Source organism: Eriocheir sinensis, chromosome 38 (genome assembly GCF_024679095.1).
Source record: "Eriocheir sinensis breed Jianghai 21 chromosome 38, ASM2467909v1, whole genome shotgun sequence".
Taxonomy (NCBI): domain Eukaryota; kingdom Metazoa; phylum Arthropoda; class Malacostraca; order Decapoda; family Varunidae; genus Eriocheir; species Eriocheir sinensis.
The window spans coordinates 2,439,231-2,544,230 of NC_066546.1; the positions used below are offsets into that span (position 1 = coordinate 2,439,231).

A 105,000-nucleotide genomic window follows, 5' to 3' on the forward strand; every position below is an offset into this window, starting at 1 on the left:
AAATCAAATAATAAAGTAATGGAAACGGGAGCTGTGATGGAAACGGAAAGCAGGACAAAATGGTGGGAACTTGGGGAGACGGTCAGCGGGACAGTGACTCAGCGTCTACACACAGGGCCCATACCACATGGAGGCGGGCGAGCGCCGAGCGTCACTAATAGCGTCTTCCATTTAGCGTAACCTGTTTTTGGGTCGTGATCTGTAGAGTCCCTTATAGAGTCCCGACTACCTAAGATTTGGACGCCATTATTGGGCCTGTTTTCGCCGTGCTTTTCAAACGCTAGCACACGCTCTCGTGGTGAAAACAGGACCAATAATGGCGTCCAAATCTTAGGTTGTCGGGACTCTATCTATCAAGGGACTCTACAGATCACGACCCAGAAACAGGTTACGCTAAATGGAAGAGACTATAAGATCCAAACGGTACATTAGAACGCTGTTATTGTTATTTGCTTTGTATTTTCCTGTGTACAATCATACTTTTTTTTTTATATATAATATAATAACCAAAAATTATACTCAATTATTTCATATTCATCAGGTTTAAAAAAATATAATAATTTTAACTTTTAAAAATAAAAAAATCCTACAAAAAAAAGATAATAGTATAACATTATAAAAATTACTGTATTTTTATTATTTTATTGTTTGTTTGTTTTTGTTTTTACTTTGCTTTGCTTGTTTTGCTCTCATTGACTTTAGAGCAGCAACAACCTCCGTTTTCCAACCACACTATATAAGATGTTGCATCTTGTATATTCATATATATATATTGGATTCCCATCTTCCGATATAGGAATTCTGCATTTGCACATTACCGATCGAATAACAATCATTTTCATTTTGTGCTGATCACAGTTAATGAGATACACACTTCTAGGCATCCATCTTTGAATATTTATAGCGAATTTTGCAAGATTTGTTTTGATTCAGTTCAGTCAATTTGGGAAGGCTCATACTATCTACTATCCTCATCCTCATCCCTCATCCTGAACGTCGAAGATGTAAATGATTGTATTTTCATCAAATCAAATATGCACAGCATTATAACCCAATGAAATAATATTTCCTGTCAGCACGTTTAAGGTTTTCAAAAAAGAACAAGATCTCCAGCTTGTAACTAGTAAGCTGTTTGTGTTGTTTTGTAATCTTGTGTTGTTGTTTGTGTTGCTTTGTGCTATTAGCTGTAGTTGCTTGCTACACTACTGATCACGAAATGTTTGGCATAGGTGCCACTTTCTTCACTACATAATTCATCAAACTCAAAGGCTGCTGACTTGTTCTTCTGGCCTGCCATACGATCCCCAGGGAGTTTGTTCACGGTTATAATATAAAAAAAAAAAGGGAAAACTGTTTTGTGATCTGTGAACAGCTGTTCTGTGCATAAGTTCCCCCCAATAAAGGAGGAACCCAGTTTTTTCAATTTTTTATTTTATTTTATTTTATTTTTATTGTTCTATTTCTCTCTTTCTCTACAAGTATTTTTGCTTGAGGGTCTCTTTTGCTAGTCACCTTTTGCTTCACCCCAGTAAGTTCATGTTCATTTTTGAAACACCTAAACCTCCATTACTTATCATATCTTTGATATCACCTCACTGTATGCCTTGTTATAAGTTCATTCAAATACACTTGATTTGAAGCATGTTTCAGTGGTTTTGCTTTTGTCCATTCGTAATTATGACTGGGAGTGCAAATTATACGTATAAAAACGACTGGGGTGACCGGCACTAGCGGCAATGCGCAGTGCCGAGTGATCATGACGCTTCCCGGCACCCAAGTGATCATGAGGCTTCGCGGTACCAGGTACCGATACCAGGTACCGATACCAGGTACCGGTACCTGGTACCGCGAAGCCTCATGATCACTTGGGTTCCGGGAAGCTTAATGATCACTCGGCACTGCGCATTGCCGCTAGTACCGGTACCGTTTGGATCAGTGGCGCTCGGCGCTCGTCCGCCTCCATGTGGTATGGGCCCTGTGTGTAGACGCTGAGTCACTGCCCCGCTGACCGTCTCCCCAAGTTCCCACCATTTTGTCCTGCTTTCTGTTTCCATCACTGCTCCCGTTTCCATTATTTTATTATTTGATTTATTTATTGGAGTTACTGGATAATTCTTGATGTCCGATTCTTTTTCTTTTTTATGTTGCTAATAAATATTGTTATTGTTATTAGACTATGATCGAGTACCCATATCACCGAGATATCCACTCACTGAGTGGTGATCTCTCTCTCTCTCTCTCTCTCTTTTCATTATTTACATCAACGACGTGGATGTTGGACTCAATAACCGCATTAGTAAATTTGCAGACGACACAAAGATTGGTAACTCGGTTCTGACTGCCGAAGACAGGCAAAGCCTCCAAGAGGATTTGCACAAAATTTGCACACAATTTTATGCTCGTGTGATGCAGAATTTTCTCAGGAAGATGATGGTGGTCTCAGTTTTTCGTAAAAATGAATGTTGGGGTCAGGAAACAGGGTGAGAGTGAGGTGTGTGAAGTCGTCGGTTTGGGCAGACAACGAGGATGGGGCGGGGCTTCATTAGGCTCGAGGAAGGGGCGGAGCTTATCGAGACCCCAGCCAATCATCGTCCAGGATGAGATGCCGTGAACATTTCTATTTTTATTTTTTATTCATCGACAATTGCTTCATAGGGTATATAACGAAAAATCCACATCTTTTTTTATTTTATTGTAGTAGTTTATAACATAAAAAACATCCGAGAGGTCCTAATAAAAAAGCTCATTTCAAAATTTGGTTCTTCACGTTCTATGAGAGTGACGATACCTCTCTATACTTGCCTTGGTGCCACCAGCCGCAGGCTTACTAAAAAACAGCTCAATCTTATCCTCAACACCCTCAATTGCGTGTAAGAACTCATTGCTGTCTAAGATGGTCTCCTTTATCTTTTCCTTGGTCTCCTCTTTATGCACATTGCATATCATGATCTTTGGTTTTATCTTTCCAATACTTTTGGTACTAATTTGCTAAACAGACTCCAATTTTTTAGCAGCCTCAGCCCTTGTGTTCTCATTATCAAAGTTCATGACAATCTTACCTCCATTAGTGAATCTTGAATCAGTTATTTGAATGCCATTCAATGCCTGGGAGACTGCATCCTTCATTTCTGTTGCCTTCTTTTCCTGTGTAGAAGCCTTCACGACCAGAATATTCTTCTTAACTTTCCTCTTGCGCTTGGTGACCTCAGCCCATGTTGCTCCTGCTGACTCCGCATGCTCGGCCCGCTGCAATGCGTCAGCCACCTCGTGAGCCACCTCACCCAGCTCCTCCTTTACGCTCACTGCTCGTGACTCAACTTCTTGTTTTACTTTTAATATTTCCTTAGATAATTCTTGATTGAATTCATCCATTTTTTCCACAATTTTAGTAACCATAGATGCTTTATGAAGGCATGGGTTGCTAATCCAATTCATTATAGGTATGTTCTCCGACTTAATTCCAGACAGATGAGCACACTTCCAATGACACCATTTAGGGCACAGACAACATCCTATCCACTTATCGCCTGTGGGATCCACACAAATGCAACAGAAATCCCCCAAGCTCTTGGCTCGGCCAGCCATGTCGACGCAGCACTTTCGCGAGCAAGGCGCAACACATCCGATCAGCGCGGCGACTCATTACTCACAAACTGCACAAACTGGGAATGAGGCTTTCACCTCTGAGTCAACGTCCCCACCGGTGACAGAAGCTTCACAGTTTCCTCTGAGACGACGACAGGATCTGCGGGTGAACGGCACACCTTCACTCCCGCCAAGTCATTTCCCAGCAGGAAATCTACCCCTTTGACCGGCAAAACCTCGGCCACTGCCACTTGAGCTGCCCCTGTCACATTAGGGCAGTCCAGCTCGACATGAACGCAACCATAACCGTCCACTGCGTTCATACCCAGACACAGCACATACCTCTCCGTGCTTATAGTCATCCCAGTCACATTCCTGCACACCGAAAGTTGTGCCCCCGTGTCCCGAAACACAATGACTGAATAGTAGACACCCTCGATCTTCACCTCACCCTGGCACATGAAGGACTTACACCAGTCCATGGACGGTTCCTGAGGTAGCCTTTCCGGTGGTGGTGTCAACGGGGAGTCGTTTCCGGCCCGATCTGGTGAAGTGCCTCCTATAGGCTACTCCCCAGACTTCACGGTGCCACGCACTCGCTCTTACCGCCCTCCAAGCTCCTCCCATCCACCTGACTGGACCCAACAATCAATGCCACCAGTTTAGCCTCTTGGGTCGCCTTCCACTTAGCACAATGGGGCTTGATCTGCCCTGTCTGCTTGCAGTAAAAGCAGTTTACGTGAGGGTAGAAGTGGGGCTTTTACACCCACTAGACTTATCTCCCTCCCGGGCTATACTGGAGTGGTTGAGGTTCTTGTTAGCAGAGTCTGCTCCTCCAGCAGGCCTCTCACGAGCGGACGGTTCCCCTCCCTTTGGCTTGGGACCCGAACCTCGAAGGGCTAACACTCGATCGTCCGCCCAAGTCGCCGCCTCTTTTAGGACGGTAAATCTCTTCTCCCTAATCTTTGCACCAATGTCCTTGTCAACACCGTTGGTGAGGTGCTCCATGAGGATTAACTCCCTCAGTTCCTTGTAGGTAACAGCACCTTCACTATCTGTACTGACAAAAAATGGGAAAGGGGGTGCAAAATAATGCTCAGCCCAGGGTACCTAATACTCTAGGAACGCCTCTGGTACAGGGATTTTTTTGTGCATCTTGAAGATCTGCATCAGGTTCAGCAGAATCATCAGCTTGACGCAGCCGTCTTCTCTTCCGTACCTTTACCGATACATACACTTGGTGAACATTTTCCATGAGATTTTTTGCATTATTCTCCAGTTCATCAAATTGACCACGAAGCTCAGCAACAAAACTTTCAAGTGATAGAAACAATGATACAGCCATGTTGATATCAATATTTGTACTTTGGAGAAGAGTATATATATATATATATATATATATATATATATATATATATATATATATATATATATATATATATATATATATATATATATATATATATACTAGCTTTCTGAAAGCGCTGGAGGATCTTGTTCCAAAGAACACACATAAATGTATTTTCAAGAAGGCACATTTTCTCTGCAAAATCTGATGCAGCAAGTCGAGCATCTCCTTTTAGTTCCTCATTGTCTGCAATTTCATTTAACATGCCATAGATGCTAGAGTAGTGTAAGTGCAATGCTTTCACTGATTCAGAATGGAGATGCCAACGTGTGGAAGATAATGTTTTTAGGGTTAGAATTCTACCATTTTCGTTAGGTGACAATCCCTTTGTTAGTAAATTCCAGCGTTTTGTTGATCCAACTGAATATGCATATAATTCCTGCACAAGTTCAAAGGAATTGCAAGCACTGTTGACTTGTGTTGCCAACCCAAACAAGCTTTCGCTATTTTATTTTATCTATTTTTTTTTTCGATCAACATTCCAACGAAGCATACTGATCTCCCTGAGGCTACAGGCATTTCCGAGATTTCCATTATGTAGGGGCCCAATTATGGGTCGGGTCTATCAGGTTTTGTGGACCCCTCAGTGCTGGAGCCCTACGCCATGGCGTACTTGGCGTATAGGATAATCCGGCCCTGCCAAACGCTGCGGCGTTCTGGGGTCCAGCGAGGCTTAATTGACATTTTTCTGTACCAAATTAGCAAATTATCAGAATTGTAATGGCCATCATGTTTACATGAAAAAAATCTGAGTGCTGTACATTATTCATGTCGTTATAATGATTATTGATGGCAAACTTAGAGCATTCATCGACATATCCTCTAACACGTGTAAAGCCGCCTTCACACACCACACACACCCTTGCTTAGAGGGGAAAAGTAATCATGCATTATTAATAGTGAAAGATCTTTAGTGGCTTGAGTGCTTCCCAAACTTCAGCTTGCCGGGTGACAGACAGTATCTACTGCACTGTGGTGTTCACCACAGCCTGATCATGAATGGACCGTATTGGCTATACAGGCAGCGCCACACGTGGCCACTTAGTGAACTGTCAAAGCATTATACTTTCCATAGAAGTCAAGTTATGTACTAGAGTGCGTCCAAGGCTGCCTCCAGGATACAAGCTAGACCTTGGTGCCGCCACCGCTCCAAGCCAACGACTGCACACACTTTACTCCTACCCGATTTCCTGACTCTACTATTTGACATGGAGAAAAACTGAAATCGGGTAGGAGTGAATTAAGTGTGTGCAATCATCGGCTTGGGGCGACGGCGGCATCATGGCCGTGTATCCCTGAGACAGCCTCAGTCGCACTCTAGTCTATAATTTGAACTCTCTCTATGGAAAACTCAGCTTAGAGTTGAGTGGCCACATGTGGCGCTGCCTGTATAGATAGAGGTTTTGCAGCTGACGTCATCAGTGGGGGTGCGGGGGTAGCGCGGGCCTGCACGGCCATCTTGGTGGTCAGTGGTGGTAGTCACTTATCAAACCAAACCTTGGTGGCGACTGCACAAGTGCTCTGTGTGTTCGTCATGGGATACGTATGCTGTGCGGTTGGATGTTCTAACCGACACGGGAGAGATGCTGTGTCATTTTATAGATTTCCAGCGAATCCAGAAGGGCGGGGGAAGTGGGTAGCAGCTGTGAGGAGGGAAAACTGGCGGCCGTCTGCTTCATCTCGACTCTGCAGTGCTCATTTTGTCAGAGGTAAATATTACAGGCAAGACTGATCAGATTATTACATGAGGTAACACTCATTTAGGTATTGCCCCGGGTCCCCTAGCTTATTCTGTGGCGGGGGATTACTACTCTGGAACGGGATTTACATGAGCTGGCGGAGGTAAACACGCATGGCGGCGCTCAAGCAGGGGAAGAAAATAGGAAAGGAAATTCAATGGAGGCAAAGTGCACAGAGGGACAGAGCTCAGTGCTGGGTGGAGTATATATAAGTATACGCACGGAAGTGACAGAGTGCGTAGTGTTAGGTGACTTGCCGTCACCTGCCCTCACCCGTCGTCACTATCAGATGACGGCAACGTAGAGGAAGCCTGGCTAAGCCTTAAAAATCACTTACTCACTCAGCAGAACACATTCGTCCCCTTGTGCGAGAAGCGAATTAACACTAATAAAAGCCCACCGTGGTTTAATAGCGAAATTAAACAATCAGTCAATGAGAGAAAATTGTTTTACAGGTTAAAGAAAGAACAAAGCACGCCCGAAAACATTAGACTTTATAATGATGCCAGGCGACGAGTAAAAAGACTAGTAGGTCAGGCAAAGCGTAGATACGAAGAAAATATTGCAGCCAACTGTAAAAATAATCCGAAATCTTTCTTCAGTTACATAAACAACAGAAAGGCGATCAAAAGTGGTATTGGACCTTTAACAAACAGCGACGGTGCACTAGTGACTGACAGCCAACACATTGCAAACCTCTTAAACAATTACTTTTCCTCGGTGTTTAATACTAACAGTCTTCCTCTCGCTACCACCAACACCAGTACTATTGTAAATCTCGAGCATGCATTGCCTAATTTTAAAATAACATTCACTTAAAACAAATAAAAGTCCTGGACCTGACAAATTATATCCAACTCTGCTGAAAGAAACAAAGAGCGAAATACTCTCCTCCCTCACAACCGTATTCAATATGTCCTTGCGACAAGGCATCGTCCCTTCAGATTGGAAAAAGGCTAACGTGACACCGATTTTCAAGAAAGGAGACAAAAAAGTACCAGGTAATTACAGGCCCATTAGTCTAACTTCGGTTGTAGGTAAGCTACTTGAGGGCATAATTAGAGACAAAATTGTGAATTACCTTGAAAGCCACTCATTGATTGGGGACTCACAACATGGCTTCCGAAACAAAAGATCCTGCCTATCAAACCTATTAACCTTTTATAAGGACCTCTTCACTGTTTATGTCGTAACCAAATCACTGGACGTAGTCTATCTTGATTTCCAGAATGCGTTTGATAAAGTCCCGAATCATAAATTACATTACAAATTAAAGCAAATAGGTATTGACGGTCAAGTAAACCAATGGATCGCGAATTGGCTGAGCAACAGACAACAAAGAGTAGTGATTGACGGATTTAACATTATTTACATCAACGACGTGGATGTTGGACTCAATAACCGCATTAGTAAATTTGCAGACGACACAAAGATTGGCAACTCGGTTCTCACTGACGAAGACAGGCAAAGCCCAAGAGGATTTAAGTTCGAATACGAAATGCGCGGCGTTAAACTCAAAAGCGTTCAATGCGTCAAAGACTTGGGGTCAAAATCACGTCAAACCTCAAATTCTCACAGCAATGCATCGATGCAGCAAATAAAGCGAACAGAATGTTGGGCTTCATTAAAAGAAACTTTGTATTCAAGAATAAAGATGTAATACTCTACAACAGTTTAGTCAGAGAATATGCGGTACAGTTTTGGTCTCCCACCATGCAAAGGATATTGCTAAATTAGAAGGTGTTCAGCGTCGGGCAACGAAAATGATCCCTTCCTTGCGCAACAAATCCTACGAAGAAAGGCTTACATGTTCTCTCTTGAAACGTCGCCTCGAGGAAAACTGATCGAATGTTTTAAAATACTTAATGGTTTCACGAATGTAGACAGATCAACATTGTTTATGATCGATGACACTTTGCGCACGAGGAACAATGGCGTAAAACACCGTCAGTGGTCCAGTGTAACACGATTGACTCCTTCAAAAATAAGCTCGACCGTCACTTCCTTCAACTTAATATCAACAATGCAACGTTTTGGAGTCTTCTGATTAATGTAAAATCACAATCTATGTAAACCTGTTTGCCTGCCTGTGCTGCCTACTGGGCAACAGATCGGCCAGGCAGAGGGACAGCCAGTCAACCGACCAGCCAGACAGTCAGCCAACCAATCAATCAGCCAGTCAACCAGCCAACCAATCAGCCAGTCAGTCAACCACCCAGTCAGTCACCCAGTCAACCAGCCAGCCATCCAACCGGTCAGCTAGACAGACAGTCACTTTGCCACTCAGCCAGCCAATCAACCCACCAGACAGCCAGCCAGCCAGCCAGCTAGACAGCCAGTCTACCAGTCTCCTCCTCCAACTTTTAGCTTTATTTAGCTTCGCAGCATTCTCAAGCGATCTCGCGTAATCACTTAACACAAATGATGCTGAAGGTCCTGCCATTTGCCCGCGGGTAGTGACTTAGGGATGGGGCACACGTGGTGCGGCTGCTCACTCTGCTGGGGAGGTAACCACCAGCGGGTTTGCAGACGACGCACAAGGTGCAGACGACGCTATTTCGTGACGTCACTGCAAAACCTCTATAACCAATACGGTCCATTGGTCTCACAATCGGCAGCAAGTTACCCTCCTAACAAGTGCAAGCTCATTACAGTTGATCTGTGGGTACTGCCATGACCTCACACACCACACACCCCATCCCCTTTACCATAGCTGGCCACGATAACAGAAAACCTTATTCCCGATAACCGATAACTGATATGGAAAACCTTATCGGTGATAACCGATATTCGTTAACTGGAAACACAAATATAGGTGATAACCAATAACTGATACCCGATATTAATCCACAATTCCGATACTAGCAGGCGATAAGTCCGATATGCGAAAACGATACTATATTGATATTTCAAATAAAAAACATAGATGAATTCAAATTTTCATTATCTGTATTTTAGAAAACTTACAAAACCTGAAAACCACACGTTGACACGTACATATGGACGGTAATACTAGAAACGCCTGAACCGGTGTTGTGTTATTTGGCGTCTCCACCGTCAAAAACTGGCGCTTTTGTTTACAAACACTGGTCTCTCGTGAACTGCGCATGCTCAGACGAGCAAGCGTAGACCTGTACAGTCTCACAAAGCTTTTTAACCGTAATTAAGAGTTGCTGGAAGGCTGAATCAGACATACAGTACCACTACCACCATCCCCGCTGTTTCTAGAACGACACTCTGTACGAGTTGTCTTTATATGTACAGAGTGTCGTTCTAGAAACAGCAAGGGTGGTGGTACTGTATGTCTGATTCAGCTTTCCAGCAACTCTTAATTACGGTTAAAAAGCTTTGTGAGACTGTACAGGGCTACGCTTACTGGTCTGAAGATGCGTAGTTCACGAGAGACCAGTGTTTGTAAACAAAAGCACCAGCTTTTGACGATGGGAAACCAAATAACACAACACCGGGTGCCTTCAATACCATGGCATGCTCACAAACGAATATGGAATATCAAATTTGAGGCAGTGAATAATCATTTTTGGGGCAAAGTTAAATTATTTTTTCTCTTTGATATATTGATTTTTGAGTCTAACATAAAAAAAATAACTGAGTGTTTTAATGTTGATGATCAAAGTATGAAATCTCTTCACCGAAGATATTTCATACCCCGAAGTTTTTTTCATACAACACCGGGCGCCCGGGCCACGCATGCGCAGTAGGGAGGAGACAACGTTTTTTTTTTCTGAGGGGGAAAAAAGTAGCGATTATCGCTAGTTTGGTTACAAAAGTAACGAAGATACCGATACATATTTAAATAAGTATAGGATGGCCGATAACCCGATTTTGTTATCAGCGATAAAGTATCGCGATAACTTATCGCGATAACGCCCAGCTATGCCCTTTACTCAAGGGGGGACAAGAATCACTCCTTGTCAGCGGAAAGATTCCGGCCTGAGCGGGGCTCGAACCGCCGCTTATCAGGCCGTGGAGCCTGGCAGCGCAGCGGCAGCGCTCTAACCAAGGTCCAAGGATTCTAGAGTCTGAGCTAAGAAGCGGTGTACGTACGTGTGTCTTGTCTGCTGCGGGTCTCTCTCGAGACAGCCAGCCGTTCCCCTACGGAAGAGCACAGACCTCATAGTACCGATCTTTGGGTAGGACTGAGACCACTCACACACAACCAAGGATACTATAGGTATATAGTCTCTTTGCACACAACACACCGCGACAACGAGGTCACAACTCCTTGCCTGAAATAACAAATTGAAAAAAAGAATTACAGTAAAAACAGAAGACTAATTAATAAAAAAACGGGAAGAAAAGCAACTTGAACACGCACAGGCGCTTGCACTTATGCACACGCTCGCACGCCAGAAGAGTGGCTTTCCAACAAAAAGCTTGAAGACAAGGGTGCTGCTGCAAAGGCAGCACCCGCACCATCATCTGATTTGATCATCATCATCATCAGTATTGTTGTCATCATGCCGGGTGGACGGGGAGCGCCGCGCCTGCTGCTGCTGCTGCTGTTGGTGGCGGCGCTGGGGACGCGCTGCCAGGGGAGTGACCTGTTGGGCTGCGGCGGATACGTCAGGAGCGACGTGGACATTAACTACGCACAAGTTGGAGTCAAGCTGTGAGTGGTGGCGGCCGGCGACCCAGCGGGGCGGGGCTGTTCACCCCGTGACCAAGGGCTGCCCCGGTGCTGTGTTTCCCGGGCTGCTGGGCGCCTTGTGGCCCCGGTGTGCAGTGTGGTTACCTCCGTGAACGGGGGGTATTATTCTAGTGTTTGCCCATACTCACCCCACCCAACCAAAATTGGCTAGGGGGCCATTGAGACGGTTTCAAGTCACTCCGGCCCCCCTCACTTGTCACTCCGGCCTCCCACCCTAGTCATTCTATAGTGCTATGGCGACTAAGCCTGATTGGCGAGCCTCCCATAACTCCCTCTGCCAGTGGGGTACCTCTTTGGCTGACTGGTAAAGGAGTGGCTCTCCCGTTACGCTGGTCGCGGGTTCGATCCCCAGCACTGGCAAACCTTTCCTTGTCTGGATTAATTTCTCGTGTATTTCGTTACACGCAGTGGTCTCCTGTGGTTCTGTTGTGTCACCCCAAGTGGGTAACAGGTAGAGTGATGGCCCATGCTCTCCGAAGTTCATAGAAAATGGGAAATCTCAACACACAGAAATTAATCTGCAGAGGGAGGGGAGCCGTGTAGTGCCACGGCGACTAAGCCTGATGGGCGAGCCTCCCATAACTCCCTCTGCCAGGGGTGTACCTCTTTGGCCGACTAGTAAAGGAGTGGCTCTCCCGTTACGCTGGTCGCAGGTTCGATCCCCGGCACCGGCAAAACCTTTCCTTGTGTGGATTAATTTCTCGTGTGTTTCATTACACGCGGTGGTCATGTGGGAGTAGAGAAAAGAGTAAAATTCTGGCATTTCAATTCCAGCCCTCCACCCAAGTCACTCCAGCCTCCCACCCTAGTTGGCTTTTATGATGGTCATTATACTTGCTATAGTAGTACCATCTCTGGAAGTCATCTGAGGTGCTGGTTAAAAAGGGGAATTCCCTTTCCTGCACACTACCATGTCACCCATAAAACAAAGTGTGTTTCGCATTTACCACTCCTGAATGAACGTAAAATACTCTGTAAAGATATGATTATTTAATAAGGCTACGTTATGTTTTAATGCTTTCTTTGTATACGAAATATGAACGACGATAATATATAAACACTACTAGCCTACACTTAGGAACGTTGCTTTACATCGGTGCTTTTTTTGACAGCGAAGTTGGAAGTCAGGGTACAGTCGGAGCACTTATTCCTGAAACCTCCCTTTGGATGTCACAAGACAATTAAGCAGCTAATTGCCATGATAAATTACACACACACACACACACACACACACACACGCAAAATGAAAGAGAGAGAGAGGTAATTACAGAAGGCGGTGGTGGTTGCTCATTCCTTGAATTGATTGTTCATCAATTCTCTCTCTCTCTCTCTCTCTCTCTCTCTCTCTCTCTCTCTCTCTCTCTCTCTCTCTCTCTCTCTCTCTCTCTCTCTCTCTCTCTCTCTCGACGTCTGAATCAGACTCTTGGTTTCGAAGCACCATACTTCAGTTGAAGGTTCTGGTTCGAATGAATGTAGCCGTCGAGCCCCCTGCTGCAGAGAGCACTCATGTGAACATCAGTGATAACCTACGTAGGACAGGCCCCTGCTGTGACAGTATGGAGATTGACAGTGATATGCCTGTGCCAGATATCAGCAATATACAATCCATTCCAAATCCCAATGAAGAGGATATAATTGCTGATGACCCATTGCATAATGTCTTGTATCATGTATGAACTCATTGATGGTGCAACCAGAGGGAGGAACACCCTTATGGTTGACTCTTTAGGGTTTACTTGGGACCTTTCATGAAACCGGCCCCTGAATCCTGGATTAGCTACGGTGATGTCAGGCGCGCCGATTATTGTGTATTACAACAGTATTGTTATCATATCACGGGGGGGGGGGGGGGATGGTAATTCCCCCTTTTAACCAGCACCTCAGATGGTACTACTATAGCGACTATAATGACCCTCATAAAAGCCGACTAGGATGAGAGGCCGGAGTGATTTGGGTGGAGGGCCGAAGTGACTAGGGAGGGGGGCTGGAGTGACTTGGTGCCAGTGTGACTTGTACCCATTGAGACAGGAGCAAGCTTATTTGGACCTTGGCTGATTTGGACCAGGCTGATTCAGACCAATTATGGCGCATTCGGACCTTTATTCAGGCTTATTTGGCCTTTCATATGATTGGCTGATTCGGACTGTTTATTGGCTTATTCAGACCTTTATTCAAGCTTATTCAGTATTTTATATAACTGGCTGATTCAGACCATTTATTGGGTTATTCAGACCTTTGTGAAAAATGGAATAGTGATTGATACAATAAAATAAACAAGTAATGCATTTTCTGAAATTTCAAATACAGGTAACTCTCAATTTACGTGAGTTTGGTTTAAGCATTTTTTAAATAACGCGGGGTCCAAAATCCAAATAAATGTTTAATTTACACGTTTTTTCCACTTATACGCGATATTTTATGGAGTGGCCACCATATGTCTCACGCAACTGGACTGGCACGGCCGCGGCCACACAGCTGAGCTCAGTTCTTCCCTCGCACCACTTGAACAACAATACAGTACCCACGTTGCCACGCTACTCAACAATAGGGGTGAGCTGGTACCAGTACCAGACTGCTCGGTACCGGTACCAATACTAGCCAGTCGCTAATGGTGTCCCTCATTTCTTCCTCACACGAGTGAGGCTGAGACTGAGTGCCTAAGTGGATATCTCGGTGATATGGATATTCTCTCTCTCTCTCTCTCTCTCTCTCTCTCCACTGAATGAAGTGAATATTTATTTTTCAATAGAAACCTACCTCTTGTTTGATTTACATTGTTTTTGATTTACCCGACCTCTTCAAGGACACAATACTCGCGTAAATCGAGAGTTACTTGTATACAATATTTTCAAATACAATCCTTTATATTTAATGTATTTACATTTGCTAAAATAAATAAAATATTTCATGTAAAATTTAAAATTAAAGCTTAAAATTGCATAAAATTTACAATTGCTAAAATAATTAGAATATTTAATTTAAATTTAAAACTAAAGCTAAAAATTGCATAAAAATTAACTCCCTTGTTAGGAAATATTTCATTCACACCGGTGCATATATAGCTGAACATTTCTTCAGCAACTGACCAGTTGTTATTTTCTTTTCATTCATTCCTGCACTTTTCGCCATAGTGCTTGATCAAAATGGAAAGCACATCCATGAATTACAGGGTCATCAAACACTGACCTCAGAGCCTTCCACATGCCTGCCTCGAAGTCAATCACAAACGACGATACATTAGGTGCTGCTGGTAAAAGGTCAAGAATAGCATTAAGAACTGCTTTGTAGTCCTTAGATTTTTTACCAGACATTATTACAAAACAGTTTTTGGACCCTTCTTTTCTTGTATTAAATCAACTCTTTTATCACTCATTAATTACTCCATAAATGATCTCACCGTCTCATATCCCTGGTAGCGTGATCCGGCTGAAGTTGTTATTGGAGACTGGTGTTCGGGGATAAACAAGGGAAAAAGTAAATATACATTTATTTAAAATTAAATGAAAGTAATTGCCTTACACAATATTCTATGCTCAGACGATCATAACACTGCATATTGCATATTCAGCAATGGATGCAACATATGACGAACGACATGTCTTAAACATAATACTACAATATGTGCTCAGTTGTTGCCAATAATAATAACACTCGTCGTTCCACAAGCAGTGGTTTGTATCTCTCTGCTTACATCACAATCATTATGTACTCTCTTCACAAAATCCTACTACACATTCCTATAGTATAATCTACTACAAGTCACGGAAGCACCAAATACCACACCCAGTGGTTTTACCTTTGCTTTACATCGCAAACAAATAATCACAGTCCTGTCCCACTCACAATCCTACTTCACATCTCCTACATTATAATCTCCAGGACAATACAGTCGGTTTCCCTTAGATTCTCGAATTTCTACTCACGATTAAGATCACAATAGCCATTCTCGGCTGAGTGAGTAGCAGGTCTGCTTGAGGCGAGAACCAAGCTCGGTCTACCCATACCACTGATTTCTAGGGCACATTTTTCTTTGCTTGAGGCGGACTTACATCCTTGACACGCCCTTAATTTTCTACATAACCAATGGCTTATACTTCCTGTCACACCCATCTGCTCGCTCATTATGTTGTATTGTTTTACTTCTCCTGCTATTTGTGAGTCAGTCTTAAGACACTCCCACAGTGATTTTTCTGTTAAATTATTGGCTCATAACATGTCGCCACGACTGACGTCACGGGTCAGAGTCTTTTTCAATGGTTGTTCATACTTTCTGACCACGCCTACTGGGTATCTGTTTTCTGTATCTGAGTTTGGGTATCTGTTTTCCTTTACCCTCGTTGTTTCCCCTCTTTTGTATTTGAGATGTTTACACTGTTATATATGTCACCCTTCTTGTTAGTGTTTGTCCTGTCAGATGTTTACACAGTTGTATATCTCTCATTCCTCTCTGGGTATCTGTTTTCCTTTATCCTCGTTGTTTCCCTCTTTGTTAGTGTTTGTTTTATGAGATGTTTACTCTGTACTGTTATGGCTATTCCTCTTGTTTGTTCGTTTTCTGGCTCCTGACACAGTTGTTTCATGCAATCTTCACTTTTTATGAAACAATGAATGGACAGTAATTGCTGAAATGGAGGTTTAACAACTTTAAATGTCCCATCTATGAACCATGTTTTGCCCACAACCAGAAAAAAAATTTGTTTTGCTGTACAAAATATAAGATGTTTCTTGGCGCCAACCACAACTGTTTGTATGAAAAACTCCTCTGGTATCGCCTCCTCAAGGTAGTCCTGGTCAATCTAGAAAAATAAATTGAGGTTTTAAAGTGCAATATTATTATTATTATCCAGTTAGGTTATGTAAAGTTCGGTTAGAGTAAATTAAATATGCTCCCCCCCAAAAAATTACGGTGCATCATACATGTGGGGGGGGGCCCGGGGGGCACAGCCCCCCCTGGTTAGCAGGGGGTCGAGGTTAGGTTATGTGAAGTTCAGTTACAGTAAATTAAATATGCTCCCCACACGAAAAAAAAGAGGAAAAAAAACACCGCTTCATACATGTGGGGGGGAGCCAGGAGGGGCACAGCCCCACCTGGTTAGCAGGGGGGTGAAGCCCCCCTGTTAGAGGTTAGGTTATGTAATGTTCGGTTAGAGTACGTAGTTTTAATATGCTCCCCATCTAAAAGAACCAATTTCCCCCTTTTTCTCTACTTTTAAGTACTTGAAGCTTCATATTATGGTTGAGGGACATGTATTTCGTTCCTTAACTATAATATGGAGGCATATTACCGCATTTTGGAGGCGAGGAGTCAATCTCTACAATTACCTTCACTTACTGGCAGTACGAACCCGTGAAGCAGATTCGAAATGCAGTTAGTCAGGATTCACGTGTTGGAATAGCTCGGGCAGGAGGTTCGAGAGCCTGCATTTGCGCTAGAACCCCACAGTACAGTACTGTCTCCAGGATTGCGAGGTTCAAGTTTGCGATTTACTGAGTTTGCGATAGGGACCCAAAAAATTTGATTTTTATTGAAAATTGAAATTGCGATATGACCCGAAAGGAAAAGGAAAAGGCTGCTTAAACTGGGTTTTTTCACACCTTGTTGTGGTCCTTGATTCCCATTCTCGCTCCTATCCACCCCCTGGGCCTTTCCATTAGCCGCGGGAAGCATAGTGAGTGGGATCTGGGCAGCCAGGCGCATGTGTGCGAACAGCCCCGACGGCGTGCCGGGCCCGAGCAGCTGACGGGCGGCTGATGGTGATGATAAGCGTCAGTGGTGCGGCCCCCGCATCGGCGCCACCCAAACGACACCTTCATTGGTTCCTGTGCATGTGTGGCTGTGCCCAACATGGGCCCAGGCTCCTCATTCTGCCAATTCCCACCTTCCACATGTTGAGCGGGACCTCTTTCTTTTCTTCCATTTCTTCCTTTTAAAAAAGAAGAGATGAAGAAAAGAAAGGGGTCCCGCGCAACATGTGGAAAACAAGAACTGGCTAATTGAGAAGCCCAAACCCACAACAGCCACAGCCACACACACATGGGCCCCGACAAAAACAATGTTCAGGCAGCGCCGATGCAGTGAGGTGAAACCTACTAGAACCAGTGGTAGCGAGAAGGCATGAGTGTGGTGTAGGGATGGGCAAGTATCGTTAATTTCAGTACTGGTAGTACCGTTAATTTGAGTACCGGTACCCAAAGGAGTATTTTTTTATCTTAATGACTTCTGATGAAATTCCCAAATAAATTTCTTGTAAAGAAAACTCTCTCTCTCTCTCTCTCTCTCTCTCTCTCTCTGAATGAAGTGAATGTTTTTTTTTTTATAAAAAAATTGCATGTATAGTTATTATGGATGTACTCGATCATAGTCTAACAACAATAACAATATTTATTAGCAACCTAAAAAAGAAAAAGAATTGGACGTCAAGAATTATCCAGTAACTCCAATAAATGAATAAAATAATAAAATAATGGAAACGGGAGCTGTGATGGAAACGGAAAGCAGGACAAAATGGTGGGAACTTGGGGAGACAGTCAGCGGGGCAGTGACTCAGCGTCTACACACAGGGCCCATACCGCGTGATACCACATGGAGGCGGGTGAGCGCCGAGCGTCACTAAGATCCAAACGGTACCGGTACTAGCGGCAATGCTCAATGCCGAGTGATCATGATGCTTCGCGGTACCCGGTACCGGTACCTGGTGCCGCGAAGCTTCATGATCACTCTGGTGCCGGGAAGCCTCATGATCACTCGGCACTGAGCATTGCCGCTAGTACCGGTACCGTTTGGATCTTAGTGACGCTTGGTGCTCGCCTGCCTCCATGTGGTATCACGCGGTATGGGCCCTGTGTGGAGACGCTGAGTCACTGCCTCGCTGACCATCTCCCCAAGTTCCCACCATTTTGTCCTGCTTTCCGTTTCCATCACAGCTCCCGTTTCCATTATTTTATTATTTTACTCATTTATTGGAGTTACTGGATAATTCTTGATGTCCGATTCTTTTTCTTTTTTAGATTGCTAATAAATACGGTTATTGTTATTAGACTATGATTGAGTACCCATATCACCAAGATATCCACTCACTGAGTAGTGATCTCTCTCTCTCTCTTTGAATGAAGTGAATATTTATTTTTTCGATAAAAAATAGCATGTATAGTTATTATGGATGTACACTCGATCATAGTCTAATAACAATAACAATATTTATTAGCAACCTAAAAAAAAAATTGGACATGAAGAATTATCAATAAATGCAATAAATAAATCTGAGCAATCTGGTACCGGTACCGTACCGTTTAGCTGGTACTGTTAGTATTGGTACTGGTACCGGTACCTGCCCACCCCTAGTGTGGTGTGGGCAGTTCATGTGGACGCAACTGGCCGCGGGCACCACGCCAGACTGGTGAGGTGAGCATCGTTTGGTGGGTTCACTACACTTCTCTCCCAAAACAAGCTTGGTCTCCAGTGGGAATGCATGGTTTTTGTATGTGGAACTAAATTCATCGCAAACACTTATTTTAGTGGTCGTGGGAGGGAAAAAATCCGTAAGTGTAGGGAATTTCCCTAGATCTAGGGTATTTTTTTCCTCTCCTTCCACTAAAAAATATGCGATTGCGATGGATTTCGTGTCCCCCACCCGAAACCCTGCATTCGCACAGGTCCCCAAGCTTGTTTTGGGGGTGAGGGGGGAGTATGGGCAAACACTAGAATTTTACCGAACAGGGGGCCAAAGATTAGAACAGTTGGCTAGACATTGTTATTTTGCACGCACCTATTCAAAAAGTATTCATCAATAAATTTCAGTATCTACTCCAGTTATTCGCTTGGATATTTTTCATTACACGCGATAAAGCAGCCATTTGTGATGAGGACCGAACGTCTCAAAGCACAACTGATGGTATTTGATGATGTAATAAATGATTAATGAGAGCACTCCTATTTATCTACAATAGCCATACTTTCAATAAACCAGTCAGCAGCACAAGGCTGTCAGGCCCAAGGTGGCTCCTCTTAAAACAGAAAATTTGCTACTCAAGCATTTATTTTTGTTGCTGTTTCTGTTAATTTCTGGGCAAAATATGATGCTTTTTTAATGGAGACCATTTCATTTTCCAGAAATCATTAAATGATTGATTTTTCAATGCTTGGGGTGCATCCACCGCTGCCCCTCGCCCACCCGTTATCACCAGCTCGTGAAGTGGACCTTCCCCGCCACCCTCCCGCTATGTCCCTTGCTGCATATTTCCGCTGGCCAATATCACATGCTGAATAAATTTAAACTAACCAACCTAACATCTGTTTTCTGAACTCATTTGTACTGTATTCTGGGACGAGAATCCATTAGGTAGACATTTGCAAGAGGTGGCTATGCCCTTTTCAACATTAGCCATAGTCACCTCTTGCAAAGTTAATATATACTTACATTATGGATTATTTTGCTCCCAAAATGCAGTGCAGTAACAAGTGATTTCCTGAAAATAGAAAGGGGGGTTGGGCGAGGTGAAGCCTCATTTAATAGGTTAGAACAAATCAATACCAAAGCGGCTAGGTTCATTACAAACAATTACATTCGAATGCCTGGAATCACAACACGGATCAAACAACAGATAAATATGGAACCTCTTCACATACACAGACAAGCACGCAGACTTACACTTATGTACAAGATCACAAACACTCACATTGACATTGATCCTCACACATGCACAATGCAAACAGTCAACGTACTTGTAACACACACATCCATAAATACCAAACATATCACACTAACACTGACGTACACAAGCACTCATACTTTCCACGCACCATATGTGACTGGAACAGCCTCCTTCAACAGATTTTAGACTGCGGTACAATAGACTCATTCAGAAAACAAATACACTCACTTGTCACCACAAGACACCAACACTAATAATTACGCTTGATTCACTTTCCTCCCTTGCACACCCGGCTCCCCTGTCCCTCCAACAGCCAACACAAATATGCGTGTTATACACCTGTACACCTGCCCTGCGCATTAAGATCCAGATACAGATAAGTTTGGATAGGTTAGTTTAGATCTATTCAGCATGCGTTGTTGGCTGGTGGAAATACTCAGTGCGAAACAGGATAGGGTGGTGGCGGGGGTGGGTCCACTATGCTGGTCAGTGATAACAGGTGTGAGTGGGATGGCAGCAGGTACACCTCAGGCATTGAAAAGTCTGTCAGTTAGTGATTTACAGAAAATTAAACAATCTAAACATCATCTTATTTTACCCAGAAATAAACACTCAGTGTCTTGAAATTAGTTGGCTACACTTTCCTCAACAATCCCCATAAACTTCAAACAACTTTGTGTAATTTAAAAAATATAGCAAAAGGTCCTGGTGGTATAAGATACTTAGCAGTACAAAAATATCAAGGAAAAATGGGGTGAAAATTGCTGTTAACATGAAACGTGTCAAGGCAGCCTTGCGGCTTGGAGAGAGTGTTGCACTGTTGGCTTGGCACCCTCAGTGGCTGAAGCTTAAAGGAACGTTGTTTTGAAAGGGTGCACACTTTGTTTACTAACACCAGCTGCAGCCATGGCAGGAGGCTTGATGCACTGTCAGTTTCCTGTGTTTGCTTTGTACGAGGTCCAAAATGAAATAGGTTGTCTTTATTGGCTTATATAATTTATTGCAAGAGGGATGCATTAACGTTAATAATGATGCGCATTATAAAATGAAAACAAGGCACTCACTACCCTACCATAGGTATGGGGACTTGTTTGGAGGGAACCTTGGGACTGGCATCATAGGGTGGGCAGGGCAACATGCACACCGGTGCATGCTTCCTTTGATTGACTGATTGATGAGTACTGAATGTTAAGCTGGATTGCCGAGCTTAGGAAATGATTATCACTTAGCTTAGGGTGTTTAGCTTAGGAGATACTGGTAAGTACTTAGCTTGCATTGTTTAGCTTGGGAGATATTGGTTAGTACTTAGCTTGCATTGTTTAGCTGTAGTGACACGACTTGCCTGATGGGCGAGCCTCCCATAACCCACTTAGCCAGTGGGATACCTCTTTGGCTGACTGGTAAAGGAGTGGCTCTCCCGTTGCGCTGGTTGCGGGTTCGATCCCCGGCGCCGGCAAACCTTTCCTTGTCTGGATTAATTTCTCGTGTGTTTTGTTACACGCAGAGGACGTGTGTGAGTATAGAAGAGAACAAATTCTGGCATTTCATAGCTTGGGAGATATTGGTTAGTACTTAGTTTGCATTGTTTAGCTTGGGAGATATTGGTTAGTACTTAGCTTTGATTGTTTAGCTTTGAGATTTTGGTTAGTACTTAGCATGGATTGTTTAGCTTAGTAGATATTGGTTAGTACTTAGCATAGATTGTTTAGCTTAGGAGATAATGGTTAGTACTTAGCCTAGCTTGGGAACACTGGTTAGTATTTAGCTTGAATTGTTTAGCTTAGGAACACTAGTTAGTACTTAGCTTTGATTGTTTAGCTTAGGAGATTTGTTTTTCACTGCTAGCAATCCTTCAGGTCATATTCTTAAACATTTCGGTGCCCAAGCTCACATATTTGACACGGTTTTCATAAGAGTTTCAATGTTACTTTAAGGATCCTGGTGTTAGTTTGGGCCTTCATTTGTACCTTAAACCAAAAAAAAAGGACTCATGAGAACCCGATTGATCTCATTTTTGGCCTTTGGAAATAGTTGATGTGAGAAGCAGAAGCATTTGAGTATACCAACTTCAGTGTAACCTTTCTTTTTCAGGTACACCAAGCAGGGGAACCTTAAGTACGAGACTGAGTGTGCCCCAAACAATGGCTATTACTTCATGCCTCTCTATGACAAGGGGCAGTACATCATAAAGGTGAGTGAAGTACCAAACACACTGCCCTGCTTTTTTTTTCTTCTTTTGAACAGCAGAGGATGCCGTTCAAGGGTAAAACATAAAATACGAAAAAGCCCACCATTTACTGCTCGTGAGAGTTAAGATACTTCTCCGTCTGAAATTGATCTCTCTTCTGGCCTCTCGTTCTTTTTCTTTTGTTCAGAATCAGCGTCTAGTGGGCTTTTTCAGTGTTTTTTTTTTTTTTTCCCCCCTCTTGAGCTGCCTCCCTTCCCGTAAAAAAATAAAAAAATAAAAAGGCTGCATGGTACAAAGTTTTTTAAATATCCACCGGACCACCAGCAGCACGCTTCAAGACCTCAGTGTGTCCTGTCCTCCATGGATGTCTCAGTTTACCAGTGTGTGTCGGACATACTCGTGGGAATCAGATTTGTGAAGTTGTTTTAAGGCCAAGTCCAGGAGCTCAGAGGTGTGCTGAGCCACTTTCAACCACTCAGCAAAATACTTGTAAAAGCAAAATACCTATATATGGAAGCAGCACCACACATCAAGATATTTGTCTGTCATGTACAAAAATTTATCAACCTTTGTTTTCTCTTCCTGAGGTGTCTCCTCCCTCGGGCTGGAGCTTTGACCCTGAGGAAGTGTCTGTGAAGGTTGACGGGGAGACAGACGCATGCAGCCTGGGCAAGGACATCAACTTCCACTTCAAGGGATTTGCTGTGATAGGCAAGGTCAGTGAATGAAGTTTGTGATATGTAAGGTCAGTAAATGAAGTTTGTGATAGGCAAGGTAAGTGAATGAAGTTTGTGACAGGCAAGGCTGGAGTAGGTAGGAAGACACCTGCCGAACGGGTGCAAGCCACTCCCGGTGAGGTATATATGGGAGGTGAGAAGGGAGCTGAAGCCCTTCAAAGACCCTTCCCATGTCCTCACTAACCGTTTCCCTATTGTCTCACCAACACCAGAGAGTAGTTCAGCATGCTCTCTAAAGACAGATCCTCTCTTTATCCACACCACACTACATTCACACAACATATACACCTTTTCCCAAAATTAAAATTTCAAAATGGCGCACCTACATCAAGCCTCGGAGTCCCCGCCTGGGGGGGGGACCACAAATTCCCCCAGGGAGGACTCCCCTTCTGGCTGCCGACCCGAGAGGTGTCTTGATAACTCCTCGAACCTCTTTCTTCTCAATTTCTGCAACATTCGCGGTCTTCGCTCTAATTTTCATTCTGTGGAACATCATCTCTCCTCCTCTAAACCTCACCTTCTCTTCCTTACCGAAACACAGGTTTCTGAGGCTACTGACAGCAATCTCTACTCTGTTCCCTCCTACTATCTCTATCCTAAATTTCAATCCAAAGCTGGATGTTGCGCCTACGTCGCAACGACATCACTTGCTCTCGTGCCCACAACCTTGACTCTTCTGAATTTTCTACCATCTGGCTAAGACTTCATTGTCATTCTATTACTAAATACATCTGTGCTGTTTATCTCTCACCTAACTCTACCAACTATGTAAAATTCTTTGACTATTTGAATTCTAAAGTGGAGCACATCTTGACCCACTCTCCCTTTGCTGAAATCTCCATCCTAGGAGATTTCAATGTTCACCACCAGCTTTGGCTTTCATCCTCTCTCACTGACCATCCTGGTGAACAAGCCTACAACTTTGCTATCCTCAACGACCTAGAGCAGTTGGTCCAGCACCCTACACGTATTCCCGACCGTCTTGGAGACCGGCCCAACATTTTAGACCTCTTCCTTACCTCAAACCCTTCTGCTTATTCTGTCAAACTGTTCTCTCTGTTGGGCTCCTCCGATCACAATCTTATTTCTGCATCCTGTCCTATCGCTCCTGTACACCCTCTGGACCCACCGAAGAGGCGATGCTTCTGGCATTTTGCTTCAGCTCGGTGGGACGACCTGAGGATGTACTTTTCTGATTTCCCGTGGAATGATTATTGCTCCCAGGAAAGAGACCCCTCTGTGTGTGCTCAGCACATCACAGAGGTGATTGTCTCTGGAATGGAGGCATACATTCCTCGTTCTTTCTCTACTCCTCACACTAAAAAGCCTTGGTTTAATCACACTTGTTCTCGTGCTGTCAATGATAGAGAGGCAGCTCACAAAAGGTACCAGAGCCTTCAAACTAATGCTAATTATGAACTTTACATTTCTGCCCGAAATCATGCCAAATCTATTCTCAGACTAACCAAAAATTCTTTCATTAATAGAAAATGCCAAAACCTTGCTTTCTCTAACTCTTCCCGTGACTTCTGGCATCTAGCCAAAAACATCTCCAACTTCACTTCTTCATCTTTCCCTCCACTCCTCAGTCCTGACGGCAACACTGCCGTCTCATCTATCTCTGAGGCTGAACTCTTCTCTCAAACTTTTTCTAAAAACTCCGCTCTGGACAATTCTGGGCATATTCCTCCTACTCATCCCCCCTCTGACTCCTTTATGCCTGTTATAAAGATTCTTCAAAATGATGTTTTCTGTGCCCTCTCTGGCCTCAATCCTCAGAAGGCTTATGGACCTGATGGAGTGCCTCCTATTGTCCGTAAAAACTGTGCCTCCATGCTGTCACCCTGCCTGGTCAAACTCTTTCGTCTCTGCCTGTCAACATCTACCTTTCCTTCTTGCTGGAAGTATGCCTTCATACAGCCTGTGCCTAAGAAGGGTGACCGCTCCAATCCCTCAAACTACCGTCCTATAGCTTTACTATCTTGTCTATCTAAAGCTTTTGAATCAATCCTTAACCGGAAGATTCAAAAGCACCTTTCCACTTCTGACCTTCTATCTGATCACCAGTATGGGTTCCGCAAGGGGCGTTCTACTGGTGATCTCCTAGCCTTCTCAACTGACTCTTGGTCATCCTCTCTTAGCCGTTTCGGTGAAACCTTTGCTATTGCGCTGGACATATCAAAAGCTTTTGATAGGGTCTGGCACAAATCTTTGCTTTCCAAACTACCCTTCTACGGTTTCTATCCTTCTCTCTGTACCTTTATCTCCAGTTTCCTTTCTGACCGTTCTATTTCTGCCGTGGTAGACGGTCACTGTTCTTCCCCTAAATCTATTAACAGTGGTGTCCCACAGGGTTCTGTCCTATCTCCCACTCTTTTTCTGTTGTTCATTGATGATCTTTCTAAAACGAACTGTCCTATCCATTCTTACGCCGATGATTCCACTCTGCATTACTCAACTTCTTTTAATAGAAGACCCACCCTACAGGAACTTAACGACTCAAGGCTGGAGGCTGCAGAACGCTTAGCCTCAGACCTTACTATTATTTCCGATTGGGGCAAGAGGAACCTGGTGTCCTTCAACGCCTCAAAAACACAGTTTCTCCACCTATCCACTCGACACAATCTTCCAAACAACTATCCCCTATTCTTTGACAACACCCAGCTATCACCTTCCTCAACACTAAACATCCTCGGTCTATCCTTAACTCAAAATCTCAACTGGAAACTTCATATCTCATCTCTTACTAAATCAGCTTCCTTGAGGCTGGGCGTTCTGTACTGTCTCCGCCAGTTCTTCTCCCCTGCACAGTTGCTGTCCATATATAGGGGCCTTGTCCGCCCTCGTATGGAGTATGCATCTCGTGTGGGGGGGCTCCACTCACACAGCTCTTCTGGACAGAGTGGAGGCTAAGGCTCTTCGTCTCATCAGCTCTCCTCCTCATACTGATAGTCTTCTTCCTCTTAAATTCCGCCACAATGTTGCTTCTCTTTCTATCTTCTATCGATATTTCCACGCTGACTGCTCTTCTGAACTTGCTAACTGCATGCCTCCCCCCCTCCCGCGGCCCCGCTGCACTCGACTTTCTACTCATGCTCATCCCTATACTGTCCATACCCCTTATGCAAGAGTTAACCAGCATCTTCACTCTTTCATCCCTCACGCTCATAAACTCTGGAACAATCTTCCTTCATCTGTATTTCCTCCTGCCTACGACTTGAACTCTTTCAAGAGGAGGGTATCAGGACATCTCTCCTCCCGTATTTGATCTTGCTTTCGGCCACCTCTTTTGTTTCTTTTTTAGGAGCAGCGAGTAGCGGGCTTTTTTTTTTTTATCTTTTTCTTTTTTTGTAAAAAAAAGAAAAAGGTCAGTGGAGGAAGTTTGTGATGGGCAAGGCCAGTGGAGGAAGTTTGTAATGGGCAAGGTCAGGGATGAAGTTTGTGATGGGCAAGGTCAGGGATGAAGTTTGTGATGGGCAAGGTCAGGGATGAAGTTTGTGATGGGCAAGGTCAGGGATGAAGTTTGTGATGGGCAAGGTCAGGGATGAAGTTTGTGATGGGCAAGGTCAGTGGAGGAAGTTTGTGATGGGCAAGGTCAGGGATGAAGTTTGTGATGGGCAAGGTCAGGGATGAAATTTGTGATGGGCAAGGTCAGGGATGAAGTTTGTGATGGGCAAGGTCAGTGGAGGAAGTTTGTGATGGGCAAGGTCAGTGAAGTTTGTGATGGACAAAGTTAGTGGAGGAAGTTTGAGATGGGCAAGGTCAGGGAGGAAGTTTATGATGGGCAAAGTCAGTGGAGGAAGTTTGTGATGGGCAAGGTCAGGGAGGAAGTTTGTGATGGGCAAGGTCAGGGAGGAAGTTTGTGATGGGCAGGGTCAGGGATGAAGTTTGTGATGGGCAAGGTCAGGGAGGAAGTTTGTGATGGGCAAGGTCAGGGATGAAGTTTGTGATGGGCAAGGTCAGGGATGAAGTTTGTGATGGGCAAGGTCAGGGATGAAGTTTGTGATGGGCAAGGTCAGGGATGAAGTTTGTGATGGGCAAGGTCAGGGATGAAGTTTGTGATGGGCAAGGTCAGGGAGGAAGTTTGTGATGGGCAAGGTCAGGGAGGAAGTTTGTGATGGGCAAGGTCAGGGAGGAAGTTTGTGATGGGCAAGGTCAGGGAGGAAGTTAGTGATGGGCAAAGTTAGTGGAGGAAGTTTGTGATGGGCAAGGTCAGGGAGGAAGTTTGAGATGGGCAAGGTCAGTGATGGAAGTTAGTGGAGGAAGTTTGTGATGGGCAAGGTCAGGGAGGAAGTTTGTGATGGGCAAGGTCAGGGAGGAAGTTTGTGATGGGCAAGGTCAGGGAGGAAGTTTGTGATGGGCAAGGTCAGGGAGGAAGTTTGTGATGGGCAAAGTTAGGGATGAAGTTTGTGATGGGGAAGGTCAGGGGTGAAGTTTGTGATGGGCAAGGTCAGGGAGGAAGTTTGTGATGGACAAGGTCAGGGATGAAGTTTGTGATGGGCAAAGTTAGGGATGAAGTTTGTGATGGGCAAAGTTAGGGATGAAGTTTGTGATGGGGAAGGTCAGGGGTGAAGTTTGTGATGGGCAAGGTCGGGGATGAAGTTTGTTATAGGAAAGGTCAGTGGAGAAAGTTGTGGTAATATTGTTCTCACTCTCTCTCTCTCTCTCTCATTACATTTTAGTTGTTTTTTCCTGGTGACATACAGTAGATAGTAGATACACTTATTTATATGCGTACTTGCTGTTTTATTTATTTGTTATTTTTCATTAATACTGTATTTTGTAAGTTGTTACATATGTTATGCTCATATTTATTTAGTTGATTTTAGTTTTCACTTCATTATTTGGTTTATTTCTTTTGTATTCTAAAATATATATTACTTTCTGTCCTGCCACTTCTATTATCTTCTATATTACTGTTTTATTTCTCCTTCTCTCCTTGTCTTTCTCAGCATGGCAGGTGTTTGGGAGCTGCTGAACAGGCAGCTTATAGGTCCGCACCCCTCCCTCTCTAAATAATTTGTCTCTAATAGTAATAATAATAACGCCATGTCCCCTCATAGGAACCTCCTCCAAGGGGTAGCCACAACAGAAGCATCTCCATTTTTAGTTGTTCTGGCATTCCCTTTCAGCACACTTAATTCCTCACCTGCCAACTCTTTCTTCAGTGCTCATCCATTCTTTTGATCCATTTCATCAGCGGCCTCACCCTAATATCCTCACTATCAGCCCTGCCCTCATACTCTCCTCAGAAAGTCATCCTCATACACTCTTATCACACAGCCATCAGAAGAGTCCATCCCTGCATGTCTCTGTTGTTTTGCTCCCTGCCAGTGTGTGTGTCTCTCTCTCTCTCTCTCTCTCTCTCTCTCTCTCTCTCTCTCTCTCTCTCTCTCTCTCAACAATTGTTTATTGTCATGTAAACATTTTTGTCTTTTTTGCTGCTGTTGCTGCTCCTTCTGTCCCTTCAATGGATGCCTTGAGTGAGTGTGTCTCTCAGCAGCAGTGGCAGCCTGATAATACATGTGTGTGCATTTTGTCCTGGCTCTGAATGCCTTTTTTAGTCTTGCGCTCTTCCTTGTGCTTTTATTTTTATTTTATTTTATCTTTTTTACAGTAGAGGTAACAGCTCAAGGGCAAAAACAAAGATAAAACAAAAAAGCCTGCTCAGCACTGCTCCTGTAAAAGCAAGTTGAAAAAAGACAGTTAACTAGCTAAAAAACGATTTGATAAAAAAGCTATAAACTTGATCTGTTATAAATAGGCTGCAGGCTGGTGTAGGGTGGCAAGGGGCTGGGGCAGGGGGGCAGTGTTCAGGGATGTGCCCCTTGCAGACATACTCAGGAGAAAAGTTGAATTTGTGAACAGTTGTTTGAAGGCAAAGTTCAGGAGCTCAGAGGAGTGCCGGGTCACATTCAGTTACTCAGCAAAATACTTATAAATGGAAGCAGCGTCACACATCAAGATATTTGTTTGTCCATTCCATTCATGTGCATTTTTTTTCTTTTCCTGACTGCACTGTTTATCCTGCAGGTTGTGAGCATTGGCAGCACCTCTGGGCCCGAGGGTGTCAGTGTCTCCCTGTACCGTGGTGACGCTCTCATCCAGTCCACGCAGACCTCCAGTGATGGGTCCTACGTGTTCACACCACTCTCCTCGGGCACATACACGGTGCTGGCCTCGCACCCCACGTGGAGCCTCAGCAAGGACAAGGTGTGTGTGTGTGTGTGTGTATGTATATATATATATATATATATATATATATATATATATATATATATATATATATATATATATATATATATATATACACATGTATAGAGGGTGATGTGTTATAGACCCGGACAGTAAAGTGAAAAATATACATAAAAAAAGGTTATTGAGCTACAGGAGAGATTTTGTGCTTAAAAGAAAGCTTAACTAATTCCCCATCTTATGCTATGAGTTTCATATCTGTAGATATCATAGTATTGGTTTTACAGCCGTTTTTAAAATCCAGAATTCTCTGTCCGGGTCGAGACCGCGTGTTCACGACCGGACGGGGTTGGTCTCAACCCGGACGGATGTTTTGGTCCACCAAAACACACTTACACCAATGTTTTATATTTTTCTTACTAAGAACATCCAGAACATGACACTGAAAGGTGGAATAAAACAATTGGTAGCAAAATATCAATGTAATAAAAATATATATGATAAAAAAAGGTAACTGAATTCCTTAAAACTACGCCTTTTTCTTTCGTATGTTAATATATAGTATTAATATTGGTTTTAGGTTAAAATGAGAGTGATTGACAGAGTCATTTAAAAAAAAAATCCTTCTTATACCTCCGTGTTCTCGACTCGACATCACGTGCACACTGTCCGAGTCGAGACCACACATCATTTTTAAAAATTCGTAAAAATATAAACAATTGGCCTAGGTTAAATATTTCAATTTGGAGAAGTAAACACTAATGGGGGCACATATTAATGCTAAAAATAATTCACTTCCATCAATAAAACACTTGAAAATCACTCGATATTTAGCCGTGGCAAACACCATTCAGCCTTTTCCATGGCTTTATCTCACATATGGTACATTATAGTTGTAAGAACTATGCAATCATTCACTTTTTAATTGGTTTTTCCAGTACACTTAATTTGCATGAATTGTCAAAAATTGTCCGAGTCGAGAACACGGCATAATTTTGTTTAGCGGGCACCCCAAACGAGTCCATTGTTGTTTAGGCACTCCGTATTATCACTGATTTTATGCCAATATGGCTATATTACATAACAAAACTTATCACAAGTTGATCACGCCTTATTCGTGGTCATGGCACAATATATCCTGATGCCGAAAATTAAGATCGCGACCTCTTAAAATCGAAATTCTTACCATGCTTACAAGCGGAGCGTCGGCGGGGAGGTTTGCAAATGGCGTCTAGTTAGGACCGCCCTCCCTCATACGTCATAGCTCTGACGTCATCCTAGGCTCGATCGTTCATTGGTTAATCAAGACTGTCCGGGTCGAGACCTTGTCCGGGTCGTGACCACACGACCCTATATATATATATATATATATATATATATATATATATATATATATATATATATATATATATATATATATATATATATATATATTTTTTTTTACAGCAAAGGAGACAGTTCAAGGGCACACAAAAAGCAAACATTAATTAAAAAAAAAAGCCCGGTACGCACGGCTCCTAAAAAGTATCCAAAGAGGTGGCGAAAGATAGGTCAGTTTCGGAGGAGAGGTGTCCTGATACCCTCCTCTTGAAAGAGTTTAAGTCTTAGGCAGGAGGAAATACAGATGAAGGAAGAGTGTTCCAGAGTTTACCAGCGTGAGGGATGAAAGAGTGAAGATGCTGGTTAACTCTTGCATAAGGGTTTGTACAGTATAGGGATGAGCATGAGTAGAAAGTCGAGTGCAGCAGGGCCGCGGAGGGGGAGGCATGCAGTTAGCAAGTTCAGAAGAGCAGTCAGCGTGGAAATATCGATAGAAGATAGAAAGAGAGGCAACATTGCGGCGGAATTTAAGAGGTAGAAGACTATCAGTATGAGGAGGAGAGCTGATGAGACGAAGAGCCTTAGCCTCCACTCTGTCCAGAAGAGCTGTGTGTGGAGCCCCCCACATGAGATGCATACTCCATACGAGGGCGGACAAGGCCCCTGTATATGGACAGCAACTGTGCAGGGGAGAAGAACTGGCGGAGACGGTACAGAACGCCCAGCCTCGAGGAAGCTGATTTAGTAAGAGATGAGATATGAAGTTTCCAGTTGAGATTTTGAGTTAAGGATAGACCGAGGATGTTTAATGTTGAGGAAGGTGATAGCTGGGTGTTGTCAAAGAATAGGGGATAGTTGTTTGGAAGATTGTGTCGAGTGGATAGGTGAAGAAACTGTGTTTTTGAGGCGTTGAAGGACACCAGGTTCTTCTTGCCCCAATTGGAAATAATAGTAAGGTCTGAGGCTAAGCGTTCTGCAGCCTCCAGCCTTGAATCGTTAAGTTCCTGAAGGGTGGGTCTTCTATTAAAAGAAGTTGAATAATGCAGAGTGGAATCATCGGCGTAGGAATGGATAGGACAGTTCGTTTTGGAAAGAAGATCATCAATGAACAACAGAAAAAGAGTGGGAAATAGGACAGAACCCTGTGGGACACCACTGTTAATAGATTTAGGGGAAGAACAGTGACCGTCTACCACGGTAGAAATAGAACGGTCAGAAAGGAAACTGGAGATAAAGGTACAGAGAGAAGGATAGAAACCATAGGAGGGTAGTTTAGAAAGCAAAGATTTGTGCCAGACCCTATCAAAAGCTTTTGATATGTCCAGCGCAATAGCAAAAGTTTCACCGAAACGGCTAAGAGAGGATGACCAAGAGTCAGTTAAGAAGGCTAGGAGATCACCAGTAGAACGCCCCTTGCGGAACCCATACTGGCGATCAGATAGAAGGTCAGAAGTGGAAAGGTGCTTTTGAATCTTCCGGTTAAGGATTGATTCAAAAGCTTTAGATAGACAAGAAAGTAAAGCTATAGGACGGTAGTTTGAGGGATTGGAGCGGTCACCCTTCTTAGGCACAGGCTGTATGAAGGCATACTGCCAGCAAGAAGGAAAGGTAGATGTTGACAGGCAGAGGCGAAAGAGTTTGACCAGGCAGGGTGACAGCACGGAGGCACAGTTTTTAAGGACAATAGGAGGCACTCCATCAGGTCCATAAGCCTTCTGAGGATTGAGGCCAGAGTGGTCATAGAAAACATCATTTTGAAGAATATTTATAACAGGCATAAAGGAGTCAGAGGGGGGATGAGTAGGAGGAATATGCCCAGAATCGTCCCGAGTGGAGTTTTTAGAAAAAGTTTGAGAGAAGAGTTCAGCCTCAGAGATAGATGAGACGGCAGTGTTGCCGTCAGGACTGAGGAGTGGAGGGAAAGATGAAGAAGTGAAGTTGGAGGAGATGTTTTTGGCTAGATGCCAGAAGTCACGGGAAGAGTTAGAGAAAGCAAGGTTTTGACATTTTCTATTAATGAAAGAATTTTTGGTTAGTCGGAGAATAGATTTGGCACGATTTCGGGCAGAAATGTAAAGTTCATAATTAGCATTAGTTTGAAGGCTCTGGTACCTTTTGTGAGCTACCTCTCTATCATTGACAGCACGAGAACAAGCGTGATTAAACCAAGGCTTTTTAGCGTTAGGAGTAGAGAAAGAACGAGGAATGTATGCCTCCATTCCAAAGACAATCACCTCTGTGATGCGCTGAGCACACACAGAGGGCTCTCTATCCTGGAAGCAATAATCATTCCACGGGAAATCGGAAAAGTACATCCTCAGGTCGTCCCACCGAGCTGAAGCAAAATGCCAGAAGCATCGCCTCCTCTGTGGGTCCAGAGGGTGTACAGGAGCGATAGGACAGGATGCAGAAATAAGATTGTGATCGGAGGAGCCCAACGGAGAGAACAGTTTGACAGAATAAGCAGAAGGGTTTGAGGTAAGGAAGAGGTCTAGAATGATGGGCCGGTCTCCAAGACGGTCGGGAATACGTGCTGGACCAACTGCTCTAGGTCGTTGAGGATAGCAAAGTTGTAGGCTTGTTCACCAGGATGGTCAGTGAAAGAGGATGAAAGCCAAAGCTGGTGGTGAACATTGAAATCTCCTAGGATGGAGATTTCAGCGAAGGGAGAGTGGGTCAAGATGTGCTCCACTTTAGAATTCAAATAGTCAAAGAATTTTACATAGTTGGTAGAGTTAGGTGAGAGATAAACAGCACAGATGTATTTAGTAATAGAATGACAGTGAAGTCTTAACCAGATGGTGGAAAATTCAGAAGAGTCAAGGTCGTGGGCACGAGAGCAAGTGATGTCGCATTCGTAGGCGCAACATCCAGCTTTGGATTGAAATTTAGGATAGAGATAGGAGGGAACAGAGTAGAGATTGTTGTCAGTAGCCTCAGAAACCTGTGTTTCGGTAAGGAAGAGAAGATGAGGTTTAGAGGAGGAGAGATGATGTTCCACAGAATGAAAATTAGAGCGAAGACCGCGAATGTTGCAGAAATTGAGAAGAAAGAGGTTCGAGGAGTTATCAAGACACCTCTCGGGTCAGCAGCCAGAAGGGGAGTCCTCCCTTGGTGTATGTGCGCCATTTTGAAATTTTAATTTTGGGAAAAGGTGTATATGTTGTGAATGTAGTGTGGTGTGGATAAAGAGAGGATCTGTCTTTAGAGAGCATGCTGAACTACTCTCCGGTGTTGGTGAGACAATAGGGAAACAGTTAGTGAGGACATGGGAAGGGTCTGTGGAGGGCTTCAGCTCCCTTCTCACCTCCCATATATACCTCACCGGGAGTGGTTTGCGCCCGTTCGGTAGGTGTCTTCCTACCTACTCCAGCCATATATATATATATATATATATATATATATATATATAGTATATATATATATATATATATATATATATATATATAGATATATATATATATATATATATATATATATATATATATGTGTGTGTGTGCGTGTGTGTGTGTGTTCACCTTGTATTAAGGCCAGGGTCGGGTTCAGGAGTGACAAAAAATTTTTTTCAAAAACCATTTAAAGTTGTTCTATAAACTTTTAAAAACATGTTATGAGTAATGAAAACGGTAGAAAAAAATCTTGGGGTGGCAACATCAGCAGTATATGAGGAAGATGTATGCCCTGGATGTCAAAGGGTGAGGCGTTTTAGCTCTTATTTACTTGCTCCAGAAGAGTGAGAACTGAACAGTGAAACTTTTACAAGTTATCCTACTTATGGCACATTGACAAGGGAGAGGTGGAGACACACAGTCACTCCTCAAGGCCAGTGCTTGCTGACATAGCGACGTGCAAGTGTTGCACGGCGCTGGCTATGAAGTGTATGAAGCTGAGAAGGAAAAAAGAAGGCAGAAAAGGCAGAAGAAGAGAGCAAGAAAAGACAAGAAGGCATCACCTATGAGGCAGGAGGAGGTGACCTGTAGCTGACACGTGCGACACGAGCCGTGTCAGGATATATTTATTTTTCTATATTTCTACGAAGAAGTGTTTACTTTTTGTTTATTGTGTAAACATCACTATATGCTGGAAAAAGCTCATTCAGAGAGAATAAAAATGAGTTATTACCAACCAAAGTGTTTGATGGCCAATACCTCAAAACATGAATATTCAGCTTAAAAAATTTTTGTACATTCCAAATCAGATGATATTTCCATGAAACTGTGTGTATACATGGATAATTTTATGCTCTTGAAAGTTACGGTCTTTAATTTGAAACATTTCTTAATGTAAAATAAGGAAAAATAAATTTATCATGTAAAACGTGGATACGGAATCATACTGAGTTCAGATATAATTTTTTTTTTTTTTAAATAGATAAATTATAATTTTTAAAAATTGACACCGTAACTTGTTTAGTCAACCATTAAACCATTGCCACCTATATTTTCATACATCTAAGATAAAAAATATTTAATGTAGAACAATTATTTTGCCTGACATGTCATGTCATGAATATGACATGACATGACATACCGACAGCATTCTTATCCAGGGAGAATAAAGATACCCAAAAGTGCAAGTTAGCTGTAAAGTTTGAACTCTATATTTCCAATAGTTTATTTTTGACAAATATTTCTTTGAAAACCCGAATTGTATGCATCTTGTTGTATTCACTTTGTTTTCACCTTGTGTTCACTTAGTTGTATAGTCACCTCTTGATTAACATGAGAGTTACGTTCTTGGTGATGTCGTGTTATTTAAAATCGCGTTATTTAAACATAATTTCCCCATAAAAACAATAGTAATAGGGGGGTTATGTTCCTGGACACTGGGAAAGTCTGCCTATTTTGGGGATTTTGTTACTCTAACCTTAAAAAAACACATTATTAATACATTAGGAGGTCACGGAAACAACGAAACCACACGTTCTCATTTTATTTACATGTGATCTTAATCTTGATCTTGATGTCACAAGTGGCTTGGGATTTCTTCCCAGCCAGCCACTTTCAACACTCGACACGCGTTGGCCACCGTCCCTCCTCACCCCACGCTCCCATCACCAGCCGCTCTCTTCACCCACCACTCTCCGCCTCACTTGCTTCCTTTCTCTTCCTCTGACTGGTCATCGTCGTCGTCGTGACTAGTTGTCTGCCGAATCCTCATCCCACTCTCCCTCCTCACCCTGCTCTCCTTCCTCACTCGTGTCTCCTTCCTCCCTCATCTCTCCTTCCTCTTCCTCCGACTCCTGGACCTCTACTGTCTTCTTTCGGAAGAATTGATCAAGTTTTGTCTGGGTTGTCAACTTTTTCTTTCCTGTGAGAAGGTGGAAGGATGCTTGGGTGTCATAGTAGAGGTGAAAATGCAGTGTATTCCAGAGAAATGTTTCACTCACAGTGCGAGCTAGCTTCAGACTGAGGAGAAACAGCGTCTCAGCACAGTTCCCGCCAGAAGTAGCATGAGTGCTCGCGATGTCATTGATTAAATGCGCATTAAATCGAAAATATCGCATTAGTTATGTTAATTTATTTAACTCGTGTTAAATAAAAAAACATGTTGTTCAACCCCCAGGGTGCCAGTGCCGTATATCTACGGTGGCGGGTAGGCGCTCACTGTGTGCCAACACCGTATATCTACGGCAACAATTTAGAAAAATCGCCGTGGCCTTATTTTGCCTGAGAAGCTTTTCATACTTTGTCAGGACTCTATTCATATCTTCACCCCCCCCACCAAGCCTCTAGGGATCCTGAGGGTACGGGTCCCTTTCCTGACCTGACCGCAGTGCAGGGAGGATGTCTCGCCGTGCAAAGCATATTTTGCGAACGTCTAACTTTGCTCGTGCCCTTGATGAGGCCCCTAGTGACTTCACGGATAGTGATTCGAGTGACTTTGAGTCTGATAGTGACCTTGATAAAGATTATACATATAGTGATAGTGGTAGCTCGAGTGGTGAGGAAAGTGATGCCGATGCCTTGCCACTCGCATTATGCCTGAACAAGGAGGGTTTTCGAACCCTCTGCTGCCTCTTAGGCCAAAAGGCTGAAGTTTGATAGACGAGCTCCCTGGGGCGAGTAAGTCTATGGGATGTAACACTCCAAATATCGGAAACTTCCGGCGCCTAGAAATCATGGAAATTTTAAGAAGTGAGTAGTAAAATGTATCAATTATGTGTTGTCCAATCATTCTGAACACTTTTCTGCAAAAAACAAAAAATCCAAATTTGCTTGGCACCAGGGGAAGGTTTTTGTGAAAAATGCGTGGCACCGAGGGGGTTAAACTTGTGTTAATCAAGAGGTGACTGTAAAGTAAACCATCAGTTATCCAGGTGCACCGTATCCGACCTCGCCCATATCCGGGAGTTTTCAAAAACATTTGATTTTTTCCAAAAATAAAAAAAAATGTTGCGCGCCGACAAAAGTTCAAATTGCCCGTGTGATGCCTCTAAGCCCTGCCCGGGCGGCATACCGCACCCATAAGGCGTGCCCCAGCTTGCACGTAGCAATGATATTGACATCCAGGTGCAAAGGTTCACAGGAAAGTTGTGTGCTTTGCAGTACAACTGGCACGTAAACGTTCTTGCCGAGCGCTGCAGACCATATCGAAGTGACGAGAGGCAAGGCAGTGCAGGTTTAAATGGCGGGAGTGTCAAAGGACTGTTTAAATGAAACACACAGTGTGAACCCTAGATGACTGCCTAAATCCAGACTGGACTAGGTGAGTAGGGCTCCTTCCCCGTGGAGAAGGCGTGCGGGTCCGCTAGCACTCCTGCGGGAGTGAGGGGGGAATAAGAAATGCGGATAAGTACCGCCCTCGGTCCGACATGTGAAAGAATAATTTTAGCATGCTTATGGTAAGTGAGTAAAGGGGCCTGCAGGGGTTCGGGAGTCATGTGGGCCAGCCCGATCTGGAGGTGCAGGCTGGCCGTAAATTGTGGTTACTTCTTGTGGCTGGCTTCCCCGTGGTCCCGCTGGATGCACTGTGCAGGGGGTACCCGCCCCCCTTGGATCACAAAGGCAACACAGTGTAACTAAACAGCCACAGATCACCGCGCAAGCGGATGTGCCAGGTTGTCATTGACTCCTTGGTTATCCTCCCCACTCACATTCAGAGTGGGGCGGCTTGGCGTACTTGCCTGGCGACTGTGGGCCTTCGGGCTCATTGCCGGGCTCAAAAGGGTAGCGCCCTGGGGTGCCTGCCCGGGCATCCGTATACAAGCCTGCTTTGAGCACTTAATGCCCGTTGCCAGCCTGGACTGCATCGGGAATCGCTCTGGTATGTACTTCTGGTTGACCTGGGTGGTAAAGCCCGCGGTGCTCATAGCCACGAGGTTACTAACGCAGCTATGCAGCGATAAAGCTGTGGGCACGCACTTTAGAACACAGAGCGTCGGCCTTCCAGTTTTGTAAAACTGGACTCATAAAAAGTTTCTTGTGGCAGTGCTGGGTCTGCTAGAAAGCCTACGTGGTAAACACGATGGTGCAGATTTGGGCAGTTAAGCTGCCACAAATACCTGGGCTTTTCTGGGTTGGGTCCGGGGCCCACTGCTGTGATTGGCCAGGCAGGGGAACATTAGCTGCTGCCTGTGAACACGGGGCTAGGCACCCCAGCAATGGGTTAGCAGCTGAGGCTGTCGCGCCTAATTGCTGAATCCCAAGTAACAGATCCCCCCAAGGTGCAGCAGGACTGCGATAAGCCAGGGAGAGATTGCCGCGAGTTCTAGCCGTGATGACGCTGCTCGAACCCTTTTCTCAGTGCCCGGAGCACGTCAATCACGCGCATTTCACTCCCTGGTGCAGTCTGACTGCTACAAAGCATATTATGAGTAGGCTATGGACAGAAGCACCTATGCAGTACTCTGTCATTGCCTTTATGGCAGGCCATGATCGAAAGTTGGGTTTTCGGGTCTGTAGACTTAACCTACGCCATATCCGGGTTTTTCCCATATCCGAGTGCCCCCGTGGCTCTATTAACCTGGATACGAGAGGGTTTACTGTATTCACCTTGTGTTCACCTTGTGTTCACCTAGTTGTATTCACCTTGTTGTATTCACATAGTTGTTGTATGCTGGATTTGAATTAGTCTTGTGTTATACTGTCTCCAGTCTACCTTTATCCAGCTTTATTTTGTATTATTTATTTATTTATTTTCTGTGTGTGTGTGTGTGTGTTCAGTCTGTGATGCCGGTAGGCTTTTTTGGTGAGCCTGGTGGTAGGCTCCAGCCTATTATTGTGCAGGCAAGTGTTTATAGCATCACCATTTTTTTGGCTCATGCTGTCCCCCAGAGCTCATCTTTCATCCTCTTCAGAGTTAATCTAGAGTCCGGGTTGATAGGTGGTCTTCAGGACTGCATGTGGGTGGGTAGTCTTAGGCCACACGGTGATGACTAAAAATTGTCAGCTTGTGGCAACATCTGGGCTTTGAACCCAGGTCCTCCTGGACGCTGCACCCACACGCTTGCCACTCAATTGCAGATGTTCCCTACCTGCACCGCCACCTCAGCCACTTCATTCCAAATATCAGTACCTCTATGTGGAAAAATAAATTTACTGACATTATTACTACATCAAGTCTTCCTTAACTTGTATTCATGACCTATGCTTCCTGTATCTCCTCTAGTCAGAAGGGCCTCCCTGTCCACCTTGTCTAGCCCCCTCACAGCATCATTACTATGTCTCCTCTCTTCTGTCTTCACATGTTGTTGATTTCAAAGTATCCCATCTCTTCCTGTGGTGGCTCTACCAAGCTTGGCAGCAGTTTAGTTGCTGCTTTTTGTATAATTTTAAGCTTTCTTAGATGCTTTTTCCCAATACAGTGACCAGATAACACTGCCTTCACACTTTGTCAATTTCAATATATTCAATCTCTCCTCCTGTGGTGGCTCTGGCAAGCTTGGCACCAGTTTAGGTGTAGTCTTTTGTATCATTACAAGCTTCCTTATGTGCTTTTTTTTCCTGTTCGGTGACCAGACAACAGCATACTCAGGCCTAGGTCATATTTTTGTCCACATAATTAAAAGCTGCTCATATTTTTCTTTGTCTCTGGTGATCTTGTTGGTGTACCTTTCTAGGTTGTCTTGTTTTGGTACTCCCATGATCTTCCCTTCTTTAACTTTGCTCATTTTCTCATTTCACAGCTCCATCTGGGTCATATCTTATTTTCTTCCATCTTCACAGCATGACCCTTCTTATAGTCTGTTCAGAGCATGTTGGTTCAAGGTGTGGCAGATTCCTGAATTCCCTTGAGTGTGGCGCTGCCAGTTCGACCTCCAATAATCAGATTAGCACCGTCTCCCTACCTACCCACCCACAACCCATCTGTTTATCTCTCTCTCTCCCTCTCTACCCGGGGGAGGGACCTAAGGGGACACGCCGACCACCACCACCACCACCACCACCACCAAAACATGGCAACATGGGAAAAAATCGCTGCCACATGTCATAGAATTTATACAAATAGTTGTTATAATCCTAAACATCAACACTCATTGTACTATGTAACTTCCTTTACTATATACAGAATATATAAAATATAATTTTCAAATAGCACATGGATGGGAAATAAGAGACGCATGTATGAAGGTTGATTTGGCAACATGGCTAGAGGTAAACGACGATACCAGCTCCACCCTGAACCGACTTCATGCTCTGAACAGACTATTGCATTAAATTCTATATGCATGCATGGGTGTGTATGTGTGTGGCAATAGCTCTCCTTTGCTTCTCCAGGGGAGCTGTCAGGCAGAGTACCATTATATTTCATTCAAATATTTAAAATAATTTCCTACAGAAATATAGCAGAGGAGGAAGGATTGCTCATCTTGTTGCATATCCTGCAGACTGAAACCATTATAGGAAAGACCTGGCAACTCCAAGTTCTCTTTGACATTGTCTCATCAAGTTGATGCAAGGTTGAGGAAAATCAGGCTTCCAGTGATACAAGATCCATACTGTGTCAGCTTCATCTTTGGCAAATGACTTTGGATGAATGTTAGCACATACCATTCCAGAAACAGTCCTTTATGTGAGGGCAGCTGTGTTATTTACTTTATTGATGTTGCTGACAGGGAGGCAGCCACATGCTGCCAGCCAGCAGCCATTTCCTCAGTCAAGGTGCATCTGTAGGAAGGGTTTTTTTCACCACCCCTCAGCTGCTGCCTCCGTGCCAACGTTTAATTTGAGTTTGTTTGTGTTGAAAATGAACTTGAAGTATTAGAAATGTGTGCTTAGTTTATAGTCATGTGTATCGTACATCACTAGAAGCGTGATTTTGTTGTCCTTTGGGTTGATGAAAGGACTGTGTGCCAGGTTTTCCTTACAGTGACTTTACAAGAAATGCAGCTAGATGAGTGATGTTTTCTTATAAATTACTTGTATTATATGAATGAAGTATTCTCTGCCTCACAACTCCCATAGAAAAGCAAAGAAAAGCTATTAATTGCCTTTCTGTCTGTTCCAGTCATGGGAACAGACAGGGAGGGCTGTCCTCTGCCTCCCTCACTGTACAATTTTCTCTTGAAGGAGAGCATCAAATTGGTGTTTGTGACATTCCTGTATTTATCGAGAAGATTTCATTCCTTCTGTTCACCAGCTCACTGTTCCTCCCTCAGGTGACAGTAGAGGTTGCAGATGAGAACGGTGATGCCGGCGCCTCCATTGTGGTGGGCGGCTACTCCCTCTCTGGCTCTGTCATTACTGACGGACAGCCGACCTCGGGGGTCAACTTTGTCCTCCACGCACAAGACAGCTTGGTGGCACAGCCAGGTGAGGCGGCTGCTTGCAGCATTGTGCAAGGAATAACAGCACATAACTCCTTTCTTTTTGTAGGTTATAGCAATGCAACAGGGAGGCTCAAGAGTTAAAGTTAATTGTAAAGCATTGTCATGATAGAAGTATGACTTAGAACAGTGACACTTACGCAATAATCTAAATAAGAGATGTGCAAAGAGGAGTGGAGAGAAAATTACTTAGTTTAATATTTAGAGACAGGAAGCGAGCATCATGCATTATTGCCTGTTAGCCAGGAGTATTTAGGGTTACCGTTTGTGTTTCCAGCCTGCACGTCTGGGAGTCCTGCCGGCTACGAGAACACTGTGGCCCTGCCAGCTGTTTGTTACATGGTTTCTGATGTTAGTGGCTCCTTCTCCTTCGGCCTGGTCCCCCCCGGCACCTACACCCTCGCCCCGTACTTCCACTCCCCCACCACCAAGTATGAGGTCACACCAAGCAAGGTGGAAGTCACTGTTGGCCACAATGATGTCCTCCTGCAGCAGCCATTCAAGGTAAACACAAACCGGGAAAGTCTAAATGAAGGTTGTCTTGAGACTTGGTTAAGTGGTAGGTGGCTGAAGGGCTTTAATAAAGGTCATGTACATTTTTATTTTATTATGTATTTTCAGCTCCAGCAGGCTAACCTGCCCCTAACATTGGCCCCATCCCATCTTGCCAAGGCAGCTTCAGTAATCCCTCTCACTTTGAGTTGATTTGGCTGTAGTGAGGCGTAGTTGCGGAAATTAGTTATTTTTCAGTTTCTGACTTATTTCTGTAAGAGGCACAGGTAAGAGCCTGTTTTAGATATCAGTGACTCAGCTGCAGAAATTGCTACTGTAGGTCTTGCTCTGCTCATGCTGCCCTGCTGGTCCTCTTGACTGGTGTTGCTGCAGTGCATATTGATCAGTGGTCTGTGGTGCTCTGGATAGCATGTGGGTAGTCTTTGGCCACTTGGCAATGGCTTTAAATTGTGGTGCTCCCTGCTGAAGTGAAGTAAGTGACATGGGGATCAATCTTGAGATTTCTCTTGCCTCGCATCGACCAACTATTCAGGCGTTCTGAGGCAACTTTTCAGACTAAAATTGAAAGAAGTTGTGGCATTATGGTTAATTTTTTTCAAATATATGCCTAGGAAAAGAGCAGAAACAGTGGGATCAGAAACTCCGGGCGGTAGTGAGGCAAAGCCACAAGAGGAGTGATGAACCAATCACCTCACAGTAGTTCAGGGTTATGTGACTCTGTCAGCCAATCAGCGGGCACAGCGGGCCTCACTCGCTCTCCCTTTCCACATCTACAAGGCAAGGCTTACTCTCCCTCCAATATACTCTCACTACATCAAATCATGCATTTGTACTCCTTTTTGCTCTTATTTTTAAAATTTGTTTTGTCACTATTGCAGAGTCTTTCAAGCGATGATGAAGGCATTGCCTCACCCTCTGATGTTCGCAAGAGAGCTAGGAAGGAGAGGGAATAGAAGAAAAACTTGGCGAAAGAGAAGCATAATCTGTGGAAAGAATATATGTCTACGTATATGGAGAAAGCCATGGCTAAAGGATCCATAAAATAACAATGATATCCCCAAATTAACCCAACCGCTGCGATTGGCATGGATTTGGCTTTCACTGGTAGCCTGGAAACATATACTTCCAGCTGTTTCTCTGTCTCTGTGGTAGATAATGGAGTGTTTCCCTTGTGGTATTAGTATGCCAGATATCCCCTCCCAAGGTGCATGACTACATTTTTCTTCATTGAATTGTAGCAGCCACTTTTTCTTTTTGTTCCATTCCTGTAGCTTGGTGATGTCTTCTTGCAGGAAATCCACAGTCAAGGGGTTAATACTGTCACTGTATGCTCTTTTTCAACTGCGTGTCACTTGCCTCGCTCCTGCTCGGGTTTGACTCGGGGCAAATATGAGCAATGCTCACCCAACTTCAATTGCAATTTTCTCATTTTCTTGTGTGTGTTGCTTGTCTCACTTCAGCAGGGAGCACCTCAATTGTCAGCTGGTAAAAACAGGACTCAAACATGGGACTCCAAGTTCAGTACATCCACATGGTGACCCCTTGGCCTCTGCCTCCCTAAATAGCAGTATCTGGTAGTAGAGGAGCAGGGTAGGACTAATAATGGGTTTGGGTTAGATTAATTCATATTCAGTAACAATACAGGCAAGAAGTGGTTCACCAGTAGAGTGGTGGTGAGTGGAACAGGGTTGACAGGCATGTAGTGAACAGTAATGTAACGCCTTTAGGAAAAGCTTTGATGAAATACAGTCATCCCCCGCCGTTCGCGGGTATTTCGTTCCCGGACTTCGGCGCGATGCGCGAAACCGCGAACGGCGGGACTATAACCCTATGGGAAAATATGCATTTGGGGAAGTCACCTCTGACACGTCATATAAAACATGTTTTTTTCGTTCTTTTTAATGACTGAAATGAGACAAGACCTTGTTAGACAACAATATGTAATCAACACTCACCCTGGGGTCAAAATTTAGTAGCACAGAAGACCCAAAAGTAGCCCAATTTGCGATAAGTAGCCCAATCTGGCAACAATGCAGTGTGGCGGCGCGTGAATTTTTTTTTTTTAGAATAATGTTGCTATGAGAAAATCTCGACCAATAGCAGTCGTCCCTGAGTGAGCTGCTGGCCAATAGGAAAGCATGACGTCACAGTCTAACCGTGACGTCACTCAGGAGCAACCTAACGTCCATTGCCCCGCCTCCCTCCTCTCTCCCTTCCCCCCTCCTCTCTGCCTCCCTCCCTCCCTCCTCTCTGCCTTCCTCCCTCCTCTCTCCCTTCCCCCCTCCTCTCTGCCTCCCTCCCTCCTCTCTGCCTCCCTCCCTCCTCTCTGCCTCCCTCCCTCCCTCCTCTCTGCCTTCCTCCCTCCTCTCTCCCTTCCCCTCCTCTCTGCCTCCCTCCCTCCTCTCTCCCTTCCCCCCTCCTCTCTGCCTCCCTCCCTCCCTCCTCTCTGCATTCCTCCCTCCTCTCTCCTTCCCCCTCCTCTCTGCCTCCTCCCTCCCTCCTCTCTGCCTTCCTCCTCCTCTCTCCTCCCTCTCTGCCTCCCTCCTCCTCTGCCTTCCTATTTAGCGTCAATGCATCCACAGATATCGCTGAAACTGGGGTCACGATAAGCGGGGGTTCACAATTAGTTGACCGCGAATACGCGAAACCGCGATGGGTGAGACCGCGAACGGCGGGGGGTGACTGTATGAATAGGAAGGATAAGTGGTGACAGGCTTGCGGGAGCTGCCCTGTGTGATTGCCCATCAGTTGATCTGACCTTTTCTTCAAGATGTTTATTGCATTGATACTGATTACATGATTGCCAAAGTTGCTCCATTCAGCCACATTTCTGTTACTCTCTTCATGAATCATTCCTTGCTTGTCTCTATATTGTATCTGAATTTCAATAATGTGTTGCTTAAGTTTTCCCTTGGTTGTGTTTATAGGTGGAAGGGTTCAGCATGAGCGGCCGAGTGACCAAGAGCGCCGGCGGCCAGGTGGTGGCGGGTGCCCGGGTGGTTCTGGACCGGGGGAGGGCGACTGTCACCGATGAGGACGGACTCTACTACTTTGAGAACATTCAGTCTGGGAAGCACAAAATCAAAGTCACGGCAGGTTTGTTTGTTTCTTTTTTTTTTTTTACTGGAAAAGCTCAAAGGCAACAAAAAAAGTAAAGAAACCCCCCGCTAATCGCTGCTCCTATAAAATCAAAAGTAAAGAATGGTCATATGTTACTCAGGTTACTCAGGGCAGCGAGTGAGTGGTGATATGCCCCCAGGTGTATGCTCCCCATTAGTTAGTTAGTTAATCAAGTTTCTTCCAGGCTTATTGATCACTCGTCAAGTTCAAACTTGCATTGATCTTTGTCTGCTACTGTGCATCAATTCAGGTTAATGAAATATCCTACTTACTGATCTATGGCTCTGACACCCTGCTCCCCTCAGGTTAATTTCAGGTGTTTTGATCGGTCGTCAAGTTTGGAGTATCACAAAGCAAACTGACTGTTGTTCACTACTGTACATCAATTTAGACTAAAGAAATGTCCTGCCTATCTCTCCATGGCTCTGATGCCCTGCTCCCCGAGGCACTTGAGAGGGTGGCCAAGACAGAAGAATCTCCAGTTTCTTTTATACACTTTCTTATTACAACATTCACTCCCTCCCTTCCACCTCCCCTGCAAGTATTCATCAGTTCTATTAATCCACCTTACCATTTGTCCCCCTACCACCCCCTGCCCTCCCATTTGACTCACAGGCCCATATTCTCCAGCATTTTGGGGCTTACACACCCTCATTTGATAAGGCTTTGGTAGAGGTTGTGGGTATTTCCATGGATAGTTGTATTAGCCAAGTGGTAGTTTGACAAGGCTTCCGCACTGAGAGTGTGAAAAGCACTCATGAGAACCCGACTAAGCCCGCGGCCACACAGGGAGCGAGAAAGAGAGTGAGAGCAAGAGCGAGAGCGGTGGCCGAACTGGTAGCGTACTGGGCCCACATTCACTGCGTGATGGACGACGTGGGTTCGAATCCCCACGCTACCACTCGGATTTTTCAGTCACCGCCGAGTGGCTTAAAACTACCCACATGCTGTCCTGAAGACCACCCATCAACCCGGACTCTAGAGGAAGCCATCCAAGCGAATCAAGAACGAGTTCCGGGGGGCAGCATGAGCCAATGCAAGATGGCGCCACTATAAACACTCGCCTGCGCCAGAACGGGCTGGGCCGACCATCAGGCCCCATCTGGAAGAAGCCTTGGGCCGACCATCAGACCCCACCAGGAAGATGCCTACTGGCGCAACAGGCAACAACATAAAAAAAAAAAAAAAAAAAAAAGCAAGGTGAATTTCTGTGGCCACACGAAAAGCGAGGCGAGGCGAGGGTTGTCATAGCAACACGGTCCACAGAGCAATATAGCCTAACAACACTGTACCCTCCTCGCACCCATCCCAGGTGGCGCACACAAGGGATGAGGTGAAAAGTTTTCATAAACAGTTCCGTGCTTCACTTATTTGGCGTTTTATGAAAAATCTGTATACACCATCGTGTTCAGGAGGCTTTTCTCTATAAGATGAAATTGTTTATTTTAGTGCTCATTTCATAGCCGCTGCAAGTGGTAGCTATATGTAAAATGTGTTATAAACATTACGGAGTGATTCTTTAAATTCAACTTGTCACTATTTATTTAGTTTATGTTTTATTGAGTTTTCACAAACATATTCGAGTTCTGCAATCACTGCTGCGTTTAACAGTGCTAACCAAAATGTCCTATCTAGTGTATGGGTTGAGTTACTGCAAATAATATAGAAGCACGTCTGTGATGTCACTCCTGACCGAGCAATCTCGCGCGAGAAAAGTTATCAGTCAACTCTTCTCGCTTTCTCGCCATTACCTGCTTGCTGCCAGTGTGGCCACCTCCATTGCTTATAATGTATTAACCCTTTCCATCCGTGACGCAGACGTCAGCGTCACAGTATGGAAAGGGTCAAGAGGAAGCTCCTCTAAATTCCTCTTCCATTTCCTCTTTAGAGGTTTAAAAGAGGATTAAGAGGAAATGGAAGAGGATTAAGAGGTTTAGAAGAGGACGTCAGTCAGACGCCGATGTCGGCGTCACTGGAGTGAAGGGGTTAAATTTTCTTGCTCTCGCTCGCTTTCTCGCTCCCTGTGTGGCTGCGGCCTAATTTCCTTTGTGGACTTTGAAAATGTTGTGAGAGCTGAAAGCATCTTAGAATACGGCCATCACCTACTTGAGAGTCACCATCCTGTATTCTCACAACATGTCTGAACCACTGCAGTGAATTCAGCTCCCCTTTCCTCCACTCCACAATGTACACCTCTGGCCCTCACACCCACACTTCACCTCCTGTACACCTCCCCTTCACCTGCGCCATCCCCTAGTCACACCACATGCTGTCCTCATGTAACTCAAAGCAGCGTCTAGCAGGTTTTTTTGTTGCTGTTTTTGCTTTTTGCCCTTGAGCTGCCTCCTTTCTGTAAAAAAATAAATATAAAATAAAATAAAAAGTGAAAAACATATCTTTGCCTGCTGAGACTCACTACATGCCTAGGTTTCAGGTAAAGAAAGGTAGACCTACTATTCCTTAATTGTCATTTTACCTCGATGCATACCTTTTTACCTCCTATGATCTAGTCTGCTTTCCCAACGCTGCCTCCTTCCTTATCCCTCCCTCCTTGCTTCTTCACCTGGACAGAGCAATAACACAATGACATAAAGGATCAGCAAGCATGCATACACTTCTGCCTCTCATGAGTCTCTCAGTCTGCTTTCCCAACACAGTCCTCTTCCTCATTCCTTCCCCCTTGCTTCCTTCCCCTGGCAGCAACAACACAACACCATATAACATCACCCCCTCACCAATGCATGTTTATAGTATAGTCAGTGTACACTAAGTTGGTCCAGAAGCCCTCCTCCTCTTCCAAGGTTACAAAGAGCTGATTGGGTGGACAATAGGAGCAATGTTATTGTTTTTTTTCTTATAGTAAGGGAGGGGGCAGGGCTTCTGGACCAACTTAGTGTGCAGTGACTAAGTAAATCTGCACACACTAATCTTCCATGTACTCCACAGACAAGTATGAGTTTGATGAGACAGTTGTGAGCATCAGCCCCAAACAGCCCGTGGTGGCCGACCTCTCCCCTGTCAAGTATGAAGTGTGTTTCTCTGTGTCCGTCGAGAAGACAGCCTCACACAGCGGCCCCTGGTATGGCATAGCCCAACATGACATTCGTATTGGTGAAAAAGTCAAGGTTTCATTTTTGGGAAGAGGGGGGAAGGGCCAAGTTAAGGGATGTACTCTTTCTATTTTTTTGTCAGTTTGAATTTCTTCTTTAACTGAATGCTACACAGCTTTATTGGAGTGGATTAACTTTTCCATGAGACTAGCATTGCTCTGGGTCAGTAGTCTTGGCCATTGTTGTGCTGTTTATGCTTAACCCCTTCCTGACAGCAGGGCAGATGTATGTACTACCCCCCAAAAAATCATCTATATATAGACACTGTCGACTTTCATCCATACGTCTATATGTAGATTCACGCAAGTGGGCATTCCAGATTGACGTCTATATATAGACTCTGCCGCAAAACTGAACAAACATTTGAATCTCTATATAGATGTTATTTAAGTTTGATTGGTTATATGTATATTGATATATTTATATGAAGGTTTAGATTCTGTATCAGTGTAATCACTGACAGCAGATGAGTCAGAATCATCAAAATCATCCAAAAAATCAGCATCTATATCCTCAGCTACCAAAGAAGTCATTTCTTCCATCTTAAGAGGTCTCTTTCTCCTTGACATGACAGACTAATAATAAAAGAAAATAGAAAAAAATGCATAAATTCCCAGTGTTAGCTGATGTGCATAGCACATCCACCACCGGCAAAGCACAAGCGGTGACTGTCCTTGAGAGGCAATGTCGGTAAGTGTCAGGGGGTTTGAGATGCCAAATAACGATTTATTTTGTTAATTTTGTTAGTAGCAAGGAATCGTCTATATATAGACCATGCTACAATCTAGTGTGGGCAAATGAGAGCAAACGTCCATATATAGACGCACCGACAAAAAGTCCCAATTTCGAAATGTCTATACAGTCGTCCCTCAAATAGTATGGGGGTTAGGGACCCAGGATCCCCATACTATTCGAAAATCTGTTTAAAATTAGTGCCCCCCTTAGAAACACACCTGGGCAGCATTTGAGAGAGGGAATCGGGACTCTCGGAATGTCCCAAGTGCTCTCAAACGCGTGACGCGGCAGCACGAGTTCCCAACTCAGCATGTCCGCTGGCTCCCGGCTTTGAGAGATGGAGCGCCTCATGCTGTGATGACATCATCAGCAAATATGGCAGCCCAAACAAACACATAACTAAGTGTTTCCATTGCATTTCACCTCTCTGTGCCACCATAACCACTGCAGCTTCCTTTTCATCTTCTGTTGTAAGGAGTTCGTCAGCCAGGACAGCTAGTAATGCATGCTAAACATCACCAGGAAGATCAGCGTACGACATTTTGCTGCGAGTGAGACTCTGTTACCGGAGCAATGACGAAGCTTAGTAAAAGGACGACCTTTATCTCTACTCTTGCAGCGCTCACGGAGCACTGGCAGTTACTGCGGCAAGAGGGAGTAAACCGTTTCAAAGGCTGTTGTTAGGACCGAAAGGGACAACTACCTCCCGAACCAAGACCAAGACCAAGATGATAGATACAGCGAACACTGCTCTCATTCACATGATATGTTCTCCCTCCTGCAACGTAACTTATCCCAAAACGTAACTTATCCTAAATCTGAATTCTTCTGCAAGGTGAACACCCACCTCGAACACTTTGGGGTGCTTTCAACAGGTGTTTTGGTAGAACAGTGTTGCCACTCACGCCATGGCTACTTGGTGCGACGAGCAGGAAATTTAAAACTCCTTAAACAATTCTTCCATGGCAATCCGTATAAAACCAAAACCGTACTATTGGAAACCGTACTATTTGAGGGACGACTGTATATAGATCCTCCACCGGGAAGGGGTTAAAGCTCCTTCCTTCATATGTTTTTCTTCTTTCCTATGACTCTGAATTCTGCTCAGAGTGGGCTATCAAGACAGCCATCATGCATGTAAAGATCTGTGAAATGTGTGATGCAATTGCTGCTCAAATTAGTGTCATGATGTTTAGGGGAGATCTGGCTGTTTTGGTTGTGAAGACGGTGAGAGGAATAATGTTGAGTTGACACCCAAAAACAGTCTGACCTCACCTTAAAATTGTGACTTAAACTGAGCAGCAGTTGCACCATACATTCCACATATCTTTATATACATGATACCTATATATAAGTACTTTACACCCTAACAATACTACATCAGTCAGCATCTTCCTTTGCCATCTTCCTTTCATAACTCTCTCCAATGCAGGGCCTGAGCTACACTTGTGTGGTACCATCTCCATATCTATTATTGTCCAATCTCTTTAAACTGTTTGACACTGCCGTCACAACACCTTCCCTTAACCCTTTCATTGCTAAACCCTTGTAGCGAGCGTTAGGCGTATTTGCTGGTGGTGCTAAACGCTCGCTGTGAGCTCCACCTGCACTCAAATCTCCCGCATATGAGAGTGTTCCAACACTAATTCTCACAACACAGGATTGCCAATTGAGTGGGTTCTCCACTAAATTTGGTGGAAAATCATATCAGTCCAGTGTGGCAAATCTACGGACGAGTAACTGGTGGATGTTCTTGACCAATATAGCGGCATTTTTGCATACAGTAGAGCTCCATTTAGCACGAGAATTAGATGGATGAACGCTGTCGCGCTAACTGAATTCGCGCTAATTGAATAAAGTAACCAATATGAAAAAAACTATTTGGCGCACACGTGGGTCTGACTTTTGGGTTTGATAATTACTCTTAATAATCACTCACATTAAAAAAAAAAAACCTACGATTGGCTGAGCTCTGAAAACACGCTTGTGATTTGCTGGGAGTCTGATGACGTCATCGCCGGCACTCACCCAGTCAGCGGCCTCGCTGCCTTAAGGCAGTATCACACTGGCTGGTTTCTTCTAACCGTTGTGGCTACTGGCAACGCCCATGTGCCCATCCGGGAGCGAGTTGTCGGTTCACCGTAACCTGGTGTCACACTGAGCCCTTTTCTTCCCACCGCGTTGGCGGCAGCTTGGACAACCGGCAAATCCAAATGTTCTGGGTGTGCGTCACACACGGCCAAGGTCAGTTGCCCGTATCCACATCCACAACGTTAACAAAGCACTTGCCCTGTATCAACATGGCGTCGTCTGCTAAAGTAAGGGCTCTCACGGCTTGTGCCGCGCATCATGGCGGCTTGGCACAATTTTCAAAATTCAGTCGTGGTGGCTGCTTGCACTAACTTAGGCTTTCGCACTAATTATTTTTTTTCTTGGTGGATGGTGGCTCATGCTAATTGTGGTTCACGCTAATTGGTCTCGCTCTAAGTGGGGCTCTACTGTAGCTTCACCTATCACCTGACTGATTCTTTGACCAAATAGTTGTAAATATTGCGGTTGGCAATACTCCCTTGCCAGAATCTGAAGGAGAGATGTCCGCAGTTCCTCAGTATGGCTGATGATCCCGCACGCACCGACGAAGGTGTTAACATTCAACACTCCCTAAACGTGCATGTACGTTCGCAAGAGAGGCATACATAACCAACTCCTATAGATCTGGACTTCCTCTTTCCAATGGTGTTTTTGGTTTTTAGCTGTGATGAATAGTTTTTGAGATACAGATGTTAAAAGAGACCCCCCATTGGGCTCCCCGACTGCGCCTGAGGGGATAGTCGCGTCCGCACCGCACGCAAGGAAAGGGTTAATCCAAACATTCCACACATCCACCGCTCTATACAGAAAACTGAATACCTTGACATTATTTATCCATCTTTCTTTCCTTAACTTCATACTGTGCCCTCCTAGCTGTCTTGCTCCTTGCTCTCTTGTTAATAGCATTGTGGGCATTGCTTTAAGACTTTAGCTCTGTCCATTGCTGCCTCCCATACAGACAACAATACATTCCATAGATACTCAAGTTTTGACACTATCATTGCAGGACCATCAAGATAACAAGCGTAGGCAGCGCCGCACAAAGCCTGCAGACGGACACAGGTGGCCGGGGTTGTGTCTACCTCACGCGTGGCTCCTACTCGGCCTCGGTCAAGCTTTCACAGGCAGCAGATGAGGCGGGCATGAGGTGAGTGCCTTGGTTTCTTATTATGTTGCTAAAAAATTTTATTGTTGATGTTATTGTTGTTTTTACTATTACGATATTTGTGGGAGGAGAGTTTACAATTGGCAAGAGTGGAAGAGACTCATGGCCTGTCTAACCCCATAAGGGAAAATAAGGTTGTTAAAAGAGATGAAGAAGAAGAAAAGATTTTTGTGTTTACAGTCATCAAGAGTGGGAGAGACTCATAGCCCCTCCAACCTCATAGAGCAATACGAGGACAAACAAAAAGAAGAGAAGATTTTCATGTAATGACCTACATTGACCTGGTTCACCCATTGTAGTTTATGGGGTTTGGGTCGTGCTCACATTGTCCTATCCCCTTATCCACGTTCATCCAGTTTATCTCTAAGCTTGTGAATGGTCCTTGCTTGAACCACCTCCAGATTTAGATCAATGAGGCCTCACTGGAAATAAGTTTGGAAGCTTTTGTGGGCTATCCTTGTGAGAGTTACCATACTGACTACTATTTTATCTCAGCAGTTATATGAATGTAATGTACCTGTAAGATGTCAATCGATAAACTAACCCATACTACATAAAGTTAATTAATCAATCAATGTCATTTGTCAGTAGATCAATATGGGAAGTTGAGTTTTCAGACAGTTTTTTGACAGCTAGAATTTTTCATTTCAGTCTCTTGCTCTCATGTTCTTCCACTGTGATTAATCAGAATTTCTCTGTTCTCATAGTCCTTCATTTTCTTTATACAAATCTGAGGTGCCTCTTTCTCTTCTCTCCTCAAGGACTGGAGGGTTTAGTTTCTTCAGGCTCTCTTTATATGGCAACTGCTGTAGACTTGGTAGTGTTCATATTGCTACTCTCTGGTCCTCTCTTAGTTCCTTATGTATTTATTTATTTATGTTATTTGGTGACAAGATCATGGCTGCATATATCAGATCAGATCAGATCTTGGGTGCTATTAGTTTTTTCAACATATCTTCATCCTCATAGAACTGCACTTTTCATGTTCAGTATCAACATGAATGTTCTTCAGTGACCATATTTATGTATTTTCTCGTGACAGGTTGTCCTGTATTATCACACGTTTTTTTTTCATTTCTTGCTTTACTAATTTCTTCATTCATTTTGTTTTATTTCCTGCTCTGTCGTCATTCACTCTCCTATTTCTAGAACATGACACTTCTTGGCATTAAATTCTATTTGCCAGTGCTGACTCCATTTCATCTATTTGTCCAGACAGTGCTCTAATTTCTTACAACAGTTGTGGTAGGCTTGTCATGCAGGGAGCTGGGTTGGTGATTAGCCCAGTGCAATAGTGGTGCTGTCTGAGTTTTTGTGTGTCATTGTAATTTGATTAGATTATTACATCACTGATCTAATAAGTGGAATAAATCTGTTGTGTAGGTACTGTTAATACAACTGAAAGTTTCCAATGAATGTGAAACTGATATATGGATTAGGAAGGCAGATGATGAATAAATATGTATATCAGGAGCTTTCATATACAAGCTGACTGGTCTGTTGAAAAGTACCTAAGGAAGGGAAGTCATTTGTTGCTTTCATGAACCTTATGGAGACTTGTGACAGTGTTGACAGGAGGGGGCTGTGGGACATCCTGAGGATGTGTGGCATGGGAGGACACCTTGCAGGGATCAGGGCTTCTCTTTCAAAGCTGAGAGTGTCTCTTTGCAGATGAAGGGGGACCCAGAAAAGGGTTTGGGTGTGGGGGTGGGATTTCATCATGGCTGTTCACTATTTACAAGGATGGCTGTATGAAAAATGATAGCTAGAGTAGGGATTTAGGTATTTAGGTGCTAGGCTGAAAGTGAAAGGAGCAATCATTGGTGGTAGGCCTGCTAGTTTAAAGTTTGTAGAAGATGAAGGGGTGCTGCAGAGGACTGAGCACATGAGCACAAAGTTTTAAGCTTTATTAGTTCTAAAGAAAATGTGCAAAAACTTGAATCGGCAAAAGCTGGGACATTGATCCTATGGTGGAAAGAATAATTCATTCCAAGCCTTCTGAAAAGTCATCCATGTGTCCCTGCTCCTTGTTCCTTGGCCTGTTTGTAGAATATTTCAGTGTAGTTCACTGGAATGACTGCCCGTCTTAGCCCCCAGCACGCCAGTCCAGCTTGCCTTGCTAGGAATTAGGTCAGTTAACCAGGGGATTAGACAAATTAACTATTTCCCTTATGGAACTAGTCTCGGGCCGAGAGTTCAAGCCAACTAAGAGTATCGTCTGAGCTCAAATAAGCCTTGGATGGTACTTAAATACTTCGCTCACCAGCTCCCAGACCAAGACAGATTCACCTTATTCACTGCCTGAAGACTAAACACATTTACCATGAAAGGAATAACAATAGTTCAGTGTTTCCTTTCATGAAATAATAAATAATTGCCCTTGCGGAATTATTATTAAAGAGCAAGGATAATTTAACAGATCGAAAGCCACGCCATCTGGCGAGGGAAATTCAAAATACCTCTTCAGACCCACGTGGTTGGCTTTCGCCCCACAACATCATCTGCTCTCAAGCATTCAACACCTCAGTGCTCGCGGCTCCCACATTAACTCGTGGCAGTGCTGTTTTATACTTAGTCTCGAGGACTACAGGACTCCTCTAGGATGAACTTCAAGAGACCACTTCTTTTGAAACCCTTCTAAAGATAAGTGCCCTCATACAGTGATTACAAATAGGTATTACTATCAGGCCTGTTAGGATTATCGTTGTAACGCTGGGAGGCGCTTGCAGGGAAAGCCCGGCACCCCTGCTGTATTAGTGGTAAGTGGTTTGTGTTATCTTTGTGGAGTTGTCCTGGAGGAGTTGAGTGTCTTGTGAGAAACATAACCGTTGGGTACAGTAAATTCACTGTATCACAACATATTTTCAAAAGAAAGTGAGTAACTACATCAGCTGCTCTTTGCTAGATTCAGATGAACTTAGCAACGAGTACAGCCTTGTTAGTTCATCCCCTGAGGCAGTATAAAGTTAAGATGAAAGTGTTACTGTTTGGTCATTCTTACGTATATGTGATCTGTCTCTGTTTGGGAGTTGGGATCGCGAGTTGGTTCTAGCAAACGGGTTCAGAGATCGGGTGTTATGAGTAGCTTAATGGTACTTCGACCCTTCCTCCTCGACCACCCTCGGTATCACAGGGGTGTTGTTCACTTGCAAGGAACTGGTTTGGTGAGGTATGTACTACGGGGATGCAGTCTTGGGTGGTTTTAAAATACGCCCTTGAACACCGGCAGTATAGTTGTTCCCCGGATGCCCGAAGCATTATTCAGCTGAATAGCTAGTGGCAATTGAGGGCCAACTAGCCGGCCAGGGACTTCCTCCTTGTACAGTTAAGGGTCTTCTTTTATAATTGCCCTTTTAATTGAAACCACCCCTATTAATCAAACCCTTTCAGATTGTTTATTTTAATATTGAGCTTGCTTCTATATTTGCCACAATGGACTCAAAACTAAACCCTGAGGAAGCAGCCACCCTTGGAGTAAATAAAGACTCTGTTCCCCAAGAGATAATTAAGACCCTGAGAAGGAGCAGGGGAATCTTTAAAAGAAAAATAACACTCCTTCTTAAGCAATTGAAAGAATTAACTCAAACAGATTCCTTGACACCCTCCCTAAGTAAGAGCTTGACCAGTAAAATAGAATTAGAAATGGTACAAGTGAAATACTATGATGACAGAATAAATAAAGTAATGGATCAAACAGACCTTGAAAGTAAGGATGAAACTTACTATGCCTCAGAATTGGAAGATTAAATGAATTTCTCACTTCAGATTGAAATAGAATTAGATCAGTATGTTGAGCTAAATAAGGATCAGGATTCAAGAGGTGCTCAAAGTGATATTACTTCACAGAATCTTATGCATTTTATGTCACAGATGAATTTTAGTGCAGGTAAGCCTCCTCCGTTGAATTGTGGAACATTTTTGGGAAAGGAGGACAAGTTTGCTTTTAATACCTTTTTGAACCAATTTAATAATGTGATTGGGACGAGAAAGCATCTGACTGATCCTTCCAAACTAGCCTATTTAATTGGCTATTTGAGAGATTATGCTCTCTCAGTAGTGAAACATTTATCCATTATGGATGCTAACTACAAAACAGCCATCCAAATGCTGGAGAAAGAATTTTTAGACAAAGAATTCATTATTGATGAAGCTTACAAGAATATAATGAAATCTTATCCTTGCTCTTTGTTTGACCCTGAATATACTTCCACCAAGATTTTCATAAATGAGATAAGGGCCTATTTAGCCGAGTTAAAGGCACATGGCTTTAACTTGCTGGAACCAGACACAGCTGGTCATTCCCTTATCAGCCATATCATCTTTGACAAACTGCCAGCAACAGTAAAAAGGGAATTCATTCATCTGTTATCCAAGAATTACCCCACCATAACTGAAATCTTTGAAAATTATCACAGAGTTCTCACCACTCTGCATAAAACTTGTTCAGTAAAGCCTAAGAATTTTAATAAAGGCAACAATAAGCCTTCCTCAGTTGAAAACAAACCGCCAATGAAGGCCAGAGAAAACCAAGCACCAAAGGGTACACTCCAGAATTACAAATCCTTCTCTACAGAATTAACTTGTAAGTTATGTGGGGCTGGTGGGCATTCTTTGGGCCAATGCTCAAACTTTACCAACTTGGAAGCCAAAATTGCCCAACTAAAAGAATTATCTATGTGTACCAGGTGTGCTGGTTCGGGGCACGATGAGAACAACTGTTATGGCAAACAGGGTAAACTTAGATACCAATGCAGAGTCTGTCGGTCAAAGGAACATATTACACCCTTGTGTCCCTCGGCTGACAAGAAAGATAAAGCTAAACCTCAAATTAAGACAAATATAAGCTTGTGCCTGGCACAAAGAAGTTTTGACTCTTGCCAATTGCTGCCAACAATGACTTTAACTTTAAAGAATGGCAGAAAGAGTAGAAAGGTTAGGTGCCTTGTTGACACCGGAAGCCAAAGATCATACATTTCGGAAACCGCTGCCAAAGACCTTTGCCCAGATGTGAATGAATTGTTTTCCCTGGATTGCGATGTTGGAACCTACATTGGTGCAGAAACAAAAAGCTTCAAACAAATGGCTACAGGGATTAAATTAGAAGATCGATTCACTTTTGCTCCCTTATTGGATATCAATTTTTATGTTCCAGGGATGAATGCAGTCATTTGCAAATTGAAGGAAAATAACTTAAAATTGTTGGATGAACACTTCTATGAGGCCAAGAACCATGAAACTATCCAAGTTGATATGTTGCTAGGCATTGACATACTACTGTCTATGTCATCAGTGTCCTGGCAAGAGAAATTAGGAGGTAAATGTTAAGTTATGCACAACAAAGTAGCTCCCATTGGAAATGTATTTAACTTTTTAAGTCCAGCAGAACAGCAATTTGTTATGCGTCTCCTAACAAAAAAGGATGAGAAAAACCTATGCAACAAAACTAAGACAATGGTTAATGCCATTTTGGACCCTATAAAATCATATTTCAGTCCACTTGAACACCTTTTAGAGGACACAGAAGTGGACAATGGACTGGAACATCTCTTTAGCCTTGAGTCCTTGGGAATTAAAACCACTGATCAAGACCTTGTGTCCCTAGAAAGCGAACAAATAAAGCAGTTTGAAGATGGTATAACTTTCAAAGAGGGTCATTATAATGTTGAGTTGCCATGGTATTCAGACAAAATAGATTCTGTTCCTTGAAATCATTCTGTTGCACTTAATGTGCTGGACCAAACTCTGGACCACTTAAAAAGAAAGGGGTTACTAGAAAAGTATCAAGCTGTATTTGACCAACAGCTGGCTGACGGCATAATAGAAGAAATTGAAGTAAAACCTTCTCAGTATAATCAAAAGATTTGGATACCTCATAGACCTGTCATCAAAATGGAAGGACAAGTAACAACTAAAATAAGACCTGTGTTCAATTGGTCTTTAAAAACCAAGAAGGAATTACCTTCTCTTAACAAGGCTGCCTACCCAGGTGTAGATTAAATGAATAACATTCTTCAGGTACTTTTTTATTTTCGCACCAATAAATCAGTCATGCTCAGTGATGTAAAACAAGCCTTTTTGATGATTAAATTAAAAAATGAAGTAGACCAAAATAGGTTTTGCTCCTTTTGGAAAAGAGGCAACAAATTGGTCACAGGTTCAAGACCATCATAGTGTTTGGGTTTACCTCTTCCCCATTCATCTTGCACTATGTGATGAAACATAATGCAAGTTAATTTCCTGATGACAAATTAAGCAAAATATTGGAAAATAATTTTTATGTAGATAATCTATTGGTACAGGTAACTCTCAATTTACGTGAGTGTTGCGTCCTTGAAGAGGTCGTGTAAATCAAAAACAATGTAAATCAAACAAGAGGTAGGTTGCTGTTGAAAAATAAATACTGTATTTTTCGGTGTATAGCGCGCACCTTTTTCACATAAAAAGTGCCTGAAAGTTTAGCCCTGCACGTTATACGCCGAATGTACAAATTTTTTATGATTTTTTTCTTCTTTGGAGTGTTTTTAAGGGTCTGTTTTTCGTCTTATCCAACAACAACGGCAAACTTACCGTTATTATTGTTTATAATCCTTCATAGTCCGTAGCTGTCTTATAATATGTTACCATAGAATACAGGGCGATCTAATAACTACTATACAAAAATGAATCGGTGGAGGATCGCCCATGCCTTGCTGTTATCCCGTTTTTCTGTCGGGCGCCATTTGTATGAACTTGATCTTGATGTCACAGGTGGCTTAAGATTGTATGACTAAGGAGCAGTACAAGCTACACAAGAACATAAGAACATAGGGAGACTGCAAGAGGCCGGGTGGCCTACACAGGGCAGCTCCAGAATCCCCCCCACTACTCATGATGGGTGAAGTGTAGTTTCAGGGGTTACAGGTAGAGGCTTGATCCTCGTTTTACCGGCGGTACTATGCACGCACCAGTACCCTGTCACCTTACTGCACCCACACCTCACTGCCACCTGTCGTCCTCGTCCATGTAGCTATCCAGTCTACTCTTAAAATAAGCTATCGTCCCTGCACTAACTATGTGATTGCTGAGTCTATTCCATTCCCCCACCACCCTATTACTAAACCAATGCTTGCCTATATCTCTCCTAAATCTATACTTTTCTAATTTAAATCCATTACTGCGAGTTCTATCCTGCTGGCTAATTCTCAGTACTTTACTCATATTGCCTTTGTTGTAACCCTTGACCCATTTGAATACTTCTATCAGATCTCCCTGCACTCTTCGTCTTTCTAGTGAATGTAAGTTTAGATGTTTCAGCCTATTTTGATATGGGAGGTTCCTCAGCCCCTGAATCATCTTGGTCATCCTCCTCTGAACTGATTCTAGCAAGTTGATGTCCATTCTGTAGTGTGGGCCCCAAAACTGGACAGCATAATCTAAGTGTGGCCTAACTAATGCTAAATAGAGTCTGAGGATGACCTCTGCACTCCTGTTGGTTACCGTCCTGTTAATAAAGCCTAATACCCTGTTAGCCCTATTCCTCGCACTAATACATTGCTTCCTTAGTTTTAGGTCAGAGTTCACTAACACTCCCAAATCCCTTTCACACTCAGACCTGCCTAGCGCTGTGGAGTCTAAACTATACCCGTGTAATGGGTTGCGTGTTCCTACACTAAGTACGCTACACTTGGTGATGTTAAAATTCATCTGCCATTTCTCTGACCAAGCTGACAATTTGTTGAGATCCTCCTGCAGTGCTCTAGCATCCTCCCCTGTCCTAATAGTGCATCCTATTTTGGTGTCATCTGCAAATTTACCTATGTCACTAGTTATCCCATTGTTTATGTCATTGATGTAGGTAATGAATAAAAGCGGGCCTAAAACTGAACCTTGAGGAACCCCACTGGTAACATTACCCCATTCGGATTTTTTACCATTGATGGTAACCCTCTGTTTCCTGCTACATAAAAAAATCATATTGGAAAAAAATATCCAAGTGTTCATTATTAATTATTAATATTAGTGAGAATAATGGGGTAAATATGATATCAGAAACTGTACATCATGAGTCTTGTACGAGGAGTCATTTCGCGCAATACCAGCCCGGCCGCCATTTGCATTGTTTACAAACCACACAACCACACCCATACAACAAACAGCTGCATGCCACGTGTCACCAGAACCGTGTGAATTGTATCTTGCCTAGTTGTCTGTCATAACCTACGAGTGATGGTGGGAATAATATGCTTATTCACTTCATTCAATGGAGAGAGAGAGAGAGGTAGAATATCCATATCACCGAGATATCCACTCAGGCACTCAGTCTCAGCCTCACTCGTGTGAGCAAGAAATGAGGGACACCATGAGCGGCTGGCTAGTATTGGTACCGGTACTGAGCAGTCTAGTACCGGTACCGTACCGTATAGCTGGTACCGTTAGTACCGGTACCTGCCCATCCCTATTGTTGAGTAGCGTGGCAGCGTGGGTACTGTATTGTTGTTCAAGTGGCGCACAGGAAGAACTGAGCTCAGCTGTGTGGCCGCGGCAGCGTGTGAGTCCAGTTGCGTGAGACATCTGGTGGCCACTCCATAAAATATCGCGTATAAGTGAAAAAAACCTGTACATTAAACATTTAATTGGATTTTGGACCCCGCGTTATTTCAAAAACGCGTAAACCAAACTTGCGTAAATCGAGAGTTACCTGTAACAGGAAATGAAATTAAAGAAATGAAGGAATTATATAATCTGGCACATGAGAGAATGAAGGCAGGCAGATTTACCTTAAGATCTTGGAATTCCAATTCAACTGAATTGAGAGAACAGATGGAAAGTGATGGAAGATTAGTAGAACACTCCTGCGAAGAAGAAAAGGTGCCATGGTACAGATATAATGTTCAGCAGGATTCCCTGAGCATAGCTCCATGCAAAATAAATCCAGAGGCAAACACAAAAAGACAAGTCCTTTCTCAAACTTCCAAACTATTTGATCCTTTGAATTTGGCTCTACCTGTAACCATAAGAGGAAAATTATTAATGAGAAAAATATGGAAACTAGAAGGAGGCTGGGACAAACCCCTTCCTGAAGAGGTCTGTACTGAGATGAAAAAATTAAGTAGAGACTTGGAGATGCTGTCAGAAGTGTCATTTCCTAGACAAGCTCTAAACGAGCTAAACACATATGGGCTACATATTTTTTGTGACAGTTCCGCTGAAGCGTATGGCTTTGTTGCCTACGCTCTAGATGGAGAGGGTAGAAGTACATACCTACACTCTTAAGTCTAAGGTAGCTCCATTAAATAAGAGAAATGAACACAGCGTCCCCACTCTAGAGCTTATGGGTGTAATATTAGCTTTCAAATGCTTACCTACAATTTTAGAGGCTTATCAATACATCCAAATTCAATTTATAAATATCTGTGTGGATGCTCAGGTGGTGCTAATCTAACTAAGGATACTAAAGTAAAATCCAGATTCTTGAAAAATAGTGTGTTAGAAGCTGATGGCCTGAAGACTGAAATAAGTAAGAAATTCAAGTTATCTGTAGCATACCACTATGTACGCATTGAAGAGAACCCAGCAGATATGCTAACCAAAGGGTTATCTTATAGTAAATATCTAGATAAATTGAAGTTCTGGCTGGAGGGACCACAGTGGCTTACTAATGATTACCAACTGTGGCCTCCATACCCTTTGTTGAGCATAGCGCCTTCTCAAAAAGGCAAAATATGCACTGCTTGTACCTCTCAACCACCTAAAGTAAATACAGGAGTAATAAATATAAATAAATACTCTTCCTTTGAGGGCTTGTTGAGGTGCACAGCTTACTTATATAAATTTCTAAATAAAATAAAGGATTGTGATCCTAAAAAGAAAGCCTTAGAGTATTGGGTAAAGGTGGCTCAAACAGAGTGTTTCCAGAATGAACTGAATTTCTTGAACAATCCAAATAATGAAAATGAAAAAAATATTCCTCCTCTGGCATCTAACCTCAACTTATTTCTAGATGAAAGAGGCGTTATAAGGTCCAAAGGCAGGATAAGTAAGTGTCAGTACTTCAAGTATGACATACATCACCTTGTGTTACTCCCTAAGGAGCACAGGTTAACTACATTGATAATAAATGACTGTCATAACAAAATGCACATTTAGGCATTGGAACTACCTTGAATTATTTAAGGGAACAAGGGTACTGGATCCCTAAGGGTAGGATGGCAGTCAAGAGCACACTAAGCTCTTGTAATGCATGTAAAAAGTATAATGCCTTGGCATTTAAGTACCCAAAATTCACAGATATGCCTAAGCATCACATGAACCTAATAAAACCTTTTCAACATGTCGGGGTAGATTATACTGGCCATTTCTGGGTCAAAGATGAACTTAGTGATCAGTCAGTCAAGGTTTATGTTTTGGTATTCACTTGTCTTAACATAAGAGCTGTTCACTTTGAATTATTACCTAACATGACAACAAAGAATTTTCTGTTAGCCTTTCATAGATTTTGTAACCAATATTCTATTCCCCATTACCTGTACAGTGATAATGCCAAAGCCTTCTTAAAAGGTGGCAACATTTTAGAAAACTCCCTACAGTCCATAGAAGTTCAAGAAGAACTGGAGAGAATTAACATCAAGCATGTGAGAATTCCCTTATATTCAGCATGGGTAGTCTCTGCTTGGGAAAGGTTAATAAGGGTGCTCAAGAATTGTTTGTATAAAGTAGTCGGAAGGGCCAAGTTGACATACTTTGAGATGTTAACATCCTTGTCAAGCATTCAGTTGGCCATAAATTCTAGACCCTTGACCTACCAATCCAGTTCAGAAAGCTTGGAGTTTATAACACCTAACTCCTTCTTGAAACTTCATGGGAACCCATCTCTCGTATTGAGGGGGGATGGGGAAGTGTGGGTCGATGACCAGAGCCAGCCCTCTTTAGAAAAGACTCTTGAAGTGCAAGAAGTATTAGAAAGCTTTAAAAAATTGTGGTATGAGTTATCTACTCAGCTTAAGAGAACATAGCAGAAACCTATATCAGTCAACTTGGGAAAACAAAATTAAAATAGGAGATATCGTTCTGATTAAAGCTTTAAATAAACCCAAACCCTTCTGGTTAATGGGCACTGTCTTGCAAATTATAAAGGGATTGGACAATAAAGTAAGAACAGTCGAGGTCAAACAAGGCAATGGAGCAGTAGAATTTTATTCAATATGTAACCTTTATCCGCTGGAGCTCACTATAACTCATCCGGGTAGAGATTTGGTATATGACAAAGGGGCCTCCCACAATAATGCCGACCCCACCCAGGGTGGCGGTGATCATGTCGGGGCGCCTCGGCCCAAAAGGAAGGCTACAGAGCAGTTTAACAAAATGCTTAGGGATAATGTAGATAACTTGTAAATATCTTGGTTGTTTCAGTATTTCACCTACTAAGGCTGAAGACTTTAGAATTAATTTTGGGTAGTAGTTAGAATTATCAGGGTAAAAAATATGCTACAGCTTCCAGGTGAGGATTGATTAAAAAATATGCTACACCTTCCCAGGTGAGGATGATTAGTAAAAATGCTACACCTTTCTACAAGGTGAGGATAGGGTAAGGGCAAGTCTATTTGGATGAGATGTGCAACGGTCTCAACCCCCCTTAGTTGCATTTCACTCTTTTTCTCTTACTAAGATTAGTCTCCATTTCTTATCTTTAAATAAATAAATCAATAAATAATTACTCTAGACGGTTAATTGCGATTTGGGGAATCGCAATCTCCTCTGGGGAATGTGTTAGGAATTAGGTCAGTTAACCAGAGGATTAGACAAATTAACTATTTCCCTTATGGAACTAGTCTCGGGCCGAGAGTTCAAGCCAACTAAGAGTATCGTCTGAGCTCGAATAAGCCTTGGATGGTACTTAAATACTTCGCTCATCGGCTCCCAGACCAAGACAAATTCACCTTCTTCACTGCCTGAAGACTAAACACATTTACCATGAAAGGAATAACAATAGTTCAGTGTTTCCTTTCATGAAATAATAAATAATTGCCCTTGCAGAATTATTATTAAAGAGCAAGGATAATTTAACAGATCGAAAGCCACGCCATCTGGCGAGGGAAATTCAAAATACCTCTTCAGACCCACGTGGTTGGCTTTCGGCCCACAACATCATCTGCTCTCAAGCATTCAACACCTCAGCGCTTGCGGCTCCCACATTAACTCGTGGCAGTGCTGTTTTATACTTAGTCTCGAGGACTACAGGACTCGTCGAGGACGAACTTCAAGAGACCACTTCTTTTGAAACCCTTCTAAAGAAAAGTGCCCTCCTACAGTGATTACAAATAGGTATTACTATCAGGCCTATTAGGATTATCGTCGTAACACTGGGAGGCGCTTGCAGGGAAAGCCCAGCACCCCTGCTGTATTAGTGGTAAGTGGTTTGTGTTATCTTTGTGGAGTTGTCCTGGAGGAGTTGAGTGTCTTGCGAGAAACATAACCGTTGGGTACGGTAAATTCACTGTATCACAACAGCCTTGAGCCTTCCTCGCCTTGTTTGTGGGTCCCGGGTTCATGTTCCCAAAGTTTCTGCGAGACTTTTTACAGGAGGGAATTAGAGCCAGTTATAGCATGGGATGTTTGGTGTCTCCAGGACTTTGGTGTGTCTGAAGTAGACCGCTACACCAAACAGCTGTTCCCAAACATTGCACATACCCCAAAATTTTTTGTGTATCACAGTTTGAGAAGCCCTGGACCATATGTGATATTGCTGGTGAATACATCATCACTGAAACCATGTCAAAGTGTGTGTTTGCAAGGTTCATAGGTAAGAGTGGGTGCTGCCCTGACCTAGGCATCTGTCATACACCTGCTGGGGGTAGAGACAGTCATAATCAGTTCCCATACTCTATTTCTATTCTTCTTTCACTCATTTTTTCACCTTTCCCCATTTTTATAAAGGTCTCCAGCTTGGGACACCATAAAGTTGTTATCAATCTTTAATTTCAAACATGAAAACTCAAAGCTACAGTCTTTTATCTATGCACTTACCTTCGTTTTGCAGGTTTGGGCCTCTGGAGCACCTGTTTACAGTCACCTCAGAGCCAATAGAGGACCTGGCTTTCTCCCAGTTCTTGGGCGAGATATCCGGCCAAGTGACCTGCCTGGAAAAGTGCCCCAGTCTGATGGTGAGCCTCCAGCCGTCCCAGGGCAGGTCCGGCACCCCCCGCAGCGTCACGGCCAAGGACGGAAGGTTCTCCATCACCGATGTGGTGCCCGGCTCTTACCTCCTCAGCGTGCAGAAGGATGACTGGTGCTGGCGGCTCAAGACCATCCCGGTAACGGTCAACACACACAACGTTGAGGTGTCCCTGGAGCAGGTGGGCTACCAGCTGACGCTCGCCTCCTCCCATGAAACCACCCTCAGCTACTCCACGGATGCCGGGGCTGCAGGAACCATCATCGCACAGAAGGGCAGCACGCTGGTGTGCATGTCGGCCCCCGGCCTGTACGTCCTCACACCGGTGGGGTGCCACAAGTTTGGGTCGGCTCAGGTCCAGTGGAACACGTCGTCACCACACCTGGTCACTCTTTCGGCCACCAAACATCAGCTGACCGGTGCCGTGCGGGCCACTGAGGTGGCTCCCTTCACTGTCGAGGTGCAGTCCAGTGGCAGCAAGACCGTCCTGGGGCCACTCAACCCCTCCCCCGAGGACCCGCACCTGTACGTGTTTGAGCTGTGGGTGCGTGATGGGGAGACCATCACCCTCACTCCCGGCTCCCCCACCAACCTGTACCAGTATGAGCCAGCCTCCCACACTCTCACCATGCCAGGCGATTGCGTCCTCAACACGGTCACCTTTGAGGCCGAGCGAGCGCTCTTCATCCATGGCAGGATTGTTCCGCCCATTGCCGACGTGACCATCACAGTGGAGGGCGATGGCAAGGCCTACACCTACACCTCAGACTCAGGTGGTAAGTACGTTGCGGGGCCGTTGGACAACTCCGTCCAGTACTCCGTTAGTGCAGAGAAGCGGGGCTACGTCATGAACGCCCTCGCTGAGAAGGGACACTTTGAGGCGTACAAGCTGGCAGAGATTGTGGTGGAAGTGAAAGACGAGAACGGGGCCGCCCTGCCAGGGGTGCTGCTGTCCATGTCAGGAGGAAAGAGTTACCGGCAGAACAGTCTGACGGAAAGTGACGGATCCATTGGCTTCCTCTCCCTGACCCCCGGTGACTACTTCCTGCGGCCCATGATGAAGGAGTACATGTTTGAGCCGGCCTCCAAGATGGTCACCGTGGATGAGGGCGCAACCATTGTCATCAAAATCAGGTGAGAAATTAGTCTGGCATGTCAGTACTGTAACTTGTATGTTGACTGTGCTGTTCAGGCAAACCTAATTATACATATCTCTGTCATACATCTGCACACTTATCCTTGATCAATTTTTTCACCACAAGAATCAATGCAAGGTGCTCTTATGCCTAATTAGTTTTTATGTGAGGGGCTTGGAGTGTAACCCACTCAACATTACATTGATTTGTATGGGAAATCTTCTTATGTTATTCACAAATCATTATTGGCAAAAGTTTTGGGAACTGAACTCTTATATATAAGAAGGATTGTTTATAACAGCATCTCAGCATTAGACAGCAAAGACTATGTAGTGTTAAGTCATCAGCTCAAGGCTGTGATGGGATAACTTATATGAAGCAGGAGTGTTGTGTTAGTATTAGTACATTGTATTGAAGGGATTGGGGAAGGAGTGGGAACTATAGAGAGCAAAGTAAGAGGCACGTCAGTCAATCACTGTTCTCTAGTTGCTCCTCCATCTCATAAACAGATCCTCTCATCCATTGACTTTATTGGCCATCAGCCCACAACAGCAACACTCCATCCTTTGTTTACCTACTTTTTACAGATTTGGTGTTGCCTACCAGAGCACCGTGTGTGTAAAGCACATTTTAAGACCAGAAGTCAAAACAATCTTGCCTTCAGAAATAATACCCATGTAACATCATATTAAATTATACTGGAGATGATAGAAAGCAAAATCAGTAGTGCGGTACTTTTTCCGGAGTAGTGCGGTCTCATTTTTTTTCTTTCCCAGTGCGGTACACAGAGTGCAGTACTGCGGTAGCGGTAGACAGAATAAAAAAACACTTCAGTGCCTATCCTGGCTACCCAAACAAAGGAAACATGCTTAAAATAGTACAATAAAAATTGCCTTAATTTACAATAGATTTTCCCATAATAAAAGCAGTAATAAATCAAGCAGCTCAAATGCACTTTTGGAATCAATTTATTTAATATTTTTCATATTTTATATATAATAGAGAAATATTCTCCAGTTTCCTCAGACCTCAGAATAATATAAGGTGGGTTTAAAAAAAATTAACTCTGCTAAACCACGTTTTGCATGCTACCATTATCTTATAGTTGCTCAGGATTTTTTAGGCTCATAAAAAAAAAAAAAAAAAAAATCGGCCGGCACCACGCGGGTTAAAGAAGACTCGCAGTGTAGTAGTTTAGTCTGTCTATTTAGTATTTAATTTTGAACAATAACTGAAAAGTCAGAATAATTGAATCACTGATTCTGATGACTGATACCGATTGGCTGATTGAGTCCGATTCACTTAAAAAAAAAAAAAAAAAAATCTGTGAGCATGCCGCGCTGCAAATGTCGTCTTTAATAGTTTTCAAAGTACTGCAGGCTTTTTTAGTGCGGTCTGCAGTAGTGCGGTACTTTCTTTTTGTGATGCTGTACTACCACACTACTGCACTAAGTACCACACTTGCCCACCTCTGAGAATTACAGTGCTCTTACCCCGAGCAGCTGTGACTTTGAAATGGTAAACAAAAGGGTTGGTTGGTAGATTCACTCACTGTGCAGCGTGCAGGCGGTAACTTTCACTGAGCTGCTGTAAGGTCTAATCACACGGGCATGCTTTGCTTGATGGGCAATTTTGGTCTTGACCTTGACTTTCAGGGACCATATACTACCTACTTTCAAGTAGAAATAGATGTTGATTAACTTTTGTCAATCATATTATGTTTCAATAGTTATTTTTACAATGAGAAACAAAAATGTGTTTACAATAAAGACTAGTCACCCACGGATATCCGTTCTTTTGAACACGTATCACAGGAAACGTCAGCTGACTGGGCCGTTGCACAGCATAAATACCTCCAGACTAATCTGCCCATGTCTGCCCCATGGTCGCCGAGCAGTCATGTTAGGCAGCACCCTGCTCCACCAATATTGTTCCCGTGTAATAGCCGATTTAACCATCACCACCTGGTACCTGGCACATGGTGACTGGTGGTGTTGTGTTTTGTGTTAGTGTTTACGCAGCGCCTTGACCCCCATGTGTGGTACATCTTCTTCTTGTGACCTCTATGGTTTTATCGCTTCACATGCCCTCCTCCTCTCATCTGCTTATTCACACTTTCCTTTTCTATTGCATCACACTACTCATTATTTAAATTAATCAAAATTTGTATCTTCGGCGTACCAGGGTAACTTTTTGTTGCAAAATACGGTATATTTCATTGTGGGGACATCTGGGAACAATTGTGTCAAACGGAGGTGTTTTGAGTTTTGATTTCGCACCAGTAACAATAACCCCTAGGCCTACCAAAACCTAACTATCGGGGTATAAAACACAGGGTAATTTTTCGAATCTTCTTTGAAAAAAAAAGTGCATTTTGTTCAGTAGGGTGGGAAATACTGGATGTGTCTATTGTGAAAGATTATGATTCATATTTGGAGTTGAGAGTTTAAGCGACTGCAACTCGACTCCCGACTCCTACTGACTCTAGACTCCATCCAAAAGCATCTAAATCCACTCTTAACTCTTGAATTTGCCTCTGTGTCCAAAACCCTGTTCTATAAGTAATCTCTCCACCTCCATCATGAAATTCTCCACCGTCCACAGTGGGTTGCGTGTTGCCTACAGTGTTTACGGCCACACAGTGTCTCTGAGTGGTGAGCCGGAGACTGAGGTGGTAGTGGAGGCAGTGGGACAGGGGCCAGAGTGTGACCAGTACCAGGAAGAGGCCGTGTCAGATGCCCAAGGCAGCTTCAGGATCAGAGGACTCTACCCCAAGGTGAATCTTTGTGCAACATCCCTTTGTGTTCTGTGTGCTTCTTTTACTGAAGGAAAATAAATCCCTCGTTTTTAATTCTTTTCCTGCAGTATTATTTGTTGTGTGGAAGGAAAAAAGTTATGGCTTGTCCTTCAGCACCAGTCACGCTTTTTTCTATTGGATCAACGTCTTTGATTCAGCTATTAGTAAATTTTTGGGGATGGCATCAGTTAACTGCCAAACTTGGGGGCTTACTGTGTGTATAATAAGACTCGTCAAGCTTTTATCCCACCTCATAAAAGGGATAATTATAAGTATTTTTCCTCCCTTGCCTCTGCAGTGCCAGTATGAGTTGAGACTGAAGAAGGGCAGCGGCATCAACCAGCATGTGCAGCGGACTCTTCCCTCGATGCGCCTGGTCCTCGCCGACAACAAGGACGTGCGTGACCTGCGACTCATCGTGCTGCGGCCGTTCAACCAGATGGATGTGGCCGCCAAGGTGGACACGGACCCCCAACACCTGGCCTCCCTTGTGGCCCAGCTGTACCGTGAGGACCTTCCAGACTCCCCCCTGCAGACCATCAAGCTCGGCCTGCACCCGTACTTCATGCTGCCGCCCATGACTGCTGACAGACGCACGTACTTCCTGCGTCTGGAGTCCAATCTGCCGACCTCCCAGTACCAGTATTCAACGTCAGAAGTCACCTTTGTGGCCGACGCTGCCTTCAAGCACCTAAACCTGAGCTTCAAGCCAACTCTGAGAAGTGTGGATGCTGAAATGAACCAAGGAACTGTTGTTGGATTTGCAATTGCAATTATGTTGGTCACTGTAGCCTTCAATTATGACAAGATGGGGTCTCTGATTGAGAAGCTGTCCCAGGTGGCAGCGGCCATCACTGCCCCGCGTGCCGTGCAGAAGGCTACCTCGTCTGCCTCAGAAATGCCTCCCTCAGAATCGGGGCGGAAGAGAGTCAAGTCCAGGAAGGTTTGACCAACATGGTGTTAAGGTTAATTTTGTTTGTTTCAGTGCAAATTTATTTATCTTTCTTATTTGAGATTTTTACTTGATCATGAGAGGTAAGTTATGTAATCATGCAAAAGTCAAATTTTCTATTGATTTATAAGTCTTAAGTATAGGGTAGTGCTATTTGAATCGTTTGTGTGGTACAAGGCAGAATTATTTCCTGTAGTCCCCCTTCTTAAATATTCCCTTGCCCAGGCTCCTCTACAAACTCTTGGTAGGCCAGGTTACAAGAGACAACTCTTATGTGAGTATGTACTGTTTACAGGTAGCACAATATTTTGAATTGCCAGTGAGAAGTCTGTAAATGGTACAATTGTTAACTGTTTGTTACAAGTTGATGGGTTCTATTGAGTGTTGTTCTACATCACATGCCTTGATGTCCACCTACACTGGATGAACATGGCCTAGGGTGTCCCACACAGCCTGACACACCAGAACACTTCCTGCTCCAGTGCCCACAATTACACTTCCTCTGCATTATCCTCAAAGCATCCATGACCAAATTCAACATCCACATACCAATTCTAGTGGACTTGCTGAGGAGCAACTCCCTCAGCCCCAACACTGTCTTCCAAGTCTTCAAGTGCACAACAACCTTAGTTCCTACAGAAGTCATGTCAACTTGACGGGATCTACCCTGGAGGCACATCACCTCAACACCAGTCACAAGGAACTTACGCTGTTGGGGCTTTAGAGGTAGTGGTTCCATGGCCTCACCAACCCCTAAAACACTGATGAAGAATTTATTTTTAGTAAAGCTTTGCGTTTGTGTGATGCCTGCAGCAAGTGAAGACCAGTCGTGGTCTTGTGTAAATGGTCCCTTGAGCTGCACACACTCTGGTCCCAAAGAGCATGAGATCAATTAGTGTAATTCTTGAGTAGTTCAAGCTGTATAATTTTTCCTAAAAATATGAGGCGTCCAGTGGCAGAAGGCCATGTTGACCAATTTAGGGAAAATGGGATATCAATGGATTCTTCCTCAGTATAATTGACTCTACCATATGTGATGAAATTCCAAATGATTCTGACATTTACTTCCCATGAAAATGAAGCTTAGGGTTAAGTGATTTTGACAGCTGATATTGCCCTCCAGGAACCTGCTATCCTTGGCAAAAGGGTGACCCGACAAGACAACAGCTATTTAGTGTTATTAGTGTATTTAGTGTTTCCATCTGCCAGCTCGGCCAGCCACATGCTGCTTTGCTATTTAGTGTTTCCATCTGCCACTTCAGACAACCACAGGCTGCCTTGCTATTTAGCGTTTCCATCTTCCACTTTAGCCAACCACAGGCTGCCTTGCTATTTATAGCAGTATCATCCTTGATGTAAATCAGACGGCAGAGGCCACATGTATCTGTTGGCGTGAATGAATATGCTGTAAGCTCGTGTCCAAGTTCTCATGCTGTTTAGGACCCCACTGTACAGATGCACAAAGTTGAGAATGTGACCAATTGTTCATCTACTTTGTTCATGGTCATTTAAGATGTTCATGGTCATTTAAGACATTTCCTAAGTTGTACCTATCCTTTGCTGCACAAAGTTAATATAAATTATTGTAAAATAAAGTTCCTTTGAATTATCTGACATTGATAACCTTTCTATGATTCTGTCATCCTCAGAGAATCAGTAAATTCATAATGATGTTAAGGTCTGCCTCTGATGCCTTGTCCCCTCATTTTATTTTTATTATTATTTTTTTACAGTAAAGGAAAGTTAAAAGGCAAAAAAAAAAAAAAAAAGGAAACAATAATGAAAAAAGCCCGCTACACACTGCTCCTACAAAAGAGTCAAGAGGAGTGGCTGAAAGAGAGGTCAATTTCAGGAGAGGTGTCCTGATACCTTCCTCTTGAAAGAGTTAAAGTCATAGGCAGGAGGAAATACAGATGAAGGAAGATTGTTCCAGAGTTTACCAGCATGAGGGATGAAAGAGTGAAAATGCTGGTTAACTGGTGTGTAAGGGATTTGGACAGTAAAGGGATGAGCTTGAGTAGAAAGTCGTGTGCGGCGAGGCCGCAGGAGGAGGGGAGGCATGCAGTTAGCAAGTTCAGAAGAGCAGTCAGCATGAAAATATCAATAGAAAATAGAGAGACAACATGGCAGCAGAATTTAAGAGGTAGAAGACTATTAATAAGAGGAGGAGAGCTGATGAGACAAAAAGCCTTACGGCTGTACCATAAGGCAACCTCTTCAACTGTAGAACCTTTTCTGACATTTTCTCTTACCATATTACTCGAAGGGTTTCGTCCGGAGTGGAAGGGAAGGTGTTGAAGGGTGAAATTGTTGAAATCTGGCAAGGGGTCGAGACAGGCACATCTTCGTCAGCCCCTTCACAGATTTTGTGCATCAATTCTGCATTTCTCTCATTAATATAGTTGTAAATGATCAAGGAATTATAATAAAACGTATTTGATCTAATATGAATCGGCAAAAGTTTTTTTAATAAATGACTTAAAATGTTGTTTAACCCTTTCATTGTGCATGGTGCGGGACGCGAGTATCCCCTCAGGCGCAGTTGGGCAGCCAAATGGGGGGTCTCTTTTAACCTCTGTATCTCAAAAACTATTCATCACAGCTAAAAAACAAAACCACCATTGGGAAGAGGAGGCCCAGATCTATAAGAGTCAGTTATGTATGCCTCTCCTGCGAACGTACATGCACGTTCAGGGAGTGTTGAATGTGAACACTTACGTCAGTGTGTGCGTGATGATCAGCCATTTTGAGGCAACTGTGGACATCTCTCCTTGAGGAAGTTGAGGTTCTGGCAAGGTTATATTGCCAACTGCAATATTTACAACTATTTGGTCAAAGAATCAGTCAGGTGATTGGTGAAGCAATGCAAAAATGCCACTTTAGTAGACAAAAACATCCACCAGATACTCGTCCGTAGATTTTCCACGGTGGGCTGATATGATTTTCCACCAATTTAGTGGAGAACCCACTCCATTGGCAATCCTGTGTTGTGAGAAATAGTGTTGGAACGCTCCCAGACGCGGGAGCTTTGAGTGCGGCTGGAGCTCACAGCGAGCGTTTAGCACCACCAGCAAATGCGCCTACCGCTCGCTGCGAGTATTTAGCAATGAAAGGGTTAAGACTTAAGGGTTGTATCATGATTTTTAACCCTTGCCATGTCAACACGCCTCCTTGATTAACTCGAGCAGGTAGTCTTTTCCTATAGCTCCGATGGGGCTCGATCACTTTTCTAACGGCTCCTTGCTTGACGAGATGGTAGCGAGGGGCAGAGAAGTGATAGCGGCGGGCACATGTGGACTCCTGGCTGAGTGTGTGGAGAGAGGTGGAAACATGGGCCGCACAAGGGTGCCAACCCTAACACTCACGGTATGTACGCAATTATACCTATATATTTACCATTCAATCAACCATTTTATTTGGTATAATCACCAAAGTATAATCCTACTATATAGTATAATCACACCAATGTATGTAAAATGCTTCAATTATCAAGATTTCCATGTAGAGGTGTTTGCAGAGGCTACCAACCCAACTCGGAAGAAGCTCTAGCGAAGGAAGGGGTCCAGATCATATTATAGTATCCAGCAGAAAGGGGACACTGTTTAGGGGAAGAGGAAGGTTTTGAGGGAGATGTATGGTATGGCCGTTAGGCTCCACTCTGTCCAACAGAGCTGTGTGAGTGGAGCCCCGTACACGTGAGATACATATTCCATACGAGGGCGGACAAGGTCCCTGTATATGGACAGCAACTGTGTGGGGGAGAAGAACTTGCGGAGACGATACAGAACATCTAACCTCGAGGAAGCTGATTTAGTGAGAGAGATGTAAAGTTTCCAGTTAAGATTTTGAGTTAAGGATAGACCAAGGATGTTTAGTGTTGAAGACAGTGATAGCTGAGTGTTGTTGAAGAATAGGGGATAGGTGTTTGGAAGACTGTGTCAAGTTGATAGGTGGAGAAATTGGGTTTTTGAGGCACTGAAGGACACAAGGTTCCTTTTGCCCCAATCGGTAATGATAGCAAGGTCTGAGGTTCAGCGTTCTGCAGCCTCCAGTCTGGAGTCATGTAATTCCTGTTGAGAGGGTCTTCTGTTGAAAGAAGTTGAATAATGCAGAGTGGAGTCATCAGCGTATGAGTGGAGAGGATAGTCTGTTATTGAAAGAAGATCATTGATGAATAACAGGAAGAGAGTGGGTGATAGGACAGAGCCCTGTGGAACACCACTGTTGATAGGTTTAGGGGAAGAATAGTGACTGTCTACCACAGCAGAGATAAAATGGCCAGAAAGGAAACTGGAGATAAAGGAACAGAGAGAGGGATAGAATCTGAAAGAGGGCAGTTTAGAAAACAAAGACTTGTGCCAGACTCTATCAAAGGCTTTCGACATGTCTAGCGCAACAGAAAGTTTCACCGAAACGGCTGAGAGGATGACCAAGAGTCAGTTAAGAGAGCAAGAAGATTGCCAGTAGAATGCCCCTTGCGAAACCCATACTGGCGATCAGATAGAAGTTCAGAAGTGGAAAGGTGCTTTTGAATATTCTGGTTAAGGAATGATTCAAAAGCTTTAGATAGAAAGGAAAGTAAAGCTATAGGGCAGTAGTTTGGGGGATTGGAATGGTCACCCTTCTTAGGCACAGGCTGTATGAAGGCATACTTCCAGCAGGAAGGAAAGGTAGATGTTGACAGGTAGAGACGAAAGAGTTTGACCAGGCAGGGTGTCAGCATGGAGGCACAGTTTTTAAGGATGATAGGAGGCACTCCATCAGGTCCATAAGCCTTCTGAGAATTGAAGCCAGAGAGGGCACAGAAAACATCATACCTAACAATCTTAGTCAGATGGGGAATGAGTAGGGGGAATTTGCCCAGAACCGTCCAGAGTGGAGTTGTCACAGAAAGTTTGAGTTTGTGAATTTCCTTCAAGAGGGTGGTCATGGCAGGTCTCTCCAATTTTTCACAGAGCAAGGCTCTTCAGTGTATCAGGTGAGATATTGTCCCAGGACTCAAGAATGGCTACCTCAAGCTTGGGTACTAAACTGATATCCTTCCCCTGTAAATCCCTCTTGATAATGTGCCACAGGTTTTCAATAGGATTCGGATCCAGGGTATTGCCCGGTCAATCCTTTATAAAGGGTACCATACAATCCTCGAGCCACTGGGTCACAGATTTTGCTTTTTGGGCAGGGGCACCATCTTGCTGGAAGACGCTGGCTTTGGCCATCTTGAAAAAATCAGGCAGATGGTCACTTAGCATCTCCAAGTTGACGTTGGTTAACTTTGACGTTCTTTGGAAGAACAAGTTTCCCCATACCCCTGCCAGTAAAGCAACCCCACTCCATGAGCAAATCTTGAGTGTTTTACTGTGTGCTGCATGTAGCAGGGGTCGAGGGGGTCGCTGCCTTTTCGCAGGTGCACTCGCCCTCCAGGGTTGAATGTTACGTCAAATGTAGCCTCATCTGACCATAGCACTGAGAGCCAGTCCTCACTCCAGGCAAGATATTTCATGCAAAAGGCAACCCTGCGATGTCTCAGTGCCTTTGAGAGAAGAGGTTTCTTCCTTGGTGAGTGGTCGGTGTAACCTAACTCCTGCACACGACATCACATGGAAGCATGAAAACCTCCTCAAACAATTCAAGGTTGCTCTCCTTCAGAGATCTTTCTGTTGTTCGTGGATTTGACTCTAAGGTGTTACTGACGCCGGTGGGGGCACTCTTCAGCATCGCCCGGTGTGTCTTCATTTTCTCCACCTCGCGCCTGAAGAACCCTTTCTGTAAGGAGGGGAGACTGTGTTGGTATGTGTGTTTGTTACGACTGATGCAGCTGGACATAAACATTCTGCATGGCCAGGGGAGATTTTATTTACGTATATATTAGCTATGCTGCACCCGGCCCTGAGACTTTGGCATGGAGAGGGGAGACCTTGTTAACATATTTTGCTGTGGTAGACGGTCACTGTTCTTCCCCTAAACCTATTAACAGTGGTGTCCCACAGGGTTCTGTCCTATCACCCACTCTCTTTCTGTTATTCATTGATGATCTTCTTTCCAAAACGAACTGTCCTTTCCATTCTTACGCCGATGACTCCATTCTGCATTACTCAACTTCTTTTAATAGAAGACCCACCCTACAGGAAATTAACGATTCAAGGCTGAAGGCAATAGAACGCTTAGCCTCAGACCTTACTATTATTTCCGATTGGGGCAAGAGGAACCTGGTGTCCTTCAACGCCTCAAAAACACAGTTTCTCCACCTATCCACTCGACACAATCTTCCAAACAACTATCCCCTATTCTTTGACTACACTCAGCTAACACCTTCTTCAACACTAAACATCCTCGGTCTATCCTTGACTCAAAATCTCAACTGGAAACTTCATATCTCATCTCTTACTAAATCAGCTTCCTCGAGGCTGGGCGTTCTGTACCGTCTCCGCCAGTTCTTCTCCCTCGCACAGTTGCTATCCACTTACAGGGGCCTTGTCCGCCCTCGTATGGAGTATGCATCTCATGTGTGGGGGGGCTCCACTCACACAGCTCTCCTTGACAGAGTGGAGTCAAAGGCTCTTCGTCTCATCAGCTCTCCTCCTCATACTGATAGTCTTCTACCTCTTAAATTCCACCGCCATGTTGCCTCTCTTTCTATCTTCTATCGATATTTTCACGCTGACTGCTCTTCTGAACTTGCTAACTGCATGCCTCCTCCCCTCCCGCAGCCCCGCTGCACACGACTTTCTACTCATGCTCATCCCTATACTGTCCAAACCCCTTATGCAAGAGTCAACCAGCATCTTCACTCTTTCATCCCTCACGCTGGTAAACTCTGGAACAATCTTCCTTCATCTGTATTTCCTCCTGCCTACGACTTGAACTCTTTCAAGAGGAGGGTATCAGGACACCTCTCCTCCCGAAATTGACCTCTCTTTTTGGACACTCCTTTGACCTCTATTCAGGAGCAGTAAGTAGCGGACTTTTTTTTTTAATATTTTTCTTTACGCCCTTGAACTGTCTCCTAAGCTGTAGAAAAAAAATAATAAATAAATAAATAAAAAATTAGTTATGCTGCACCTGGTGGCCCTGAGAATTTGGCAAGGAGAGGAAAGACTTTGTTTATGTACCATTGCAAAACTAACGACACAATCCCAACCTTTGCAAAACTAACGACACAATCCCAACCTTTGCAAAACTAATGACACTATCCCAACCTTTGCAAAACTAATGACACTATCCCAACCTTTGCAAAACTAACAACACTATCCCAACCTTTGCAAAACTAACAACACAATCCCAACCTTTGCAAAACTAACGACACAATCCCAACCTTTGCAAAACTAATGACACAATCCCAACCTTTGCAAAACTAATGACACAATCCCAACCTTTGCAAAACTAACGACACAATCCCAACCTTTGCAAAACTAACGACACAATCCCAACCTTTGCAAAACTAACGACACAATCCCAACCTTTGCAAAACTAATGACACTATCCCAACCTTTGCAAAACTAATGACACTATCCCAACCTTTGCAAAACTAACAACACTATCCCAACCTTTGCAAAACTAACAACACAATCCCAACCTTTGCAAAACTAACAACACAATCCCAACCTTTGCAAAACTAACAACACAATCCCAACCTTTGCAAAACTAACAACACAATCCCAACCTTTGCAAAACTAATGACACAATCCCAACCTTTGCAAAACTAATGACACAATCCCAACCTTTGCAAAACTAACGACACAATCCCAACCTTTGCAAAACTAACGACACAATCCCAACCTTTGCAAAACTAAAGACACAATCCCAACCTTTGCAAAACTAACAACACAATCCCAACCTTTGCAAAACTAACAACACAATCCCAACCTTTGCAAAACTAACAACACTATCCCAACCTTTGCAAAACTAACAACACAATCCCAACCTTTGCAAAACTAACGACACAATCCCAACCTTTGCAAAACTAACAACACTATCCCAACCTTTGCAAAACTAACAACACAATCCCAACCTTTGCAAAACTAACGACACAATCCCAACCTTTGCAAAACTAACGACACAATCCCAACCTTTGCAAAACTAACGACACAATCCCAACCTTTGCAAAACTAACGACACTATCCCAACCTTTGCAAAACTAACGACACAATCCCAACCTTTGCAAAACTAACGACACAATCCCAACCTTTGCAAAACTAATGACACTATCCCAACCTTTGCAAAACTAACAACACTATCCCAACCTTTGCAAAACTAACGACACTATCCCAACCTTTGCAAAACTAACAACACAATCCCAACCTTTGCAAAACTAATGACACTATCCCAACCTTTGCAAAACTAATGACACTATCCCAACCTTTGCAAAACTAACAACACTATCCCAACCTTTGCAAAACTAACGACACTATCCCAACCTTTGCAAAACTAATGACACTATCCCAACCTTTGCAAAACTAATGACACTATCCCAACCTTTGCAAAACTAATGACACTATCCCAACCTTTGCAAAACTAACAACACAATCCCAACCTTTGCAAAACTAATGACACTATCCCAACCTTTGCAAAACTAATGACACTATCCCAACCTTTGCAAAACTAACAACACAATCCCAACCTTTGCAAAACTAACGACACTATCCCAACCTTTGCAAAACTAACGACACTATCCCAACCTTTGCAAAACTAACGACACAATCCCAACCTTTGCAAAACTAACGACACAATCCCAACCTTTGCAAAACTAACGACACAATCCCAACCTTTGCAAAACTAACGACACTATCCCAACCTTTGCAAAACTAACGACACTATCCCAATCTTTGCAAAACTAAAGACATTCTCTTAATCTTTGCAAAATTAAAGACACTTTCCCAGTCTTTGCATAATATAGAGGCTGTCCCAGTCTTGCTCATCCCTAGCTGGGCAGGAAAGGATGCAGCTCATTGGCTAGTGGCAGGTGGAGTGTCTGAGGTCTCCTCCACCAACAACATGGATGCAGTATTAATCAGAGCTGGGCACTTCTGATCATTAGTCCGATCGTCCTACCTTCCGATCTGATTGGAAGAGCAACTGGTGATCGGAATGCAAAGATTGGATTATCTTTGTGAGAGGTGATCAGAATGTGGAAATCGGAGCTTCACAAACTAACTTATTGTGATAATAACTGTTACAATTAAAAGTTCGGGATTCTTTTTCTTAATCCCTTCACTCTGGCGACCCCAACGTCGGCGTCCGACGGCGTCACCATTAGTCCTCTTCTAAACCTCTTAATCCTCTTCCATTTCCTCCTAATCCTCTTCTAAACCTCTTAAGAGGAAATGGAAGAGGATTAAGAGGAATTTAGAGGAGGATTGAGAGGTTCAGAACAAGATTAATCCTCTTCCATTTCCTCTTGACCCTTTCCATACTGTGACGCCGACATCTGCGTCACAGATGGAAAGGGTTAATGGTCATGAGTCTACATTGTCATGGCAACGACTGACTGCGGACATTTTCAAACCTCACATCTATCAAATATTTTGATACACGCTGCTAAACAGTTACTTCAATAAGCGTCTTTACTCATAACATTAAATGATAATTATTATAATTATTGAGGAAGTAGCTCGAGATTTTATTTTAACAATAGTTATTGATAACTTAATCTTTAGTCTTTACAATAACGATTTTGCTAAGTTTTGTGTCTGGTGTTATTTATTAGAACAAAGTTAGAAGTAACTTATCTTTATCATTAGTGTTATTGACTTAATGACCAATCTAAGAGTCTGTTACTCACTTCTGGTGTCTCTAATTAGTATTATAGTAATTAACATTACGTTTAATTGTTTATTTATTTAACTAACCCTGGTGAGGTATCGTGAGCCCAAAAGTACACCACGCACAGGCACGAAGTCGCTTTTTTTGTTTTTACAACCAATGGGCAGCCGCTTGGTGGGACTTAACACGACGCCTTGACAATGTGAACAGTTTATTACCTACCATTCTTGTTTTATTTATCAATAGTTATTATTTGGTAGTTAAAAGTTATTATTTATTTGAAATGGATGCAGTATTAACATTGTTCATCCCTAGCTGGACAGAAAAGGATGCTGCTCATTGGCTAGTGGCAGGTGGAGTGTCTGAGGTCTCCTCCACCCACAACTCATGTAGGTTCACAAACTGTTCATATTTCTTTGCACAGGTCACCTGTTAAACATGAAGCAAGTTTTGTTGACATCATTGAATCAAGCAGTGACTGTACAAATGTAACATGATTTCCAAAACTAGATAGGGTAGGCGGTGGCTGAACAGATAGCAAGACGGCCCCGCGTTCAGGAGGACGCGAGTTCAATCCCCGACCGGTGCCACCAAGCTGGGATTTTTCAGCCGCCGCCGAGTGGCTTAAAACTACCAAAATGCTGTCCAGAAGACCACCTATCAACCCGGACTCTAGATTCTAGGATTAAAGATGAGCTCCAAGAGGGCAGCATGAGCCAATGCAAGATGGCGCCACTATAAACACTTGCCTGCGCCAGAACGGGCTGGGCTGACCATCAGGACCCACCAGGAAGAAGCCTTGGACCGACCATCAGGATCCACTGGGAAGAAGCCTACCGGCACAATAGGCCAAGACGTAAAAAAAAAATAAATAAATAAATAAATAATTATGGTGAGTAATACCAAGAAAAAATTGCTTAACGTTCATATCAATTATTACAAAGCCTTCACTGCTGCCTCTTATATTGCACTCCTCAGAACAGAAAACACCATCTTATGCAGGATTTTATGTATGAGAAAAAATGTTTTCTTCCAAAACTGATTCCATATTCAATGCAAATAATGATGATGAGTAATAAATGGTACAAACATTAAATGTTACCTACTGACCTTGTCATCCTAATTACTTTATTTTTTGCCCTATCTAGTTTTGGAAGCCATGTGATAGTTGTACAATCACTGTTCAACCCAAGGATGTCTACAAAATTTGCTTCTCTCGTGTAACTGGTGACCCATGCCAAGAAATACAAACAGTTTATGAACCTATGTGAGTTGTGGGTGGAGGAGACTTTGGACACTCTGCCCGCCAACAACTGGAACCAGCAAGCTGACTGGTCTCAAACTTACGCGAGAAATGTCAGGAAACTGTACTGCCACAGCCACTTAGAGCCAGTCCAGGTGGGAACAGGGGGGAAGGAGGCACGGACCAGCACACCCTGCCTCCGACAGTGTGTGCAGCAGCAGCAACCTTCCTCTTGTTGTCACCTCTGTGGCCTGTTTCACTTCATGGGCCATCTGCTTCTCTCTCAGTCAGCATGGAGGCAGCAGGGGCGAGGGAGGTACATACCAGCACACTCTGCTAATAACAAGGTCAGGAAGAGTTGAGTTGCAACTGTTGCTGCGTGATCTAAGTATTGCCTTGGCAGCACCACTTCTGACATATTGATGTTCCTGCCATTAAATATTTATCTCTTCCTGTTTTCCTGTTTTTTTTTTTTTCATTTTCATCAAATAACAACTTTCCTGGACAATTTCAGTTGTCCTTGCATGGTTGTGGTATTCAGAGGTGTTATTTCCTCACTTACTTCTTTACTGTTTGTTGGGGATACAGCCCAAGGGAGGAGGAGGATGGAGCATCATTGTCAGGCAGCCCAGTGCAAGCCAGGGCTAACCAATCCCACCAACAACTGCCCGGAGAGAGGCGCAAACTGTCGCCCCTCCGATCAGTAGCCAGGGTCCCTGACCACCAGACCACCGCAGCCCCTCCAAAACACAGGACACGTTTTGAAGCTCCTCTTAGACACTTCCGAGGAAGGGCAGTACAATGGCCGGAGAGATTTTGGAAGCACTAGCATCTGTGGTATTCTTGGGTGAAGCACACCACTGTGAGGCATTGATTCTTTTGCTAGAGCAGTTGTTTATGAATACATATTCCAGCTATTTTAGTGTTATGTGACATTCTCTTGCTCCACACCTTACAAAGGAGTAAGTTATTCATTGTAGTTGTCAGACTCAACCAGTCTCCAGTAGGCTTCCCACCTTGAGATCAGAAAAATACGGAACATCTCACTCTCCAATACGGAACGAATCTATATTTGAATGGACAGGTGGCAACCCTGAAATTTCTGTAGCCTGCCCTGCCTTGACAGCCGTTGCCTGCTGATTGTGAAGGCAGGAGGAAGGGGAGTCACGTACACGTATTTGAGGACGACCCTTGACAAACATAATTTTACGGCCTGTTTTTTTTAGATTGACCAAAAAATGCCACCACTACAGCTTTAAAATGCTGAATTTTATCTGCTTGCCCATTCAGACAGACAAATACGGAACAAATGGCGTTCCGTATTGGTTCAAAACGGAACGCACCATTTCATTCTCGAATACGGAAGGATTTCGTATTTTAAGGGACGGGTGGTCACCCTAGTCTTAGGTGCAGCTGCCACAGCTGTGGAAAGTCAGCCATCAATATTTCCCTTCCTCTTCTTCCTGTGGCTCCTCTCCTTTTATCACTTCACAGGCAAGCCTTCTTTCTTCTTTGTCTTACATGATCACTTTCACCTCTCCTTCACTTCCCTTTCCCTATCAGGCTCAGCTGCTGCTAACACCCTGGTCACTATAACTACTGTAGGCAGACACACTTCAGAAGTGGATCTTCATGTGCTGGGCAATACGTATCAGGCTTTGTCTTAAAGAGCTTTCCACAAACATCACACTTGAACTCTCCAAGGCCATAGTGTCTAAAGACATGTCAATTGAGTGCTGATTTCACATTGAATCTCTTCCCGCACTCTTCACACTCATAATTTTTTACACCAGTGTGTGTAAAGGTGTGTGTATCGAGATAACTCTTCAGGCTGAATTTTTTCCCACATTCCTCACATTCATAGTTCTTCACACCGGTGTGTGTAAGGGTGTGTCTACCAAGGTCACTCTTATGGATGAATTATTTCCCACATTCCTTACATTCATAATTCTTTACACTGGTGTGTGTAAGGGTGTGTCTACCAAGGTCACTCTTATGGATGAATTGTTTCCCACATTCCTTACATTCATAGTTCTTCACACCAGTGTGTGTAAGGGTGTGTGTATCAAGGGTACCCTGCCGGCTGAATTTTTTCCCACATTCCTTACAGTCATGGTTCTTTACTCCAGTGTGTGTAAGGGTGTGTATATTAAGGGCACCCTTCTGGTTGAATTTTTTCCCACATTCCTTATAGTCATAGTTTTTTACACCAGTGTGTGTAAGGGTATGTGTATCAAGGTGACTCTTCTGGTTAAATTTTTTCCCACATGCCTTACATTCACAGTTCTTTACACCAGTGTGTGTAAGGGTGTGTATCAAGATGACTCTTAAATCTGAATTTTTTTCCCACATGCCTTACATTCATAGTTCTTTACACCAGTGTGTGTAAGGGTGTGTATCAAGATGACTCTTACATCTGAATTTTTCCCCACATGCCTTACATTCATAGGTCTTTACACAAGTGTGTGTAAGGGTGTGTCTATCAAGGCAACTCTTCTGGTTGAATTTTTTCCCACATTCCTTATAGTCATAGTTCTTCACACCAGTGTGTGTAAGAGTGTTTATCAAGGTGACTCTTCTTGATTAATTTTTTTCCACATTCCTTACATTCATAGTTCTTCACACTTGTGTGTGTAAGGGTGTGGTATCTTGTGGTGAATTCTTTTCCACATTCCAGACACACAAACTTCTCCCCTTTGTTGCTGGAGTTGCCAGCAGCAAGCTGCTTTGTCTGATGACCACTGACCATCATGCCCCCTGCAGCAGTCTGCTCCTGCTTGTCTGGGGAACTCAAGCTTCTTCTTTTTCTGGAGTGTTTTAGGGGGCTAGTTAGGCTGTGGGACCACAGTCTCCTGAGCCCTGTCAGTGTTATATGCTAGAAGCTGTTGTTAGTTTGTCATTATGGCACCAGGTTGGGGATCCTGTCAAGCTGACCGGACTTCTGCAGGAAGGTCTGTGTTCACTTGAGGGCTTGAAAGGCAGTGCTGGGGCCGAGGGTGTCGCTGGCCAGCAGCTGGCAGGTCCTCTAGCGCTGGCCCGTGGGTGTAGAGCTTGGCCAGGGCTGCTTCGCGGCGGTGGTGGTGGTGTTGTCCTAGCAGTGCTGGGGCTGAGGGTGTCGCTGGCCAGCAGGTGCTCCAGTGCTGGCCTGTGGGTGTGAAGCTTGGCTGGGGATGCTTTGAGGCTGCCATTGCTTGTGCCTCGGCATGTGTTGTTGCTGTTCTGCTGGCAGTGTTTTTTGTTTAAGTTGCCTCTATGTATATAGATGAGTGAGTGACAGTGGTGCAGGAAGAGCTGGGATCACTTGTTGACACGTTTAAATGTGCTGAGCATGCTGAATCCAGTTGGGCTGAGGTGGCAAAGAGAGGCAAGAAGGTCAAGAAGAATCTCTTAGTTGTAAAAGCTTCTACACAGGAAAAGAAGGCAACAGACATGAAGGATGAAGTCTCCCAGGCATTGAATGGCATTCAAATAACTGACTCAAGATTTACAAATAGAGGTAACATTGTCATGAACTTTGATAATGAGAACACAAGGGATGAGGCAGCTCAAAAACTGGAGTCTGTTGAGCAAATTAGTACCAAGAGTGTTGGAAAGATGAAACCAAAGATCATGATATGCAATGTGCATAAAGAGGAGACCAAGGAAAAGATAAAGGAGACCATCTTCGACTGCAATGAGTTCTTACACACAATTGAGGGTGTTGAGAATAAGATTGAGCTGATTTTTAGTAAGCCCATAGCTGGTGGCACAATGCACTATTACATAATGAGGTGTGACCCAACTGTGAGAGCTGATTCACAAGAATCATGACGAGTTAAAATTAGAATGGGGAATATACATAGTGAGAGACAGATACCATGCAATTATATGCTATCATTGGCAAAGATATGGCCATCTTGAGGCCAACTGTACTGCCAAGACCAATGGAGACGCCCCAAATTGTTTCAAATGCGCTGGCAATCATAAATCACAGGAGTGCACCATGGCAGAGAAGAAATGCATAAATTGTGTGAGGTGTACAAGAAGCGTTTAAAAATAATTTGTGACTATTGAGAGAGAGAGAGAGAGAGAGAGAGAGAGAGAGAGAGAATTAAACTTTCTGGAGTGTTTTGGTATTATTCTATATTGTCACCACTTTCACGCCCACGAACACCTTGGTGCTCTATGAAGAGTTCAGTGTCCATACAACACATTGCCGTATTGCTTTGCCATCGGAAATCACTCGTTCTTGTGATAAAAAAGGCATTGCCAACGATCCAATGCTTGGTTAGCGATTAGCCCACCCATGTGAGACCCAGGGTGGCAAGCCTGCTACTGCTTGTCAAGTCACGGAAAACACGCCAGTCAGTAAGATCATAAGATGTCAGCAAAGCAGGTCTTGTCCAGTACCACAACCAAAGATGAACTGACAGTTTATCTTGCAAAGAAAGCTCTCCACCACTTTTAGGGTATAAGCCCAAGGTCTTCCTTGTGACTTCACGGCAAGAGACCCTTTCAAACTATGGATCTTCAACATCTTTGCAGCTCCCAAGAAAAAGCAGACACAAGGCTTATCCTACGCAGTCTGGATGCTGCTCGAAAAGGAGCAACAGAACTGTACATTCAGTCACTTGACACTGATGTGTTTGTCCTTGCAAACTGCAATCCACAGTTACCATCAGCTCTGCAGGAACACCTACTTCTTTACTGATTTGGGGAACAAGAAGTGGGTAATCTTACTAGGACCAGTAGTGAATGCACTTGGCACTGCAAAGGCTGAAGCCTTACTAGGATTTCATGCTTTCTCTGGCCGATTTGCTGGCAAGGGGAAGCTGAGCGGTTGGCAAGCACTAAACAAATGCTCCATGGAGGTGGTATCTGCATTTGCTGCCCTGGGAACCTGCAAGGAACTGAATGTTGACACTGAACGTGCCACTGAAACATTTGTTTGCCAGGTCTATGACCCTGGTACCACTGTGGTGGATGTTTGTGATCTCAGGTGGAAGTTTTTCACCAAGAAACAACTAGAAGCTCAAAAGCTATGTACCTATGACACAAGGAGCCTTACATGAAGCCACTGCCCGAGCACATAATACCAGGCCATGATGTGGTGCCAGGATGACATTCCCCACCCTCAGCTACCACCAGCAACCCTTATCTATGAATGCTTATCTATGAATAGATGGTGGGGAATTAAGAGGACTTCTTAATAATGTCCCCCACCTCTTAAGACTAGTTAGCCAGTATCTTTGTTAATCAAATCAAGGTGTCTGTCATAACACGCTTTAAAAGTGGCTACTGTTGGGGCAGTTACCACACTCTCTGGGAGTGCATTTCAGGGGTCTATAATCCTAATTGCGAACCAGCTTCCTTTTAATGATGTCCTCCAGTGATCTGGTTTTGCTAGTTTCAGGGAGTGGCCTCTCAGATTGTTATTGTTCAATTGGAAGAACTTCGTGTAGGGGATGTCCTTATATCCATGGATCAGCTTATATGTTTCTATCATATCCCCTCGTATTCTCATATTTTCTAAAGTCTGCAGACCAAGTTGTGCACACCTCTCCTCATAGGGCAGATGAGACAGTTCTGGAACCAATCTGGTTGCCCTTCTCTGGACTTTCTCCAATGACCTGATGTCCTGCAACAAGTAGGGAGACCAGCCTTGAGCTCCGTAGTCTAGAATTGGAAGGACCAGGGAGAGGTAGAGAGGCATGAGGATGTCCCTACTGAGCACAGTAAAGTTCCTCTTGATGATGCCGAGTCGACTGTTGGCTTTGGCAGATATCTTGGAGACATGCGCAGAGGACTTGAGGTTTGCTGACACGATGATGCCCAGATCTCGCTCCTGTGTAGTTTTCTGCAGTGGTCTCTGGTTGAGTATAGGTAGTCTGCCTGCTGGTTCAGATGTCCTATGTGCATTGTTTTGCACTTATCCACATTAAAGGACAACAACCATTTTTTGCTCCACTCATCCAAGCGTTCCATATCTCTCTAAAGGGCATCTATGTCGGCTTCTGTCTTGATAGTCCAGTAGATTTTCTCATCATCCTCAATCAAGCTGGCAGATGATTCAAGATTCTTCATGAGATCATTTATGTAAATGAGGAGCAGTACTGGGCCCAGCACAGATCCCTGATCTCCACTTACAACTGGTAGCCAATCCGATGTTGCGTTCATGATTTTCACACGGTGTTATCTCTCACTGAGGAAGTTCTTAATCCACACTAAGGTTCTGCCATCTATGCCCACTGACTCTACCTTGGTGAGAAGTCTACGATGAGGAACTCTGTCAAAGGCCTTTTCGCAGTCCAAGTAATTGATGTCAGCGCACATTCCCTCATCCACTGCATTTACCAGGTCGTCAAGGTAGCACAACATGTTGGTCAGGCAGCTCCTATTACTCCTGAAGCCGTGTTGCTCTTCAGCGATAAGGTTATTACTGTTTAGGTGATTTACTTTGTTCTCCCGAATGACACTTTCTATTACTTTTGACACAACACTAATGAGTGAAACTGGTCTATAGTTAAGGGGTTCTGTTTTACTGTTTTTCTTGTGGACTGGGGATATATTTGCCCTACTCCAGTCGTTTGGCACCACTCCGGTCTTTAGTGATGTTTTAAATATATCCAAAATTGGATCGCACAGAGTTTCTGCACATTCCTTGAGTACTAAAGGTGACACTCCATCTGGTCCTTGAGCTTTGCTACCATCTAGTCCTTTGAGTTTTTTCATAACACCTTCCCTTGTTATTACGATATCTTGCAGCTTAGATCCTTGGAAAGCAGAGTCTGGATCCAGTGGTGGTTGACTGGCATCTTCCCTCACATACACGCCATTGAAGGCCATATTCATCTCCTGGCCGGCAATTGTTTCATCTTCTTCAGTAATGTCTCCAGTGTGGGTCATTAGTCTGGTTATGGTATCTTTGGCTGTAATCTTCGACCTAACATAAGCCCAACAGTGCCTGGTGTTTCTTGATGCATCTGCTGCTACCTTCTTCTCGTATTCGTATTTTGCTGTCCTTACCTCCCTTGTTACCACATTTCTTGCATTGTTGTACCGTTCTCGATGAGTTGCATTCTTTCTTCCCCTATATTTCCTCCATGCTTCCTGCTTCCTTCTTATTAACACTTCTAGTCTTCTATTCATCCACTTTGGTTTACTGCGCCCTGGTTTGTACTTGTAGGTCGGCACACATAACTTGACAATTCTATTGTAATTTTCAATAAATATGTCCCACTTCTCGTTTACAGTTTTATTGGAAAATACTTTCTCCCAATCGACCTGGTCAAACAGTCCTCTCATCTTCACTTTGTCTGTTTTGTGGTAATTCAGCTTTGGAGAGATTCTTGCATGTTCCTTGGGTCTGGAGTCTGCAGCCAGCGTGAAACAGATGACAGCATGCTTGCTGAGGCCTAATGGTGCCAGGTATCTAAGATCATCCACTTCACTGTCGGTTCTTGAGAATACTAGGTCTAGTCTTGATGGGTTATCGGTGTCCCTCAGATGCGTCCAATCAGTTACGTTCTGTGTCCAGAAGTTGTCATTTACAGTTTCAAGGAAATTGGTGGCCTGACCATACCCGTGGGAGCCATTAGCAACTCTATTTTCTTCCCACAATATATTTCCAAAGTTAAAATCTCCACACACTAATAGTTGTTTGTCCTTTGTAAGATCTTCACTTGCTCTTAAAAGATCACATACTCTGTCGTTGTTCGCCACAGATGACGAGGGGGTTCTGTAGAGTGCCCAAAACTAGATCCTTTCCCTCTCTACTTCTTACCTCACACCAGACTGACTCCTGTGCATCGTGATCAACTAGGCTGCTTACTGGGTCTTCTGTTACCACAAAGTGCTTCTTAACCAGTACTGCAACTCTTCCTCCTGGGGCGTTCTGATCGGGTCAGTCCTTTCTCACAATGGTGTAACAGTCCGTGTTGAAGAGAGATGAGGTTTCACTTCTGGGTTACACTTACACTTTGTTTCTGTTAGAAAGATTATATCTGGGTTCTCCTTGTTTACTATCACCTCCAGTTCAGCAGTCTTATTGTTCTGTCCGTCCAAGTTTGTGTGTAGGCACCTGAATGTCTGGGTCTGGTGTGAGTGGTTCTCTGGCCCCTTATCTACATTTTCTTGCACGAAAGGGTCTCAGCCTCTGCTCGCCTTCTTTCTTCCGAAACAAGTCTTTGGTGCTGAAGTCTACATGCCACTTGTAGGCCTTGTCCTGTTCTTCATCATTCTTTGCTTGCACTTTTTTTAAGAGCTCTTTTCTCTCCTCCCTTTCTTTCTTTGATCTGTCTCTAAAGATCATTACACTCATCACTGGATCTTCAGCCTTGTCCAATTCTGGTGATGCCCTTGCCACCATACCCACCATTTCCGGGGCATCAAACCTCACTTTCAGGAGTCTGTCTTTGGCAGCATCTGTTGGTGTGTTCTTCCCCCTGTAGAGCCTTGTTGTGCTGGTGATCTTGTAACTATCTGGATCCACCTTCATAGCCTTGAAGAGCTGGGTGATAAATGCTAGGTCAGCTGCGGTTCCTTCGTCCAGGTCATCGGTATCTGGCTCAGGAACACCTGCTAATATCAAATTCCTGGCCCTGTATGTTTTATCTTTCTCATCTTCTAACACCTCCTGCACTTCCACTTTCACTTTCTCTTTCTTCACTGCCAACCTTGCTCCAGTTTCTTTCTGGCCTTATAGTACTACTTCAATTTCTTCCTTGACCTCACATCTTATTTTGTCTTTTTCACTTTCAATAGTTTTGTTTACTACTTCATTAATTGCTCTGTGCACCTCTATTTCTGTGTCCTGTTGCGCTTCCATTTTCCTCTCTAATTCTTCTATCCTGCGAGTGTTTCTGTCAACCTGATCCTGAAGAGGCCCAATGCAATCAATGAACTTTTCTGCAATTTGATTACGGCTCCTCACTGTACAGTAGAAGCTCGCTCTTGATCCCATTTTGCCCCAAACTTTAGCTTTATCCTCTGTGATTCCCTCACAAGCATAGTGCACCCAGTATTTGCAACAATCACAACGAATTCCCTGGCTCACACGCACATTACAGTGCCCACAGATCTCCAACTTCTTCCTGGTCTTGCTCTTGCTCTTGCTGTACAGGTGACCCGTTGGAGAGTCAGGCCTTCGTATTGGCACACCCAGTAAAATTAAAACGACACAAGCAGTATCCATTACAAATCTTCCAATTCCCTATTTCTTGCACACCAAATCTTTTCCAGAAAACTCTTCATGGCTTCTATAATTCTATCATTTGCTTCATCACTCAGTCCCAGCAGCAGCAGCATCCATTCCCTCTCTGTCCTTGCAATCCTCCCATTCACATCCCAGCCCATCTCACTCAGTGCCACCCTCATCATCTCCGTCCTTTCTCTCCGGTACCTCCCACACACCAGTATCACATGCACGACAGTTTCATCCACACCCCTGTCACACATCTGACACACTTTGCTGCGGGACTCAGACCACCTGTAATTTCTTGCATTCACATTCATACACTGCGCTCGAGCTTGGAAGAGAAGATCACCACCCAGGCTTCCATCATACCAGCTGACACACTGCGGGGCTTCCTTTTCCCTGTACCATTCCAAAGTAGTCTTTCGCTCCATCACATGCTTCCACCTCCTCAGACCGTCACCTTTCACTGCACTGTCTATCTCTTTCTTCCACTTTCTCACATTCCATTCTAGACCCTCACTATTTCTGTCAGTCACCTTCCATTCAAAGAAACGCCTCCCTTCCTCTCTGCTCACCCACCTGACTCGCATACCACTGTCACCAACCATTCTCATGCAGTTTTTAATCCATTTGCTCTCATGCACACTCCACAAGTAGACCTTCCATGCCAATCTCGCGTCATCCATTCGTTCCAATCTGACTTTGTATCTAAGGGTAGCCTTCCTAAATCTTTCCCTAAAGGTACTCCACCCCATATCACCCCTCAATGCTTCCACCGCTGCATACCTTGGTGCATTCAAAGCTAACCTACCGATCCTATTTTGCCCTACTTCCAATTTATCCATTTCCAACTCACTCCATGTAATCACCTCCATCCCATACATCACACTCGGCACTGCTACACTCTTCCACACCTCTCTCAGCACATCATACTTACATGCTCTCATTCTTGCCGCACTTCCCAGACGGCCCACCCATTGATTTACTAGGCTAATCTTCTCATTGTTTGTCCTTTCACATCCGCTCGGACTCATCCATACACCCAGGTACTTGTATGCATCTGTTTGCCCTAGCTCTGTGTCTCCTAGCCTCCAGGTCCTATTTCTCTCATCTTCTGCCCCATTCACAACCATTATCTGACTTTTCTCACTACTATATTCCACTCCAAAATCTCTCCCATACTCATTCACCACTTCTAATAGTTCCTGCAGTTCCTCCGCTGACTCACTCATGACTACCACATCATCTGCATACAGAAGCACACTTACTCTGTCTTCTCCCACTTTTACTCCTGCAGTCTTTCTCCTCATCCTGGCTGCCAACTCCTCAGTGTACAGACTGAAGAGAGTTGGAGACAGGATGCAGCCCTGCCTAACACCTCTTTCACTCCTCACCCACTCTGTCTCTAATGCTCCTAACCTATACCTGGCTCTCGTATCCACATACATGCTCCTAATGATTCGCACTATCTTATCACTCAAACCTACTTTCTCCAGTACCTTGCACATCACCTCCCTGTTCACTCTATCATACGCTTTCTCAATATCAAGAAACCCAAGATACAACGGACTTCCATTCTTCCTTTTCCTCTCCATCATCTCATTTACCACATACATATTGTCCTCTGCCCTCCTGTCTGTGCGAAAACCATTCTGCTCCTCACCCAGCACTCTCTCTCTTTCAATCCACTTACACAGCCTTTCATTCAACACAGCACAGAAAATCTTTCCCACCGTATTTGCCAGGGCTATCGGCCTATAATTCTTCAGCTCTTTCTTACTCTTATGTCCTCCCTTTATCAAAGTCACTCTGCATTCGTTCCATTCCCGAGGCACTCTCTCATTCTCCCATACACAGTTGAACAGCTCAGTCATCCTGTCTATCACCACCTCACCTCCATTCTTATACAATTCATACGGGATCTCATCCAGCCCTGCTGCCTTGCAATTCTTCTGCTTCTTCAAACATACCTCGACTTCCTCTCTGCAAATTCTCTCATTCAGCTCATCCGCATCCTTCCTCTCAAGTGTTACACATTCCTCTCTCACCTCAAAAACTTCACCCAACCCTCCAATCTCTTCCCAGAAACCTTTTATACACTTTCATTCTATCTGTGTCCCTGATATCCTCACCATTTACTTTTAGGCACTCCACGGTTTCACTATCTTACTATCAGTCACACTCTCACCCCTCAAGAATTTATACCATTCACACCCACCTTCTAGGCTTTTTTTCTTTCAGAGCCTCAATCACACTCCTCTCACACCTGACCTTGGCCTCCCTAATCTTCCATTTAGTGACCCTCTGTTGCCTTACATACTCTGACCATGTATTCTGATATTCATTCTCTGCCTCAATGTTTTCATGTCTCTCTTTCCTCAGTCTCCTACAAACCTTATTCAGCCTCTTTCGCTCCTTCCTAGCATCCCTGATCTCCCCATTCTACCATGGCTTGTACTTTCTCTTCCTTCCATTCGTACTCACATACCCAATCCGTCAAGTTGCGGCTCTCCTTACATTTCCTACAAACTCACTACTGGCTCCATCCACGTCATGCACACTTCCATTTATCCAGTCTAATTCCCTCAGGTCTACCTGGAAATCTTCCCATCTAACATCCCTCAACCTTCATTTCTTTCTTTCTCTCTTCACTTCACCTTCATTCCTAGCATACAGGTCACATTCCACCACCGGCATATTGTGATCAGACACCACATCAATCATTCCGTCCTCATCTATCCACATACGAGACACACACTCACGCATTCTCCCATTCACTAACACATAATCCATAGCAGACTCCTGATCCCTCGCACTCCACGTCACACGTCCCTCAGCCATTGTCACATTCAAGTTTTCCAGATTCAATTCATCCACAAACTCATCCAGCATTTCCCCATTCTGGTTCATTCTCTCCCCAAGCACACCCACATGTGCATTCATATCTCCCATGACCATAACTTTCTCTCCGGCATACTCCCTCATAACTTTCCTCACCACACCATACTTCCCTCTGTTCTCCCTCATGGCTCTCTCACCTTCCACCGTCATGTACACCACAATCACTATCAACCTCTCAGACTTACCCTTGGCATTGACACACTCCACTTTCCTTGCTAGCACATCTTCACTGTCTGCACTCATCCCTATATTTACTTCTTCTACTCTGAAACCCTTACTTTTCCTGTGGAGTAGGGTTATGCCTCCTCCCCGTGTATTCTGGTTCTTTCTGCCTTTCCCAATCATAGCAAACACTTCCCCATCCACACGCACGTCATCTCTTAACTGAGTCTCAGTCACACCAACTAGATCAAACTTCCACTCATCCAGCTCTTTACTCATGTCATCCAGCTTACCTGTACCCCATCCTCTCACATTTATACAACCAATGTTCATACAGTTCATACGCTTCACTGCCTGGTTGGTGGTTTCTCTTCCTTGCTCTCTAGCGCCTCAAGCATTCACACACTGGACGGACCTAGCATTCCTCCACTCCCTCAGCCTCCTGCCCATCCTCTCGTGTCCTGACTGGTTCAGGTGGACCCCATCTACGTTGAAGTCCAGCCCTTCCCGTAGCACACCATCCAGATCTACAAAGCTAACATTCCCTCTCTTACCCCTCAGCCACTCCACCTTCAACTGTAGCAGTGCTTCTTGAGTCTAATGTTCGTCCTCTGCCTCACCCTCTCATACCTCTCCCCTTCTCTAGGGTGCCTCATAACCCCAACCACTGCCACTCTCATTCTTACCCTCCACTGCCTTCACTGCTTCTACCACCTCTCTTACCATGTCTTCCATGCCAACATTCTCCAAATCATTCCCACCACCCTGAATGATCAAGAGGCCATCCTTAAACTCTCCTGCCTTCTCCTCAACCTTCCTCCTCACTTCTCCAATCCTGGCACCACTCAAGCTCTCCACACCACTCCCCTCGGCCTTACACCCCAACTGACTCTTAACATTCTTCATCATGCTGTCCCCAACGACACCAATGGGGGGCATACTCTTTATCGACTTCCTCACCTGTGGCCTGTCCTGCTTCTCACACTTTCCACACCCATCCCTACCTCCCCCAACATCCTCGACCTGCACCTCCACTTCCCTGGACTCCACGGTGATCTTGGGGGCAGCAGGCTCACTCGCTGGGGCGGCTTGCACGCTGGTTGTTTGGGCAGCCTTCTCCACCACGTTGCCCTCTGTCTGCACCTCCTTGTCCTCTTTCTTTCGTTTCCATTCCTTCCTGCTCGTGTCGAGGCACACCGTGCACAGGAACACGATCAGGCTATGTTCTAGGATCCGTGAGGCGGTCTTGATGTTAACGCAGGTCTGGTGGGACCACTCCTCACACCCTTCACAGCACAATCTATTGTCACTCACATCCTTCCCACACACACCACAGTCGTCCTTGCCCATCTCTTCTTAGCTCTTAGGTAAAGTGCTCACCAAAATACTGCACAGACGGAAAATCCTCACAAAAACTCCGAGCCGCTCACACACACATCCTTCTTCCGTTTACTTGCTTTGTTTACGTTTGTGTCGGCCATACCATACTATGCTTTAATCAAGTTTAATAAAAAAAAGTTAAAATCCCTCGGGGCTCCCTCCTCCCGCGTACTCCCAGCGCCAGCAGGATAAAATAGATAAAACGTTAAAAGTCTAAAAGTACTAAAAGGCTAAAAGCTAAAATCTCCCGGAGCTCGTTCAGCCCACCGCGTCCACACGCCCTCTCGGCCTGCACAGCCATGGCCCATGGGTGGAAGGAAGAGGGGGATAGACTAGGGCCAATCACAACAAGGGATCCTCCAACTCCAGCCACAGTTATATACTCACCTCATCAAATGTGGGTGCAAGAAGACCAATTGAGGGTCCAACTGTTCCTGTAGGTCCTAGCACCTCATGCAACTGCTCCGAGATGTGAAGGTGTGGATCGAGCTGATGAGAAGGTGTGCAGTAACGTCAGGCAGGCAATCTTCGGAATTGATAAGGCTGGAGAAAAAGGAGATTCTTCCATCTAACTATGAACACAAACACTTGCTGCACGTTAATGTTCTATATCCTCTTTTAAAGCTGACCAGCCACCCAGCAAACATTAAATGTACGGACCATTGTTGGTCAGTATCGGCATTCTGATTTTAACTATATCGGACCGACTACGTAAAATCTGGCAAGCGGTACAGGCCCGATCTAGGTCCGTTACCCTGTAATGCTGACTTGCCTGATGGGCGAGCCTCCCATAATCCAGTTAGCCAGTGGGGTACCTCTTTGGCCGACTGGTAAAGGAGTGGTTCTCCCATTACGCTGGTCTCGTGTTCGATTCCCGGCGCCGGCAAACCTTTCCTTGTCTGGATTAATTTCTCGTGTGTTTCGTTACACGCAGTGATCGTGTGGGAGTGGAGAAAAGAGCGAAAATTCATGGCATTTCATTGGTGGCAGAGCGGTGGGCATCCTCTCCTGTGGTTCTGTTGTGTCACCCCGAGAGGGTAACAGGTAGAGTGATAGCCCATGCTCTCCGAAGTTCATAGACAATGGGAACTCAACACACAGAAATTAATCTAAATGGGAAAGGGGTGACGTGTAATGCTGATTTGCCTGATGGGCGAGCCTCCCATAACCCAATTAGCCAGTGGGGTACCTCTTTGGCCGACTGGTAAAGAAGTGGTTCTCCCGTTACGCTGGTCGCGGGTTCGATCCCCGGCGCCGGCAAACCTTTCCTTGTCTGGATTAATTTCTCGTGTGTTTCGTTACACGCAGTGATCGTGTGGGAGTGGAGAAAAGAGCGAAAATTCATGGCATTTCAACCCGTTTGCACCGCGGTCAGTATCGGCCCAATAAAGGTCCAGCGCCGGGGCGAAGCCGGCAGCCATAATCATGCCGTTATACCCGGCGCTGCCGATATCGGACCACTGCCGTGCCAGAATATATTTTGCTTCGTTTGCCGATATCGGGCCAATACCGAATCTTACTTGTTCACCAGCATATATTTTGCCTCGTTTTCCGATATCGGGCCAATACCGAATCTTATTTGCTTATCCGCATTGCCCCTGTATATCTGCAGTAATATATATATATATATATATATATATATATATATATATATATATATATATATATATATATATATATATATTGTTACGCCACCCCCTACCACACACCATCCACGGGCAGGCAGGTGGCGTGATCCCCACCAGAACAGCCACACGGGCACCAGTCACTCACAGCGGCCCACACAGAACACCGAGGGGAGGAGGGAACGAAGCAGGGCACAAAGGATACACGTTCAACACTAAGTTCTAGTTTAATGACAGGTTCCTCACACAGTACAGCAACTTTCAAGGGCACAGAACAGTTAATCAGGCACAGTACAGGGGCACGGCAGACACGCACACCGGATGCACACAGCTCGCGAGCGGGGCAGCTCAACCCTCACTCAGCCCAGACACGCGTCACACTCAACTGCCCCTCAGCCACCCTTGCTCGCAACCGCCGACTCAGCACTTCCTGCCCGGCGGCCGGTGGCCCCGGGCTCCCCTCTGTCTCTCTTGTCCCAACCACAGATCTGTATAACCTAGATTGGATACGCCTATTTTGTTTACATTGCGCGCCGCGAGCGGGCTTGGCGCCATTTTGAAAGATTGCACCACCAGAATATTAACATGCAAACATGGTAAGGAGCGCACTAAAAACAGCTCCCAAAACCTTAATTCTGGTCCGATTTCAAAAATGTAAAAACCGACACAATCAGGAAAGAGTTCTATCTGGATATCTAACAAATGGCAACTATCATTTGGACATATGCACATATGCAGGGTGTGAATATGAAGGCCAGGGCAAGGAGTTCCAAAGAAACTCTTGTGAATGGCTCATTTTTTCTATTTTGCTCAATTTGATTTTTTTAAATTATATTATGAGGATAGACTGTAGGCCTACTGTATGTGTAGGCTTTCAAAGACAACGACTGTTTTGTAATTGTATACTTTATTTTACATATTTTAGGCTACATAAAAAAGAGGTGGTCACCAAAAATTTAGGCAGGTATAAAATAATATAATATTCATTCCCATTGCTTGACTTGCCCTCACACATTTTACTGTCCCTTAAACAACACCAACTTGTTTAGTTTCTGTCGCACACTCCTGGCCTGGAACTTTTGTGTGTGTAGCCTAGCCACATGATAGTACCTCACATTGAAGTAGATCTTGACCAGCAAACGGACCAAGTCATAACTGTGGTTGTCTATTCCTTGTGCTGTATCCATAACATGCGAGTGCAAACACAGGACATCAGGGTCAACATCTCGTAATACAAGATACTGCAGTCGCACCAGGCTGATCTTTGGGTTTACATACTTCATACTGGAAAGGTCTCTCTGCTTTGATTTATCAGGAAACCTGCAACAGAAAGTTGAACATTTATTTGGTAATTTGCTAAAACTACAGAAAAGTTCCCACTTATAAAACCTCCTCCAGTGGCTGACCATTAGGTCTACCAATCTAACCAAATCTACCCTAACATAACCAATCCTAATATATCCTAAACTATCCAATTCTTACCTAAACCAGTCTATCCTAACCTAAACTAACCAATCCTAACCTAACCTGATCTAACCTAGTCTAACCTGTCTTAACCTATCGTATCCAAACACATTTCCGTATCGATTTTTAGTATTACATTGGTCCTACAAGACCATTATATGCACTCCAGAGTGGTTATTAAGTACTCACAGCAGAAAGAATATAACAGCAAATCTTATTATCCACCTATTTCACCCTATCAGAGAGATCAACATTCCACAAACTCTCTGAACAAAGGGCTGGGAGTGGGAGTGTTCTCTGTTTTACACTCGATTTTCGGGTATTATCATATAAAACTGTGACCAAAATTGACTTACTTATGAAATGAGATTCCTCTACTCTTCGTAACTTTATTTTTGTAGTTCTTGCAGTTAATTACAAAGCACTGGGTGCCTTTTGTTTCTTCTTTCCGCGTTTTCCCCATACAGCTGATGACTGGCGCAACCTTTCAAAATGGCGCCTGTGAATCTCGCCCGCGGTCACGTGATGTCCAATCTAGCGAAGCTAATATATATCTGTGGTCCCAACAAGTAGAGTTGCGCCATGCTGAGCTAACATTGCATCATGCTACAATTTCATCACATTACACATACAATCATTCACATACAGCACATTCGTAACACTATCTCCTCCTTTAAAAGGCAGTCGACCCGGCTGCCCCAACATTCAACAAACAAAACACATGAAATAAATCAAACTAATCAGTCCCCTGGGACATCACTAAAGTCTCTTAACCATCCCGGCCGACGCCTCTCTCGCCGAGGGCGCCGCTGGGATGCGGGCGGTGGCACCCAGAGCCGCGTCGTCGGCCCCAAGTACTTGCTCAGGGTCGTCACTGACATCTGCCGCTTCGCCCGCACCGCCCCTGTTCTCGTTCGCCCCGTGGTCGACCTCTGACACGTCCCCTTCGCTGCTGCTGGGGCTCACGTCCCTCTTACGCCGGTCGTATGTCTCCTTCATTTCATGGCCTGGCCTGCCACCTTGAGCTTGCCCCGTACGCGTCGGTGCACCTCAGCCAGGCTTTCCTGCAGTGCCGCTGCGAAGCCAGAGGTGACGGTGGGCAAGCTCACGTCGGGAGGCCGCCCCGTGGCCAAAACCACCGGTAGCCTGAGCTCCCGGCCGAACATTGAACACAGAAAAATACATGCAGTATACATAAATCAGTCTGTCCTCCACAGTCTCTTCTCGCGCCCCCAAGGGGCTCCGCCTGTCAGCCACGCCGTCGACCAGCCGCCAGTCCTCAGTGGGCTCTTCCACGCCATCCACGTGACGCTCGGGACAGTCGACACCGGCTCCTAGCCTCCACCCTCGGGGCAAGGTGCCCTCGCTCAGCTGTGACTACCTCCCCACGCAGCCATGCTCGAAAACCTCCTGGAAGCAAAGGGCACCACTCCGGTCACCCTCTCCAGCTCCCGTCCGAGGCCACCACGAGTCTTACTGGCCTACGTCAGGTAGTCGAGGCCCAGCAAGCACGGCTCGTCTCGATCGGCGACGTCCATCGGCCGGCGCTCCACAGCGCTGCCTACACCGATACGAGCCTCCACTGGCCCCTCCAGCAGCACACACTACCCCGGGTCAGGCCGCGCCGAGCACTCCTCAGCCCCCGGTGTCCACTGTCACGCGTCGTGGCTACAACCGCTAAGCCTCCCACTGGCAACACGCTGGTCGGGCGGCGACAGCTTACTCAAGGCGGGGCCCGAGGGCGGGAGACGGCTGGAAGTCGACTCCCTTCTCCAGCCCGTCCGCGCTTCCCGCCCGTGCCGCGTCCCTGGACCTGGGACAGGTGCTCAAGCGGTGGCCTGACTGGCCACAGTCCTTACAGCGCGGCTGGAGAGCTACGGGGCTCAGCCGGTCGAGGGAACGCGTCCTTCGCTCCCCCAGGCACCGTCTGCACCTATGCCCCCTCTTGCCACAGCCCCCGCAAGAGCCACGGAGACCCTCCGGGCTCGCCTTCATCGACGCTGCTTTCATCTTCACCTTCGCCATCCGGCCCCGGAAGTCATGGCAGGGCGGGGCGGCCGCCGCTAGGCCGCTGATCGTCGTCAATGCCCCGAACTCCAAGGCCCTCGTCAGCGCGTCGTCGGTCCACGGCAGGGGGTGAGAGTCCTCGCCAGTCTCGTCCCTCAGCGCCCGACAGTCCGCACAGAAGTGCTGCGTGCCGTTCTTCTTCATATCCAGAACGACTGCTGAGGGCCACGGACTGTCTGTCCGCTCCATCACCCCCTGCGCCGCCAGCTCGTTGACGGCGCGCTGCAGTTCCTCCCGCCTGGCCGGCACGACACGTCGGGGCGGGCTCCTGGTGGGCGCACCATTTCCCGTGCTGATGTTGTGCTTCACCAACCCCGTGCAGCCCAGCAGGTCCAATCCACCCCCGCTGAACACGTCCGCGCACCGAGCCAGGGTGTGGCGCACCTTCGTCTGCGCCTCCGTCAGGTGAGCGGCGCTCCGGTGCGCCGAATCCTCCAGGAAGTCGGGCAGCGGCCTCACAGCGGCCGACTCCGCACTCCCCGACGCCTCCTCTTGTTGCTCCACCTCTACACAGGTGCCCAGCTTGGCACCAGCGGGTACTTTCCGAGCCTCGTCGGAGGAGTTAGCCACCAGCACCGTGACTGACTCCTCCCCCGCTCCTTCGAGACTCCCTCCGGCTGCCACACCACCAGGCAGCTGCAGGCCCTCCGTGGACTCCACCGTGCCTTCCGCTGGCATCGCGTCCGACCGGCAACACAGGACCCTGGCCTCCGTCCCCGGGGCAAGGTGCAGTCGCTCCGCCGCGACTACCTCTGCACAGCCGACCTTCGGGAGCAAAGGCGCCTGTCCGCGCAGCCTCTCCAGCTCCCGTCCAAGGTCGGCACAGGCCTCGCCCTGCGGCAGGTAGTCGAGGCCCAGCACGCACGGCTCGTCTCGATCGGCGACGTCCATCGGCCGGCGCTCCACAGCGCTGCCTACGCCGATACGAGCCTCCACTGGGCCCTCAGACTGCACGCAGTGCCCCGTGACGCCACACAGCCTCTGTGGAGTGTCCTGGAGTCGTGTAGCGGCCGGCATGTCAGGCCGCCCCAAGGTCCTCTCGGCGCTCCCCACCAAGCGGCCGGGCCCGTCCACTGAGCCCCGTAGCGCTGTCGTCAGCAGCAGCGCCTTCTCATCCTCGCCCCAGCCCTGGGCAGCAGCTGGCATCTTGAACTGGGCCTTCCACGCCAACTTCCCGTCGTGCCCCGCTGGCTTAAGCCTCCCTGAGCGCGGGGAGGCCGAGGGGCCGCAGAGAGGAGCGGGCGGACCACGTGGGCTGCAAGCCGGCCGGCATGGCGGAGAGGGAGGCGGTGAGAGGCAACGAGGCAGGGTTAATGGGTCCGACTCCAGCACCAGCTGGACCCAAGGGAGCGGCTCCGACTGCTCCGCCTCCTGCAGCCTCCACCGGCTCCGCCACGACGCCACCGGGCTTCAGGGGCCCTTGCCAGGGACCCCACGCGGAGCCCCGCCAGTCCGCCACCCGTGCACCCACCACCAGCACACGTGACGCTTCTTGTTCCTCCCCGCACCACGTTGCCACCTCTCGCTGCTGCCATGGGAGAGAGAGCGGACTACGTGACCTGCGAGCCGGCTGGCATGGAGGAGAGGGAAGGGGTGAGGGAGGCAACGAGGCGGGGGCTCCCCAACCTCCTGCGGCAGCTACTGGTTCCGCCACGACGCTACCAGGCTCCAGGAGTCCTTGCCAGGGGCCCCAGATAGGCCCCTGCAGGACCGCCGCCCCGGCGCTTCCTGCCAGAACTGAGCCTTCTTCCTCCGCGTGCGACGGTGCCACCTCTCGCAGCTGCCTCTCCGCCTCCCTCAGGCCCCGGACCTCGCCTTCCTGGGTCCGCACCTCCTCCAGCCGTTCACTCCTCGCGCTGTCGCAGCCTTGGTCGGTGTACTGCTGGGTTTCCGCCTTCAGGGACGAGAGACTGCTCTGGAGGACCTCGGCAAGATGGCGTGCCTGCTCATGTGCCCTCTCTTCTGCCCTCTGAGCCTGCTCGCGTGCCCTCTCGTCTGCTCTCTGAGCCTGCTCGCGTGCCCTCTCTTCTGCCCTCTGACTCTGAGCCTGCTCGCGAGCCCTCTCTTCTGCCCTCTGAGCCTGCTCGCGTGCCCTCTCGTCTGCCCTCTGATCCAAATCCTGCCTCATACTGGCCAGCATGGCAGCGAACAATTCCATCTGGCCCGGCTTCACCTCACCCGGGTCAGCCTCGGCCTTGCCCGTCTCCTCACCCTCACGGCGACCACTGGCGGACGCCATGACACTCGGCGCGCTTCACTGTTCACTTATCCCCACTCCTTTGACACCAAGTGTTACGCCACCCCCTACCACACACCATCCACGGGCAGGCAGGTGGCGTGAACCGCGTGATCCCCACCAGAACAGCCACACGGGCACCAGTCACTCACAGCGGCCCACACCGAACACCGAGGGGAGGAGGGAACGAAGCAGGGCACAAAGGATACACGTTCAACACTAAGTTCTAGTTTAATGACAGGTTCCTCACACAGTACAGCAACTTTCAAGGGCACAGAACAGTTAATCAGGCACAGTACAGGGGCACGGCAGACACGCACACCGGATGCACACAGCTCGCGAGCGGGGGGCAGCTCAACCCTCACTCAGCCCAGACACGCGTCACACTCAACTGCCCCTCAGCCACCCTTGCTCGCAACCGCCGACTCAGCACTTCCTGCCCGGCGGCCGGTGGCCCCGGGCTCCCCTCTGTCTCTCTTGTCCCAACAAGTAGAGTTGCGCCATGCTGAGCTAACATTGCATCATGCTACAATTTCATCAAATTACACATACAATCATTCACATACAGCACATTCGTAACAATATATATATATATATATATATATATATATATCTATATATATATATATATATATATATATATATATATATATATATATATATATATACACACACACACACACACACACACACACACACACACACACACACACACAAACACGTTTAAAGAGAAACTGGATGAAGCTGCATGGCCAGAGTGGTGGAAGGAAAGAATGAAGAAAAACATGTTTGAGCAATGACATTATCTGTGTTTGTACACTATGGAAGCTAAAAATGTTTTGTATGTTGAAAGGAGTGTTATTGTTTTACAAAAATGTAAACTTTCAGCAATAATATTGGGTGTTTGACTTGGATACAGTAGTGTTTATGTTGTTTTGGGGAGTAACGTAATCAAATTATCTAGCACGATTTGGGCCATATCTTAAATTTGATAGAAACTTGTAAGGAAATGGCCAAAAAAGTTAAAACCTTCTAGAAGACAGTCCAACCAGTGGCAAAAATTAACATTTGAAACCAACGGGAAAACATTGGGCCCCCCCACCTCTATGGGCCTTTATCCAACCCGCCGAAACCGCTTGCCCATGGCCGCCCCTCAGGGCCCCGCACTGGCAGAACTTGACTGCATTAATTTGAGACGCCAGCGTGTACAAAGAACCTATGCCGAATCTGTTTTTCCACCTTTTTTTCTAAAAACAGCTAAGAGGATCAACAAACAGAAGAAAACAAAAGCCCGCCGAGCGCTGCACCAGTATAAAAAAAAGTAAAGAAAGAGAGGCCAGAAGAGAGATCAACCTTGCGGCAAACAACTGTTGGCTCTGCTTGATGACACGCGAGGAACGTAAACAACAAAGTCAAACCCAAACACGACAAAGCTTATAAACAAACTCCTGGATGTTTGGAAAAGTTTGATATATCAGACCACCATACTCCATCTCCTCCTCCTCCTCCTCCTCCTACTACTACTACTACTACTACTACTTTTACTACTACTCACATTTTCACCACCAACACCATTACTACTACTACCACTACTAGGGTAAGGTGGGGTAAGTTTCCCCCCTTAAGAGAGATTGCCTATTGTAGCCACATTTTTTGCAATAGAATTTAAAAAAAAGTTCTGTTGAAAGCTTAGGCTAAGGCCTATCTATGATATATATTATATCCATTCATTATGATTTACACCTTATTATAATGACAATTTAAAAAAAATAATAGAGGGGGCTTCTTACCCCGCATGTGGGGTAAGAAGCCCACTGGGTAGGCCTTTTACCCACTCTGGGTTACAATAATAAAACTCACAGAAAAATAAGGAAAATAGTTTTTCACATTATAAAAAATATAAAATGTATTCCCATTTTGAAAACTATACCCTACAAATCTCTCTTGATGTGAAATATAGGAACACAATCAAATTTGTGTCTCCTAATGAACAGAATGTAAAACTAAACAATTAATTAATTTTCTAAAAGATATCCCCTTCTTTTAGACTAGTAATATTAGACTAGTAATATTAGACTAGCTTCCCTTTCTTCTGAATTTTTGTAACAAAAGGAACATCTACTTTCATGAAAAATATATGGAACTAAATATTCAATTAATTTGATAAAATATGTCCTTTCTTTTGAATATTGATATCTGAAACAGTTAAAAACCCCAACTTCCTTATAGTCTCAAACTCAAAAGTGTTCACCTATGGATGCCTTTCAAAAACTTCAACAAATTCTATTTATAGCAATACTGTAATGCCTAATCAGACTCGCAGTTTTGACATACATACAGATCTAGGCCTACTTAAGTTGTACATTCTGCATGTGGCCAATTTCTTCAACCCCGACATTGGACCCATTTTTCTGAAGGTCTGCTATTAGCAAATAGTTCCCCACACAAAAAAAACAAGGCCATTTGCCAATTTGCTGATAATGCGGTAAAAGACCCACATGTGGGGTAAAAGGCCCACATGTGGGGTAAAAGGCCTCCATGTGGGCAACTTACCCCAAAGGCATAGGGGGCCTCTTACCCTGGCAACTCATATATACACAAAATGTCACCATCTTTCCTACAAGTAAGTAGGCAGAGTATAATCACATGCAATATGGTCTTGACATCTTAGATCAAGTATCCATATAGCCATCAGGCTAACTCTACAGTTCTTTGTCGTTAATTAGGTATCATTAAAATCACTGAAAACTTACAAGAAATTGGTCAAAAAGAAGAAATGTCCCCTTATGTCCAGAGTAACTGTCCATTGTTTACTCCAGTAGTTCCTGTGAGCACAAAGAGTTGGCTTTGCCTACTTGATCATGTGACTGGTTGAGGAAAGAAAGAAAGACAAAACCAAAGGGGGGCCTTTCACCCCAGGGGGGCATCTTACCCCACCTTACCCTATTACTACTACTA

The 105,000-nt window shown here is 44.7% G+C and overlaps 2 protein-coding genes across 2 annotated transcripts; one reads left to right on the plus strand and one right to left on the minus strand.

Moving 5' to 3' along the window:
• The first annotated feature begins 11,190 nt into the window (after positions 1–11,190).
• Positions 11,191–71,639, plus strand: LOC127008537 (nodal modulator 1-like). The gene is made up of 12 exons (XM_050880706.1): positions 11,191–11,362; positions 22,145–22,244; positions 22,829–22,957; positions 29,012–29,191; positions 41,094–41,247; positions 41,539–41,765; positions 44,702–44,870; positions 47,841–47,973; positions 51,837–51,977; positions 65,011–66,279; positions 68,886–69,057; positions 69,377–71,639. Exons 1-12 carry the CDS (start codon positions 11,211–11,213, stop codon positions 70,025–70,027), a joined length of 3,477 nt encoding a protein of 1,158 aa, XP_050736663.1. The 5' UTR covers positions 11,191–11,210; the 3' UTR covers positions 70,028–71,639.
• Positions 71,640–96,337: 24,698 nt separating this feature from the next.
• On the minus strand, positions 96,338–101,207 carry LOC127008538 (uncharacterized). Its single transcript, XM_050880707.1, has 2 exons — positions 97,665–101,207; positions 96,338–97,385 (listed from the first exon to the last, which is right to left on the minus strand). The coding sequence occupies exon 1, from the start codon at positions 100,950–100,952 to the stop codon at positions 99,459–99,461; it is 1,494 nt and encodes a 497-aa protein (XP_050736664.1). The 5' UTR covers positions 100,953–101,207; the 3' UTR covers positions 96,338–97,385; positions 97,665–99,458.
• Between the last annotated feature and the right edge of the window lie 3,793 nt (positions 101,208–105,000).

Excerpts from the sequence above, each read along its gene's own strand:
- LOC127008538 (XM_050880707.1), bottom strand. The coding sequence starts at position 100,952 with ATGCCAGCTGCTGCCCAGGGCTGGGGCGAGGATGAGAAGGCGCTGCTG.
- LOC127008537 (XM_050880706.1), top strand. The coding sequence starts at position 11,211 with ATGCCGGGTGGACGGGGAGCGCCGCGCCTGCTGCTGCTGCTGCTGTTG. Across the intron at positions 11,363-22,144 it reads GCACAAGTTGGAGTCAAGCT|GTACACCAAGCAGGGGAACC; the intron begins GTGAGTGGTGGC and ends TTTCTTTTTCAG. Across the intron at positions 29,192-41,093 it reads GGAGCCTCAGCAAGGACAAG|GTGACAGTAGAGGTTGCAGA; the intron begins GTGTGTGTGTGT and ends TTCCTCCCTCAG.